General features: G+C 38.0%; 2 protein-coding genes across 5 annotated transcripts; one reads left to right on the top strand and one right to left on the bottom strand.

The window, feature by feature from the left end:
* Window positions 1-291: 291 nt before the first annotated feature.
* LOC141945822 (rap1 GTPase-GDP dissociation stimulator 1-like) lies at window positions 292-34,648 on the bottom strand. Of its 2 annotated transcripts, XM_074874479.1 has the most exons (13): window positions 34,481-34,648; window positions 21,462-21,572; window positions 20,478-20,600; window positions 20,195-20,320; window positions 17,878-18,006; window positions 16,547-16,672; window positions 15,752-15,895; window positions 11,644-11,778; window positions 8,388-8,513; window positions 3,964-4,103; window positions 2,932-3,058; window positions 1,743-1,871; window positions 292-499 (listed from the first exon to the last, which is right to left on the bottom strand). In XM_074874479.1, the coding sequence occupies exons 1-13, from the start codon at window positions 34,482-34,484 to the stop codon at window positions 348-350; spliced, it is 1,572 nt and encodes a 523-aa protein (XP_074730580.1). In that variant the 5' UTR covers window positions 34,485-34,648; the 3' UTR covers window positions 292-347. The 2 variants fall into 2 exon arrangements, with proteins under 2 accessions (XP_074730580.1, XP_074730581.1); XM_074874480.1 differs by lacking the exon at window positions 16,547-16,672.
* Window positions 18,246-118,425, top strand: SH2D4B (SH2 domain containing 4B). 3 transcript variants are annotated; one of them, XM_074874482.1, is made up of 7 exons: window positions 18,246-18,371; window positions 69,280-69,439; window positions 70,531-70,678; window positions 79,606-79,750; window positions 87,972-88,182; window positions 91,500-91,627; window positions 118,094-118,425. In XM_074874482.1, exons 1-7 carry the CDS (start codon window positions 18,266-18,268, stop codon window positions 118,330-118,332), a joined length of 1,137 nt encoding a protein of 378 aa, XP_074730583.1. In that variant the 5' UTR covers window positions 18,246-18,265; the 3' UTR covers window positions 118,333-118,425. The 3 variants fall into 3 exon arrangements, with proteins under 3 accessions (XP_074730583.1, XP_074730584.1, XP_074730585.1); XM_074874483.1 differs by lacking the exon at window positions 18,246-18,371 and adding an exon at window positions 28,366-28,407; XM_074874484.1 differs by lacking the exon at window positions 18,246-18,371 and adding an exon at window positions 55,992-56,346.
* The last annotated feature ends 3,471 nt before the right edge of the window (window positions 118,426-121,896 follow it).

Genomic DNA, 121,896 nt, shown 5'->3' with positions numbered 1-121,896 from the left:
TTGAGATTTTTTGTAAAGATTTTAAAGTCCCACTGATACAAGAAAGTTGCAAGTGATATCCTGATTTGACAAAACCAAGCAGCTTAAAATGTATTACAGAAGTGGCAACTGCCTGATGGTTCTAATTTCTACTGTTTAGTGGTAGCTCAGTGAAAAGCAGCAGTAATGCAGGTATTTGTAGGTCAAATAGATGAGCAAATGAATATTTTATTTGTATGTACAGCTTTAAAAGCAGAAGCTGTACCTGGGCTTTTGTAGTGTTGGTTATGCAGCAGCATGACAAATGCAAGGTAGGGTTGGCAAAGCTGGCCTTTTATTGCATTTGCCTCAGCAACAGTGCAGGGTTGCTATGGGGAAGAAGGGAGGCTAATGGATGTCTCTCCTCTCAAAACCTGTAATGTTGTTACAGCTTCCTTGACCACATTTGCATTGCTGTGACTGCAGAGTTGTTCAAGTGTTTCTTTAATCTTGTCCGCTTCTATTTCTTGTCTCAGATCACCTGAATGGGAGAAGAAATGCTTTTAGTGCCATGCCATGCCATAGTGGCTCCCAACAGTTGTTGTAAGATCAAAGTTTGGAGTACTAGCTGTTTAAAATGAGCTGGTTTAATTTAAATAAATTTCTCAATAACTTTTCAGCCATTGAAAGTATCGAGCAGTTTAAGGTTTTCTTCTCCAGTTTGACTTCTAAGAACTGATTGAACAGAAGAAAAGCACTTTGTCAAAAATATAATACAGGACAAATTCCAGAACTTTTTTGCCTGTATGCTTTTTGTTAGTTTTTCATATTAGTAAGACTCAACTCTTAGTGTTACAGTTACTCTATAAAGTGCTAAGTGTATACACCTCTGGGAAAAAGTCCTGCAGATCACACCTGTTTTGTCAGTACTCTGTAGTAGCACTGAAGGATGCAAATGCTTATTCCTGTTCTAATATCTGTGTGGCTACAGGTTAAAAATAGAATATTCTGCAGAATCCATCTTGTCTGCCGATGTAGGGTGGCTTCAGGACTTGAAAGGCAGCTCTCCTTGTGGCGGATCCTTGCCTGAGCACAATCATTGCTTTCAATTTACATGATTTATATATAAAAATGTGAGAAACTGGCATGAGATCTTTGGACTCCTGTTTTCAAGGTGGTGGTTGTTTTCAGTTAGTGTCACACATCCAGAATGAGTCTGATCTTGCTCAAAGCAGTTTAAGTCTTCCGTAACCATGGAATGAGAGAAGCTGAAATAACATCCTTCATATGTTTTACTAAAAGTTGCTGTGCAAAGGCAGCATTTCTAAAATTGCTGTTTTATCTCAACTTCTGGTTTGCTTACAGCATAGGCAGAAGAACAAATGGATGCCTGCCTGTAGAAGATGATACAGACTTTCTTTCTTTCAACACAAAAATGCTGTGGTACATACCAGACTTGGGCCTGCTCGACATTTGTGCATAGTGAATTTGGACAAAGATGCCTTTATTCCCAGGCTCTAATTTTGCTATTTCAGCACTTGATTATGCCACTGACTCACTGGAATAAAGCCTTTGTTTTTTTGTTCAACTGATGGTTTAATCAACTTCTCATAAAGAAGCTACTTGACTGGGATTTTTGGTGATCAATAAAGAATGAACCTCTTTAATATCCTTTACTACTCACTGACTGCAACATAGCAGGCAGCACACTTCAGTAACGGAAAACACTTGTGTTTTCATCACATATCCATCCTTCCATCACAGAAAACTTAAAATGAAGTTACCTGAATTAAGAAGCGTGCACAAAAGGCCCATTGAGTTATGTTTTACTTCAGGACTTGTATTATCATCTTGTAGAAGTTTGTGTAAGCTTTGGACGAGCTGTGATTCCTTAAAAGATTCTTCAAGGGTTTCTGAAAAAGAAGTAAATGAATACCTGAACTGTTAACTGAAAAGAAGCTAGAAAGTGAGCATGCTTGCTTTTTTAAAAAATAAAATTCCTGACTGGCTTCATTTCAGACTGGATATACAGGGATTTCTGGGGCATATGTTTTCTATACTGTAGAATTTCTGTATTTTCTGTGCAGTGTTTCTTCAGTGGCCTTATACTGGAAGACAGAACCTGTATAATATAGATTGTATAAAATAACCTTATAATAGATAAAAAGTTGCAATGATCAGTGCTAGAAATGTTGATTCACATTAGTTGCCCAGTTGAGTTTGAGAGCCTTAATGGTGGACCAAGCAGTAAAATGGGCTCTTTACTGTCTTGCCTGTTGGTGTAGGAAATTCCAAATTTCAAGTTAACTATCTGTCTTCAATTTATCTTCTGATGTAAGTAGACTTCTGTGGTGATTCTTTGTTGTAATAAATTGAGACCCATTTTCAAATGTAATCAGTCATATAGGAAAAATTTGAAAAAAAAAAAATTATACTCAATGTCTCTGAAAAATTAGGTCAGTAAAAGTAGTTAGAACCTTGACAGTTTTCTCACTTGTTTAAGTTATGGCTTCTGTAAGGCCCTTTTGTCTATGCTTCTGCTTTATTCTCTCCTGTATTTAAATGTCTGTCTTCTGAAGATTATTTCCTCCGTTTATAGTCTTCATTGACCATTCAAGCTCATAATTTGTCCTTAATTTTGTCTTCATTTAGACTTTCTCATCTTTTTCTCTAGTCTTTATCACCTTTACTTTCCTTCTGTTTTTTTGTGTAGGCTTCTAACATCATACCATGCTACTCAACAGATTGTGCCTGTCCACACAACCTGATCATTTTGACTGTACCCTAAACAAAAAAACCTTCAGCAATTCCTGAAGCCTATTGCTTTTGTGATCTTCTGGATGGCTGACCTCTTCATGCTGGAGAGCTGAATCTAGACAAGAAACATCCTTTTTCTTACATGTTATGTAGAATGACAGTGGTTTTTAATAATTGAAGATCTTGCACAGATAAATGCTTTAAGGAGAAAAATACCTAAATTGATTGCAGATGCTATTGCCAAGGCATTCAGAGCCTCATTCTGCAAGGCAGCATGCTTGCTTGTTGTCATGGAAACGAGGTGCTTCACTGCTTGTGCCTCCTGGATGGCTTTGACCACTTCCTGGTAAAGCAAAGGTAAAATATCACAGGTGGAAATCTGACTTATGAGTAAAGTAGAATGAAGAGAGAAATGAGGTTGCACTATTCAGCTTCTGAATAGATGGAAATGATTTGCCTGCTGCAATGCAAACTGATATTTGAAGACTAGAGATAATACTGCTTTTGACACTGATCGTACATGTCTGTTTAGGGCTGGTCTAATTTACTTGAAATACCAACACTTGAAATTATGTATATGCATATCAAAATATAAAATCATATGTTTTGTCTCAAGAGTTTTAGTTTGATCTTATTCCAGTTTTTCATGTCAAGACTTCAGACTACCAAAGATTAGTTTTACTTTACCAAAGCCTGTGCAGATTTTTATCACTGCCTCAAAGTAAAGCATGGTTGGGATGCCTGTGTATGATAGCATGATTTACAAGAAACAGAATCCTGTTCTAATATGTCGGCAGAGACAGATCACACCAGATTCATCCATTGCTAGATAGACAGTGGGTTCTTTGGAGCTCCTAGAGGACTGACATTCAGGACAGATCTGGGTTATATTTGCCATTTCAATTGGAAATTTGAAATTAATACTTATGGCAATAAAAAAACTTCACCTACTTACCGTTTGTCAAGCTGTACTCAAGCCAGGGCAAAAGTTGACAAGTGACAGTAAGTAGCCATGTTTCTTGTTTCTGTGCAGTATCTGTGGCTATGGATAGTACTGCTTTCCTGCTCACCTCCCCCTTATGGGCATTGAGGCAGACCAGGAGGGGTTTTTACTGTGAACTTTCATGTTTTTAATGATAAATTTATATGTGCTGTTTAATGCTTAACCCCTAGCTATATTGACAAGCTTTTAAAAATATTTGACAAGGATAAAGTAGAAACATATTATTAGACCAACAGCTTTCGTACTTGGGATCTGTTGTGACGCAAGATTGATGCTAGCAGTCGATTTGCTTCTCCACGAACGCCGATGTGGTCGTTAGCATTGCACCACTGCACAAGCCTGTTGAGCACCATCGGGTCTTGGCCCAAGATTTCAGCTGCATCAGCTGAAGAGAAAAGCATCATCAGGAGACATTCGAAATCACTTCTCAGTCTTTCTGTCACAGAAATGTGAATGTAGAAGTAGCCAGGACTGCAGGCCTGAGTTCAGAATCCTTTAACAGCTGTAACTAAAGCTTTGGGCTTTTAAGGGATCTTGGAAATCTTTATCTGAGGAATGCCAGTTGTGTCAGGGCAACTCTTGGAGGTAAAGAACAAAGTTGTTCTTATAGCCCTAGCCTTTTTAAGAGGCTGCTGAAGCAGGGCTTAAAATGAACAGCTTCGTATCTTTGACAGCAAATACTCTGTTGCTATACAGAAATAATCATGAGGACTGTCTCTTTCTTGTTTGGTTTCTTGCACTTGCTCTTTGAGCCCTGCACAAATGTTATCATGGGCTCTTCAGAGACTGTTCTTGCTGTTTCAGTGCTCTCAGTAATGGTGATAATTACTGTTGGTAGCATGTGGGAAGCCAAGTCTTAGTACAGAATTGCAACATGTCTGTAATTGCATGTCTCAGGTCTTAAGAATGTGCGTTGAATTGTGTATTTGGTATCATCAGAACTTACCCCAGAGGTTGGAGGAGCCCTTTAATTTGCCTTCTCTTGTGTTTCAGGAACCCTCTCTCAAGACTTGCTAGAAGTATTAATCTGTGGTTGATGTTTGAAAAAAACCTCACTGGATAACTTTTACTAAAAAGTGGAACTCCAATCACATGCAGTGGTTTAAGGCTCATTGCCACTAAGGGGACTACTCCCAAAGCTCTTAGGAGTTCAGCAGCAAAAGGAACTTTACTCATGCTATCAATATTGCATCAATAATGCATGGTTCCACGAGTCCTATTGCAATTTAATAACATATCTTTAAAGTGCTGTGGATCAAAAGTGACTAACTGGTGTAAAGTGATTTCCCAAGCAAAGAAAAAATGCAGATATAAGGGTGCTGAGGACTGAAATATTCTATTTGACCAAGTATGTTAAGCAGGGGTTCAGCCCTGAGAACGTCCTGGTAAATACTGCTTCAGTAATTTCAGTTAGTTGATTCTGTTCAGTACTTGAGACTTTGAAATTCTAAATCTTGGTTCAACTGAGATTTTCTTCTAAGTGAAAGGTGCCAGGAGAAAGATAAGACAGATGTAATGTGTGCAACATAAGCTGCCTTTTTGTAGGGATTGAGTGCTCACCCATTTGGCTTTTAACACAAAAGTGCTGTTTTGTAAACTGCCAGACTGCTGTTTCCATGTGTTCCAGTTGATAATGAACTGAGGATATAAATGCACAGAACTTCTAACTGGGCACCAGATGTAGCAACTGGGATGCAAGAGTAATCACAGGACAGATGCTTACTTTTTGGTGTAGAGTTAATCTGTTTGCAAAAATACACTGTGGTTATAAAGTTGAATTCAAATTTATGAGTCTCATGTAGTTATTTGTAACTAAGTTTTTCTTGGATTTCATTTTGATCATCTTATGTCCTGTCCCATGCCTGCCCACCCCACCCCTCAGTGCTGGAGGACCAGAGCAGATGAGCATGAAATGTGCCGTTGTGTGTTCTGAAGGTGTTCATAGCAGAAGTGTACATTCCCTAAGAAGGGCTATAAAGGGTCTGTGAGCTTTTCCCCATCTTCTTCTGCTTTTCCAGTATTTTAAAATAGTTCTAGGCCTGAAAGAAGGTAACCAGGGAGATCCCTGCTCCTTTGGAAGCAAATTCAGAAAGGGGAAAAGTCTGCATGTTTTTAGGAGTGTGAAGTTTGTCTCTTGGAATTTTGCTTGAAGCAGAGACTTGAGGAAGAACCAACATTAACATCCAGAACAGAAGGGATAGGTTTGGCTGATAGGAGCATCACCCTGTTTCTGTTTGTTTACCTGTCCCTTTCTCTGTGTGTGGCATTTGTTTTGAGATACTCTGGAAAGGGTGAAATAGAGTGTGCACCAGAAAGTCAGTGTCAATAAACCATGATTACTCTGGACATTTTGCAGAAACTGTAAGTCAACCTATACTCTTACTGTTTTGGGTAGGGAGATGAGGAAGGATGGACACTTCCTTTTTTTATTTGTCTAGTGCACTAAGGAACAATCCACAGGTCAAAATCCCCCAAGGAATCTGTGAGTGTCTAGCCTAGTTAAACATGTTTGTTTTGAGATAAGAGTTATGTCTTGTTGCACAACCACCTGCATATTACCTGCTGTAGCAGAAAGGCTTTTTTTTCTAGGTCAGATGTTACATGTTAGTCTGAGGAGATCATGGTAATCCATCTTAGTACAGAAAGCTGAAAGAGGTAAGAGGGTGGTGAATGTAACCAGTCTAAGAGGTTTGTTCAAAGGAGAGCGGTCTTGACCCAGTTTGACAGGGATTTCCTGATGTTTACCAGCAATAGAGCTCTTTGAAACAAACCCTATTAGTTACTTTTAACAGGAACAGGAGGACCTCTTAACTTATGCCAAATTTGAATAAATTTTGTGTATGATTGAACTTTAAGTTGAGCTGAAAGTCCTCTGGCTGTTGAAGTGTGCAAATTCTTCTGTTCCTCTGAAGCAAAACAGTGGAAAAACCAGGAGTTAATGTTAACATCTCTTTAGTGTAATGAAGCTGTCAGATCTGACTGCAATTTTCTATAGTTAAAAATAAACCTACTGATGTCTTCTAGTCTGTAGGCCTCAGCATGTCCAGTGATTGCCAGAGTAATGAATTTATACTAGATAATGCAATTAACTGATTTAGTGTGGACTTCTTAGTAGATGTGTATTTTTAAGAGTTTCAGGCTGAGTTAGTTAAGGGCAATGTTAGCTCATGGGTAGACAGAATAGAAAGTAATTAAAGGTGGGAGAAATGTGTGCAAATAGTCAGGAATGGGTAAACATTGAATAATCTTCTGTGTCTTTTTTTCTAATCTACACTTTGATATCTTTATTGTTTCAGATTCAGAAGTTCTACTGTTTTGTGCCAAATTCTGACTTTGTACCAGGGTTGGTAAATAGCATCGAGTCAAAAAAAAAAGTTTGATAACTTAGATCTGTGTTGTTATGTCTCAATTTTAAAAGCTAAATGGTCCCCCCTGTCACAATTGAGATACAGCTTCAGAGAAATGACCTTGTAATGATTTCTTCCTTTAAAACCTGAGAAGAAGAGACTAAGTTCCTGTAGGTCTTTCAGTGTCCATTTCCTACTATGGTGAAATAGAAATAGATGAATAGAATAAATAGATGAATAGAAATAGATTCCTGCGAGGTGAAATAGAAGTGGAAGCAGATTTTTACTGAGTGGAAATCAGTGCAAATTGAGTGCTAGACCTAAATTTTATATCATGCGTATTAATTTGAAAAGGATGCAAGTAGCTGCCATATCAAAGTGGTGTAAATGAGTGCAACACAGAATGTAGGAGAGTGAGGTCTTTACCCTTCCTTATAACTAATGAATTTGTGATTGTAACTGTTTCATATCAGCTGTCAGTTCCCATTGTAAAACAGTCACAATTTTTCTGATTCTGATTTTGACCTATTGCTATTCCTGCACATCAGGGTGGTCTGTACTGATTGATTAGTGTTCTAGAGCAACTGCTGTGGTGATACAAAAGAAGTAGAACACTTAACCAAAAAAACCAAACCCCTCAACACTTGTTTTTGTGTTCTACTCTGGTAAGAAGCTAGCTAAGTCTGAGGATAAATGAAGATATTGTAGTAGATATTGGCGTAATTCTGTTATTGTGCATGTTTCTCAAAATGCAACTGTATGCACAGAGTGAGTGTTGTTGCCTTTGTGTACCCACCTCGGAGTAAAACTGAATGAAGTACATAATCCCATATTTTGATATGCAAAGTCAATTCAACATTTAAGTCGCACAAGCAAGATAAATCTGGCAATGTGTATAAAGAGCCTGTGTGACAGGTAGAAACTAATTTCTTCTGCCTCTCTCCACCTAGCTCCCCTTGATCCTTTTATATTCTCCAGTTCTTCTGTTGATTTGCTTTCCTGTGATTTGCCATGGTAAATCCTTAGCCTGATTCTTTTCCATCATACTCATTCCTTGCTGGTATATCTCTGGTGGAGAACATCTTCCTTGTAGGCCTTTGCCATTTCTTACTGACCTCTGCAGATTTTTTCATTTGGTTTGTTTCTCATCTATTTCTGAGGCTGACTGGGTCACTATGGAAGGTCTGCAGCCTCCAGCAATCGTCTCTGGAACCTCTCCACGTTGAGTGCAATTAGGTTAGCAGGACGCTTTATGGCCCTGCTGTCTTGCAGGAGAGGAGGGGGTGTATAGTTGACATAAGTAGACATTGGCAATTCCCTACCTTGACCATCTGCTAACATCCGTAGTGTTCCAAGAAGTTTAAACTGTACAGGAGGCATCTCTGACCTTAGAAGTGCTTGAATCCGTTCTGCCACACCTTCCTCCAGCATTTGAACCTTGTTAACAACTAGAAAATGGGAGAAAGATGTTGATGTGAAGCTCAGTAACTACACAAGCATCTGAAAATGTAGATACGACGTTAACTGTTCTGAATTTTATGCTCTTAGCAAAGGTCCGACTTGTTAGAGTGCTCAGGAATCAAGTCAGGGCTACCCGGCTGTTTAGGCTTCTCTTTTGATCTAAAAACTTCCTAGGAATTGCTGTTACGATATGTTGGTTACTTTTGATCGTAGGCCTGCCTGGAATGAAGTACATGAAAAAAGATAAATGCAGGATTGTTTTTCTTCCTTTTTCTAGTTGTAAGAGATTATCCATCCACTCACCCACTCACATGAGCAATCCTTTCCTATGGTTGCTCATCTTAACTGAACTGGATGGCAGAAGTGTTTTACATGGCCATATTTCTTGAGAATGTGTTTTCTATTTGAGCTATTTTTATATGAGCTCACTGATCCCCTGTTGTTCATGCCTTTGCTTCTGTGCTTTCCTAAGTCCTGCGTCTGCTCCAGTTGTTAGTGCGGTAATCCCTGGTAATAATCAGAAGCTTGTCTGGAAAGAGTCCTAATACTGTTTAACTGTGCTACCAAAAGCTTCTTCCTCCCGAGGAATTTTCTTCCCATCTTCTGCATGCCTTTTTTTTGAGGGGAGGGGAATGACAAGACAGTGAAATTAGGGAGATAATTGTTCTATCCCTTTCTCCTTTTATTGGGAAGATTGAGAAGCAGACACTGTTAAGTAACTTGCTCTTAATGTCCTTGTTTTTCAGTGGCACAGACTGACCCCATTCACGAGAGCATAATGACTTTTAAAATTTTTTTATAAGCACCTGTTCTCTTTTAAGATCACTATTTGAATTGAAGACTTCTCATGTGCCCATTTGCAAGTATTGGCCCATATTTAATTAATTTTTGATTTATGTGGATTTGCACTCAGTCTTTTTTTTTTTTCCCTCAAGTAGCAGATTATATTGTTGAAAGTGATAGAGTTTGTGTATTTCTGGAAGTGATGTATCACTGTGAGGGAATGTCTTACAGCTTCCATATTCTGATATTTTTACAAATAGAGAAGTACAGTGTAGGGATAGCATTTTAAGTGCTATGCATTGTTCGCACACTTTGAAAGATCCAAAATGGTTTGTAATAGACTTGAACAGAAGAGATAACCAAAATACTCTGTATTGATGCATTGATTTTTTGTAATTCAGAGTTGAGCCTTTAAAGTACAGCTGCAAAGAATATTAAGATCTGGTACTATGTGTAGCAGGCAGTGATACAGGGGTAAAGTTGTAGGTTGCAATCACGCTTTTCTGGAGTTTTAGATCCTGTAGTCTTTGTTTCGTTAAGGAACTCCCAAGAAATGCCTGGGCTTGGCATTGCAATAAGTGGGCCTTGGTATTCATTGAGGAATGGATTCTGTTGTGAGTTAGAATGTGATCATCTCTGCTTGTTGTCAAGGGGAACTACATCAAATTTACTATCTGTCAAATGAGATTAACTATTATCTTTGCTGCTTGTAATCATTAAATCCTATTGTACATATTGCAGGAGTGAAGTCAATGAGAACTAAGCTAAGCATGGGACACCCCTAGGCTTATAGAAAAAAAAAATCCACCTTTTAATTCTAATAAAGATAGCTACATTTTGCCTACTAAATTACTTTCCTAATTTCAGCTGGATGGCTCTCGGATTTTTCAGGATTCTATGATTATCTTCTAATAGCTTTGTGTTAGATTGTAACTGATGTAAGGTAGCTGGTTTGCATGGTTGAAATACTGCATGCTCTGTTAGCATTAAAAACAACATGCACAGGCCTCTATCTGCTGATGTGAATGGTGGTAGAAAATCTCTTCACAAGAAGCAGTGAGGGGTTTATGGTGTGAAATATGTTTATTAAAATACTGAACAGACAGACATGGCTAGCTATTATGATCCAGAGAGTGTGGTAATACTATAACACAAACTAAATAAATTACTTGAGAGCATATAAAAAGTAAGTTGAAAGAAATAGGTGAAGTTCTGAAGAGAGCTATCTGCAAGAAGAAATGAGTGTGCATCAGGCTTTAAAAGGAAGTGGACGAAAACTAGCAACTAGTATATTCTGGGACTCTCACTTGTTCAGAGCAATGATTACATATAAAACTGTTAAACCAAACATGCTGGCTAGCTTACATAAAATTGGCAGACAACTTAATGTTCTTTTACTTTCAGAAAATAGCGTTGGTGTCATGCTCTTCTCTAGAGTACTGTGTAGCAGTGTAAGGACTGCTTTCCAGGGTGCTGTACTATTAAGTCTCTAGCAAAATATTTTTGGCCTGATTTGCACTTTCACATGGAAGCAGTAGATTTGAGATGAGAAGCAGCACAATTTTCTGATGCGTATTAGCAAAAGATCACAAGAGTAGAATCATAGAACCATTGGGGTTGGAAGGGACCCTTAAAGTTCTAGTCCAACCCCCCTGCAGTGAGCAGGAACATCTCAACTAGATCAGATTGCTCAGAGGTCTGTCCAGCCTGACCACGAATATTTCCAGGGATGGGGCATGTACCACCTCTCTGGGCAGCCTGTTCCAGTGTTTCACCACCCTCACTGTAAAAAAACTTCTTCCTTAGATCTAATCTAAGTCTACCCTCTCTTTAGTTTAAAACCATTACCCCTTGTCCTGTTGCAACAGGCCCTACCAAAAAGTCTGTCCCCATATTTCTCATATACTCCCTTTAAGTATTGAAGTTTTAAAGTGTGTTACAAAGGCTGAATTTGCAATGAATATTGGCTTTATAGAAGAGGAGCAGATGTATGAAATCCCTACTGTCTGTGATGTGATAGTTTAAAATACAGAGTATGGGGTGGAGCTATAAATCCTGTTCTGCATTTCTGAACTGCTGCATGCTGTTAGTATGAAACCCATTTCAGTAGCTGGCAATGACATCACACTTCATTATATTTAGACCCTTTATGTAGATGAGAAGTCCTGATAAATTATTCAAATATATATGTCTCTGCAGGGGGAAAAGAGCTCGGTTGCCCCTCATAATACAAGGGACTGGATTTGATGACTTGGACAGAGCTGCACAGATCTCCATTAAATGATCCATCTTTACAGACAGTCACAGTACGTCAATTGTCTTCAAACTCTGTACCTGGTATAGCAAGGTTTCGAAGTGCACTGAGTGCAGCATGTTGAACAGAGATGTCCCCACTCTCTACGTGTTTCTCCAAAAGATCCAGAAGCTGATGTATGACTCCCAGCTGTACCATTCGTACACAGTTGCCATCTGAAGAAAGAGGCAAAACCAAGCAGGTGAGAGAGATTAGAAAGTGATTGAAATTAATCATGCAAATTGAGAATTCAGGGAGTCTTTGCCTTGACTGTTTTCATGTCTTGATAGGATTGAGACTGTAGCTTTTGCATTGCTTTTTACAGCCTTCACCTCTAGACGTAAGTAAAGCTTAGCTTGAGAGAGCTTCCTAGGGACAGTCATTGTCAAATTCAAAACCATATATTCTCCGGTCAGTTTCTTCATCAATACTACTTTATTTTCCTCTCTGTATATGTTGGAATACTGGTGGCATTTCCATTTCTCCACGGGATAGCTTTAATACTCCTATTTTGCTGTTCTACTGGTTTAAGAGACTATGGTGAGACCAAGGATCTTATCCAGCAATGGTGAGTCTGTAAGTCTGATTACTAGGTTTGTACTGCTGTTACTCCTTGTATTCAATCAAATAATTTGTCATTAACTAATCATGGAAAGAATCAGGCCTAGCCTTTTCATACCTGTTTTGAGAAACTCACTTTCTGAAATGAGAAGTCTAATTGTGTTGCACTCATACGAAGCTAGGAAAAGATGAGTTGATCTAGAGAGTTCTGATCTGTTTAATACTGGTGAAAGCAGATTTGTACATTAGAAAGAAATACCATTTTGCCCAGTGAATGCTCTGCAATATTTTGTCAGTATGTTTCCCTCTGAGAACTTGCTCTGCAGAGGTGACAGCCCTTCTGTCATCAGAAGCTACATAGCTCACCTTGATAGGAGGTGAGCTCTCCTGAAGAGCAAAAGGAAACCCTTCATATTATGGTCTCCATCCTTCCTGAAGAAAGTGTTTTGAAGATACCATGTGGCAAATATTTTTCTGTATTTTATGCAGTTTATTATACCTCAAGACAAGCACGTTCCTGACACTGGTCAACATTTCCTTGCTGCTGTGCTGTTATCATGTGAATGCTGTTTGCTCAAACATGGCAAAACAGTGTGAATGTTATATAGGAAGACCACATCTTCACCTGGAGTAAGCAGTTATCCATGGAACTATACAGAATTCATGCAAATACAGAATATGGCCTAAAGTATCTTTAGGTGCTTCTCATGGTACTAACTGCATGCCTAAGATGTACATACTTCTAATCTTTGTGTATATACCACTTAAGAATGGCTCTAGTAATTTTAGCATCTTTGCTGGTTTGAATGTTATTTTCTCCCCAAAGTAGTAGAAACAATTCCATGTTGTCTTTTGAACCGCTGCCTACTATTCCTTTAATCTCAGCATTTCAGTTAGTAGCATATTTTTCCCTGTATTGCTACATATGTTAAATAAGAATTTGTCACATGCTTATAAAACGTAAGTGAATATTTTCATGAGAACTGTCAGTCTGTGGAATCATTCAAATTCTACTCACGCAAAAATCTTTTGATATGAATTTATGCATACATTCTCTAAAGCTGATGGCTTTGCTTGTGATTCTTCAGATGTTCTCTTGCCTAGTCCTAATCTTTAGAGATCAGAGTATATGAGAAAAATTGCTCAGTTCTCTTTAGGAACAGGTTCTCTAGGAATAGCCCATCTCTTTCGGTCTGACAAAATTCTACAGGCAAAATACTTTGATCTTCATATAGACTAACCTTAATTGAACTTAATTTCTTACCTCCCCCCACCTTTCAAACCAAAGAATGGCAGAGCATTTTTTCCTCTTGTAATAAAGTGCAAATAGGCAGAACCCATTAATGGGTGCCTTGCTTTGATTGTCACAGAGCTCCAAATTGGTTCTCTCTCCTATGGAGTTTTGCTTGGATAGCAGCAGAACCTTCAATTTAATGGCTTATAGTTAGTCTGATAGGAACAGCCACTTTCATAGCTGTAAAAGCTGTCTGTCATCTTTTCACTGCCTCAGAAGTAATTTGATGCTTAGATCAGATTTCCATAGGACTCTTTTTCTCTTAGATTAAAGGCTGTGCATACATCAGTGGCACATACCAGGGCCTGAGAGGGATTATTCACTTTTTCCACATGAAACCTCTAATGGGGTTGTGGGGAAGACAGAAGGAGAAGAGCGAGTGATAAAGCAAGCCATTTAGCTGAATAAATTGAAGATAGCCAGTTTAAAGACACCAAGGACATTTCTATGGCATTTGTAGAATCATGATGCCCAATGGCTGATTTGAAGCAAAGGTATAAGACAGGAAAGAAAGGGAGTCTAGAAAGGATGTTGGGGGGAGATGGAGAGATGTATATATGACAGCTTGCTTTAAAAAAAACCCCAAACAGATGAGGCTGACTAGCTGAACATTCAGACAGATGTGAGGGAATCTTTTATGATAATTAAGCATGTATTAATGCAGAAAATTGAGCAATGTTGAAAAATCTCCTTTTTGTTAATTGATTTTGGGCCCAGTACAGTAGCTATCAGTGAGAAAGAACAGAAAGCATGGTGGGGTATCTTCTGCTGACTGATTCAGCACAGCGTGCCTTCCAGGAGTCTGTTTATAAGAGTCTCTCTGTTTCTCTCTGCATAATATTAAGGCTTAGTACTTTCTATAATAGGAAAGTGTGAAAGGTGAAATGGCTTATTTTGAGATTTCTTGTTTCCTCCTGATGTCTGAGTAACCCTCCCTTCCTAAAAGTGACTTAAAACCTACAACATCAGTAACTGTGTTATTTTTTGTATTTCTAAGAAATGTATTTGCTATGAAACATTTCCAGTCTCCCTTCTAATGTGTGATTTAGGAAAAAAAAAAGTGAAAAGCTTGTATACCTGACCACCTCATTTTTCACAGTTAAGTCCCTCAAGCTACTTCAATATCATTAGCATCTAATTCAAAGGTATGCAAGTCTCCAGTCTGCAGAAAAGAAAAATGTTACTGTTTCAGAGCCAGGGAGCAATGAAATCTAGTGTTGCTTTTCTCTCCACTCACAAACAGTGGCTTTCTATCTTTGAAGGGTAGAGAATAACCAACCTTACCATTTTTTGTAAAACTAGCAATAGCTGTTGCTCCTGTCTCTGTAGCTGCATGTGTTTGGACGTGATGCGAGTACCAATATTCTGGGAGGTGATACCACATCCCTTAGCAAAGAAGTTCTGCATGGACTTGGCATGAGAAAGAGAGACCATCTCATGTCTGTCTATAATTAGCTCCAAAGTGAACTGTTCTGTCTTTGTGGAGATACGAATCAATGATGACTGATGATTGTTGTTATAATTAATAATTTAAGACTTAGCGTTGATTGCCTTGGGATTGGGGGTGATGGATGCAGTGTAAGTGTCCAGTTCTTGATGTTTTATTCTTTAATCTGTATTTCCCAAAATACATCATCACAGGACCACCTAAACTAAGTTGCTGTTAGGTCTTCAACCTTTTTGTGTTGTTCCTGAAATCAGCTTAAAGATTTAGTGAAAAATCAAGGTCAGCAATGGTGTAGTCTATTTCTAATAGATAGATACAGAACTTACATTATGAGGAAGTTCTTATATTTCATTTGTTAAACTAAGTGTTTGAAGTATGCACACAGATTTGGAATAGTGAATCAGGAAACATGAGTAGTTCAATACCATGTGAACTTAATCTGATGATTACCTTTAGATTTAAAACTGGCTCTTACGCCAATTTTGAAAGCAAATTTATGGAAGCAGGATGTGAACTGGCAATCACAGGTACAGCTACAATGGTCTGAAGTTCTTGTACTTGTGTTTGTGTTCTGCATAGGAGCAGTCACAGTGGTATTAGATGACTTGAGGCAACACATGTATATGCTTGAAGGAAAGTATGGCAATGTGAGCGCTAGGCTCCTATAAAAAGTGAAAAAGTGTGGTGTCTTGAGAAGAATTTCCCTAAGGATTATGAAACAGGTTGCAGATGTGTCCCTGTTAAGGAAATGAAAACAACAGAGCAGATGGTAACTCCTCTGCTTAAGGGTACTTTTTGATGTTGTTTGTTTATGTATCTGGACTGTCAGTATTCCTTTTTTTTTTACCTCCAAGAAGCAGAGAGACAATGAGATCTGATGCAGCCTTCACAATGCATGTATCTTCAGCTTGTGAACTACCCTGAAGCCTCAGCAGGATCTCGGACAGCACCTCTTGCACGCCTGCTTCCACCAACTGCACTTTCAGGACATCTGTAGAGATCACAGTAAAAGCACACTTAAAAGCTTCTTGGGTCTTTGTTGAAGTGTTTCAAACTAGGAAGCTAAGTCCTCGAACTTTAGCCAGTTTTTTCACATGCATTCACTGTTTTGGTTCTGTTTGTAACAGACATTCTGGTGCTAGGATGACACCAAGGCAGAATGAGCAAAGCTTCTGCATTGATCTTTGACACTTCTTGTATGACCAGTCACGAGTTTTCATTTCTTTAAAATATGTATCAGGTATCTACATATTTTCAGTGGATTCTTGTTGGTGCCTGTTACACCACTGCATAGTGTAGACGACATCAGTGATGTTTGGTTGTTGTTTTTTTATAAAAAAAAAAATTTGTCTAGTTTGCTTTCCTGTTACACAACAGGGAGAATATGAGTTTGAATCTGTTATCTTATGGATCCACTGAAATAGAGTGGAATGCTACACCCTCCCTCCTTTCTTTGTTGTCTCACATATTAAGCTTCAAAGTCTTGCTTGGGCCAGGATTTCATATGTTCTTGTGGCTTAATTCCACTGAAGGGATTGCTGCTTCCATTAGTAGGATCCCATGGCAAGCTCGGAACGCAGAGTTTATGCTAAGTATCAGTACCCTGTCTCCCCTTACTTCCCCAAGCTGAAGGGAGCCTTACCATTTTCTGCAAGTGCTTGCAGAACCTCAAAGACAATTTCTAACCTCTCATGGTTCTCTGCTCTTCTCAATTGTTTCACCAGCTGTTCAGCAACCTTTGTCTTGCTTAGAGCTTCCTTGGCTGTATCTGTGTATACGATAAAGTCAGGATTTTGAATGTTTTATCATCTGATTAAATGTTAAAAGCATATTCTCCCTATAATCTGAAGTGATTAGAACTACTTTGCTTTTGAATGCTTTTTCTGTTTTTATAGACACTTTGTCCCTTTGGTCAGCACTGAGTCAGCAAAAACTCTACTTCATCCCTTCTTCCCCACCTTCTTTCTTTAACGCTGTTTTTGTGTAATTCCTGTAGCTATGACCTTATAATAGCTGGCTATTAATCCTGGCTTAATTCCACTGATTTATAAATCCACCTGTAGTATGATTATTTGATCTATCAAATTGGCACATGCCAGTTAGTGGTAGTAGTATATTTTCTGCCTTGGTTAGATGGTTCTAGTCTTGCTGGGATCTTAAACATCTACAAGATATATGTTAACAAAGATCACATTTTTTTTAAAGCTTGCTGCTGCCTGATGTAGAACACATTTGAATGGAATATGATATTAAGTAATATAAGAGATCTATAAAGGACAGACATCACACTGTCACGTTATCTTCTAGTGAGACAATACCCCCTTCCCTGTCTCTCCCCCTAAATGCAGGAAGCAGGAGATCAGATTTTAGTCAGACCATATACAAAATGTGGTTATAATTTTCTACTTGGTCTTTTTCTTCCATCACTACTTACAACTTGTGTAAAGTAGGGCAGTGTATTTTAAATCAGTAGAGATGCCTTTGGTTTGAAAACTGTGTGAAAGAAAAGGGAAGCTATTTCATTAAGGTATATAAACTTAATTATTAAATAGAAATAAATTTTTAATAAATGAGTACTAATGTACCATATCTGAAGTAGCTGAAACTGTCAATTTACCACATGAAGTTATGCCCTCTATACTTTTTTCCTAGGTCAAAAGCTGTCTATTAAATCTTAATTGTTTTAATATAGTACCAGCAGTTGCTGGTACTCCAGGAAAGAGTAGTTACTTCTCCAGTACAGATACTGTGGCCAGTTCCTGATCAAGTATCAGTGGTGTTTAAAAAACAAAACTCCAAACAAAAAAACCCAATCTCCCCAAATAACCCAACAAAACTAACCCTCCCAAAAAAACCCTGCAAAACAAAGCAAAAAATCCCCCTCACAAACCTGTGGGCTTTCTGCATGTACATGGAAAGGCAGTGACAATGGGAAGATGGTATTTTGCTCCAAGATACAAAAAATTTACTTACCAAAGTCTGCGAGATTGCATAAAGCCAATAGATCAACATGGACAAGTGGCTCACTCTCTGCATAATCAGTTAATATTCGGACTAGGGATGTGATTACTCCTACCTTCACCAACTCTTCCTGAAGATCCCCTGGTAATAGTAAGCATAGAAGTTAAAGGGTATTAAATAGTGACCAATTAAATCAGTAAAAAGGGTCCAACTGTCATGCTTTGCAGTAAGATAGTCTGATTCTTTCTTGCATTGTTAGGGTTCACAGCTTTTGTGCTGTGGGTTCAGACTAATGCGTTTGTGTGGGAAGTGCAGGTTCGGGACAGAGTTTTACTAAACCTCCTGGTTTTACTTTGGCTCAAGGAATTAAGCCACTGTAAAAATATATAAGGGCATTTGCATGAGCATCTCTACTACTAGTGCAGCTTGTAAAGCAAGTTCTGATGGACTGTATATCTTGGTATTTATCTTAAAGTTGGGTGAGGAACAGACAGGAACCCTCTCAGGTAAGGGGAATCTCAGCCTTATTATCCTATGGCTTCTTTTGTTCTGAAGGGAGATGGAATGGACTGGAAACCCAAGATAAAGCATAGTCTAATGATAACTCCACTTTTGGGGATCAACAGTGTTCTGAGTCATACACTAAATGTCCATATACCTGATTTTGGCATGTTAGAATAATGATTTTTTTTTAAATAATTTGTAAAACAAGACACTTTACCAGTACCTGGGCTATTATAAAATATCACTGAGACACAGACTGCTTTAAAGTTTAGCTGGGGGAATCATCCTCTTACAGTTTTTGAATGTTGGTTGCTCAGCAAGTAGGGAGTCTTAGGGTACTTGAATTCAAGGTATCGGTGGAATTTTTATCAGCTGAGTAAGGTTCTCAAGCACGTGTAAATTCATGTGACTTAAGGGAAGTCAACGAAGTACAGTAAGTAAAAATTAATTTGGTCCTGGTTCTAATATACTAACTACAGTTGTCTCCACATGCAGAATTGCTGAGGAAAACATTGATAACTGTTTGTTTTCTTTTTGTAGTTTGTCTTGTAATGAATGAAAGCTTAATATCTAAAATGATTTTGAGAACGCTGAGAACTATGAATACAAAGTTGGACAGTACTGGTTGCTTAACAGTACAATGACACTGCTTTTGCAGTAGTGTATTGCTGAGAGGTAGACTGCAACTTGAGTGACAATGTGTATGACAGACACCAGAAGGTGTCTGGGTGCTATTGTAGCATATACAATTGTAATGCAGTCGGGGAATCACTGAAGTTAATTTTTCTGTGATGTATTTATTGCTGTGTTAGTAATAGAAATTATTAAAGCATGTATCTTAGTCATCTTGTCAAACCTGGGCTGGGCCTGTGTTCTGACAGAAGTGAAGCGGATTTGCAGTATGGCCATGTGCTGTAGTAATGTTGGTGCACAGCAGTTGCATAAGTCTTGTATGTAATCATACGGGGAAGGTTTTTTTAAACTACTGTGTGGCATTCCTTGGCAAATACATGTAATTTGCAGGGGGCTAGTAGAATCTGTACCAGGTACCTGTCATGCTTGGATTTCATAGGAACAGTGCAGGGAGACAAACCCATAGCTTTCTAGATAAAGCTACACAGGTCCACACTAGAAAGACAAGAGAAGGTAAATTGAAGGCAGAGAGAAATGGGTAGGAGATATTGGGTGAAAAGTTCCATATTATGTCTAGTATGCAATAAATATGTTTGGTCAGTCTGGGAATTAAAGGTAAAAAAGATCTTAAACTGTTGGGGCAAGTAAATGAAAAGGGTTTAATTTTTGAGACCAGAAAGCAAGTTAGTGTACTGGCTTTATGGAAAAATATGGAGCACAAAGATCTCCTGTATGCAAGCAATGTCCTCAGAGGCCATTCCTTGCATAGATAACTATCTCAGTATTTTTTATTTTTTAGAGCGCTTTTTAAATAAGTGCTTTGCTTTATAGGTGCTGGTATTACTTTGGAAGAAGACAAAGCTATTCAGGATTTGGGCCCAAGGCAGTTCTGGAAAATTAAGATATGTATGAGGCTCTGTTATATGTGAGACTCTTGTAGTTGCAGAGCAGTTCTGACAAAGATGTGTCACCTTGAAGTCAAAAATACAGGGGGAAACCGAGTGTTTGTGAGGTGTTTGGTATGCATTCAACCTACTGTCTGTGAGCTGTGTGAATTGTATGTATGTAACTGGAGGTCGAAGTGCATTATGTGCTCAGGTATCATAACATTATTATGAGTTACAGGTTATAATGCCTTTATAAAATAATGCCTTGCAGCTAGAGAAAAGAGTTCTCTCAAGTTGATACTTACGATTATCATAACAGATACGGCCAATAGCCCTCCCAGCATGAAGCAACATTTCTTGGTCTGTGCTCTCCAGCAAAGGTATCAAAGTTAGAACCAAATCTGCTTCAATACACGGTTTTTTCATTTCCTCTGTGTAGGTAAAGGAGAGGGATTTGTAGGGTTTTTGCCATGTTGAAATAAAAACAATTGCAATTGCAAGACTAATAGCTGGTAGCCATGAAACAAAACTCAAGAATGGAAACATGTGCTGTAATGTGCCTTGTAGTAGCACTTTAGTAGGACGTACCATTCTTGGCTATCTCTGAAAGCACCTGGGCTGCTTTCACTGCACATCGTGGATTGCCCTTCAGGATTTTTGCCAAAGTTCGGAAGATCCCACTCTCTCTGAGTAGGCTGAAGGATCTCTGCTCTGTAATGATAAGAGTGTTAACAATACCTGCAATAGGTTTGCAACTGTTTTATTTACATGTTGTTTTGTTTCCTAGAGTTCTGAGTGGGTATCTGTGGGATCTAAGGTTCTGATTTAACAAGGTCCTTAGAGACTCTCTCAGTCTAAGTATATGGGAACAGTCATCTGCTTGAATTGTAGCAAGTGTAGTTCCAGCTGATTATTCTGCTTCATGCTGAATTTGAAGCACAGGTGGCAAAGCAAAGAGGAAAGCAGTTTCATCTTCTCTGACTTTAAAAGGATGCCTGCATAAGACATGGGAAGTCAGGGATTAAGATTCTATTCCTGAGGTGTGGCCTAGCAATTAATTTTGTAGCTAGGCATAACATCTTTTATTAAACTAGCAATTAGAACCATCAATTCCCCTAGCCTTTTTTTTTTGTCAAAAGTATGGCTAATTGTCCTTAAGGTAGTAAATCACCATCTGCCAGGAGATTCAAATAAATACAGGTTTATGTAATTTCAGGAGAATGTGCAGAGACCTGAAAGACTTTCTTATAAGGAGACTAGGAACTACTTCTTAAAATTCCCGACCTGATGAGGTCACCCCAATTTAAGCCTAGGTGTTTGTAGTAAATAGAACATTAAATTTGGAGTTTCTCTGTGGCTTCAGGTGTTTTGTTGACCAGTAGCTTTATTTGGTCACAGATAGATTTGCAAGTACAGAAAGAAAAAAGAAAACAACAAAACAGGCTGAGGACAGCTATAGTTCCAACAGCAATCACTTCTTGCGTAATACAGATTACACAATAGATGAAAATCTCCAGTGAATGCTTCTGGATTGTGCAAATGGTTAAACAGTGATCTGGAGTGATACTTAGCTATCTTCAGTAAGAGCCAGGAGAATCCCATTCAGACTTTCAAGGATCTGATCTTCAGCCTCTGTGTCATCTCCACAGAGCCCAAGGTATTCCAGGTGCTGACTCAGGGTTTCTAAACAGAATGGGATAGAAAACAGGGGTGAGCCAGTATGGAAAATATTTTGAGTTCTTTCTGGTATTTCTCTTCAGTGACAACGGCTGACCACAAACTATCTCCTGAAGGATCCAGATATAAATATGCTCATTGAATAACTCATGTAATCCAAGAGCATGAGTGCAAAGGCTTGGTCCACTTCTCAGCACATAGCTCTTGTGCAGGCATAAACATGCAGAAATAAATTCTATCTGGAAAAAGAAATTAGCATACGATAACTGTGGCAGAGTTTGAGGTGGGGAGGAGAGGAATAATTAGAGAACCCAAATCTAAATACCTCTTTATCATAGATAGTACTTGCAGTTCAACTAGCTGTGTACCTCCCCTGATAGTGGCCAGTAGCAGGCACTGAAAAAATGCAAGAATGAAACAGGTACAGTAACATACTTCTCCCTTAGTTTCTGGCAACCTTGGCCTGTAGAAACATACATATTTAATACATTTTGATGGACAGGCAGACTCAGACTGGGATTAAGACAGATTGTAGTGTTTTCTACTCTTTTAATCCTCTGTCTATTTAAGAATGTGTTTTGTGCAGGTATTCAAAATGACTCTCTTCTGGGCAGGAGGAGTTAATTTAGGCCCCACAATTATTCATAGTTAGGCCATCTTTTCCCCATGTATATTGTTCTACATTTGCAGACACTGAACTTCATGTGCCTCTTTATCCCAAGTTATACAGGATAAGATTTTTCTCCAACTCTCTACAGTCAGTTTTAATTTAAAATAATCCAAACCCTCTTTACCATTCTGCTATTTTGAGATTATGAATATATTGAATGACACAGGTTCCAGCAAAGGTAACCTCTAATAATTATGGCGCTCTATTGTGAAAGCAGTCTTTATTCTGCCTTTCAGACTTCATCAGATAACCATCTCTCATATCCCAAGATAGTTTAGATGATAAACCTTATAGAAAGGTTTGTAGAAATTGAAATGCATTGTTACCAGTATCTCCTTTATTCACCTTCCTGCCAGCTCCTTAAAAATATATTTAGAGAGAGAGAGGTTGGGCATTGCTTGCTCCTCCAAGACATATATACTCTCCTTTTTTATCATATACTCTCCTTTATTCTGTGCTTTACTATAATCCTACAGTTCTACCTATGCAGAGATCAGATTTCTGTACTTCAATTTTCTGCATTCCTTGCAACTGTTTTTGTAAATTCATGCCACTCTTACTGCTTTCCACCTTATTAATCCTGTAGTTGATTTAAATAGCATGCTACATGTCACAGATAATGATTTGACAATTCTTTGTTTAATTCCTTACAAACTCTGGGGAATAACATCCAGTCCTGGCAATTGGTTACCATTTATTTTATTGATTTGTTCTAAATCTGCCCTTTCAATCTGCAGGTTCCTCCACCTACTTCCTGAAAACAAAAAGACCTAAAGTGCTTGAAATGAATGTAAGAAATAATGCTGGAAAACTGATGGCTGAAGTAGTTAACTTATACTAGCTATGTAGTAAATATGTAAGGTGTTACCAAAACTGTAGTAAAATAACAGGAGGTTGTTTTACAAATAGTGGGGAACAATCTACATTACTGGTCACTCATTAGGTTGGTATAGTGGTAATTAGAAATCCAGGTGCTTTGTTATTTCTCCAGGGAATAGACCAGTAGAATAACACCATATGCATGATGACAGACAAAGTCCTTGTTAAAGATCCTTCTGGTTACAGTCTGTAGTGTTGTGAAATTAGTACTATAAGCAGCAGAATCAACCAAGTAGCTGACTGAAGAGCTATTTTTATAAAAGTCTTGCAGAAGGCAGTGTTTAACAGTAGCAGTCTTAAAATACTGAACCCTTTTCTCAGATACTCAGAATTTTTTGTTTTATTTATAAAAACTTGATTAATTGAATCAACACGGGACTGATTCTTCAGTACTCATTGTCTTTAAGTTCATGCTTCTGGAGTAGAATTGAAGCAGACACTGAAGACACAGTTATTTTTGTGGAGAGGCAATAATAACAGCATGCATACAGATTGTGACTAAAATTGGCCAGAAGAGGGTATTTCTGTTTTGTGGAAAATTGCAAGTTGTTGACATTTTGTGTCATCCCATGCTGGAACAGAATGTCGATGTGGTGGAACTTCAGGCAAAACAGAACAATTTGTTTCAGTTTTTTTGCAAATGTGGTTCTTCCCCTGATGGGGGCTGCCTGGCATGCTGGCCTGCTGCCCAGCCAAGCTGGTAGGCAAGCTGGAAAGAAGCCAGCTGGGCTAGCCAGCTGGTCGGGCAGCAGGGAGTGCCTGCCTGCCTGGCTTCTGAGGAGGGTTTTAGAAGAGTAAACATGTTCTCAGGGAATATTTTTTGTTCGCTTGAATCAGCATTTTTATCAAAATATTGTTGATCAGCTTTAGTAATTCACTGTAGAAGCTGGGGAAATGGACTCAGGCTCTGGTCTGGAAAGCTCTAATTTTACTTTCTGAATGATTACCTGCAGAGTCTGAATTTAGAAATCTCTGGAGATCAAAGTACAAAAGGCTTTTTTCCTGAGCTGAAGGGCTAGGTTATCAATTTGTGCATAAATCTGTGCATAAGCTACTGAGTAGAGGCATAGGAACCAGACTTTTTCTGTGGGAGTTGTTTTTTGATCATCTTAATGAGAGCAGAAACAATAATGCATAAAACATGCTGCACCACAGAGACTTCATCTGACTTCTACAGTGGGGAAAGAGCCATGAGGTGTGAGCTCTTCGGATCCCTTGAACCATGGCTATGTCAATTCCCAGCACAAATTTTGACCTATAAAGTCCTCTGAGTGAGAAAGAAGGAATCCCACACATCTCTGTATTTTTCAGTGACTGATTATGCTGCCTCTAAAATGACAATGCCTTATCTGATTTTTTTTTTCCTCATCTTAGTCTTTCACATGTGTAGGAACTATATTTTTTTTCTGGAGGAAATATAGATCCTGTCTTGCAATACTAAATGCTACATTTGGTATCATTTATTACTATTTGGATCCTGAGCAGTGTGAAGTCAGTATGATCCAATTTGTTTGAGGGCTTGAAACAACTTACTGTAGTTGAATGCCTCGCCTTTTGTGCCTACTTTACTGCTACCTCTTCCTTCAGTAATTTCACATAACAAACTTATTCTTCTGCCACTTACCTTTAGTATACTTTAGGAGATTCTTCCATGGACTTCAATTATTATTGTTATTATTATTATTCAAAGCTGGGAAAAAAAGTTAATGTATTTTTCCAGAACATAAGGATGTGGTAATTGTTTACAACAGAGGTCCATTTAGCTCCATGTAATGTCTCTAGTAATAGAAGATTAAAGAACAGTAAAAGAAGACAGTACATATCCTTTCCCTGGTATACTTTCTCAACTTCTAGTAATCAACTTGTTAGGGATTTTCTTTGTTGGAAGTTTCATCTTGTTTAATTGCACTTAAATTCATGAAAGTATTCATTTTGAACTTGTTTGTAATTTAGCTTCCAGAACATAGACTGGTTGAGTTCCACAAAGTAATTTTGGATTGAGAGAGAAAACTCATTCTTGTTTTCTGTTGTTGAAATCATCACCAGGGCAGGGAACACAAGTCTCTTTTAAATGCATCCTGTGTAACAGCTGAGGGATAAGAATCCATGTTGATAAACTGCTAGAGTTCTGCAAGTCAAGAATAGCTGGAAGACATGAGAGCCCTGAAGAAACTAAAACTTCAAGTCATAATACTGGAAAATAGCTGCTGGGTCTAGCAATTTAATAATAAAAAAATGAAAATTTGAACTGCATTTTTATTCATGTGGCTGCCTGCAAAATCATTAAGCTGTAACCCTCCATTTTCTCACAATATTTTTCAATGCTCTTCCCTGAAATAACAAAATAATTCCTAGTCCATGGCATCTCCCATATAAACCTATGGTAACAAATGTGCCTGCATGCAGAGTAGAAGAATTGGCAATAGTAGTAGAAGTAAGGCTCCAGGTCTCCTCATCTAGGAATGTGATATTAAATTTACTTCATGATGAAACATAAAAATGGTATAAGTTGTAGATAGAGAAATCTAGAAGGGCTGGTAAGTGTATGTGTGTTAAGGGCAAATAAAGCCTATAAGGTCAAATACATTCCTGCTGACTGTGAATGGTGCAGCTGCATGATTATAGCAGTTTTGCTGTAACCAAGGGAAGAAAAAACTGCTCCTTTAGACTTCAGTGGCCCTACCAGGGAAGGGAGGAGAAGAGTGGAATTTAATTTGAAGAAAGGTTTCTGAATTTCTCCAGTGATGAGTTATTATATTCCATCTCTAGAAAGGCATGCCACTGTTCTGTGACTGGGCTGACTTATATTCTTTCCAATAGAACTATCTTATCTTGGTGCATGAAGCAAAGTATTGGAGGAGCAGGTCCTTCATCTCTTCAGACTTTCAAACCCATGGCAAGAAAATTGTCCTATAAATCAGATAAGCTATTATCTATGTCTCCATGAAAAGCCACTTACAGCCGTGTTAAAAGATATGTTTTGTGTCTTTGTCACTGCACTCAAGGGTGATGAGATGTAGAAGAAAAATCATTAGATTAAAAAGGAGCTGGGGAGAGAATTTAAAACCAATATCCTAAGGATGACAGATATAATTATGAACAACTCACCTGACTTTTTTTTTACTTATTTCTCTATAAAGTGTTTGATTACTCATGTCTATTCTGTAGCTGTAAAGAATTCACAAGAAAAGTAAATTTTAAGGATTCCTTTGACTGAGTTTTTTTAACTACTTCTGCATGGAAGTTACTTGAAAGCATCTGTGGACAAAAAATGAATTCTGCTTTGTGGACAGATTTGCTTTATTAAAATTAGGAGAGGAGGAAGAAATATTTTGAAACATTTTTGAAGGCTTGAGACAGTATTTTGATTTGCAGTTCTCTTGGTGGATGCTCACTGGAATGTCCTTGATTTAATTAATCTGAACTGAGCTTGAAGCTTGATCCAGTGTGTATGGTAACATGGGGTTGAAATCTAAGATGTTTGGAATGGCACCTGACACTACTCTAATTCAGCCTGGGAAGTGCTGTAGTTTATGATCAGGTGAGCATGTGTAGCCTTCCTCAGCAACCTTCTTCAATGAGGAAATGAGTAGGAATGGATGGCTGGTATAGGTTGTCCTAAAAGGCTGGAGCTATGTCATCTGGGAATTGAAATCTCTCCTTCTGCCCATTCTCAGAACATGGAAAGGACCATATTTTCCCCAATAATCTTTTCTCCTAGTCCAGACTATTGGTAAATACTCCCAATGGTAATGGCCAAATATGTACAGTTTGTAAGCATGCTTTAAAAATACCTGGAAAATAGAGGAAGGCCTACTGTGTTGTCCACAGCAACTAGCCTTTGCCCATTGCTTTTGAAGCCATTCTGGATTATGTTGACTCATCCCTGAACTCTTTAGAGTGTTGTTCAGTGCCTATGATCTTGTGGGATGCACCCTTGAACATTGTACTATTCAGAGACCCTGAGAATGCAGTGGGTTTTTTAAGGAGGTTTTTATGTTTTAGCCTGAGCTGCAGGTTGGAAGGATGATGAAAACGGGAATTTAAGCCTGACTGGCTAGTACTTACATTAACGTTCTCTATTGATCACAAGGATTTAAGAAAACTTTCTGTAGTCCATGTCTAAAATTCTGTTAATTGTCATAGATCAGCCAGGACAGCCAGAGATACCTTTCTTTGATGTGGTGTCATGTGTGGCATTAATTTCTTCAAAAAGTGAGGTAGAGAATAATAGGAACCACCTAGCAGTAAAGTAGAAAAAGAAAATAGATATAGAACACAAATGGGACAGCATCTGGTTGCCATGGCTGGATACTGAGTTGAATTTTAAATGCCTGAACACCAACCATTAGAAGAACATTGCAAGGGGATGGGGAGCAAAAAGTATTAAAGGGAGTTTACTATGGTGTTGGTATGTCTACAATATGTGCATCAGCTGGCCTTGGACAGTTCTGTAATGTCTCAGCTGTTGATCACCACCACTCAGCCTTTACTGCTGAAGGGTTTCCTACAATTCATCTACAGTTTGGCCAGAAGGCTTAGTTCTCCTTTGACCTTTGATGTCAGGCTTGTTTCCAGGCATATTCAGAGTGGGTATCAGAGAACAGATGGGTGGGCAGAGTGGTTTGCTCCTGAGCAAGAGTTTTACTACCAATATGACTACCATGAGTGGTGAAAGATAACTTCATTATATGGCTAAGAGATTTAAAAGGAAGAAAGTGTGCTGATGCAGGAAGGGGTTTTAATTGATAACATTTATCCCATGAGAACCATGCGTAGTTTTAACTTGAGCAAAATATGAGTGAGTGAAGAACTTGAAAATATAACCAGTTAAAGGAGATGTTGCAAATTTGGGTGGGAATTACATGGTGGAAGCTTACTGTTTCACAGTGCAATGGCTGAAGTACAAAGCTGTATGTGCATGAACAAAAGCTTTTTTCTTTGTTAGTAGTAAGAGACTCAGCTATGCTTTACATGATCAGAAGATGGTATTTGCAGAAAACTAGCAGAGAAATTCAGGCTCAGAGGAAGAGCCCTGGTAAAAGGTAATACTGATATTTCTTGTGGTAGCACAAATTTATATGTTGTCACTGGTGAGGAAAATGGCAATTGATAAATTTTGCAAATTTATTTTGGGATAATTGAATTCCACCAAGCAGGAAATACAGGAAAGCGTGTGTGTGGGGAAAGCTCGGGTTAGAAAGCAGATCCTGCTAGCCTGTGGCACATGCTGTGCCCTGTGGAGTCAACAAGAAAAATGGCTGAAGAACTCTGCCTGAAAACAGATAAGAGGTAAAATATGATTATCCTAGGATAACCTAAAACAGGTCAGTGAGATAAGTCGGAAGCAAGCTAGCTGAGTGCAGTCAGGGAGAACATATGTGCTGAAGAGATGACTCGTAGCATAAAAAGCTGATTAATCATATCCTGCTAAACTTACTCCTTTTTTTGAGGGACAGAGAACAGGAATAAAATTCACTTTAGTATAAAGGAGTCAAAATGTTGTAAACTTGTGTACAAGTATGCACCTTTCTATGTGCCTGATAACTGTGACACTTAGTGCTTATGGAATAGGTCTGACATAATGCCAGCTTCATAGGTTAATGCTGAGCCTGAGCTCTCAGATGCTCTAATTCCTTATGCAAGGTAAGGGGAACACTAGCTTTTGGGTTTAGAAGTCAGACTTGCAGAAATAACAACAAACGTACAATGATCAAAAGCAATGAGTAATGCACCTAAAAATTACTTTTTTTCTCTATGCATAACAGTTGTCTTTGAGTCATGTTTTCAGGTTTTTCTTTGTAAGCAAGAGGTCAGTAAACTTGCTGGTTTAAATGAAAGCTCAGCTTTTTTTGTAGTTGTTTAGTTTCAGGAAGTGTTAATTTCACCAAGTATTGTGAAACATAGGGGTAAATTGTCAGAGCTGGCAAAGCTATGTGCTGACTACAGCAATGTGAGCAGATAAATAATTGGACAAATTATGACTGCTGAGTATAAATTGACTGACATGGAAATGAATGAAATTCTTCTGTCTTGCTCACTGGAGGTCTGGTTTTCTGCATTTGTTATGAATGGTGGTGTTCTCTAAAGGTACCTTTGATCACACAGTTAATATACATCTTAAGTAGCTTATCTTTTGTATGATGGACTTGCTATTTGCTCACATTCTGTGGTTTTGCAGCACAAAGTGAATTAAAGGAACCCTTCCCTTTGGTCATTGTGAGTGTATGGGATATAGACCATAGTCTCAGCCAGATAGCATTCAGTGTCATTTCCCTGGCTCCCTAAATTTAGCTTGAAGAGCTGTCAGTGGAGGAAAAACCAATTAGACTTCATAGCAAAGAAAACACTAATTTCCTTTGGCTGACAACTCCTACAAGAGGTTTTTCAGCCAAGTAAAATAATAACTGGGAAAAAATAAGCCTTTGCGCTGATATCAAAGCATCAGTCCAATCCTCGGCTGTCCCTGCTAAACAGTCTGTTTGGAGCGTAGGTGGATGTTACAGACTATAGACAGTGATAATAAAGCTGGTGGTGTCCAGACCACAGCATGTGTTGTCCTAAGATGTTGACAGGTGTTGGATGTAGACCCCAGAATGGTAGGCTGGATAGCTGGGAAGATGTGCCATCCCTGACCTCCAGTTGTCTGCTGCCTCTGCAGTGAAGCAGTGAAGTCTCATCCCTGGCCATTGCAGTTCATGTAATCTGGTTCTCCCCAGGAACTTGTTGCAGAGCCATCTGGTTGGCTGCAGATGTTTCGGTTGGTGTATAGGTGTTGCTCTAGCATGGTGATGCACAACTGAAGCCAGAAGGTGTGTCTGTGGTGGAGAGCGCATCACCAGGTAGAGTCTGGAGAGTAGGACCAGCTGCACTGGGCAACCCAGCCATGTGGTATGACTGACAGAACAAGCAGGCCTCACCAGGGAGCCCAGAAGTGTGGGAGCTGCATGGACAGATGACAAGTAATGAGGCAAATGCGATTATTCGCCTTTTGTGCCTATAAATAGGCACAGCACGCACAGCACAAGGGTCCCACAGTCCAGAGTAAAACTTCTGAACTTGTAGAATTTAATGGTGGTTGTCTGTGCAAGAAAACTCATAGGCCTGAGCGTTTGTCTGTTCCATTTGTGTGTGACAAATGCTGTTTGAGGCAGGTGTATAACATAGATTTAGGGGGCTGTAGTACAAAGTTATGCTGTCAGGCTTGGAAGGACATTCCTTTCTTTGCTTCTCTGGTATAATGCCAAAAAAAAGGTGTGTTTCTGTAATTCTTGAAAGGACAGAGCTTTTGTCTTTCCTGCACCTGTCTTGTCCTTGCTAATTGCTTGTATGACTTCACCCAAGACCTGGAAAAAGCCACTGAGAGAGGGAGGATCTTGTTTCTGCACTGCTGAGGGACATAAGGCTGTCACATGATCTACAGCACTGTTAGTGAGGTTCCTTATTAATCTCAGAGGTTTCCAGAATAAAGTAGACTGTAGTGACAACTTGCATAAATTCTGGCAATTTTTTTCTGTGGGCACTGTCTGAAGCTTTTGTAGTGCTCAGTATTATAGTGTCAATCCTGATGTGTATTTGACCTGTTTTATCACTTCACAGGGATGTGAAGATGATCCTTGGAAAACAGCCTCGAAGTTGATTGCATAAGGGACGTGCTAGGAATACTTTTTTCCCTAGTTAGTGCAGGTGTGTGGCTATTTTTGTGCAGTATGAGATACCTCATACTGAAAAAAGGATCATTCTGAGGTCTGACATACATTTTAAAAATTATGGCCTTACAAAATCTGTCAGTGGTTAATACAAGTGACATGTTGCTGTAATATATGACCTATATTTTAGAGCTCTGCTCCAAAAGCAGCATCTGCTTATTGGTACATCACTTTATCGATACTTACAAAGTGTTACTTTTGTTCTTGTTCACAGTGGAGCAAGAAGGATCAAATTTAAAGGTGTGTAGATGGGCACAGGTGTCCTAACACTTTGGAAATGTTGTGGGGTTTTTGGTTTGTTTTAATTATGTTGACCTAGTGTTACCTGTGCTGTATGAATAGGTTTGAGCTCTGCTGCACAAGTGGGTTGGCGTTGCCTGGGCATTGAAGGGGGGGCATGCAAGGAGGACGGCAATGCAGCCTGCATTCTGCAGAGGACTTGCTTCTGGGACCTCCCAGTAGCTGCTCTCTGCTGCCAGTGTAAGAGGGTGATTATATCAAACAGTACTGTTTGAAAGGGAGCAGGCTTATACAGCTTGACATCTTGAGAAAACCGTGGTTGTATTAATGAAATTCAATAAAGCAGTTGCCACACATTCAGTTGTAAAGCATTTTAGAGTTTATGTCTGCAATAGCTCTAAGCCTATGCAAGATAACATGAACAGCTTCTATCTTGGGTATCTTTCCCTGGGCTAAATATTGCAATAGGGTTTTCATGCACAAACTTATGTTTACAGAATGCTATGCAAGCTTTTTTGAGATTAACCTGACAGTTCTAGGTAAAGTCTGTACAGGTTCTCTCACTTTTATTTGCCTGGAAGAAACGCCTTCAATGGTTAATCTAAGTCAGTTTTATAATATCAGAAAGTATATCAAAGTGTATGGGAGGGGGCTTGGAGAAAGGAAAAAAAGGAAGCATTTAATTAAGGGGGGGAAGAAGTGTCTGTGAACAAGTCATAAGATTCTTTTGCTGTGGTGGGCTTGTGCAGTTTGGTTTAAGTACTTTGTGACTAGATTTCTTATTGTTCTACTTTTGCACAGATAAGTTAAAGAATCATAAAATGCTTTTGATTGAAATAGTTTTGGGGTGCTGGTTGTTCCAACACATGAGTTGAATAGTGTTGATTCCAAGTACATATTCCTTAGTCTTAGAAGTAAATTATTTTCTAATTTGGAACATGGGCTAATTTTTCTTAAATGGGTATTTACTTTTACTTTCTGGAATTGGTGTCTTTGAAGGAGTTTCTAGAGGTCTTCCGGTAAAGCTGAGTAGCTTTTATCCCCAAATATTTTTAGACTAAACAGAACAGTAATTTTATGCTCCAGTGTACAAAGGACCCTAGAAAAGTCCCCATACCAGTTTATAAATAGGAATATACTGTCACTATACTTCTACTGGACTGAGTCCTGAATGAAGTACTTTTTATCTATAGATTTTAAATCTCTTCATTAGGAAAAAAACCTTCCCCCAAAATTGGATTTTGATATTAGACTAGTGAAAAGATAATTCAACTCTTTCCAACTGGCACTGTGTTTTATTAATTTAGTCTTTTTTAATGAAGGGTGTGTGTGTGTGTGTGTGTCAGATCCCAAAGCACAGGAATGATAGTTTTAGGTGAATGGATATTAAAAGTTACCTGGATTGTCACAAAGAGAGGTGGGGTTTTTTCAGATTGTGGGTGATCTTGTGATGCAAACAAGTGTTTAGGAAAAAAAAAGGGAAGATGGAAACACAGATAGTGAAGTGCTACTGGGTATGGGCCTTCCACAAGTGCAAGAGCTTTGTTGCATAAAGAACATGTAGCTGAAATGATGCTGAGAGACTTTGAGGAGTTTGCTCAGCACCATGCTGTTTAGGACCTTGTCTCTGCTTCTCCAGCCTGTGCAGTTCGGGATAGCTTTATTGACTTTGGAGTCTAGATTCTAGTTCTACAGAACAAGAGTGGCTCAATTGCCATTAGGTACTGGAAAGCAACAAGCTGCTTTGACTCCAATTTATTTAAGTGCATCTGACATAATGCTTTAAAAATCTATTAGAAAAAAAAAATTTGAATTAAAAGCAGCACCTGTGGGATTTCCTTACGGTATTGATGTATTAAGCGTATAATGCCGTTGAAGCAAACGGCAAGATGCTGGGGAGTGCTGAGAAGAACATGCACAAGGAATTTGTAATATTGTTCAGGCTGGCTTTAATATTTTTAGTTGTAAGGAAGGTAACACAGCTTACATGTAAAAATTGCCTGAACTGTTACATGGTTTTACACGAATGTTTCTTTTGAAGCTTGGCAAATCTGTACTTAGAAGTGTATGGGTTTCTGTTTGTCATTTATTATTCTGCTGTCCAAAGTTTCATACATGGGGAACAGAAACAGTGCTGTGCGACCAAGTGCATGCTGTAAAGAGCACTAACAAAAGTGGGAATAAAAACCTTGAGCCACAATCAGCAAATATCTCAAAAGAATAAGCCTTCTGAACAGAACATTTGAAAAGTAAGACAGGTACATATAAATGATGTAGGAATAGAAGAAACAAGTTCAGTTATCTCCACCTGAATCGCAACAGAAAGTCACAGAATCATCTGGGTTGGAAGGAACCTTGAAGATCATCTAGTCCAACCGTTAGCCGAGCACTGACAGTTCCCAACTACACCATATCCCTAAGTCAGTTCTACAGAAATAATTCAGTACAAAAAGAGCTGGAGCAATACCTGTCTAATACTGATTCAGTCCATCTACATTTTGTGTCCATCTCTCTGTTTAAGGTGCTTTTAAATTAAATTTTGAGCTTCTTTTTTTATTAGTGTCCCAAAACTCCTGAAGTGTTTAACTTCACTTTAATTATTTGACTAGGAAGGTAATTACTCTGAATGGCTGCTCAGTTGTCATACTTCACTTAGAGACAGATTATTTTGCCTTTAAACACGTTGAATAATACTAGGATTAGTTCTACTGATGTCATGAGGTCTAATTGTGGAGTAAGTTACTATCATGTGAATGAAGGTGGAAGCCTGAACCCTTTGATGGAGTTACCTGATACCTTTGATTGATCTGGAGAATAATGGAAATTAAAATCTCAGAAGTGTGTATTAAATCCAGTATGAATGTCATTACTTTCACATGGAACAATTGTAGCTAAGGGCTTACACTCCAGCTTTACCTAGGCTGAGCTGAGTCATAAAGAAACCTATTCAAAGGCCGGACCACTTATATGCATCTCCAGTCTTTTCAGTAGTGCTTGACAAAGTGAAGTAAGTATGCAGAGGCATATGTGAGCAGCTTTGCTTTGATGTATGTTGTACTGTCCATAGAGAATGATGAATTTTAATTCCATTCAAAATACTTAAATTCATCAGAACTCAACATTTTCCAATGCTTTAAGTTTATTTTTTGTTGCCATTCTCATACTTATCTAGTGTTCTTTAAACAAACCTTAATTTTCATGTGACTTTTAAGTGTTAAGTGTTGTTTGAAATAGGACACACAAGAATTTCAGGTCACCTATAGTACTGCATTTATCATAGAACTACACTTCTGTATTTAAATGATCTTAAATTATTTTTCTAGTTCTATCACATACATTTGCAATTCCTGTATGAGAAGAAATTAATCACATATTAGAGATCGTACCTATCTATAGTTAACAAGAGCTTTACTTACCCATAAAAGCTGTAGTTCTCCAGAATGGGGACAATAAAGAATAGCTGATCTGTACTGTGAGCCTTTGTCCTTTACAGCTAGCAAGCTGTGAATAAGGGGGAATATTTTATAGCTTTCAAGCTGATGAGCAGCCCCCACAGCGTGCTCACTCTCTCTTCTCCTTCTGTCTTTTTCTGTGACCCTGTTCTTCAAATGCATCTAATACTCCATAATTACTTAATCCTCTACTGCTGCTTGTGTTTCCAGTTCTTAGATGTCATTAACAGAAATGGAAACACAGTAATTATCATGCTGGGAGAGAACTTTTTAGATCTTCAAAATAATTTGTATTCAATTTCCCTCTGCTGTCATTCAGAAGAGTGATTACTGAATCTACTAAGGGACAGATTTCCAAGAGAGCCCAGATCTGTTATTGGCATCTAAGTACACGAGCGAGGTTTGGAAACTGTTTAGCTCACAGAAGCTACTTCTAAGGTCTAGCCAAAATATATCAATGCCTGAATCTTACCTGGTGGGTGCTAAGCACTTGAGAAAGCCTAATCCAAACTCATGTTATTTTGCTTCGCACTCACCTTTCAAGTTTGTGTGGCTGAAACATAATGGGAGTATTCTCTTCTGTCCTATAAAGGTAACATTAGAGCTTGAAGCTGCCATCTCTGGCTTACTATTTTTGATCAAGTAGAATGTTTTTTTTAAATATTCTCCATTTTTTCGGTAATTGTTATGAAAAAAAAATGCTGTCTTTCAAGCAATAGTCTCAAAAACGTACATTTTTTTCTGTTGTCTTTTTCAGCCCACTTTATTGGAGAGTTCAACCTCTAACAAATAAGAGCCAGTTTTGGGATGGCTTATGAAGTATGTGCTGTGTGCTATTCAGGATGCATTACAACCCCCTAGCGTTGCTGCAGAGTGAGCTAGAGGAAGCACTATCTGCCAGTTAATACTATTTAAAGATTGTTCCAGTAAGCAGATTGAGCTTCCCGGTGTGGTGCTGCCTGGCAGTGACTGTGTATTGCGGTGTTTGTGGTGGTAGCAGTGGGCTCCAAGTCTGTAGCGTTTTAAAACTTTGTTGTACCATGGAGCTATAATCGCTGTGGTGATTATAACACTGGAGGGAGTTTAAATCGTTGACTCTTAAAGATAAAAAGCGATCCGATAATGAGTTTGGAGCCTGAGGATCCTGTTAAGGAGGTTGGGATGTTTTACTGACACTCTTTCTAGATAATTAAAAAGCTGGTCCCTTTGGCTGGGCTTATGGAGAGGGAGGGTGAGCTGAATGCTTTCTGGAATTTTTTTAAATTATAATGACATGTTTTGGTAAGTGGCAAGTGAATTGGAAAATAAAAGTCCTAAGGTAAAGATTGCTACATTACATCTTGTAATGGGGAAAATTGCTTGTGTGTGTATCAGTTGTTTGCATTGTCATGTTCAGAAAAAATGTGTTCTGTAGACATTGGGGAAACATAGCATGTATGTTTGACTGCCTAACAGGGGCCAAGATCAGTCATGGATCAAGCTGCATGTCACAATGCTGAGACCTTCCTGCCAGTTCTGGGATTAACAAGATGAATTGGTTCTTGACGACTTTTGGGTATCAAAGATACTGCTCTTTATTGAGGTTAGAGTGCAGACGGAGTCTTAAGCAGGATTGCCACATGCTGTCAGCATGGGCAGAGGTGGTGATGTTTCTGAAATGCAAGCAAGAGGGGTGAATGTTGGCAGTTTATGGGCAGACATGGTAAACTGTCAAGCCCCAAAAGAGACAAAATATAAAGTACAGAGGGGACGAGTAGGTGGTGTTACTGCAGTATTAGGTATGCAAGAAGCGTTCAACCTCCACAGGGGCCAGTTCCAGTGTCTTTTGAAGTCAGTGGGAATTTTTTCAAAGGAACGCTGGATCAGGCTCATGGATAGATATGTAGAAAATGGTAATAATGAAAAAAAACCAACCCAGCTTTCCTTTATAAAAGACTGAAGACAACAAAGGAAACAAAATGAGGTATACAGTAAATGGGTGAAGACAAGTAAGAAATCACATCAGATAAACTCATCTTCAGTGTCATTCATCATCTTGCTTCAGTGAATACTAATCGGAAAACAGAGGTTCATAATATTGCACAAAGCACTGACAAGCAGCCAGGTATGGAAATCATGTGCCAAATGAACTGTGATTTTTATATGCAAACTAACCAGTTACAAAGATTATGGCAAAAATAAGACAGTATGGGAATCCAAATTTATAGAACAGCACTGTCAAGCTAAAATGCTTTCTGTTTAAATATAACCCTGCAAACCTGTTGTGAGATGCACTGCAGAAGGGTCTTAGCAACATCAGGTGCTGATTATGCTAGGTGCTGTACAAATGCACAGTGGGCAATTTTTGTGCTGATAAAGTTTAGAACCAAACTGAAAAATAGTATAATAGAATAGAATGGTTTGGGCTGGAAGGGACCTTAAAGACCATCTAGTTCCAACCCCCTGCCATGGGCAGGGACACCTTCCACTAGACCAGGTTGCTCAAAGCCCCGTCCAACCTGGCCTTGAACACTGCCAGGGAGGGGGCAGCCACAGCTTCTTTGGGCAGCCTGTTCCAGTGTCTCACCACCCTCCCAGTGAGGAACTTCTTCCATACATCTAATCTAAATCTACCTTCTTTCAGTTTAAAACTGTTACTGCTCATCCTATCCCTACACTCCCTGATGAAGAGTCCCTCCCCAGCTTTCCTGTAGCCCCCTTTAAGGATTGGAAGTCACTACCTGGAGCCTTCTCTTCAGAAAATACCTTGTCAGTAACCTGGATGAGAGTCAGTGGCAGAGGTGGTGAGAGGACCCAGTGGTGTCCCTCAGGTGAGGGAGGCCTAAGCTCTGCTCTGGTGAAGCATTAGTCAGTGCTGCTGAGAGGGACGGTGTGCCTATACAGCTTCTGAAATAAAGCTTGGTCATCAGGGACTCTGCCTGGGGGACCTGAGGTATGTTTATGCCTGCTCTTCTAGGCACATCCCAGGATTGACAGAGAAAATACTTTCTCTGTGGAGGCCAATGAGAAAATTTCTTTTGCTGAAAGGAAGTTATCTAGAATAAATGGAGGAGTGTTTCTTATTTGATGGATTGCTTTAAATGAAGTTAATCTAATATTCTGCATCATGATGTATCTCTCATTCGAAGGTTAATTTACTGCTTTAATTTTTTACAAGGTGGAAATGTGATTTTTTTTTTTTTGATAGTGACTTCAAGTAGACTGGCCTCTTCTCAGAAGAAAGTGGACAGCGAATACCTGTGTTGATCTGAGCAGTAAAATACCAGAAAGACTTATTGTAAAGGTCTCTTTACACCGGGAAACCTACCGTGCTTCCATATGTTATTGTTGTTCTTCTCTGCCCTTGAATGCTAGTGAAAGGATATTTTAGTCTGGTTCACAGGTCTAGTAGATGCAGTTATTTTGGGAAAACGCAAAGATTTTTAGAAGAGGAACTATCATCAGCTTATTTGCTCAGCATGAAATTTCTGTAACTATGATGGAAATAAACCTAACAGAACAGAAGGGAAAGTGGAGGAGTTCGACCAGAGGGTGAGCATATTGGAGAGTAGAGCTAGGACCTATGGTCATGCTTCAGCAAACTTTTTTTGGGAAAGAACTGGAAATAAGCTGATCTACAACATCCCATTAAGATCCACAGCAAGTCCCAGTCTTTTCATGGGGGCATATCATCACGCAGAGTAGTGCGCAACATCACAGTGCTATGAGAGATGGGGCTGCAGTTCTCCCCGTATGCTGCAGTGCTGCTCGAGCTGTGTAGAGGACTTTAAAGATTTATTACTCTCTGCAATTTGATGGGGAATCCTTATTAGCAAATACCATTACTGGGCTTAGAGGTACACTTGATTTATTATGAAAATAATGATTTATTCTTATCTGTAAAAACACATAACCACAGTTAGCAGAGTTCTGTCCAAGATTTCCTGGAAAGAAGCACACACATCTGCTATGCTCTGGATTCACTGTATGTGTTCCTGTGCACGTCAAACATAACCTGATCATGCTGTTTGCTTGGATTTCTTGATGTTTTACAGTTCTCTTGTAACTCCAGCTCTGAGTGGGCTACAGATATCCCCAAATCCAAACCAAATTGCTATTATGTATCTGGACCACTCTGGTCTGAATGCACATGCTGGGGACCCAATTTGTGCGTATTTAGGGGCCATGTTTGGAGTACTGGCAATTTGGTCAGTGTTGTATTGGGAGGTACCTAATGGTCATGTTTTCAAATTAAGTTCAGGATGTCCTGATGGCAAAAAAGGACTTGTCAATGAAAGAGCGTATGAGTTGATGCTGTCACTGCTACTTCTTTTCAAGCAGTTTTTACTAATACACTTTCAATATTATGAGAAGAATTTGGCCACCAAAAGCTTGTCTACCCATTAAAAAACCATGGCTTTGTGAAACTGAGGCAGTGGGCCATCTGAATACTCTTATTTCACTTTCAGACTGACTTAGGTTGGTGTTTGTAATAAAAGCAGCAACTCTTATGCTCATAATGGAGACGTTCCTACCAAAGATTTTAAATGAATTGCTTAAAAATGGATTGCATTAAGTTGAAACCACGGTTCAATGTAAACAAGTTCAACTGGCTATGGCATCTCTTAGGACCCTTTTTCTTTCTTGGCTGCCAAAAAAAAAAAAAAGGTGATTGCCTCTACTTCTGTATGCATAATTAAGTGTCCTGCTCACTTTAGAGATACGCCCTTAAAATTTTGGTCATTAAAGTTTTCCACTGGTTACTTTCAAGTTGTGTTTGGTGTTTTTTTGGTTTTTTTGGGTTTTTTTATCATATATCCATGTTATAAGTTTTATCTTTCTCTGAAATAGTCTTCCCATCATATAAAAACGTGGAGGTGATAAATTTGTAGTAATATGGTTTCATCATCTTGTGTTGTATGACTGTACTTCTTGTATAAAACATAATCCAGGGTCCAGGATTCATTTAATGCCATACAGTTTTAAGCAGGTTAGTAATCATTTACTTGAAAAAGTTGGTGTGTCTACCTGCTGTAAACTGACTGAGAACCTTAGAGAATATCTCTAGGCAACATCTCTGCTGAAGATCAAATTACTTTTGAAAGTCTGCCTATGAGTACTAAGAAGAATAAGGGCTGATGTTGTAACCTCTCTTCTAATCCTTTTTAACGTTCATATTTTGACGATAAATAATCGGGGAGCTCTACAAAGAAAAGTGTGATGACGAAAATAATGAAAAATAAGATGTAAAAAAGGATGATACATTTAGCAAATAATGTGTCAAGTGTGAAAAGCTGTACTTACTACTTGAGTCAGTCTGTTTCCTGCCCTGTCTTTACTACTTGAAAGCTATCTGTAGTACTTTAGGGACAGGAGGGTTGTCCTTTTCTATGCATTCATAAAGTACTTAGATCCTTCAAGCCTATTAATGTTTCAATAGCTTTGCCTGTCTTTGTTGTCCCTTACTGCAGTTTTGAGGTACCACTTTTTGTTTCCTGTTTTGTGTGGGGCTGGTGCAATAAAAATATGCATACACCCACAGCTTTTTATGCTTTTTAGTACAGAATAAAAATATCAAATGAAAATGAAAAAGCAGCGGATGCCTGTCAGCCTGAATATCTCCAACTGAGAAAAACCCACTACCATTATCCTGCCTTTCCCTTGACTCACATTTCAGAGAAGCTTATCTGGAGTTTTTCTATGATGGACAGAGACCTGAAGGAATTGAAGTCTGATTTTGGGGACCAGAAATAAACTCCCTTTTTTAAGAAAAGGCAGATGAAAACTACCAGTCATTTCAGTCCTCATTTTTAAGAGGTGCTTCTGGGAGGCAAAGAAATGATTAACAGGAATAGATATGATAGTGTGTGATCCTGGCTGAATTTAACTTCAGTCAGGAAGCTTGCATGTGAAAGATTCAAGCTGGTGATAATGATGTAATGCTCTGGTTTCTTATTTTGTGTGAGTCACTTTTACGAGGCCCACATACTAATGTTTCTCAGAGTTGTCAAAACACTGTTCCTAGCCTTGTTTGGTGCTGTAACAGTGTCATGGAAGGAATTCAGATTAGCTCTATCTAAGTCATAAGCACCATTAGTCTCAGCATGATAGCCAAATTACTGTGTGCTAAAGAGTAGCTCTATTCTATGCATACTGTATTTGGATTTATTATCCTTCACTCCCATAACATCTTAAGGACTGGTGTTGGGACAAAATGGTTGGTGTGGTTTCAGTCCAGAAGGTCGTTCACACTCTTGAGTTTCGCTTCTAATTTGGCGGTCTTGTACTTCTGTCATAGTGGACCAGCACAAGACTTTATTGTGATACTGTGTCTTGCTATTGTGTATGTTTATTTGGAAGTCTGGGGATTTTGTACAGGGACTGACAGTGGAAGTCCTCAGGCTTCTTGAAAGGCCATTGCATAGACTTGCACATATGGAACTGCTTCTCATCTGTGTGATAAGATTTATTTCTCTGCAATTTGTAGTTAAAGGGGTTAAAGCAGGGTTAATACTTTCCTCTCTTCCTGGAATATTGAGGCCTTACTTACTAGGCAGTGAATAAAATGACTTGTAGTGAAGTAGAAATCAGAATTTTGTTAAGGTGGTAAAACCTATGCATTCTTAATGTGTATGCTCCTGAGCCTTGCTCAGTGGGACAAGAACTGTGGATCTCTGTGACCAAAGGACAAGTATAATTACTAACTAGTACAACCTTCTTTTACCTAGGAATCCTTTATTATCATGAATATAGCTCAAACTTCCATTCCATGATTCTTTGGCTGTAATGTATAGCATAGGTGAAATCCTAGATTGTCATTGGTTCACTGTGAGAGTTTATTCATATAAAAAAGGGGAAAAAAAAAAAAAGAGAGGAAAAGGGATATTAACTTTTCAGTAGGTTCCCTAGCTTTGTGGAGGCTGAGAGATGACATGTCCTTCTATATAACTCACTTTTAAATCCCTTTTCCCTCAGGATATTGGTCAAGAAACCTTCTGAGAGAAAATTAATGAACTTTCTAATTTCACAGACTAAGGAATGATTAAAGGAATATCAGTGATCTGGGGGGTAACTGAGCAAATCCCTTGTTTAGAATTGCTCTGCCACTATGTATTTGCAAAATATTCTAAGTGTTATGTGTACCAGGCAGATTTTAAATTAGCTATAGATTTTTCGTTCTTCCCATCTGGTTCAGTAAAAAGATAATTTGCCTCATAACGTGTTACAATAACAGCTGGCTACAAAACACCAGTTCGGTTTCAGAAAAGTTTTTTCAGGTTTTGACATCTTATTTTCTTCTACATAGGGAAGATTTTTGACTTGATATTTCCACAACCAGAACTGTACTGGGATGTTATCTCTGGAATTGAAACCTTGGATTTCAATTAGAAGACTGTACATACATATCCAGCTAGGCTGGTAGAGCTGGTTTGGGAATGGGCAAATATACACCTCTGTTCTGCCTGCTATCTGCTGAGAGTAAGTTTTAAATGAGAATTTATCCAGATACATCAAAGACTTTAATATTAGGGCCAGTGCAATGAGAATATCTCACTTTCATACTTAGACCTAGCCCCAACCACCCTTTCTTAATAAAATGTTTATTGATAAGTCTCTGAAACATTTAGGCTTTCACAGAACTTTTTTTAGTCAAAACAATTCTGATAATGTGTAATGATTTCCATCCATGTGTGACAGCATGTACAGCACAAAAGGAAAGCTAGATCCTGCTTTCTACAATTAGTACATCTATTGCTCAAAGAAAAGGTTTAAAAGCAGGCATTAGATTCAGTTGGTTGTACTTCATCTCTGTCAGGCTCAGAGAACTCATATTTGACTCCAGAATTCAACACTGTAATATTAGTGAAATCTTAGTATCTTCTATGCCACTGTTTAATTACCTATTGTTATAGAAATCCTGCTGTTCTTTCATTTTATAATGGAGATCAGAGGAATTTCTTCACTGCTGGGAGTAATTTTTGGTGTCAATTCATTTATTAGGTCCTCTGAGTATTTGAGGGTTTTCTTCCTATAATTTTCTCTAATAGAAGTTTGTTTTTTTTGGCCGGTTCTCCTTCAGTTGCACATACTGAGGCTCAAGAGACAGATTCAAAGCTCACTGAACGAATTGTGACTTGAGGTGCTCCATTCCCAGTTTTCTGCCTCATGAGGCAGTGAATATTGTAACATCAAGGGAATGAAGCAGATAGGTCCTACAGCTCAGCTGTATAAAAAGTGATCAGAGTCCTTGCTTAGGGATATTGAAGGATCATTCCAGCTGACCTTTGAAGGAAGTCTAGAAGATAGAGAACCCAACCATGCTTGTTCCTTGTGATATCTTCCTGAAATGAAATACTCTTCTAAACCATTTGAGAGAAGAGTTGCATTTTCTTAAATAGATATCTGAAGAACAATAAAGCAATCTAGTAGCTGCTTTGTTCAGAGAAAAGGGCTGGTGCATTATGCTTATGGAATTATAAAATTGCTTTGAAATTAAAAAAATTGTGTTATTCATATTTTTTTAAAGAAAACATGTGAAAGGATTGAAACTACCCGAACCTCTGACTTTGTAGTGCATAGAAGAGCCTGTAAAATACATTGTAAATCCACAAAAAAGATTTGTTGCTGGTACGCATGAACTTAAAAAGAGAAAAGGCAAAGGAAGCATATGTGCAATTATTTATGATGCTCAGAACTGCTTGTATTCTTCTGAGATTGTTGTGGATTTTCTTCCTCTCATTCTACTTTGCTGACAATATATCTTTAGACATAAAAAGTTACTAGATTATTTTTTTTTCTTTTAGAGTGGAGATGCATGTATGATTTATCACAATACTTGTATGGTAAAGGAGTGTGTAAACACAGAACTGTATCCTTATATATGATTTTGCTTATTGAACAGTTAAACACCAAAAAATATCTTTGCTCATAAGATCATCAGGTATCATTAATGGTATGAGCTATTTTGTTGAAATGTAACAGCTGCAAAATACAGTGATACATCAGTAACTGCCGTTGTATTCAACCTGCCGTTGAATTAAGAGAGAACTTATTCATAATGGAGAGCAGGCCATAGAAAGTCTAGAAGCTTATGAATTTCTGGGAGGCAAACATCATGGAAGTATGGGTCTTGGTTGCAATTTCAGAATTTCGACCTGTCCAGCACCTGTAGTCCTCTAAGCCACAAAGGGATCCCTCTAGCAGAAGAGTTTCTGATTGTAGATCCAGATTACAATATTATATTTGTGGTTAAAGTGTGGGATCTCACTTTAAGCCAGGGTGTAGTCTGTTTATTTTACTTTTAGTTCGTGAAACTGTTAGCGCTTCCTTTCTCCCTCTTTTTTTAAATGTACCTCTGACTTTAAAATGACTTCCTATATCAACCATCTGCATCTTCCTGCAGCTTGGTTTTTTTTCTGAATAGACTCTTTAGTCCCTGTTCTACATACTGAATGTCTGTAATATCTCTCCTAGAGAATGCAAATATTGTCCATCTTGCTCTATGATGGATTTTACTTCCAGCAAATAAGAAATTTTAATGCAGCATTTTTGTAGTGGAATAATAACAGCTAAAGTAATATGGTCTCTGAATATTTCTGTAGAATCATATGAAAAGAGACTGAAATTGAAAGGAAGACAATGCAATAAATGACAATCTCCAGGGCCTAGTCTCCAGTTTAGCTGAGCCAAACACTTTGTATAGCCTTGGGGTCTGTGGGAAGGGTCTGGAGTAAAGTTGGGGAAGTTTAAATTCCTGTTAGTCTAGAGGAGCCTGAAGGTTGTTATAGTGCTCTACCTACTTTTTCTTGGCCTGAGGGACCTGAATATATACATCTTTTCTCTAAAGCCACCTGTTCTATAGCATCCTGCCAATGCCTTGTAGCTTGCTGTTCAGCTGATATGTTTGCTTGTTTTTGTGAGCTGCTGTATAGACTGTAGGAGCAACACAGTCTATGGAATGGGGAGTCCTTTGGACACTAGCTAAGCTGTTTGTATGGTCCCTGTGGCTTCCGATGTGCTGTATCAGGGATAAGAATTTGGCCTGTATTTCCCTATGTATTGCATAATACTCCCTTGTACTTACGAGGCTTTTTTCATGGAAGATGCAGTGCCTGATCCCATTTCTTCAGTGACCGACAAAGCTTTTTAATATTACACACTCTAGCTCAGCCCATTCATTTTACTAGAGTTGACTATAAAGCATAAAGTTAAGAGCTTGCTTCAGTCTCTATTTTCATTAACATGTGGGCCCACAAAGGAAGGAGATTGCTGGTGACAAATCTGCAAGCAAATCCAATAAATTTTAAAGAGGGATTGAAAGCTGCCTTGTTTTCAATTCTATAATAGTTATGTTTATAAGAATTATTATTTTATATGATCAAAGACTAAATAAAATTATCAGCACAAGTACTGCATTACTATAGTACCTTCTGGCAGTTATCATATTTATGTGCTAACTTTGTTGTGCTATTTGGTGACAATTCCACTTGGGAGCAGTCTGTCTCACTCTTGGGTGAGTTTATAGATTCATAGTAAATAAGCCAGAAGGGACTATTAGATCATCTTGATCATCACAGGCCATTAAAACTTCACCCAGTCATCCATGTAGCATTTGCTCTTAAGGCTGGATATAACAGATCTATGACCTTTCTGAATTTCATAGGAGAAAATGGAGTGGCTTCATGGGGATTGCTGGAGCACTCTAACACTCAGAATTGCTTGTTAATTTAGTTTGCAAAAGACTGTTTGTGGTGCCAGTAGAGAAAAATTGAAAACTTCCTGCTAAGATGGGCCTTCAGCTTCATGTTAGCGTATAACTAGTCTCATTGTGAGACTAATGATTATCAGTGTAATTTAATCAAAGGAGCTACTTGTATCCATAAGTTGTAACCTACTGGATGACTCAGTTCAAACTCCCAACAGAATTAATGTAAAAATTGCCTCCTCTAGTAAATAAATCCATTTTACCAGTCTAATCGGAGGGACCAGGTCTTCCTCCATAGTTCAGACTGAGCCAGATTGCAGTTTGTCATGCTAACTGAGAATTTAGGAATAACTGAATTCCCTGATGCCTCACCTTTACTTCCATAAACTGATCTGATCTACTTGCTTGCTCTCATGAGTGATCTTTTCTAGCTAACCAGTTTAGCTGGGAGGTGGCAACACACTCAAGGGCTGCATAAGCCCAGCTTCTATGGAAGGGCCAGCCTTGAGGCTAGTGTGGAGAGCTGGGCCACAGGCTGCACAGACATTGGCCATAAAATTGTGTGCTGGCATGGACGTTGGGCTTGTGAGGAGAGGACTGAAAGAAGGCTAAGGAGAAAACCAATGAGTTTCTTTGTAGTTTGGAGCAGAACAGTTATTTAAGGCTCCTGGAGTTCATGGCAGTGTGGGTGGAGGAGACTTCTGAGCTACTTGGTTGTGCAGTTAGGTCAAGTGGTCTGTGGAAGAGATGACAGGACCTATTAGGATAGCAGCTACTAGTGTGGAATATGGTGAGTAGGCCTTGGTATGAGACATCAGAATTCTGAAAATATCCTAGGAGCTGGACCAGTGATGTTCTCACAAACTTCAAGGAGCTCTAGTTATTCCAGCTGTAATGGAAATGGACCTACAGGCAGCTGCAGTCACCTGTGAGTGACTCAACTGGATCCTCTAACCATCACAGGCATGACTGTGCCCATGACTGCAGCCCACTTGGATAACTGCAGTGCAGCAGCTAACTGAGCTCTTCCAGATTTCTGAGCACAGCTGACAGCAGTTTCTGTCATTCAATACTTCGCAGAGAATGGAAGAGAGCTGAACTGCTGATGATCCATACAGGTAGCAGTGAGAGAGTAGAAAAATGTAAAACAGTAGTAATACACTGTCTCCTGCCTGAACAGCACACTCGTTGCCTGATCGTAAGATAGAAGTACTTAAAGAATTCTAAGATGAGCACAAGAAAATAATCTTGTTTGGTAATTGGAGATAATCTTATTTTTGGAAATCTCAGGATATCTTCTTGAGGGCATGTAGGTGGCTTAAGCTGACTTAGTAAAAGGAAAGAAAGATCTGGAGCAATAGCCATAACCTGCTTGAATCCATTGTTACTCAAGAATGGCTAGAAAATTAGGCCAATGTATGGTAGATGTCTCTTTGCAGAAACTAGCTTGGATAGTGCAGTGGCAGTTTTTCCAAAGCAAGAGCTTCTGTAGGAAGAAAATCCTTAATCACCCAAGTACTTTAGCAATTTTGTGGTCATATTGTATAATGTATTTAATATAATAAAGTGTATTACCTCTGCATAGTTGGGTCATGAGGAATGTAGAGCAGCTCATCTTCCTGTTGGGAGAGGGTAAAGGTGGGATACCACAGTGACAGTACAGTCCTCTGTTGCAGTTAGAGGAGCAGGGATGAATTTACCTGAGGTGGTCCTTTTCCTCATGAGGTGGCTACTGACAAGGGGTAGAGGCTTTAACGCAGGAAGCAGCAGTAGAAATCTAAAATGCAGAAGCTTGGAAGAAAGGAGGAAGTAAACAAAAGCGTGAACTGCACTGCACGGCACTGTTGGGAAAAGAATGAGGAGGTGACTACCATGACTGAGGATATGACGAGAGAAGAGAGAATGAGGAGAAATAGAGCTGCTCTTCATAAGTCTGAAACAAGAAATTGACAGGAGCACGTGTCTATTGTGAAACTTGGATCTGTCATGATTTTGTAAACAGCTATGAAGAGTGTATTTTCTTTCTGTCAGGTGAATGGAGCACAGATACAAATGCCAAAGCTCCTAGGGCTTGAGCTGTGAAAATGAGTTGGTGGGCTTAATCCAGGTGTTGGGGTTTGAAACTGTGAGGATGATTAGAGTAAAAAAAAAATCGCATAATTTTCAACAATGTCCTGAACTGTGCTTAGTCCCACAGAATGTGACAGTAGTGGAGAAGATCTTAAAAAGGCTATGAAGTAAAAGGGAAGGATTTTAAGAATACTCTAGGTATTACTTTTTAAACCTTTTGAACAGTACCTCAGTGTCAAGACATGGAAAGTGTTGAGTGTGATCTGCAGCAGAAAGTTACAGGTCTTTTGCAGCAGAGGTTTTGCCACTTTAGAAGGTGGACAGCAAGTGAAGCTGAAAATTAAAGGGCTTTAAAGAACGATATGATACCAAAAGTGTTTGCGGATTTTTCTACCTGACCCTTAAAAACAAGGAAAAGTCTGGCTTCTTATGGTGAGTGAAATATTAAAAAAAACAGAAACCAAAACAAACCCACAAAAAACCTCACCAGGAACAAAACCCAAATCAGAAACCGTCACAAGTTTGATGCAATTCAGAATGGCAACTAGCTTTGTCTAGCTGGATTGTTGACCAGGTCTTTGCAAACAAGAGTCCAATAGTCAAAAGAAATCCTATATACTCTGCATGCAGAATATGCTCTGCCTTCTACAAATCTATAGGATTTTATTGCCAACAAAGATGACAAGAATAAGTGGCTTAAATGGGCAAAATGCTATGCCCTGAAAGAAAATCACTTGCATGATGCCACTAAAGCAAGACATTTTGTATATAAAGCTGATGAGTCATTTAAATGATTAAAAATTTTCCTATTGGTGGCCTTCAATTACACAAGTAATCAATTTAGCTGCCATAATGTAGTGTCTAATATGATGTGAAGTTGATATGATATGACTGCTGCATTATACATAATGCAGCTAAATTGTACCAGGGAGTATATTCAAGAAAATTAGCTCTCAGATGATACATTTTGATGCACTTACAGTTAGATGGAAAAAGGTGAACTTACTGAGCATCTTCATAAGTTAATATATATCTGAGAGAAGAAACTCACATAATTTAGAGTATGATATCTCTTGGGTAGCTTATTGTAATGAATTTCATTGAAAATGTACCAAACGCTGGAATAATTTCATGTAGCAATTAGGTCATGAAATCCAGAGGTCTCTTGGGCTTTGCAGATACACAAAGCGAATAATTCATGTAAAGGAGAATATTGAATTCCTGCTTGAAGATATGTCTCCTATCATTATGCAGACAGCTAGGTCTTGGAAAGGTGTGTGCTGAGGGGCAGGGGAAGAAGAGCAGGCTACACCAGTATTCTTTAGGTAGCTCTCTGTACTTGGAGTTTTGTCCTAGGTTAACAGTTCATTGTAAAGATCAGACAGAGGTAAATCAATAAAAAGGAAAAATGTGTAGAGTCTTAAGAAAAGCCCATCACTCAGGAGTTGAAAGGCAACCAGTTCTCCTTTGAAGAGTCGTGGATGGCCTCCCTCAGCTACGGAGACTTTTGCTGAGAAACAGATGGCCTGATGTATTTTGCAGTGTGCAGTGTAAGCACATGCTGTGTCTAATACAGCGAGATATGACATCAGGATCTGACATGAGCAAGGGAATGTAAATAGGAGAGCAGGGGGCAGTGCATTCTGCATATCTTTTTGAACTAAGAAATTCCTCAGAGACTGTTGCCAGTGGGCCTTTAAATCTGTGTTAAGGCTGTATCCCTACAGACACTTAGTGAGCTGTAATTGCTTCCTAAGTAGAGCCTGCTGCCTGCCAACCACGTACACCCCATTCGTAGCAGAGGGTCCAATCTGAAGAGCTTGATTACTGTTTTGTGAATAAGATATACACCAATTAAATTAGCACAATCCAAGTGAGAGGACGGTGGAGTACTGAGAGCTCTATTTTAGTTAACTGCAGTGTGTGAGTGTTTTGCCTGCCTTTTCTGCCCCTCCCCTGCAAAGCGTTTCTCTACAGCGCTTAGCTTATAGGACACCAGTTGTTGCTTGCAAGCCTATGAACCATGTTTTCTCAGATGAACTCTCTCAAAGAACCTTGACTTTTTTTTTGGTTGGTTTACTTTACTAGCTTTCACTCTGAATTATTTTAATGGTGGATGTTTTGTTCTCCATTTGAAAAATTATGATGGGACTTGCCATGTCTTTGATGTATCTTGCTATTGTGAGTATATTAATAGCAATAAACATCAAGTATGTAATGTTCTAGTTTGGGTTGCATCCATGTCTATTACTATAGAAGTATTAAAATTAAAACAAATCTAAACTTAAAGTTGACAAATTTGTGTTAACCTCAGACCTTTGTAATGTAGGTCAGAATTTCAAATATCTACTACAACTTGAAAAAAAATTGGAGTGCTGCCCTTTCTACCCAGCTTCCCAAATCTTTGAAAAATTGTCTGAACGATGAAGGCATTACAGACTCCAGTGTAATTGTGTGTACAACAGCTGTAGCACAGAACACAAAGGGATAGACCTAAAGTAATCTTGCTGGGTAGGACTGCCATACTGCCAGCCAAAAATAATCACTGATGTGACTTCTTCTGAAAGTAAATAATGTTGCAGAGTACAGAATTAACCTTGGGAGAGTGAAGTAATGACAGATTGTTCTATTGTCTGCAGCCCTGGACTTCAAATAGTAATTTCTCTGGGTTAGTTCCTATCCCTTTTCTTTCCCTACTGTCAGTGCTATCTGTATTTGGGATTGTCTAATTTCTGCAAGGGGCTGAGGAGTAACAGATTTGAATTTTGAAAAAAGCACCAGCTATCTGATGAGACTCCTGGCACCGTAAATTGTTGTTGAACCATTAAAATCCCAAGGTAGCATCACTTCACTTAAAGCTATGTAACTGACAGTATGATAAGACATCTTTCCTCATCAATTGATTTGTAGCTCTTCTGATGCATTTCATTTCTTTAAGATGAGGCTTTATGTATTTCATTCCTATTTTGCTATACAGACCTCAAGTTTTTTCTTACTTTTTTTTTAATTATGGCAGTGCCTTGTAGTAATATCAGTCTTGAACCAGTACAGAGATGATGACAAACACACACAGCCAGTCCATGCTCCAAAGCACTTCATAGTCTGATTTACTGATACTAGCCCTGTATGGAAAAGGAAGGTCTGGAAAAACATACCCTTATTCTTGCTCTATGTGATGCTTTAATGGAATAGCAGCTTCAGGGAAATGATCGTTCTGATCTAGCTGCAATTGTGCTGTTGAGGAGCTCATTTTAGCCCTTAGAGGGAGCCACAGGCTTGACTATGGAATTGGAAGAAAAACAGGCAGGTTTTGTTACATCCATCTGTGATAGAGGAGGTGGGGAGGGGATGATTCTCAATTGGTTTTGTTTTTTTCTAGTTTTTAATTGACAGCAGTGTGCAAATAAGACATAAGACTGGTTTGTTGTGGTGAGTGCCCTAATGTATTTGCTTTTCTAGTGACAGATTTGTAAGGTTTAGAAGGCCTCAAACAAATGTTCACTTTACCTTTCCTGTTTCACATGGTCATCTCCCTCCTACACCATTCAATTCCAAATTCCACTGTTCTCCTTTTGATGCTGACACAGCAGCACTTGAAAAATTCAGCTACTGTACACTGCTTCCCCTTAAAAAATGAAAAATGTAAAAAAAAAAGGCATAAACGACAAAAGATTGTTTAAGGCCATGGAGTTCATAGTCTGGAAAACATGATTGTCACATTTTCTGTTTATTGGGTTTTTTTAATTCTATCCTTTTCTTTAAGGAGAGAGGTGCATTACCCCCCTCTCTTCCTCTCTAATATGTAGATTATAGCAGAATATTTTTATGTAAATGACAAGGCTAAGATAGGTTATATGGCTGTGTCATAAAATCCAAATGAAAATGCTGTTCTGCTAGTTCAGCATTCATCAGCATTGCCAGTGAGCTATTCAGTTCAGGGAGTGGAGGATGCACATGCTCAGAGGAAAATGGATGAGGAGATTTGCAGGCCTTGGCCATTAAGCACTTCCCCTTTTCTTAAAAATAAAATTAAAATGTTTTTCTGTACCATTTCCTCTCCCTCCCTCCCCTTTCCCCAGCAAGATGAATTCTAGTGGCAGTGTTGAGGACTGCTTACCCAGAAAGATGTTATACCAGAGACGGGACAGAGTGTGTCTAGTCCCAGAAGATCCTGTTAAAGATTAAAGGAAACTCCAGACTTAAATTTTAAACAGCTCTGAGCTCCTTGCAGAGACTGCTACTAATTAGAGCATCAAGTTGTGTGGTAGTTATTGTAACGTAATGACTGCCAACAAAGAACTGCATTAATAGTAATTTTTATTTTGTGTATAGGCTGTTGAGGTGTAATGTCTTTCTGTAATGATTTTAGCTTAGTTTGGACTGTTGAACTAGGGGTAACCAATATAGAAGAGCAATGGAGAGGTCATTGTCCTTCTAAGCTGTTTAAAATACTTCCCAGAAAGGCTGGGAAGATGATGACTCACCACAGTCAGGAAGCAGACACCCTTACTTCAAATTTCCCTGCTCTTCTGAGACATTAGTCCATATCTTAATCAGGTCTGGGAAAGGAAGGGAAGAGAGAGAATTTTTATTTTGCAATACAAAGTTTTATTTTGTGTGTTGTCTGAGTTACCTCCTGTTCCTCAGCTTTTTGACTGTGGGTTGGCTGGAACTACAAAGCTCATCCATTACAAAATGTGAGCTAATCCTAGAAATAGCAAGAGTTTTTGAAGTAGGTTTGGTGTTTTTTTCAAGGTTCCCTTTTGAGTTTTGGGCCTCAAATTTTTTGAGAAATCAGTAGAGTTCATGATAATTTCTTCATGATAATTCAGACTATTAGTTTGGAATATTTATGGAGAGGTGATCTATAATGAGAATCAGTGTCTGCTAGGTTAAAAATCCAGTCTTGGATTTGCATAGGATACTGCTGGGAACATTTCATATACAGACAACAGGTTAACTGAGATAGCCAAGAGAGAAGCAGTCCTGTCATCTCTTTAACAGGACCATATCTTTGATGAAGAGAAAAATAATTTTCTAGTAGACAGATGCTTCCTCTGACAGGGTAGGTTTAGAATTGGAAATTCTGTTCTTGGTTATGCAAGGGAATTTGTGACCTCTCATTTTTTTACTTTAACTATGGTGAGTGTTTTCTCTGAATTTTTGATTGTCAGACATCTTTCTTATATCAGCATTTGTTTTTACCTGAGGTCATTCCAGAGATCATCATTCACAGAGGAATCGAGTGTCTAGCTTTCTCTTAGTGAAGAGGGTGAGCAGGAAACAAAGCTACACAGATGCCTGGGTCCCACTGGTCATCCTGACACCCCTGTGTATTATGGGAGTGGGCTGTGAAAACAGTCTACTTTTAAAGATCAACAAAGGCCAGATGTGAGGAGGGCATTAACATCTAAAATTATGCCTCCCACAGGAAGACAAGCAGTGTAGAAAGAGAACATTTTTGCACAAATATTCTTTCATTCTGTATAAAGGGTCAACAGCTAATCAGGAAGGTTATTATATTTGGACCGCCAGCTGAGGAAACTGGCTCTTCCAGAAGCTTCATCACAGTGGGCAGGAAAGCAAGTAGAGGTTGGAAATAGAGGACTGGAAAAAGAATGAGGGGGAGACTTTTTCCTGCAGTCCATCTTCCCCGTGATGGTTTTCACAAGGGGGCAGATGACTACATTTTGTGGAGTCGGGTTTCTTTATTCTTTGCAGTGCCTTTTTGGGGTCATTCTGCCTGGATGAGAGAGATCATTTAACTGTTTTCTAATAATTCTTCAAGAGTATTTCTTCAGAGAGGAGAAATGTGATTCTGAAAATACTTGTGTGAGATGCAGAAGAGATTTGAGATACTGGAATGGTGGCTAGCGACTACATTGTCTGAATTATTTATTGCTCCTTAGCACTTCTAGTCTGATGAGGTTATATGGAAGGTGGGCCTGCTGTCAAATTCTTTCATATCCTGCAAAGTGCTCAGCACAGACAGGTTGGGTGTTGCCAGCTCCTGATGAAAGAGCTTTAGCTCCTGATGAACAGGCTAAGGCCTAGTTTGGGCCAAACACCTCATTGGCCCAAAATATTCAAAGCTTTGTATTTCTGGGAACACCATTCACCGTTAGTCTTTTCTGATAAGTGGAACATCAGATTGTTTCTCAAGCATGCCTAGTACTTACTTACATGACCAAGGTTCTCTATACCTTTGAGATCTGCAGCTGGGTAACCATCTGTCCTTCCATTCACTCCATTCCCAAACTGTTATCAAATCAAATGTTAATTGGTAAGGGAAAGGAAGGGACTGGTGAAAACACTTGATTCTTCCCATTGGTCCTCTTGGATTTTCCACCCCATAAAGAAACATCAGTCGTAAAACAAACTTGGCTACTAGTGAAAGCAAAGGGAGGAAAGTTGATGAAAAACTGCCACCCATGTGAGACTTTCAAAAACCAAATGTTCTGAAGCAGAGCATTTTTATCTTGGACAAGAAACTAATGGCAGACTTTGATGTATCTTTCTACTTCTGTTGGATGTTGGCTTATGTCAGAGTATTTCTTTATCTTCCTTAGTTTTTTATTTTGGAGTTGCTATGATCTAAAGAACTAAAACTATGACAGAGGAAGTTGATCAGAATCATTGCTGTGATTACATGATAACACTTCCACATGTGATTTCTTTAAAAAAAAAAAATTCCCACACAGATTAATTCCACTTGATCATTTTGTTATCATTCTCAAATATTTTTGGTGAATAATCTTCAGGCAATGGGTTGTTTATGAAGTATTCATTTAATCTCCTTGCTTTTGCTCCTTTTTTTTGTGTGATTGCTCATTGAACATTACGAGTAGTTGCCTGAAAATTTGTTTGTATGATGTCTTGTACCTTGTATCTTCATCCTGAGCTACTTCTGCAGCTAAATGCAGGTCAGAAATGGTTCTTCTTGTCATGCTTAAATGCATGATGAAGAGTTTGTTCATTGCACTGTGATAGCTTCTGATCGGGATTTGATTTCTGTTCTGTGAAGTCAAGTAAAATAAAATAAGAAAGACGACAAATGGGTAGAACAGCAAAACTGCTTGCCCTGAAGCTTTAGTAAAGGCAAGTCTTTTTCAATTAGTGCCAAAATGTGGAGCCACAGCTCTAATATAATTGAATAAAAGCAGAGAAACAAAGGCCAAACCCCCCAGGCTCTCCGTTTTCTATACCTGACCAAGTAAAATAGAAGAAAGAAGCAGTAACAGTGTTTCTTACCCTAGGTTTTTTCTTGCCAAACTGTATTTCTTAAAAAATAAAAAAAATTAAGCACTTGATTTCATGAGAGAAAATCTGTACATAAGAGAGATCCTGAATTGCAGAGTAGCATGCATGTGAACTGAACTCTGTAAAGCCCAAACGTGATGGGTTCTGAAATTCTATTTCATCTGAAGGCATCATTCAAGTGTAATCTTTGGATTCATGCTTCTAGGTGATACAGTGTCTTCTCTTGAATTTTAGTTTAGATCAGATATATATTCCGCCTTAATTAAGATGATAGTATTTTGCATATCTCGAAAGAATGTTACATTAATAGATGCATTAACAGTAGAAGTTTTTGAACATGAGGATCATGGAAATCATGAAGAGTTTGACAGATACTGGATAAAGCAGGTCTCTTGTGAGGAAATAGAGGACTGCTTTTGCTCTTCATTCTTGTGTAAGCATCATGCAATGGGATGTGGCTCAGCCTGCAAATGTGATCTGTGTTCTGTTATGACTCTGAGTGGCCACATCTTAGTTCTCCTCAGAAGATGACCCCCTTCCCACAACGTGCCTCTGTTCCCGAGAGGAGCTGGGCCCCTGCCCAGTGAAAGCTGGCTCTGGAATCCAGAGGGTTTGTTTTTTGGATTTTGGTGTGTTGTTTTTTGGGTTTTTTTTTGTTTTGTTTTGTTTTGGTTTTTTTTAAATGTAATTAAGCGGTTGTTGGTCCTGGTGCTGAAATAATATTATTTTACTGATTTTGGTAAAACTGTCACATGGTGAAAAGCCTCATTTTGCTTGAAGAGCAACATTGTAACTTTCTGCAGTCACAAAGTGGAAAATGAATTAACAGCAGGACTTGGATAGTCCTCACATGAACTGCTGAGAACTTACTCTTGTTTAATTAATATTAATTTACTATTTATAAAGTGATAAGAAGATTCTTGTGGCTTTTGTGACATCTGTTTTTAATTTGAGAGACATTTTAATCAGTTTGCCGCATGAGAATATTTGTCAACACCAGGTAAATAGGATCTCTAATATGACCTACCCTGTTGAGACTAGTTAACAGGCTAGACTGGGAAATAATATGCACACTCGTTTCTCCTCTCTTATCGGAAGAGATCAGTTCCCAAAGTGACATAGATATTGTTGGTGTAGGTGATACCTTTAACCATGACATCACTTTAAACCCCTGGGCAACACTTACACCCTTGGGAGTGTATTGCTGCTGAAGGGAACCACTTGAGCTGAAAGTCCGAGACTTTCTCTACATTGAATTTCCTTCTGCTCAAGGGAGCAAAACTGATGGGTTCAATCAAGAATCCCTTACTTTTACTGGCTTGCCATCAGGAGCACTGAAGTGACTTTTTTTTCCCCTCCTGTCCTTTTAATTTTAATCCTGTCCCTACCTTTGGAGGATTGGAGGATGAGATAAGCAGAGAAGTCCATCCCTGTAAGAGACCATAAGCAGAATATGCCTGCATGAAGAGGGCCAGAGCAAGAATCAAACCTCTCCTGGGCAGGCAGGAGTGGGAGAGCTCTTTTGCTGCAGGTTGCTTTCTGGAGTGCTGTCAGTGGGGTTTTATCACTGTAGTGAGTATAATTGGAAGCAGGCTTCTCTCTTTTTTTTTTTTTTTTTTTTTTGGAGTCATCATGCTGCAGCAAATTTTGCGTGATATGTATATTGACCCTGAACTCCTGGCAGAGCTGAATGAAGAGCAAAAGCAGATCTTGTTCTACAAAATGAGAGAAGAGCAGCTGAGGCGCTGGAAGGAGAGGGAAGAAAAAGCACGAATGGAGGAGGCTGTGCTGAGAAAGACAGCAAGGCACAAACAGAGTAAGATTTGTGACCTCCTTTTATACTTAAGAGCTGGGGATGGTAAGCATGCAACTGGTTATGGTGCAGCATACGTCTGGAAGAGTTTACAAAGAAGGGTGCCGGCTGTCCCCATAGGCAGAAAGACTGTCTGGGGCAGCAAGAGCACCGTGTTCCTGCTCCTTGTCTCTCAAGGCTGCTTCTTCCTCCAGGGGAATAGTTTAGTGTGGGAGTAAGGGGAATTGTTTTGAAGTGCCCCTTTCAGTCAGGACTCTGCTATTCTCTCAGTGGTAGCAGATGTACCATGACCAAGTTTCCTCTCCACTACTAAGGCTTTTTTCTTCACCCACCATCCCCACCGCTGCCCCTCAGTCAGGCAAAAGACAGTCTTGCCAGTGCTGTCGAGGTTTCTTGACTTGACATTAAATGTTTCCAAGTGTCTGGAGTAGGAGATAAATTCATGAATTTGAGCTTGTTATGAAGGGCTGTTTGTGAATAAGATGTGATGTCAGAACAGCCATACTATGTGAGACCAACTGTACTAGTAAATGCTTTCCAAAAGATTATGCCTAGGGAATAGAATGATAGTGGGGTGAGCACGTAAAAAAACCCAACAACCAAAACCAAAAAAGAAAAAAACAGAAAAGTGTTTTCATGCAATATGTGGTTAAACTATGGAGCTCTTTCCACAGGCTTTATGGATACTAAATGTGTGTGTTGACTTAAAAAGCAAATCAGCAAAATCGTGGAAGAAAACATCAAAAAAGTTCTCCAAATGTCATTTCCAAGTGTCTGGTCTTGGGTCCAAGTGGTTTGGAATAAACAGAAATACTTATTTCCTTGCTCTCTTCCCTGAAAATGTGGCTTCCAACTCTTTCCCCATTCACAGGATGAAGCTGTTAGGCTAATGCAAGATAGAAAATATTTTCATCTTGGAAATGTAGTTGCAGTGATTCCTCACTCAACAAGGAAGTGTCACAGAGAGATGTCAAACACTCCTTTCCCCATGAAATGCCAGAGATCCTATGCTATCTTTAAATCTATTGAAGCTTGAATATTCAAAATTTCTAATTAGTTTGGGTACCTGATTTTGAGAAAATCTCTAATAGATACGTGACTGTTTAAAGTGTTGCTCATCTTAACACACCCATGGTAGAAAGCTTTGCTTGGAGCACCGTAATACAGATGGATTATTGGATTCAGTTGTCAGACTTCTTGAAATGTTTAGAGCCTCTGAACCCTACAAAGTGCTCATTAGATAGTTAACAGTTCGAAGACTATTATAAAAGAAACGTGTTTCAAAGCAAAACTAGTTTCCAAGACTCACTTGAAGCAAAGGCCTTTATGAAATTGCTCTAGAGTAAGTTACAATGGTAGCCTCAAAATAAAGGGGGAGCATTCCCTAATCGGCTGTAATAGGAGTTTAAAATGTCCCCTCACAGATGGCGAGGTGAACGTTGGAAAACCTCATTCTGTTTAATTTGTTTTCTTCATGTTAGTGTTCTTACTGTGAATGGCGCTCTCCGAAGAGGGATGGCATCAAAATGGCTTCTCTCATACAGCACAAAAACCTTGTTCGTTTTGATTGATTTGTGGCTGAGAAAAAATTAAAAATGCAGCTCAGCTACACATACGAAAACAACATTATATCATTGAGATAATCTGTATTATGCTCATTCTTTGAGGAAGACAGATGCAGAAAAATCTAACTGCAAAAATATTTATGTGATGATTTGTCACAGTGTTGACACCTAAATTTCCATATATAAATTATACATTAAACCTGCTCAGCTTCCTACTACAGGAGACCATTTTCTGGGTAATTAATTTTCTGATTTATAAAGAATAAGAGAAAGGAGAGCAGCAGAGTAACCTATAGATTATATTTGCTCTGACAAAAGTGTTCACAAATACACATGGAGTTAAATTTCATAATAGCCCATTTCCATTTTACTGTCTCAAATTGCCAATTTAAGGTATTGCTTAGGTTTGACTTTTGCCCACTGTTAGAAACTTTCTACTTCCTTCAGAACTATACTAAAGAACTGATCTTTCTGATTTTTTTAGAGAGAACTATTGGAATTAGGTTTGCAAGTCAAGTATTTGGTTCCACTGAAAATATGTTTTGACTTCCATGAACTACAAAAGATAACTTCCATCTTTCAGGCATGCTGGTCATTAACTATACAGATACTTGTAACCGATTTCTACTGTACAGTTCCATAATATGATGGTAAATGGTCTCATAGTGGAGTTAGTTTCTTGTTTAAAAAAAAAAAAAAGGTGAAAAAAGTCAACCAGAAATTATGGGTGTAAAATAGGAATTACTGTGCAATATTTTTGCCTATATGACTCAAAGGGTCAGAGTAGATGACTGTAATAATCCTTTCTTATCTTAAAATATGTGATTTTTTTTTTTTTTTTTTTTCCTAAAAGACATTTGGCATCAACATTTTTTGGACCTTGAAGCCGCTTAATTTTCAGTTTCCATTGATGTATAAGTGAATTTCCAAACATTCTCCCCCTGCTACACAGCATAGAATATGGAGTATTTTTATTCCTGTTTAAAATTAGTGGTTACTAGGAAATTTAGAGCTACTGTATTCTGTTCCTCTGAAGCTGAGGGATTTGAGAAGTTTCATCTGCAGAGTTTTGTTTTTGACTCTCTACTGCATGACACAGGTTTATGTGTGTGCTGTTTTGTTGAAACCAAGAGTTACTCTGACTTTATAGAGATCTTTGTAGCCTAACATATAGTAGAACACAGAGGTAAGACTTCAATATATCTAATGTTGTGCCGAGATTGTGAAATTTTCTAGGTGACAGAAAAATGTATATGTTTGTGAATGCGACATAAGTTTTGTATAAAATAATTTTTTACTAATTTAATTGAATTATCTTTATAGGACTAGCTTTCAAATCCTTCTGTTTTCCTCATAGTTTGAATAGCTACATAAGAAAACTTTGTCCCACCTCTTTGGGATTGGATAGGGTGAGATAGAGCAAAGGGAATTAATGACAGTGGGCACTCCTCTAATTAAAAATGCTCCAAAAAGTGCTTGGACTTGATCTGGGGTCCTGTACGTCAATTGGTACAATTCTCCATCAGTTCAAGAGCTTACCTGCAATGGTACATGTGAACCCAGCAGCATAGCAAAAGCGGTGGATTTTTCAAAACAGAGCAGTGATTGTGAATCCAGATTTGATTTTCTACAGTCACTTGAGGATGAAGCGTTCTTGTGCAAGGTTTAGATGTGTTGTCTTACAGAAACCACAAGTGCAGAGTTGAGGAGGAAAAAGGTGGCATATGCAGATCAGATTGGCCTTGTGCTTCAGCTAAAATCAGCAGCAGGGTTAGGGAATACTCATAAATGTGATCGTTTTTTAATTGTTGGGAAGTTAACTATCAAAGGCCCAAAATCTACAGTGATTTTTATAGGAACGTCACTGAACACTGATTGTCTGTAAATGTCCTATTCAGTACTATGAAATTTGCTTCTCAGAAAACCAAGTCCAAACCATGAAGTAAGATGTAAGTTGTTGAGAGTGTTTAGCAAGCCAAATAGTGTAACAGTCTATATGTAGTTAGTCTTATTCTTAATTTTGAAAGAAAATAATAGTTACCTTCAGTAAATGCTAAATTGTGCCTGCTTTTCCATTTGAGTCACTTGGTTTCATGTGGCTTGAGGAAAGGTTAAAACTGAAATTTGTATCAGGATGAGTCAATGTTAAGGAATTATTTCACTTTGGGGGTAAATGAATTTTTTTAAGATTGTTCAACAGTTTTAATTTCCTTCCTTTTTTAAAAACACAGATCAATGTCTAAAAGGGAGAAATATGTAAACAGCACTTCAGAATGAAATATTTCCTTTAGAAGATACTGAATGAACTGTTCCATGTTTTTGCTGTTTGTACCTAGTTTACATTTGTACCTTGCCTCAAAATATTAGTAGAATTTGGGCATCATTTGGGTCCTCCAAAACTGCACCGTTTTGTGAACTTATTCAAGGTAAAAAAAGTATTTTGTAGCTTTAATTAAATCATGACTGCTGGCTTGTACTGAAATAGCTTTACAAGTGAGTTGAATTCTTGGAGGTCTGTCTCCAGTTCATTTACAAATCACTCCTGGGCAGATCTTTCAGGAACATATTTTAATTGTAATAAACAGGTTGCCTTTTCTTATTGTGCTAAAATCACTAAGGGAAGTCTTCTCAAAATTTCAAGATCCCTTTGGGATTTGCTGAGAGTTGACTGACAGGCAATTTGCAAAGAAACATATTTATTTGATTAGGCAGGAGCCCTTTAACCAGTATAGCTGAGTTGGGAGTAAGCGAAGGACCCTGCCAATTTGGATTTTGACTCTGATGCAGTATCCAGAGCTGTCAGCATACCCAAAATGAGATCTCAAAAACTGTTGAGTATTAGGTAGCTGAAGCACAGCCATGTGGGAGGGAAGACAGTGCTGGTCTGCTGCTGCTTATTCTGACATTTATTTGTTGTGAACTGCAGCTCATGATGTTCAGACGTGAGCTATTTGTAAACAGTTTTATTTACCTGTCCTTAACAAGAGTAACTGGGAGAAAATTAGGTAGGCTTATCACAGCATGGCTAGAAAATAATTTTTCTATCTAAATGGTATTTGCATTATAAAATAATTAGAGAATAGATATTTGGAAGCAAGTATTTCAAATATCACAAGTGGATGGTTGGAGGATACGTCAGTGTCACATGTGAAGGCCAGTGAGTGGGCGTGTGTTTCCATGTGTGTATGAAGGGTGAGTGGGTATGTGTGCAGCGACACTTTGTTCTATGTTTTTGAACTCAGAAATGTATTCCTCATTTATCCTCTACACACCCTGGTGATGCTTAGCTATGATTTTATCTCCTACAGAGACATGCTCCTGGCAGTGTTCATTGTGTCCTTCTCTGTATCATTGGATATGGGTCTAACCAGAGACATCAGACTTGAGTATTTCTGAAATTTCTGACTGTATGTGGTCTTCAATTCTGTAGAGCCCTGTCTTTTGTTTCCAATTCAGATACAACTGAAAAAGTAACTGAATGTTGGTGAGAACATTAGAATATTTTTTTATTAGGGGACTGAGCCAACTAATTTGAAGTCAATGGAAAAGTTTTAATGTATCATTCACAACATATATAGCAGCTTGTGATATGACGCAGCTTTGTTTGTACTGTATACCCTGGGGCCAGAACTCAGCTGCTCGGAGCTCGTGCTCAGTGTGGCTGTGTACTGAGGTTCAGTTAAACAGCAGCTTGTAAACTGTCTGTTCACTTCTCCGAACCTGGGGCTGGACAGAGACCTCCAACTTCCATATGACCTAAGTATGTACGAGATGGTACAAATCCAGAGGGACTTCTCTGCCCTCCTAGGATTAGCTGTAAGTCTGTGCTTTTTAGTCTTGTATCCTGCCCTGCAGCTGACTTCCCTGTTTTGCAGAAAAGTGACAGCAGAATATTGCTGGCCACCTGGGCCTTATTACACGGGAGGTTTCTCTTGCATGCATGTGGTCCTCAGCGCTCCTGTTGTCTGAAGCATCTGGCATCAGGCTGCTTTTTGAGAGAGGCTACTGGGTTAATTGAGCCACTGGCATGGAGAGTGTTCCTGTGTTTCTCTGTGGTATTGTGTTCCTCGGCCTGTCTGGACGCAGTGGTGTTAGATGGGCTTTCTTGTACATACTGGTGCTCTGGTAATGATACGAGGTTGTGACTGTCTGCAAGCTCATGAATACTTGATATGGAAAGAGGACAGTACTGCGGCCAAGGGGAGAATGGGATTCGCCCAAGCTAATTCAATATTTCCTTTCTGATTTTGCCAGTTTTTAGCATAAGTGACTGAAACACTCAAGGACAGAGGCACCAGGTTTTCATAGCAGCATTTGGAAGACATTGAAAAACTCAATGTATTCAAGTCAGCAGTGGATATAGCCAGGTACTGATGGCGGCTCATTAATCTTCAAGTCCACTCCTGTGCTGTGGTGCTAGAAAATCTCACTGTAGTGGTGTGGTTCTCCATGCTTTTGTGGTCCTGTGTGCCTGATAAAAGGAGTCTGTGCAAACCTGCCACACTGCATTAAGTAGGGGAGTCTGGTGCAGAAACTGATCCCTAGTTCTCTGTTCATTCCGTGACAGAGAACAGAGAACCCTTATTCCTCTGCTTTGAGTTTTCCAGCAGACCCTGAAGTAGCCATGCAGACTTGTTATTTTTTTTATTCTCCAGCAGTGGGAAAACCTGGATGCTTTGTGATAATCCAGTGTGGGAAACCAAATTCTGTATATAGCTTTTAGTCTTTACAAGAGGCAGCTGGGATCAGGAATCAGAAATTATACTGCTATGTTCTTGACCTTATTTTTTTAATGAAGAAAAAAATTGAATGATACTGATGTGAATGATTTTACAACCTTTGACTTTGATCTGATGTGTACCTGCATTTTTATAAAGTTTACAGTGAAAGGATCATTAAAATGGACAGACAAGAGACTACCTCTAGATTGTACACAGAGTTAAAACAATGTCTTTAAGAAATTACAAAATTGTTATGTGTAACAGGGTGCCTTGGCCAGGGAGCCAAGAAAATATCTGGGACGTACTAGATAGAGACCATGTAAATGATACTTTATTTCTGTGTTGTGGGGGTTTTTTTGTTGTTGTTCTTTTTGGTTTACAATATGCAAACCTATATATACATATTGCATATATACATACCATGTGATAATGCATACCCACTTTACCTTTGAGTGTTATGTACAGTTATTTTTGCTACATTTGTTAATTGTCATAGTCTTATTTGAGTAACTATTTCCTTCCTTAACGTTTGCTCCCTTGCAGTCACTCTTCCTTTATTTGATCCTGCAGGGGTATATTGCAGCATAATTATTTCCATGGTAACAGGCTGTAATTCCATAAACAGAAGATTGAGTTTGTTATATGATCAGGAAGCAGCTGGAGAACCATGAAGGCTGATTTTTCAGCAATGCTGAGATCCTGCAACCCTTATTGGTATATTAATGTAAATCAGCTGAATTTCTTCCTCCCTCTGCAAAATTCTCCTTTAAATAGAAAGGCACACAACACAGTGCTGAAATTGGAGGGTGTGTAAACTGAAGTGTTGGGGGGATGCTTGAGAAGTTCAGAATTTTTCCTCATTTTCTTGTTGTTTTAAGAACTGAAGTGACTGATTTTTTTGAATGTGTTCTTGGAAGAGAGGGGTTCATAGTCCTATGACTATTAGCAGGGGCAGACCACAGAATTAATTATATCAGATCTTCAGTTTATTGTGGGATTATGTTATTTTCATTACTTTTATCATTATCACCTAATTATTCTACATGTAATTTAATGGATTTATGGTAGCTTATGTTTGTAAAAGTGCATTGTCCTTTGAACAGTCTCTTAGAAACATTCACCGTCATTTCCTAGGTTTTCTCTTTAGAAAGAAGTCAAATTGTGTGTGTGTGTGTGTGTTTGTATAAAAAAGAAATATAATTAAATAAAATCCTTGTAATGGGTAAACTCAAGGAACTGAGAGCAGCCTAAAGCTCACATTCTCATTTTCATCCTAATCAATGTGCTTCTAACGCATGTCCTGCAGCTAATGAAACTCTGAACGGAATCTCATCTACCCTGCAGACTATCAAAATTCAAGCTTCTCCTTAAAGAAGCCATAAAAATAATTTGCTCAGAAAGCCAAGGGTAAAATCTCATGTAAAACACATTGTGCTTAGACCAAAGTATGCCGGATATCTGAATTCCAAAAGAACAAAAAAAGCCCAACCCTCCAAACACACCAAACTCCCTAAGCTACTGTTTATCTCTGAATGACAAAAGTAGATCAGGCTGATCAGTTTGTCAGCAGAGAATGCTCATGCAGCCTGTTTCAAATGCAGAATAAATTTTAAGAGCCTTCTTCTAGTACTGAGTAAGAAAAGAAAAAGAATATTTTCTAAAGAGAGAGTCAGGATATTTGTATCACTACAAAGCTTTCCAGCGAGTGAGGAAGGAGAGTCAATTGCTATTGCAGAGATTGGTAGCTTCCAAGCAGAACTATGATGGGAAGCCCAACCTCAGAAAAACACGACTGTTCATGGAAATAGCACACCCTTTTGAGGAAGTTTCTTTGAATGCCATGCCATGTTTCTGAGACTATAAATCAGTGATCTTCTCATTTTCTCAATTTACACTTGACACAGCCTGTAATATTCCCTGGGATGGGGAGGCTGTCAGGGTTATTTGGCGCACTCTATCATTTTGTGGACTAAGCAGGCAGACTGTGGTGAAGTGACAGCACAGCTGGGAGACTTGACACCAAATCAGGCCTCTAATGGTCCTTGGAGTAGTTCCCTCATAAACACTGGAGATAGATACAAATGGGAATTGTTGGGGGTGCTGTAACTGTTAATGACGAACAGGCTTGGAGGAAGGAAGCTGACTCCAGCAGTATTCCATTTGCTCTGATTACTGTTATTTTTAAAGCACTTTTAATTAGAAGCATGCATGAAAATTAAGCTAGATACAACCCAAAACCACAAAAAACAACCCAAACCCCTCAAACCCAATTTGTGGTTCTGCTCCTCTGACCCAGTTAGCAGAGGCAGTGTAAGGCCCAGTTCTCTGTGTAACTCCATTTGTTTTAAGCCTTAGTCACAATGTGGAAGTCTGAACTGATTGGAATGGAAGCCTGATTTAGCCTGGCCATTGCAGACAGGATTCCTGCTCCCATGCACCTTCAGGTGCTGTTTTTCTTTCTCTCCCAAGTGGCTGGCAGTGTTCGTATTTTGTGGCAGCATTCAGCCATGGCAGTACTGATATCCTGCCTACACCAGGGATGTCCTAAGGGCAGCACAAAGGCCAAGAACAGCCAGTGGTGCCATATATCACAACTTAGGTTGCACTCCAGCACTCTGTGTGTGTGTGTATGAGATTAGTAGTGCTGCTGGTAGAGACTAATAATTCTTATAGGTGAGAGTCTTGGGTTTAGTATTGCTCTCTAGGGCATTGTTTTATACTTCCATTGCTGTTATAGAATTGACTGCATAAATACAAACAAATAGAAAACGTGATTTGATCTTATTTTTGATTGTGTGTGTTTATATGTGCAAATTTGTGTTGCTGTTCGTTCAGGCTCGAGGTCTCCCAAGAAAGTTTTCACTGTGATCTCTTTGTGCTGCAAATCTGAGATACCCAATTTTGCATTTGTCTGGAGTAAGGACCAATATCCAGAAACCAATTTACTGGTCTCAAAGCAGTATAGATGTAGGTTTAGGGGAACTCCATGGGAGATAGTAACTCATGAAGGAGCTACAGGTGAAAAGAAATGCAAGAATTAATATTGCCTTCTTGTGGTGCTGCAGAGTTGTTTTAGACAAAAAAACTGGTAGAATACTACAGCCGACAAATTGTTGGTCTGAAGAGTAGAGATGGAAAAGACTTGGTAAATTATTCAGTACATTTTCATGATAAAGCAGTGCTTGTTTCTAAATCACTTTCATTTCTACTCTCCAATCCAGACTAATTTTGATGTCCACTACTTCCTAATGGTAATTATTTGCAGCCTGCCACAGTCTCTCCAGGAAAAGAAAAGTACTTTTGTGGTCAAGGCACAAGACTGGAGCTCAAGAGATTGAATTTTTATTTTCTGACTCTGCATTAGGCTTTGTGACTGGGCTCAGAAGCCTGATTCTGAACAGGAAGCATGAGGTTTCCTTGCCACTTTCTCACCTAGATTTCAAATGTGTTTAGTCAGGACTTGTCTCTTCCTTTTAGATTTAGTTGAATTTCTTTTCTTTTTTTCTTTTTCTGTTTCATCTGGAAATAAACTGTGTTAACAAAAGATCTTATCTTGAAGAAGAGTGTAATACTTGAGAGGCATCTTAAAACATGTTTTATCATAATTAGCCCTCAATGGTGGTAATTCTTCAGACAACACTAGTTTCCTAAAAACATTAAGGAAAATCATTTACTGTGCCTTCAGGTCAGATCTGGCAATTGGTTCTACAGTTTAAAATTATAATCCCAGTATCAGCCTAGAATAGCTGACACTGACCACTGTGAACTTGATTCTGCAGGTTGCAAAGACTTTTTGTATGGCAGGAATTCTGTTTTCACAGTGCCAGATTTTCTCCCTGAGCTGCTTATTTCTTTTCAAGCATACTCATTTTTGAATGTTACTCTTTGTTAAGAAACTACCAAGTTTTATGGTCAGATTGTGCAGTAAAGCCCATCTCCAACTTTATGGGAGTGTAGGTTTAAGGGAAGATTTGCATGGGAGTAATTTCTTGAAGTACAATAGAATGAGTGGTTGGATGTGAAAAAAACCTCTTCTAAAGAAAAACCTGAATAAAGGCATACGTGCTCAAGTTGAATTGTTTTAAAATTGTACATGTGGAGGTCTGTTTATTTCTGAAGCTTAAAATTGCCAGATTGTTTGATATTGCTATTATCTTTCAGCTTGAACTATAGATACATACTATACTGTAGTACAGAGTAGTTAGTGCTGAACCAACAATATGTTATACTGATGTTTTCAGAAGAGTTCATACATTTACTGTCTATAGCTTTAGAAGAGAGATCCATTGTTTTAAAAGGAAGAAAGAGAACGATTTATCGAGACGTCTACAAATCAACTATTTGTTTTATGGGGCTGGATAGTAATGGGTAAGTTGTGCCTCTGAGAAACATTTATAACTCTTTGGCACAGAAAACCTGGAAAGAAGCAAAGATAAAATTTGTCTGCCTACCTGAAAAGCTTTTATTTTTAATTCTCTTTTCATCTGCTAAGTTCATAAATGAGCAGAAGTGGTGAAGTTGTCTCAGAACAGTAGATGTATTTGGTGTGTGCCAGTTATGATACAAATAAATTAACATGAGGCATGTTATTTGCAATGTTTTCTGTAAAGTACTAAATACAGTACTAAGATATCCAGATTCCTATCCAGGAAAAAGGATGTGGGCCACTAAAAAAAAAAAAAAAAAAAAAAAAAAAGCTGCCTTTGGTTATGTGGGATCAATACTCCCAGGAAATCATTCCATAGTTCTCAAGATACTTTGCCATGAAATGCAATAGATGAAAACCTTGCAAGCAAATACTGATATGGCCAGTCAGTTCTTGGCGGATGGAATTCAAATGCTGTATCCAAAAAATACAACCTAAATGTTATGCTGACAGGAATACAGAAATGTATAGAATAGGAACTGCAATAAAATACATTCACATTTATAACCTGAGACATAATCTGATAGACTGTGAAAGAGCAAATGCTCTTGAGAGTTATTGAAAGAAAACATTATTAGCTTAAATTTCCACCCCCCATGAAGTCAGTATGATTAGGCCAACACTGGGAATTTGTATAAATCACATTTTCAAATTTGATATAGAATATGAGCTTTCATTGAGAGATCCGATATGTTCCTTGCATTCAGTTTGTATTGTCAACACTTGTGAGTGTGGGTTGGCACTGGCACTGCCTGCTGTCAACAGCCCTGCTTCATTCCCTCCTGCAGTTTTCTCTCTTCAGTCTGGGATGTCAGAAACACTTTATTGATTGTGCATTGGGAAACTTAATCTGGTTAAATGGATACTGTCCTATCACAGAACAGCAGGTAGTTGAAGGTGAGAGTAACTAAGCTGATGCTAGTAGAGAAAGATGTAGAAAGAATAGAAACAAAGACTGGCCATTCAAATAAGAACAGGTTTCTTTTAACTCTTAGGGGAACATCAGAGAAAAACTACTTAGGAAAACGGTGGACTGTCCATTTCTTCATGTTTTCAAATGAGACAAGATGCCTTTTAGAAGCTATGTAGTGATGCACAATTTACTAACCTCAGTAATTAGGTAGGAGGGTAAAATCTAGTGGACTGCAATATACAGGAAGTGAGATGAACTGCTGAGCCTTTCTGGCCTTTTAATCTGTGTTCTTTAAAATAAATCCATTGTTCATCTTGGCAATGCTCTTTCTAGTGGCATGTCCTTTTTTGAAGAACAGTTTCAATAAAATTGCAAGAAATAAAAGGTAAAAGTGGTTTCATAAGAAGTGTTTCTACAAATTCCTTATTGTGAACCTCTAAAATGCATGAAGTATCTGTGAGTTATACATATAAAAGCACAAGGAAAAGACCAAACCACACTAAGTCAGGTAGTGTATATGACTATTAAAATGTATCCAGATAGGATCCAGTGCCTTTTGTAGTCAGCAGGAATCCTATAGTTGGTTCTTGGATTTGGATGTGAAGGTTCACCAAATGCAGTCTATTTTGTAAAGAGCCCTTAGGCTTTTTTGGTGGTTTAAAAAATCACTCTGTCAACACAGTAACCATAGATTTTTTTTCACGGTGTCTTTCATGAAAACTGAACCAGAAACTTAATCCCTTTCAATAGCCTACCTGAACAGAAGAGCATTTGCAGTGTTGAGTGGTGTGCTCTGAGTATGCAGGCTTTTGGAAACTCTGCCTTCATACAGTGGGAGCAGGAAATTCCTGGCTTTTTTGCAGGGGTTCTGATGAAGTCTTTATATGCTCAACACTCAACATTCTCTATGTGCTGAAGTATTGCTAGTCACATAATGTCGCTGGTGGTTGTTGTCACTCCATCTCTTTTTTCATTCTCTTCATTTATCCCTTGCTGAGTGAAGCAAGAAAATATAACACTTAAAAAGGGATCATAATTCCTAAATTCTGGGAAATGCATGTCAGAATTAATAATTCCTTATTTCTGTGGGACAACGAGTCCTTAAAGATTTTGTGACCTGGAGTGTACAAACCATTTTTTTCTCTAGCATGGTAGATTTGTCAAATCTGAAGATTTCATCTTAGTAATGTTTTATTCTGAATTGTAAATGGCAAGTTTCTGAATTGCAGATTTCTCATATTTTCATCTATATTTACCTAAGAAGTTGAGCCAGTATTTATATTTTTGGTTTGTTCTTGGTGGCTGTTGCAGGTAATGGCAAGCATGTGCAGTGGCTACGTGGGAAGGATGGTGAGGTCTGGGTCTGGGTTATGGGAGAAGCCCCAGGTGACAAGCCATATGAACAGATATCAGAGGAGCTAATAGCAGAGCAAGCCAGGCAACAAGCACAGAAGGAGGCAGAAGAACTATGGTGAGGATTTAAGAATCTGAATTCAGGGTCCACTTGGCATAATGGGAGTCATGGCCTTGTAGAAAGGCAGCAGGTAATGGTGGGTAAAACTGGTAAGTGAATATTTGCTTTCACATGTTGTGGCAATTTTTCAGCACGTGAAAAATGCAATTTTATATTTACCGAATACTGAAAAACCAAAACCCTCTTTCACAAAAAAAGTGAAGCAAATTTTTCTTTTGGGGAATTTTGCTAAACCGTTGACCAGTTTATAAATAAATAAAAATGAAACAATCTGTTTTTGAGATGATTAAATTAGAAATGTTTGTTTTATCACATATCTATGCCCACAATGGGGATTTGGTACATAAAATCCTTTTTGAAATTGTTTTTATTTGCATATTGCGTGTGTTAATTCTTATCCCAGCAGTTCAGAAACTGATTACACAAAGTGCCATGCTGGTGTTTCCAGCAGGGCCTCTTCCTGCTTTGGGATAGATTCAAAAGTGGTTTGATGCTTGATATTGTTAGGACGTGCCACCTGCCTCCTGCACTTCCTTTTGTAGTGCTGCATTGAAAAGTGGCAGTTTAAATATTAGATTATTCTATATTATTCCATTTCATATGAGATTCTTGTTGCTTATAGTGATTGCATATTAAAAGCTTCAACCTGTGCTCTGTGTTCCTTTTACATTGTCAGTAATAATAAAGAATCTACTGTAAGAATGTGGCAGACATTTGCATTGATATTTGAGAGACAATAAATTCCCAATCATGCTTTGCTAGATTGACAGAAAAATATATTTTTTTAGACAGGGAAGGAAAAATATAGGGTATGACTCAAAGACATCCAAGAAGTACTTCTCTAATTTAGAAGGTGCTATTTTAATTAGTCATTTATCAAAAACTGAAAATGTCTGCTTTCTGGATAGTTTCTTCAAATCTGATTTGTGGTAGGCCTCTTGATAAATGCATTTTAATTCTTTCCTTGTATATTTCCATGAAGTCTTATGCTAATTATTTGCTGCAACCAGTGAGCAAGTATTGATCCTCAATTTAAAAATAAAAATCAGTGTCTTAAATTATTTTTGTTTTCAAATTCTTTTCTGAAGGAGACAAAAGGAGGCTGAAATTACAAAGAAATTCCGGGATGCTATGGCTCAAGAAAAAGCCAGAATAGTGGCAGAAAAATGGAAAATAGAAATAGAAGATCGGAAAGCTGCCAAAGTAGAGGAGGAAAAAATTCAGGAGGAACTGAAGGTTTGCATAGAGTAATTTAGCTTTTTTAATAGTGTTTTTATATAGATTCAAAGTTCTTGTCACCTTCAGTGCATGTTTATTAATAAGCTTTGAAACCAGAGTTGTAATTTTTCATGCTGGAATATACGAATAGCTACATGGTGTTCACCAGAACAGCTGGGTGAGTGATGCAAAAAAATTACATATCTCATTCAAAAGTGTCAGGACAATCAAACTGGTTATTCAGCTCACACATTAACAGAATTGTTCAGTCAGCTGTGCTGAGTGAATCTTACTGGGGGAGAAAAATGTACAGTTGTGAAATGTCTCATTTTAAGTTACTTTGCTTGAACATATTTTGTATATCTTGGATGAGTTGTTCACGTATTTAACTTGAAAATTCTGTCACTACTTTCTTTAAGACAATGAGGGGTGGAACCTTCTCCTACTCAACACATGGGAAAAGTCCAGTTGGCTTTATTGGGAGAAGCTAATTTGCCTGATTTTTGTTGACTTCATCATGAATGTTCTATGGGCTCTCAGTTACAGTACTTTAATGTTTGCTTGAATGTCACATTCTCTTGTCAAAAATAACAATTTGAAAACTAAACAGGAAAAGAAGGCCTCTGTCTATCCCTTTTCATATTACTTTATAGAGATAAAAACTTGTTTAAAAATGAGAAAAAAATGGTTTAGTGTGCAGAGAAATTATCACAGTCTTCTGAGTCTGGGATGTGCATTCTGGGTCTACACAAGATTGGTGAGGCTGGGTTTCCATGGAGAAAGCCTGTAGCAAAATATGACTCCTAGGAGATCTGCATCCCATAACTTTCGTCTATACGCCTTTCCCCTGCTGACAGCTTGTTATGTCATTTTTCTCTTCCTGGGATAGTGATTAAAGGTGTGGAAAGTGCAGATAGACTCCCCCTTTGTTTCCCTGTGGTGGGAGGAATGCTGAAAAACTCAGTGTTAAATTTATGCAGTTTGATTACAAACTAGAGTCAGCAGGTCATTCTAAAAACTGTGGGTCTGGGATGTGAGGGTGGTTACGTAGCACAAAGCAAGGGCAGTTCCTGTAGCCTCTGCACAAAGCTGCTGATTTACCTTTGCACAATTAATTTGAATTCATAGGAGAGAACAGAGCCTTTGAAATTTGGTGTCAATGAGTAATGAAACTATACCTTTCAAGTACTTTATTAATGTATGAATAATGAGCAACTAATTAAACGCTCTTTCCTCTGCTTTCCAGAAAGCAAAGCCCTCTTGAACAAAGACTGATACACTGTTCGCTTGCATCTCTGTGGTTGATTTACAGTGCACTTGATGGGGTAAATGTCCAAAAGCTCACTGTTACTATTCTGTTTCAAAGAGACTTTTTCAAAAGCAGAGTGAGCAACTTGTGAGAATTTTAGTGGCCAGCAGTCATAATTTTCTATTAAGGAAAACTAGTCTTTCAGTTGTTGATACAATTTTAAAGGAATGGCACCAAATTCTGCTCACTTTCATGTTGATGGAAAGGAAATGTTCCAGTGATCTGTGTTCTCACTGCTTCTTGGGAAGGGAGCAGGTATTCTCCATCCAACTGTGTGCCTGGTAGGAGCAAGAATTGCACTGCTGTAAGTGGGATGAGAATTTGGTTCAGTTTCTACTTTGAATTTCAAATCCTAACTTTTGGCCAGGATTTCTTTAGCCCTATTCATAAAGTTGCCAACATCTTTGTTTTATCAAAGAAACAGAAACCTGTTTTCTCCTATGGTTTCCTTTAAATCAAGCATTTGAAGAGTATATTTGCAAAAATTTAGATAAATGAACCAAAATTTTTAATTCAAGACACATAAGGAATTAACTCTTTGGCTTCAAAAATGAGTTTGGAAACAAGATATTATGCAGTGTTTATTTTTTAAATGCCCCTTTATTGTGTGTGCTCCTGGCATTTGTTGTATTAATACAACATGGTCTAATTATTCTTACAGCCCTGAGTCTTCAATTAGGTCTATAATTTGAGAGGGACTTAGGCTAACGTAGGGTTCCACCAGCAGAAATCCACATGCAGGATTGATCGCTCGTACTATAACACCGCACCTTTGCTACTCAGAAAAGCAGCTTATCTATTACTGGGTCTTGAAAGAGCAGATCTTGTACACAGTGCTGTAGAACTGCTTAAAAGCAGTAAAGGCATTTCAAAGACAAGTGAATCTCACAGGCTAATATGGGGGAGTTGTTAACTTCTCTGTCCACTGACTAATTTAAGCTCACTTGGCTTTCCTTCTTCCCATTTTACTCTTTTTATAGCTACTCTTGTGCAGTGGAAGAAGAACATGAAATATTTACAAGCTGAATGAGTGGAAAGGTACCTAGACAGGAAAATAGGAAAGTTATGTTTCTGGCATCTACCTCCAACTACAAAAAGTGAATAGAACTAAGGTGTTGGGGCAAAGATGAATTACTGAATCTACTCATGTATGACTGCAATCTTTGAAATCATGAAGAAATGTACCCTTCATGAATGATTCAGGGTATGGAATGAGATGCAGATCAGTTAGCAAGCCCACTTTAACAGGTTTAAAATATTTAATGCATTGGTAATCATCCTTCTGTGATGATGACCAGACTGTTTAAAGTGGTCTCCAAACTGGGCTATGAAAAGTTCAGCCTTTGCTAATGCTTCATCCTCTTGAAGCATGTTGACTTGGGAGATTGAAACTCGCTCCTTTCTGCTGATGTGTTTAATTTCTAACCATATTGTATCACAAACACTCCTTTTTAAAACGCTTTTATTCCTCTTGACCTATCATGGGACTTTAGGGCTGTCTGCACTAGATAAATGATATCTCACACATCAAAGTGAATGATGATCCCTGTTTCCTTTTCCAACACTATTAGAAAAGTATTGCTTTCCTTGGTGTTTCTTAAGCAGAAATGCCTTTAATTTATGATGCTAGAATATAAATGTTGACTGCTCTATTTTTGCAGTTTAAGGACAGCTATTCTTTTATGCACCTATTGCAAAGGACAAATAAGAGAGCCAATTACTATCATTAATCTTTTTGCTAATTCACAAAGGCTGTGAGATCATAGGCATAATTTCCTACTGTTATCAGTTGCTGTCATTAAGAGTCTTGAACAATGTGCAGAGCTAGGGCAAATTAGAGGTATGAGTGTCAGCCAGCCAGGGGTGGATGGTATCCTTCAGCTACATTTAGAAATAACAGAGAGACTCAGCTCGCTCTTCATGTAGTCTACATGAAGCAAGCTAATATTAATAGTAAAGTACTATCTGTATGACAACATCAGATACCTGCCAAATTTAATAATATAAGCACGGTTGACAGTAAAGCTATATCGCTCCTTAAAAAATCCTTCAGAGATGAAATGTGTGCTAACCAAAAGCTGCATATAAACTGCATCAGTGGGAGTTTTAATGAGAGTGAAACTTAAGGAGAAATAATCCTTATTCTCTTGATAGGCAACAAGAGAGTAACAGTGCATTATAATTTCCTTCCACAATTGGTTTTTTTTGGGTGCAAGTTCATGACCTTTAATTCCAGTTGGGATTGTGGTGAGTGAAGTGAGTTTAAGGTGTAGATCCAAGAGTTTCTATGACCTGGCTATTCCCATTCTCATCAAAGATGACAGGTTTAGAAATCAACCTTCAGAGAAGAACAGAATAATTAGTGCTTCAGTTCAGGAAGTATTGACAGCTTATGCTTAATAGAAAGAACACACTTCAGTCTATTGAGTTGGATGGGCCTTCAGCAACACACGCCTGAGTGCTCTACTCTGCCCAGAAGTGCTGTGGACCTCATTCTTCAGACAACTGCTGCAGAGTTTAGGAATACAGTAAAATGTCACCATCACCACTTACAGTACTGTGGGCTTCTTATGATAGAGTCATCTATGTTGGAAAAGACTTTGAAGATCACCTAGTCCAACCATTAACCTAACGTTGACAGTTCTCAACTACACCAGATCCCTCAGCGCTATGTCAACTTGACTCTTAAACACCTCCAGGGATGGGGACTCTACCACTGCCCTGGGCAGCCCATTCCAACGCCTAACAACCCATTCTGGAAAGAAATGCTTCCTAATATCTAGTCTAAACCTTCCCTGGCACAACTTGAGGCCATTACCTCTTCTCCTATCGCTTATTACTTGGTTCAAGAGACTCATCCCCAGCTCTCTGCAACCTCCTTTCAGGTAGTTGTAGAGGGCGATGAGGTCTCCCCTCAGCCTCCTCTTCTCCAGACTAAACAACCCCAGTTCCCTCAGCCGCTCCTTGTACGACATGTGCTCCAGACCCTTCACCAGCTTCGTTGCCCTTCTCTGGACACGCTCGAGTAATTCAATGTCCTTTTTGTAGTGAGGGGCCCAAAACTGTCATCGAGGTGCGGCCTCACCAGTGCCGAGTACAGGGGTAAGATCACTTCCCTGTCCCTGCTGGCCACGCTATTTCTGATACAAGCCAGGATACCATTGGCCTTCTTGGCCACCTGGGCACACTGCTGGCTCATGTTCAGCTGGCTGTCAATCAACACCCCCAGGTCCCTCTCTGACTGGCAGCTCTCCAGCCACTCCTCCCCAAGCCTTGGGCGCTGCTGGGGGTTGTTGTGGCCCAAGTGCAGCACCCGGCATTTGGCCTTATTGAAGCTCCTACAGTTGGCCTTAGCCCATCGCTCCAGCCTGTCCAGGTCTCTCTGCAGAGCCTCCCTACCCTCGAGCCAATCAACACTCCCACCCAACTTGGTGTCATCTGCAAACTTACTGAGGGTGCACTTGATCCCCTTGTCTAGGTCATCAATAAAGATGTTAAACAGGAGTGGCCGCAAAACCAAGCCCTGGGGAACACCACTCGTGACTGGCCGCCAACTGGATTTAACTCCGTTCACCACAATGAATGATATAGCAGTGAGCATTCTATCCTGGTCCAAAAAACTCTTGTCTCCAGTTAAACATCAAACAGTTGAATGGGCCTGTTATCTTTAAGTAGAAATAAGCTGTAAGTTCAGCTCTGTGCTTTGCTGTGCCAAGAAAACACTGAACTCTCTCCCAAGGACAGCATATTTAGAATCCAGGAATATGACAACAGCTTCTTGCTGGGGTTTGGCACCCAGTTCATTCTGAAAATGCCTCAGTTGGGTACATTCAAGCATGATTACAATAATTCAGTAATACTTCATATTATTTTCTTTTGTGTGACAACAGTTCAGAAATTCTTTATTTCTATGCAGTTGTCTCTTGAACAGTATTAGAAGTGAGGCAGCTGTTAGTTTCTGCTGGGAATCAGGTCTTCAGGTTTTTCTATCGTATTTGTGAGGAACTGTGGTAAAATTTTAAAAGAAAAATCTTTTCCCCAGTGGCATCAGTAATGATTGTGCTGCTGAAGCCCCATCTTTATTCTGTATCACTAGTAAAAACTAGCAAAGCTCTGATATTTTCCATGGGTAAAAGGGAAAATCTGAGCCACTAATGAGGATAGTTTGCATATCAGGAATTCAAGCTGTGAAGAGCCACTAAGATCCAGAGACAAACTTTTAGTAGATTGGCAAGTTATTCAAGCAGAGTCTGCTCCAACACGTGCAATAGATCTCGGATCTCTCCCAATAAACTTTGTTTTCTGTCTCATCTAAAAGAGGGTCTTTGTGGAGCAGAGTATGTTGTTAACTCCCTTATGAGCCATGTGTGACTAGCATGTCCTGGGGCATATCCATGACTGAAATGTAACTGCTTCTGCATAAAGCACGACTGCATTTCGTACATTTGTCTCTGTGCAAATACATGCACAGTGAAGTGATGCAAACCCTGTGTTCCTTTTGAGACACTGGTAATAGAGAAGAAAATAATGCCTCTGCAAACACTTTCTTTTCTGATGCGAGTGAGAGAATTCTCTCAGAAAAAGATTGGGAAGGAGTTGGACGTATTTCTGCTGATACTCACGCACACGCACAGCTCTGTTGGAAACTGTCAGGTGGGTTTGAGGAGAACTCTGATCTCTGAATTCTGCCTGCAGTGTCTGCCTTGCTGAGAGCAGGCTGTCCTGGAACTGGGGACCCAGGGATGTCCAGATTTTCTTCTTCAGAGCAGGGAGTCCCAAGGGCTCAGATCTGAAGACGAGCTGTGCTCTTGGCTCTGTGGCAGGCAGACTGAATGTCTGCGCTGGCTCAGGGGTGATTGCCGAGGGGTCTCAGGAGATTCACAGCAGCTGTAATGCAGCAACGAGCTGCAGCTCTCGGGGCTGCCAGAGATGCTTCCTGCCAGCCCGGAGCACCGAGGGAATCCCAGGCATCCTTTGCTTCGGAGAGGGCTGTTGTAACAAATATGTCTCGTAGGCTTTGCCCTGAGGAGGATGGCAGTCATTCAGCTGCCCTGCATCCCGTAAGACTCCCCAGAGAGACACCAAGAGCCATGGCAGACAGAAGCTCAGTTTTCCATTGCAAAAAAATCAGCTGTTATATTTTGGCTTTTCCTCAGTGTATTTTTTAAATCTTTCTGCAGCAGAAACTGAATGCTGACCTAATCTCCACTCATCTGCATTGGACTGAAACATTAGAAGCTAACCATGGCTAATATTAAATATTATTTGGAGCTGGCTATAGTAAAGCTATAAAACGTTGTGAGGCACACATTTACAGTAACAAGGAACAAGTTTGTGGTAAATGCTCAACTGCCAGAGGCTAGATGAGATCATTTAGCATGTTCAAATTCTGCAGTGGAGTTAAAGCTGGAGAGGAATACTGCTGCCTATTGAATTGCGGGTGTGATTTGTTGCAGCAGGTTGGTGTTTCTTGGCAATTTGCAACTATGTACTGTGTTGTCACCTTCCTAATTATTCTGGAAGAGCTGAAAGGGTCACGACACCCAGTACAATCTCTCTCAGCTGTCAGGCAGAAGGTGATGTTTGTAGGTTATTACAGCTCCTCACTCTCAGCTCTGATGTGCAGGATTGGGTTCACAGAGAGAAGCAGATAAACTGGTTGCTGTATTCCTCCAGTGGAGTAAATGTGAAAAATTCAATTGTTATTCATTTTAAATACAAACACACTTTTTACTCATACTTGACAAAAGGACGACGTTTCTTTCCTGTGTCATACTCTAACAAGGATTGTTTCTCCTCACACACATCTTTGAGTTGTACAATATACTTGCTCATGCATCCACGCACTAATTTGAATAAATAGAATTTAAATTTTTTCTTCCTTTAAAAAGAAAAATTAAATGAAAAAGTTTTGCGATTTCAGAATCAAGTGCCAGCATTAAGTTTGTTGTCGTTGTCTCTTCTTTGAATAAATCTCCTTCTCACTAAAAAAAAAAAAAAGTTATAATTTTCTTAGTAGGCATTACTGCTTCCCGTTAAGAACTCAAACTGAATTCTAGATTTTATTTTTTGTGGGGGTTTTTAGACACTTTCATCTTGTTTTACTACAAATGCTTCAACAATAGCTACATTTAAAAAAAACCAAACAACAGACTTGTGACAAAACTCTTGTGTGATTCAGGGAAACTGCTGAGAGATTGATTTCCCTGCCGCCCCCCCCCCCCCCTTAAATTTACCTTGTGGTCTGAGATGTTGAATAGAAAACATTGATAACTCAGGATTACCCCTGTGTCTGTCCATCTTCCTGAAAAGATAGCCTAGGTGTATTGGATTTTTTTTAGGTAGTGAAACTAAGTGAATAAATATTCTCCTCATAAGAATAAAGAACAGCTGATTGCATACTTTTTCCAAGAAGGGAACAGAGCCATTTACTAGCAACTGATATATGGAATCCTTAATTCTATGGAGTATTTAAATTTTTTGATTTTTTTTTTTTTTAATTCTTGAAAAATCTTTGAAATCAGTGTTTACTAGTTTACTAAAAGCATTGACTTCAAAAATAATGAACTGTCCACTCAACTAGGACTCAGGAGATAACAATGGGAGGGTGATGTTAGAAATAATCAGAGATGCTAGCATTAAAATTGACTGAAGAACAATACTAGGCTTTTCTTTCTCACAAATAAGAAGAGTAGCCTAATGTATTTTTCCTCATGTGTGTTATGGAACTATTCACAACACAGGTACATAATTTTTAATACCCAGTATTTCAGGTCTTTTGATCTGTTTTATTATCAAGAAGACAGATCTTCTGCTGGTGTAAAGTGGTGGAGGTCAGCTGTGCTAAATGGAGAAATGTTGATTTATGTTACTTAGGGAAATGGAAAACTGCTGAATTCTTTCAAAGGTTGGGGATTTGCTTTTGTTTTGTTTTCCCACTCTGAAGATGGTGTTGCGTCACTGCTAAATTGCTTTCTTCTTTTCAGTCTTTTTGTCATTCTTCCTTAAATGTGCCATTGTGTGATCTGTGACCAGAACCACCAATTAGTCCTGATTCCCTCTGCTGCTTCTGGCCCTCACTGAGCTTCCAGAGGCTGCAAACAGCAATATTGTTTGCTTTGGAAAGCTGTCTTCTGAAAAGAATTGGAGTTGTCTTCCTTTAATTCCAGATCTCTGGTTAACAATAGATAACTTCTGCAGAGCTAGAGGGAACTGGGCTGGGGGGAGGAGAGAAAAGAAAGCCTTTCCTTCCCTGTGGTGGACAAATATTTTTTTCTGTTTCCCAGACACCTGTTTCACCACTGGGAAAACATGTATGATTCCCCCTTAGGGGCATTAAACAACAATATTGTTTGGACATTCATATTCTATATTCATGTTGCTTTTGGTATTTGTACCCTGGCAGGTGTTAAGATAGGACAGACAACCTTTGAACAAGTACTTCCTCAGAAATTCCTAAGAGGTAGGAAATTTCTATTATGCCTGTTGTTATAGGTAAGAAACACAAAGTTGGAAGAGACAGTAATTTTTTCCAAGGTACATAGCTACTCTGTGGGAGGAAACAACTGAAGCAGTGCCTTAATTTTTGGCATGTTCTTCCTCTTTAGTCACCTCTATTTTACTTCATTTTGCCTAGAAAAGAGAAGAAGAGGAAAGACAAAAGGGTGAAGAACAAATAAGGCAGCAGGAAGAAATCCGAGCAAAAGAGTTGTATCTGAGCCTCAAGCAAGCTCAGCAGCATAGTCAACACAGCGACGATGACCAGGAGTGGGAAGAACAGTGTGAGTAAAATTACCTTCACGGGTTTCATGTATCTCTAAAAACAAATAAAAGGAGATTTGTAGAATGGAAAAGGTGTTACTGAAAATCTCTTCTACCTAGAGCAATGCAAAATGCTGGATTATTTTGCAGGAAATTACCAGCTTGACCCTACAAACAGAAGTTACTGTGAGACTACCAATTTCACTTTTCTTTCTGAACAAGAATCCCTGTCAATACCTTATAGAAAATTTTTCATATACAGTGACTGAGATCATTAATTTTTGTGTAATATAATTAATTAACAGTTTTGGCTTAGTAGTAATAATTCTGGACACAGTTATTTTGACAGCTTTTTCCCAGCTATCTCTGAAGAGGTAAAATCTGTCTTCATCTGTATTTTAATTACTTCCATATGGTGGTGGGGTCAAGCTATGATGTCAACACTGAAAGTCACTTAATTTGAAAAGATTACAGTAAATAATACTTAGATTGTTGCCCTGAAAAAAGTCCTTATGATGATGATCTCGCTCTATGGAGATGCTGTTCCTTTTTAGCCACCCTGAAGTTCTTTATTAATATCATCATTGTGATTAATTTAAAAATACATCAGTGATTTTGAAAAGCCTATAAGGAACAGGACAAATATTTTATGTATACATTACATACTGCAGGTAAGTAAAGGTCCACATTATGAGTAAGACTTAATAGGTTATTGTGAATAAAATGTACATCCACTCCATCTGAAGTCTATTGGATAGTTGGCTTTAGAATTAGGAAATTTGTTTGCAATAAGAATTGGCATTTTTGTTGGGGGAAGAATATTTTTTATTTCCCACATCTATACTGATTTGATTTCTCTGCAGAAAAAGGAAGTGCAATGATTGGAAAGTTTTAGCTTATGTGGCATTATTGTGTTAATTATATAAAACACAAAGGTAAATCAACTAATACTAAAAATGGAGTTCTAGGGTGCTTATAGTATGTGTTGCATGAAATACCTCATGAAGTAGGAAAAAAATTGCTATAGTGTTACTTATTTCCTGGCAGAAGTAAAAGAAATGTACCAAAATACGCAATGAACTTATTTTATGGTTTTAGTCATCAATTCAGGATTTTCTGAAGACTAATTACTGAAGTCCTATTACCTGGAATTGGTGTGATAGTAAATTGTTCTGTACAACATGAATTAAATCTATATAAGATACACTAGTGCCATTTTCCAGGCTTGTAGCAGGCTACACTCATTTTTGATCAATAAAACCTCTGTATATTACACTGTCAATAAAGAGAAGGTAATTATTTCCTGGAGAATTATCTAAATCCAGGTGTACATGTTTATTCAGAAAGGAAATCTGTAGCTTTCTTTATATTGGGTGTTGAAGAGCAGAATGAGTTGTGCAAAAAATAGCCCTTTAGTTTTGTAGAAAATGAGGCATCAATTACTATCAGCTGGCAACCTAGCATAGAGGATGGTATTAACATTTGTGACCATGTTATTTAAAAATAAAAATCCAGCCTATATTTACACTGAAATCGGCAATAAAACAAAATACTATAAACATTACTAAAACCAGCTATCATTTTCTTACTATTGCATTGAAGAGGTAACTGAGGTTTTAAATTGTTGTCTCAGTTTTTTCAAGGATGCTGGCTGTACAGGGGCAGATACCAGCAATGCAGTAGAGGAATTATGGGAGAAGGCAGAGGGGAAAGGAATAAACTATGAAAGCTTTTGACCATGATTTCTGTAAGGGCATTCTTTATCAAAACGCTTTCAGCTGCGTCATATGCTGATGAATACAATCTACCACCAGTATTTTTTCTTGTGTAACCTTTGGAGTATGCTGTATGCTCTGAACAAATTCTTTCACCTACAGTCTGTATGCCTGTAGACCTCTCTGCTTGTGGTCAAAAGGGTGACTGACTGCAGCTCATGTCATTTCAAGCTAACTAGCCTGGTCACCCATAATAGTGATGCTATGGCAAAACAAAAGCTCAGCACCTTCTAGCTGGCAGCACCACAGTTGGGTTTTGCAGCCCATGATAAATTCTGTGCTGCCAGAGTTTATGCTGTTATCAGTAATTGATTTAGCATTAAACTAACTGCAGACTAATGACTAGAGTGTATCACATCCTTGTTTATCTTCTTATGCTTATCTCAGTGTCTCAATTTATCCCAGTTGGTTTGAGGGCTTAGAACTGTGTTCCATTAACAAATGGGTGTGACAATTTAAGATATGAAGATGCAGTGATTAGTGCCTTATCTGAAACCAGTTCCTGGCTGGTTTAGACTATGCCATCAGACTTTGCACTGAGGTTCCTGAGGAATGTTAACATCTTCCGTTTCCTTAACTTTGCTGCAGAAGCCAGAACCTCCAGCAAATGGGCAATAACAAATATTTGGAAGTGGGAACATCTGAAATTTCTATGGAATGAACTAGTACCTCAGGTTCACCATATTCTTCACTTTTGATTTCCATTCCAGATTTTTTTTTTCCTTTTTTATTGTAATCCTTTTATTTTGCCTTCAAATATTCCTTTGGGACACTGAAGAGATTTAGTCAAGTTAGACAAAGCTATCCACTTGTCATCTTTTCTAAGCAATAAATAAATGCATGAATGCATAAGCGAATTACAAGCAGATGTAATATTAACGTCTTTTGTCTCTACACACCTGCAATGGAAACCATATTGCCCATTAGGAACAAGGCCAGGCTCCTTTGTGTCTTACCTCCTTGAAGTCAGCCCTTCATATTCAACAGTGCTGGGGGGTCGGTACTGAAGAGAAACAGCAGTGCAAGAGCAGCTATTGTGGAGGGTAAATGTAGCAATGATATTGATGACACTACTAATTTATTTAGTAGATGGAATTTAGAATGTGATGAGGATTCATCTCTCCTCATCACATTATCCCTCAGCTGTTTATTGCCAAGGCAATAAGCAAAGTGTTGCTAATATTAGTTTCTGTTGTTTGGTTCAGTTTGCTTCTGCTGTTTGCCTGATTGTGCCAAATAATAATAAAAGCCCATAGAACCACCATGTTAATTGACATACATAATTTTAGTGCTTTTTAATATAATAAACGATAAATGTAGAATAACTTGAGAAATCTGTACTAAAAGGAAACAAATGATGTTGTAAGAGCAATTATACACTTTGATTTCATATAATGGATATATGTCAGGGTATTTTAGAGGACAGTTGTGAGTTAATATATGGAACAAGTATATTGGTAGGCAAATGAGAAGATGAATAGTGGAAAAGACTGTTTCAAAGAGTCCACTGTTCAAAGCTCTTATTCTCTGAAACTGAGAAGTGAGAACTAAGGCTCAGCTTGGATAGGGGAGTGTTTATATTCCGAGTAGTTTTGGACCTTTCTATGGGCTGTTCCATTTTGTTAGGTTTCTAGAGTATTTGATAAACAATACCCTATATCACAGTCTCAAAGTGTGACTGCTCTCTGAGAGCAGAAAAGGAATCTGCAAAAGAAAATAGGAAAAACTGTAGCATAAATATTCATCTGATTGAATATTGCAAAAGGCTTTCTGTTAGTACACTTACAAACCCCTGCAAACTGCATCAAGCAATGAAGTGCTCAGATACCATCTGACCAGCTGTACTCATCTCCAGACAAAAATTATTCCAGTAAAAATGTAAACAGAGTTGAGTGACTTGATCTATTCTTATGCCTTTCCCTAAGCACCCACTTTTGGTCTCTGTTGGAAGTAGGATACCAGGCTGACTCATTATAGCTTCTTTTATATTGTTATATTTTTATGTTCTTCTGCAAACTATGTCTATGAATTTATTTTTTTCTGAATTTTAAAGGAATTTATGTTCATTTGGTACTTATCTTCTGCAGAAATTCAAGTCAGTGAGTTTACTGGCAGGAGCATCTGATAAAATGCTGAATTTTAAAGCGAGTAGTCCCCAGTTTAGCTATGCATTAACTAAGCAAGTGCTCAACCTTAAGTATGGGCTCACTGAACTTCAATAGGTGTCAGAGTGCATTGTTGAATAGGGATGGTATTATTCACATGCTTTCAGATAAGAAGATTGCTGAACTGGAGCAATATTGCAGAGTATTTTGTGGGAAGTTATTTTCCAATTAGGAAATGGAAAAACACTGTGTGATTTGTATGTGCACGCAGAAAATGTGAAGATAGAATTTTATCTATTAAGTAGTTGTTCTGAATTGCTCATAAACAAGCTTCCAAGAATTATTAACAAGGGTAAAGCTGAAACAAAATAATTTAAAAATTAGCATGCATATTCATGGCACATGCCTCTTTTCCTGTTTTCACATAGCTCTGACTGTAACTCACAGCTCTTCAAAAGCACAAAATAGATTATATGAAATGGAGAGTTCCTAGTCTTTCACAAATGACGTGATCACATTCAGCTGCAGCACAGCATGAATTAATCCTCAACTGTATCAGAAGATTTGGTATTAGAACTTTGCCAGGACTGCTAATAGGGATTTCCCAATCCTAAGTAAAAATACAAAAGGCAATCTTGTATTTTCACTCAAAAGACAACTTAGGTTATCATAGAGGAATAGTAGATTCTTGTAAACTGTTCAAGGTAAACAAAGCAAACTCAAATTAAGACCTATAGGAATATAAGAGCTATTGCATACATGAGCTTTGCAGTTTCTTATTTGTTAGAGTATGTTCACACTGCAGGTCACGTAGACATGTCCAAGCTGGCTTTAAACTATTTATTTCTAGTAATGATAGCTGTATAATCATGACAGCAGAGACCTCAATCTGGATATTTTTACCACTTTTCCAGGAGAGTTTGGTAAGACATTTTTGACCTCCTCTACTGCAGCTACAATCATATTGGCACCTAATATATAAATGGCTCAGGCATTTCTACAAAGGTTACAATGCCATCAGGGCAGAATTGTGCTTAATTTTACAAGCGCTGAAGGAGGATGTACCTGTTGTTGGTATCACCACACCTGAAGAGAAAACTAGTGGAGATGGGCTTACAGGAACCGGCTGAGCTGTAGATTTCCTGTGAGCTTGACAAATCAGTCAAATTCCTAATTTCCCATTCTTGTCAGTCCTGACGTTATTCATTAATATAAAAGGAATATGATGAAAATGTGAATTATTATTTGTAGTAATTCTTGACACTAGATATATGGACCCATGGTGATGATTCAGAGATTTTATGGATGGAAGACATCATTCAGATATTTAGTCTCCCTACTGAAAATATTGACTGCTGAATTTAATGCTTTGTGCAGGGGTCATGCCAGAAGTATGTTTACTGTAAAAGGACAGCTAGTCAAGAAAAGTAATCTGTTCCAACTTAAGATAGTACTAGAAGTCCTGACCACTTTTGCTTTCTTATTGTGAGAAAGGCTATGATGTGTCCTGAAATACAAGTAATGCAGAATTTGTGGCTTCTTTGAATATTTGTGCTACACTTGATCCAGATATCAAGTTCTTATTTCTAGTGAGATGGTTCAGCATCAGAGAGAAATATGAATATTCATTAAATTCCATTGTAAGAAAAGCCTGCTACTATGTCCAGATTTGACTTTGAGTGACTCAAGATATATTCATTGGTGGGAGGTGTCAGTAAGGGAGGACAGTTCATGTGACACACATCATCTTATCTGGAGTGTAATGGAAAACTTTTGTAAATTTGTGACTGCAATGACTGGATGAATCTTTATCCACAATGCTCTTTCCAGTCACAAAAAACAGTTATTGATGTCAGTGACTTTGATTATTTACCAGATACAAAGTCCTTTGACCAGTCAGAGAGTTTTAAAAGAAACTTGGAATAACATAGCAACAGAGATCCACAAGAGAAGCTTGTACTAGACAACTCCTAGAGATAGAGGAATGTGAGGAAAGAGGGAGGGGTTTCTGGGAATTAACTACAAGAAATGAGATAGGGAGAAAATCAGGACTCCAGTAATGGAAAAAAAAATGGATTAAGAGACCCTATGCATCTGTATGGTCAATTATACAATTCTTCAGATACCTCAGTTGGGAAAGTTCAATAAAAGTTCTTCATAACGTGAAAGAAATGCCTATATATATATAATCTATATGCATGCATTTAGATACCTATGGCCTACAGCCCTCCCTATCCTGACATATATAAAAGTTTTCTGAATGTTAATATTTGACAGTTGCAAACTATGCTACCTCTCCCTATTGTTTTGTGATAAGAAGTATTAAGTTTGGATACAGGCTGGGAAAATGTGGTCCAGGTCACTGGCTTCTGATGGTGTAGATTTATTAGCTAGCAAAAATACAGTACGGATGTCTGTTGAAAAGAGTATCTATTGCTGAGGAAAGTGGGGCATGAAGATACTTTGCCTTTTTCATTACCAGGCAACCTGTACATCAGTAGAAAAACATCCCAGAAAGCTCCAGGCAGTCTGCCCTCGATATGTATACTGAGATTGTGACAAACAATGACTGATTTCTAAATGTCTTACCAAGCTGCATTGCACTCATCTTCCTTGCTGTCTCTTGTGTTGTTACAAACACAAAGTCCACATTTACAGCAGCCATTACTGAGTGGCTTTACAAATGATAAATCACAGAAATTTTGTAACTAATATACGTGACCCATTGAAGTAGTATATTTGAATGACATTATCTACCTTTAAAAATTACCTGTTAAGATAAATAATGAAACCTGTTACTCATTTTCTGTGCTGTACAGTTGTTTGTTACTGTGTTTAGCTAAAACTACAGGGTATGTGCTTAAATGAAACTGAAATCCTGCCAGTTGTGTACATATGAAGCATCTATAACTGGTTCATTAATGTTATCTTGATGAGCTTTTAGTGCTGTATGTCTTTTTACCTATGATAATATTATATAACTCAAAGGTCTTTTCTCTTTCCCTCATTTGCCCAGAGGGTTTTATTTAATTTCATTTTGCTTTGAGTGTTTTTATTTCTTGATTCCACTAAACCTTTTAATAATTTGGACAAATACTTCTGCTTGCTTTAAATCAGGAGCATAAACCAGAGGTGTGCAAGCAACCTAATGAAATGCAGCTGTCTGGTATTATATCATGCATTCCTAGTCGCAGGTATGATCACAGTAGAGTTAGAAATAGTTGTATGCACTTTATGAATTAGGTATGATCTAAGCCAAGATAGTCATGGCAGGACTGATAATTGCTACTGGAGGCAATAGCTTGCTTCCTTAATATTTGCTTCACTGGATGTTTAAGGTTTGTTTTTCGCTGCAGTAATTTGCCTGCCTCAAGTTATTTGTGTCTCCAAAAAATTATCAAAATAGGGCTTAAGGCACCAGAAAAGAGCTGATAGATGACGAATATTTGCAGTACAATTATTGGTGCATTTAATTATACCATTTTGAAGTCAGGATTGTTAGTACAGTAGTTTTAAAATGAAGAAGCTTTGGTGAAAGATGCCTGACCTGCAATGGCCAGAGCAGCAGTCTCATTTCAGGATTCGGAAATATGTAACTCCCTGGTCAGTGCCATTGATATGTGTGTATTAAATCTTCCAGTACTGATTCTGGTTCTTTATATGCAATTTCAGAGACTCAAGTGTGAGACAACCCAATCCATAGCATCAGCATGCCGTTTCTATTAATTTCTAATGCCGTTCACTATTAATTTCTCCGTTGTTACTGAAACCATTTTTAGACTGCAGTTTTCAAGATAGAGAATTCTGTGACTTTACGTACCATAACAAAGATAACATCGGCCTTTCAGAAAGAATGCAACATTAACAACAAAAAGTGTTACCTGCATGTTAGTTTTTATAATTGTAAGTTTTGGGAGTAGCTTCTGCAGTTCCAGTTATGTGCATACTTGCAAAGAATTCTGTTAAACACAGACTTAGTTTTAAGCGATAGTTAACGTTCTCTCTTGAAACATAACACTTGGTGCACTGCCAGCAGAAGAAGATGTCCTGAAGCAGAATTTTTCTTATTACAACCAAAGCAAGTGTCAGATGCAATCGCAGTATGTAGAGGCTCAGTTATTGCCAGTGATCAGTTCATGGATAGCTCAACTCTGGCATGCTTCATCTAGTAGTGGCCTGTATTTGAAGCATCAGGAAAGTCATCCAGTTAGCCATCTCTTTGATAGTGCATTGTAATTGATATGTTCTTAAAATCAGGTCATATAAGGAATAAAGATAGTAAGTTGTATAAGGAAAGGGATAAATGGCTGTTTGTATTTCTAAAGTCTCTCCTCCCCATCCTTCCCATTCATTCCACCCAGTGCGCCGCTCCAAAGCTGCAGATGAGGAAAGAAGCCACAAAGCGCGCAGAGCCCGGGATGAATACCGACGACAATCCTTGCGTGCCATCCAGAAGGGAAGAGTGGCTGGCCTGAGTAATTTGTTCCAGGGGACAAGCCTGAATAACGATCAGGAAATAAAACTGAACAACAATAGTGCAAGTCCTTTGCTGTCTCTCTCTGCAGCGTCCAGGTTGGTTTGTACTGGAGTGACTTTGAAATAGTTTTCGGTTGAATTGCTCCCTCTCCAATCCCCACCAGTTCAACAAGTTCTTCTTCAGTTGCTGGTAATTCCCAGTCTTGCTCTTTCAATACAACCAGGAAAAGAATGTTTAAAGAAAAATGAAACCAAATTGAATACTTAATGTAAACTAAATGCCATTTATTTTTCAGACAGGTTTCTTAGAGTTCAGAGGGAGAGTGAGAGATGGGCCCTTCAAAAGTCAGTATTAGATTAGTATGCAAGGCTGTGATATGGAGAAGTCAAATGGACAAACTCTTAGGCAATTCTTAAGCCTCAAGCCTAAAACTGCCTGCTGCTTAACAGCTCTTCAAAACATTTTACAGAGAGCTGTCCTACTCCTAAATTTCAGGGGGTTTAAGGTATTTTCAGGCAAAATCAAATGTCTTTGATGTTTATTCATCTGACTATTTAGGAAGCACCATGAATTGCAGAAGAGGAAAGAATCCAAACTGGCAGATGAGTGTTAGCAAGTTGACTAATCACTCTTTTCCTGGTTATTTCTTATACCATTAATTTGGCTTCATGTGGCAATAAATGCAATTTGAGCACTGTCAGGAAGGTAGCATTAAATGCTAAAAAAAAAAAAAAAAAAAACAATACCAAAAACCTAAATCCCAGGCTCAGAAAGGAAAGAGTCCCATTACATTGTTTTTCTTTACCAGTCAGTGTAGCAGCAGAGAGAATCAGTCCCTCATTGTTTGGAAATGTGTTCTGCTTTGACAAGTTCTTTGCTCTACTGCGTTGAGACACAGAAACCCTCCAGTTTCTGTGGGAGCCAAAACTCCCAGTTTGAGGGAGGAATCAGAATTTCACTCTGAGACAGCAGGATCTTTAAAGTTACCATCAAATCAACTTGTTAAAGGAATTCTCTCATTATTTTCCAAACTACTTAAAGCCTTCTTCAAATTGAAGTAATAAAAACACTAGTAAAAGTGGTAGATTTTGAAAAAGATGGTCCATGACTTTGACCTCAAGTTCTGAGCTTCTGAGGTGAGGTTATTTACTATAGAATTTGGTGGTGCTAGGCATGATCCTTTTCAAAAAGGGCCTGAAAAAAGAGCTGAAAAATATTCTGATTGTTATCCAGCTCATGTTCAGTACTATCTATCTGTTTCTAAGCTATGCCTATACTACAAAAAGCAGTCAGTATTTATTTTTCTTATCTCTTGAGGCTCCTCTTTGTCTGTCCATGTGAAGATATCAAGACAAATAAAAGTTGCTTTAAACATGTGCTTTAATAGTGAATGTACATAAATGTATATAATTCAACTTCTCGCGCCTAACACTGGTATGGTAAAGCAGAAGTAGATGTGTATCTAAAATGTTCCTTTGCCAGTGACCTGGGAGGTCAAGGAGAAGATGCACAGTATGTTGTTATTTACCACTAGTGTGAGACAGATTTTTTTGCCTCAAGGGAGTGTGGGTGCAGTGTTATGTCTGAGTTTTTCAGCATGAAGCATAGCTCCTATAGTTCTTGCCTTGCCTTGCCTTTTCTTTTAAAAGTCACATGAAAATAGTATTCTTTTATTTTTACTTGAGATCTCTCTCTTATAATTTCTATATAGTTTAGAAAGATTCTATTTGATTTTTTCCTACTATCTTTCATATTTTGCTGAGTGTTCTCTTCCTGATGAAACCCTTTGGCCTGCTTACTCACTTTTATTCTTTTGCCTACTGTGTTTTGATATTCTTTTTTTTTTTTTACTTTTGTGGTCGTATTTCTTTCTTCCTGCTCCTACTGAACAAGACCAACCAGTTTTGTGTTTTCAAAACTAAACTGAACTACAGAGAAATGAGTTAAGAAATCAGAAGGGATTGTAGGGCCCTGGAATTTAAAAGATTTCTTGTTTCTTTATAGAAAATATTCAAAAACAGAAATAAGAAACACATGTAGTTTGGTGTTTTTTAATGTGTGTCTATAACTGAATTCTCACTGTCTTCCCTCACTCACAGTTGTATCTTCAAATTTTGTGATGAATATCAGCCAGATCTACTCACATGTGTTTGTGTAATTTATCAATAACTGTTACATTCACTGTGGGCTTCATCACTTGATATCAACAGAATCAATCACTAGTTTTAGTAACAGCAAGACAAGCTGAGAGAAGGACTCAGTTGCATATCATCAAGCAGACAGCATCTATATTTTTGCTTTTATTCCTTTTCTAAAGAGCACCTTGCTGTCATGAATTGCAGAACCCTGATTGGTTTTGAGGGTTCTTGATTATCTTGCAAATTAGTTTAATGCTGTTTTATGACTTCTGAGCTGACATTCTAATTTTAGTAGTAGTTCTCCGTTACATTGTCTAGAAATACACAATATTAACTGGCAGCTCCATGGCAGGTGGAATAGGAAAGCTAGAAGTATGTAGCCAGCTACTGGACTGGCACTGTGAAGTATGTGTCTCACCAAATGAAAGTGAAATTATAGTAGAAGTAGACATACCCACACTAGCCTTCATCCTACATATCTAAAGAAGATGATGAAGATCTGATAATTTGTGCTAACAGTTTGAGCACCCAGAAACCCATGGGATTTAAAACTATGCAGAAATCCATTGTAAAACCTCCCCTTTACTACTGTTATCAGGGTAAATGAGATTGTATGCTTAATTGGAATGCAGTCATACTTTCACTCAATATAATATACCTTAGTCCTTACTTGGGGAGTAGCTGGATGCATTTCCCACATTTTACCTGATTTGCCTCCTACTAGCTAAAATAATCTAAAATGCATAGAAAGTAGTAGAAACAGTAGGTAGAGAATGCAAAGGGAACATAAGAGTTTAAATAAAACATTCCTTCTATCATGCTCAATGTTTTGGATACACAACCTATTATAGCTGATTCTGATTTAGAATTTCTTGCCAGTGAAAAGGAGTATACTCTAAGCAAAAAAAAATAAACTGCTTGTCAATATGTACATTGGAATAAAAATGAGGTGGAAATGGAAAGCTGGCTGAAATGTCCATTGCAACTTTTGTGGCAAATTGTTTTTCAGTTTAAGTTCTGTGCTTAAGAAAATGTTTGAGGTTCCGTTGGAAATGTTAAATCAAAATATTCTGGTTTCCATAAAAACTCAAAATAATTTACAAATTAAAAAAGCTAAAATTGTTCAGTAAGCTATACTGAACAGCAGTTTTACTGACCATTTTGTAGCTGTATGGTTTGTAATTATTTAAAAAAGAGATTAATATTGTCCCTTGTTTTCATACACTGCTGATTGTCTGTGTGACTCTTCTGTAATTATTTGCCTTTCAATGCAGTAACATCTGGGAGCGTCCTTCTAGACCCTTTTCCCGAGATGTCATAATTCGCTGGTTCAAAGAAGAGCAGATTCCTCGACGTGCTGGGTTTGAGAGGAACACCAACAGGATTGCTCAATGGTTTCATGGTAATATGCTGATCCTTCATTTATTATACAATTGAGCTGTAAGCATATGCTCAGGAAATAAATCTTGCCAGCTTTCATCACGAAAAGAAAGTCTACTGACCCTGTGAAATCTAGTGCCTGTTAAAACAAGATTTTGCATCATTCCTATTATTAGCATATGATTTGCCTGTTTTATTTTTCTGATTAAGTAGACTTATTTGTGACTCATGTCACCAAAGCATTTTTCAGGAATATTTTGGCCTATATATACTTGCTGTAAAATAGCAAGCCAAGCAGGAGGAATGAGACCAAGACAGGGTGAGGAGGACTCCAAAATAAACTGGCAAATACCGTAGTGATATGATTATGTGGATGACTGACATTCATGTTTCTGCTTTACCTGATTTGCAAGAAGGACTTGAACGCATCTCTGTTTAATCCCTGTTGTACTTTCTAAACTGGGGTAGCATTTTTTCTTGCTTGCTTTCTTTTGCAAACAAAAATTATTGAAAGATGTTGATTTTTCTCAGAAGGACTTGGGAATGTATGATTTTAGACAGTTTTCATGAAATGGGGAAAACAATTCTTGTTCAGATCAATGATTTGCTGTCTCATGTGCTGGAGTTCCTAGCATCTCTGAGGCTTTTGCTCTGTATAGCATTTGCTACACAGCTGAATCTTTGATATCAAACTCACCGGTAACACATCTTATTTTCGTAGGTATTAGCAATGATCTTTGTATTTGTTATACTTAAACATGAAAAAAAGAATTCTGGCTTAAGCTGACATAATTGAGGGACTGGAAAGGCTTTAAAGTTAAATCTCAGAATTTTTTCATTGCTGCTTTTGCTGAGACTGATATTTCTTTGTTCAAAGCACTAAGCTGACCGTGATCCTATTTTCATGATTCTCTAAGCATAAGATGAAGTTGTGTGGGCATTCTAAACTGAACCAGGCAAGGAAGATTTGGTCGAAGATTTCTGAACAAGTTTAGCATTTCATATATTTCAGATTTCTTTTTACGATACACAAATCCTTATGTGTTAAGACATCAGCAAGCTGCTATTTTCATTGGCTTAATTAGTCAAAGACACTGAAGTCAGTCATGAGTAGACTGTAAATGCTACATGCTTAAATTTCTTATGAACAGTGATGCAGACGGGGTTTTTTGTTTTCTTACAAAAGACATTTAGTGTGGTTTCTTTGAGAGACAAACTGATTAAAATTTCATCTGTGGAAATTTTTCAAAAGTATTTTCAACCATGATCTTTCTCTGTGGTCCAATGGTAGATGTTTTCTGTTCTTGTGGGAAGTTTACATCCATATAAATTGACATGAATAGTTATGAACATAATTCACGCCTTAAGAAAGCATCTGGGCTTGAGCTAATACCTCTGCAGTCTTTCTGCTAACTTCAGTGGCTTTTGAATTAGTCTGTTAATCACTGTAAGAATTGAGGAATACATGATTTTTTTTAGTTTCTCAGATCATGCTGTTTACATATTAAGAAACTGTGGCTATCCAGTGACATTTATAAAAGTGAGCAAAGTACTTCATTTGTCCTCCTCCCACTCAAGGAGCCTGACAAAGATAATTAAGATAGATTCCCAGCACAAAGCTCAGTGCTTTTCTTTGCAGACCCACACAAATGCTGCTTTGGTATGCATTTTCTTGGTTAGCGCTTTTGCTTCTGGAGCTCTGGTTAGATTCATTGTAATCCTCAGTGAACAACTCAGCTGCCTTGTAACTCTTCTGAAGTGGTGGAAGCTAAACATCAGGTTGTTACAGATGCAGTAGTCAATGTCTGGTAGTGTTAAGTAGTGTCTATGTTACATTTTGTATTGTAGACAAACTCTGAGGAAAAACAGACAAACAAACAAGGACAAAAATATTAGGAAGTATTGACATACTTTAACTTTTTTTTTCAAAAAACCCACACCCCTTCTTCATTGAATTGGCCTCCAATTTGGGGGCCAGAGGAGATGGGAGGGGAAGACAACCAGAAAACTTTTGATCCAGCCAAACATCTTTTTTCTATTCTTTATTTACTTCTCATTAAAATACAGATTGTGACTTCTGTTGTATAGTCCTATTTAGGATCTTCTGTGTTACTGTATTCAGGGAACCAGCACATATATATATGTTTTTTGTGTATGAACAAAAATACAGCAGAACACATCTGACTTGTATAAGAAATTGGTATTCCAAATGAAAGCCATTCTGCAAAGCCCAGAATCATGGCTAACCGCTTGAGCCAATGGGGCAAAAATCTAATCATCATTTGGATGGGTGGAAGTTTGTGTAGAAAGAACTGCTGCTTAGTATTTAATGTTGTCTAGTATTATGATGACAGGTCCTTAAAACCTCAAGTGTCTCTCAAAACAGGTATAATTAGGTCCTTCAGCATCCTTGAGCAACTTCTGTATTTTCTTATATCCCAGTTTTGGACCATAAATGGGAGGATAATATTGTGCTTCACATTAAGGGTTTTTTGAATTTGAGATCTATTACAGCAGTACTGAAAAGGTTGATAGTAGTTTGTTACAAAATTACATGTTTTTGCCAAGGTCAATAGACCTTTGCTTACCTGCTTTGACTGTCGTGTTGCTCAGCTTTTTAGCTAAAGTTAAGCGTTAGCCAGTTCACTGTCCTCAAATTGTATTATGGAATATGACATTTTCTAATTATACAGAGATGAAGGTTTGAGACAGATGTGACTATGAAAAAAAATCATGTATTCCTCAATTCTTACAGTGATTAACAGACTAATTCAAAAGCCACTGAAGTTAGCAGAAAGACTGCAGAGGTATTAGCTCAAGCTAATAAAGAAGTCCAAATAATAATGCAAAAATGGTTTTACCCTCATATATTTGGCATGTTTCCCACATTAAGTCATCAAACTGATCTGGATTCTGTTTTAAAATACATATTGTCTTGGGCATTTTCATGGTATTTAAAACAGGGTAACGTACGGCATATTTAAAGTACCTGAAGTTTTCCTTTTGTCTTCATTTGAAGAATCACTATAAAATGTTTCATTTGAAATGGAGTGGTAAAATCTGTAGTAAAGTTTTTTCAAATCTGAGCATTTCCTTCCTTATTCACAAAAAGCTACTTCTTAAATGAGTATCAGCTTCAACTTCATCCACCTCTACTTGTATCTGGAAATTATCATCAGTTATCTGAACTCCACTAACATGTTTTTAGCTCATTTTGAATAGGCTTTATGTTTTCATGATTTAAAAAAATAACATGTTAAGGATACAAACTGTAATGTTCAGCTGAATTTTGGATGTAAATTCTATTATTTTTTATATGTTCGAGTAATAGATCCTTGCCAAAAACTAGATCATTTACCCCTTCAATACAGGATAATTTTTTTAAGTTTGTAAAGAAAAAAATGTTATTCTAAAATATTTTTAAATGTTACTTAGAACTTAAAACCATCTTTAATCCCTTCAGAAACCATAAAATTAGATGATCTTTACTTCATTTGGATTGGGAAGCAATGAACCATTTTTTTAAGTGGCTTATGCTCATTTAGTGGCCACAGTGCAATGATGCTCAGTTCTCAAATTGCTAAAATAAAGGAGAATCAGAGCAAGCAATTAAGGTGTCACTGAGATTATCTTGGGATATAAGGTAATAGGTGTCTATATCTTTTGTACAAAATCCAACTGTTTCTTTTGCGTTATTTAATAGTTGCCTTAGGTTTGAGTGAAAATAATTATTTTGACTATGAAAACTGAGAAATAGGTCTAAATTTAGTTAAAGGTAAATTCTGATGATTTTGATAACTAGGAAGTTAATAATCATATTATGATTTCTTACCTGCTAATTGATAAACATGGGCAGATGAGCCTATCACTAAGTGCATCCTAATGTTGTATCAAGATGTATGAAACTGTTTTGTAAATCTGAATTTAAAACATGCTTTGCCAAGATCTCTGTTGCTGGTACACTTTGAAAGCTGGGAAGTAATTTGGTGTTTAGGATGGGAGGGGAGGTCTGTCTCTCAAAAGGGCTAGAAATGGAGGCACGCTCATTGTTTTGGCCAAGTTTTAGCTTTGAACTGGAATTTTCAAACCTCTGTGTGAACCATGACAAGTAAAGGGAAAGTTACCAGCCTTCCCTCTATGTTGAAGAGTTTTGCCAAACTCTATCACAGACACTAGCGAATTGTAGTTTTCAGTTTACTGCAGGCATAAGACACTGGGAATAGAATTCCACATGGCAACAAAACTAAAGACCTCTTCCTCCTGTATTTAACAAAAGGATGCTGGTGGCTGAAACAGATAGTATTTCCATTTGTCTGCTTTGGCTTTCGTTTGTCCTTTAACCTTTCTCTTTTGCCTGAAATCTGTTTTAGCATTTTTTTTCCATTCCCACTGTTTTGTCAGCTTTTTTTTTTTTTAACTTCACATGTTAGACTTTTTGCTCTTACATATTCTGTTCTGCATTTGGTTATTTTCCATTCAGAACATAGGAGAGTGTTGCTGTTTGTAGGGGGGTGGGGCTGATCTCTAAATATTTCCCCAGCATTAGTTGAGACCAGCGTTTTATGGTTGTTGATGTTATTTATCCACAATATAAAAGGAATCTCTCAGATATATAGTGAGTATAATGGGATATGACAAAATGAGGAATTTATTCATTGCCTGTCTGAGAGGTGGCTGTATGCATGTTTGCTAAGCATCTACCGTAGCACTATCAAGTCTCTACTTGCCTTCAGGTTGAAAGGAAAGTTCAGAGGCTGATATCACAGATCTGGAAACATGAGGTAGTTGCCCTAAAGGTTGTACCTTTAAAATGTAATTGCAGTAGCCTTGTTCCTATTGTGAAGAACTATTTTACCAGAGGAAGTCAGGTGGCAGTGCAGTTACTGGCTAAGGGAGTGGCAAGTGGTGAAGAAGCTGATCAGAGAAAACTGAAGGATGGATTGAAAAATGCTGAGAGAAGCAGAAGCTGAGTAATCCCTGAGGTCAGGGGAGCCAGGGAAGACAATTTTCAGTTTAACAGGGTCATGTTGCAAATGTTTATAGATCAAGGTTCAATTCCAGATGGCTAGTATTGATTTCAAAAAGAAACTTGTTTTCAGGAGGAAAATCTAGCAGACCTAAATAGAGACAATGGTTCTGCGAATCAGATGCTCTCAATGAAGGATTCAAGATTTAATATTTCTGAAAATCTACTAATTTTGAGTCCTTGAACAGCAGCGGCAGTGCTGGGCATATTGGTATAGCTGAACTGTGAGAAATATAAAATATAGCTTGTACTGTAATATTTTTTAAGGGACGCAGAAATGGCAGTGGTTTGGTTTGAAAAACATCTAACAGTGAATACAGTTTGCTGCTTTGAACATAAAACCACACTTTTTCTTCTGCTGTTGAAGAATAACCTTCCAGTCATTCAATAGATGCATGTTAGGAAGATAAGAAGCAAGTGCTGTAAATCCAGGAGAAGTACAGCCTTCTTGATATTAATGATCTATTTTCTAATTCACTGCTTTATCATTACCTAGCTTTTACCTCTATTCGCGAGAGTGCACAGATAGATTCTTTGATTAAGTAAACTGAGCCCGAGGGTCTGGGTTTTCTTTTTCCCTTCTAGTATTGTTGTAGATGGGGTACTTTGTTGCGGGAAAAGATACAAGATCTTGTTAAAAATCTCCTGAATTCATGGAGAGCTTTTCCACTGTCTTCCACAGGTCTCAAAAGATGCATCCAAAAACTAGCTATATGCAAAGCTTGGTATCTAAAACATCCTGTGATTGGGAAACATCTGGAATGAATCAGAATTCCTGACTCAAATGATAAAACCAGCTAAAATAAAAGTTGTCAGTTACAATGTCCCTCTTATCTTCCACACATTTGCAGGACAGCTGTGTGTCTCTAATTTATGCACGTAAATGAAGAAGGGAAGTAGGACATTAAAAAAGTTACAGAGTATAAAAATTTATTTTGAACTATTATCTGGGAAAGATTAAAAAATATTTTCAACATGATAGATTTAGAAGAAACTATGTCTTACTCTCTTTATCAGAAAGGTAGATTGTTCTGTTTTCTACTCTGCCAGCCTGTTCTCAAAGAGAGAGGGCTGGCACAGTTGTGATCAGGAGTTTGAATATCTGTAGACATTGTGGCTTGTGACTGCTGCAGGGATACACCCAGGTCAACACAGGCTGATAGTTACTGCCACCTGGTTGATTTTATGTAAAACAAGTACCCTAATCTGTGGATTTCTCCAAAAACATTGTTAGGAATGTTACCTTTACTGGGAATCTTGGCAGGAAGGACAGATATGGAACAAGTTTGGACACCAAATTATGCTCCCATCATAACCCTGCATTGGAAAATGGGTTGAGGCATCCTGTTAGGCCTGAGTGAGGAGGATGCACTGCTGTCACCCCTATTGTCCCTATTCTGTTGTTAAACAGGGCACATTAACTTCCAAGGCTGCTTAATCCTGTGCTTTTCATCACCGCTGAATTCAGACACAGAGATGAATGATATTCATATCACAGTGGTTATGCAGGATGAGTGAGAACCCTCTGTTATATTAAATAAAGGACTTACTAAACACCAAATGGGACAAGTCAGGCTGGAAAATCTGTGTCTAGCATTTAAAGGATTAATGATATGGCACTCTCTGGTTTTACACCATGGCCTTTAAATAGCAATAATACTGTGTAGTAATAAATAGTAGTAATTAATAGTTATAATTCCTTTGAAGTAATTATAAACCAGTAATGTTTATAACCTACACATACAGGTTTTATTTGGGCACTATACATGAACCAATTTGTCCTTGCAGTTTTATATATATTCTCCATATGGGTGGATTTACACATAGTTATTAGAGCCATGATCATCGGTTTACTTGCAGTGAGATGGAACGCTATTTTTTTATATTTCCAGAACGTATTCCTATCAAACATCTACTGGATGTTCTGGTAGTATTTTTCAAAAATATTTGGAGTTAAGTGTTTAGATCCTGTGGTAGATTCTGCTACTTGATTATGGATGTCTCAAGACAAGTCAGACCCATAACATACGACAAGACCTATATAGTTCATCAGCTCTAAATCAGTTCTCAGCTTCTTCCTTAAGAAATGAGGGGTGTTTGCTGTTTTCTGAGAAATAAGATGATCCTTCATATACTGAGTCATTCCACTTAGGTCATAATGATTGTTTCAGTCTGTCAGTTCTTTTGAAGGCTTTGCGATTGTTTTTCTAGTGCCTTTACAGTTCCAAAGTGTCTACACAGACAGGTTATTAGGAAACAAAATAAATGTTTTAGACTCATGGCTCCCCTTGGAAGGGAGCAAAGTATCAAAGTGAGGTTATGTGAGCTGTAACATGCTGCAAGGAGAAAGGAAGCACAAAAGAACAGCAGGGAAACTGTAGAATGAGGCAATTGAATAATTAATGTAAATAGGCTAATTGCTAATGTGAAATGAGCTTTCTTATTCTTTTACAATACATTGTCCTTCTTGACTGCTTTTTAACTGGAAGCTATATTCTAGAGATTAGGCATGTTCTAAAGATAGAAAGCAGCAATTTTTCTGAACAGGTATTGTAGACACTAAAAATGAGATATAATAAAGAGCATGTGACCACAAAGGGGAAACAAGTTTGATGAAGTGTTAACGGTTTCATGGATACAAACAGGTCAGGTGCAGTGCCCATACAGTGCACTGCTACTCAAAGATTTTTTTTAAAAAAAAAAAAAAAGGAAAAAAAAATCCTTTCAAGTTCCAGTTTGTGCCACACAATTCTTTGCATTTGTGAAGAATATGCACCAGCTTTTTCATAGATTTTTACTTCCACGTGAATTTACTAATCTCTTAATGAAAAAATGTTTTGCTATTGAAAATCAAATTGCTTTTTTTAAAACACTTTAAGATGATCTTCTCCATGTGCCACTATTAGAGCATGACATAGTGAGCAATTATGATTTCATTTAATAAGCCATCGTGGTAGCTTAATATATTTACCTGTAATTTTATATTACAGTTCTGTGTTCTGTCTCCTTATTTAACTGGATTCTGTGTGAATACATTTCTCTATTACTGCAGCTCCTTCAGTCAGCATTTCTTAATAACATTACATAAAACAAAAAAGGAGGCATTCCTGAATGGAAAGCTCTGCTGTTAGTGTTTGGAAATGAAGAATCATTTATAAAAACCAAGTGATATAAGCACATGAGTTATTTGGAAGAAATCATATATAAAGACTTGAAATGAACCCCTTGTAAAGAAAATATTTTATATAAATCACAGAATCACAGAATTGTCTAGGTTGGAAAAGACCTTGAAGATCATCCAGTCCAACCATTGACCTAGCACTGACAGTTCCCAACTACACCATATCCCTCAGCGCTATGTCAACCTGACTCTTAAACACCTCCAGGGATGGGGACTCCACCACCTCCCTGGGCAGCCCAACGACTCAACGCCTAACGACCTGTTCTGTAAAAAAATGCTTCCTAATATCTAGTCTAAATATTTTAAAGAAAATGTTAGAATCAAGTAAAAAGCCCTGACATCTACAAAGGTTGTTTATACTAAGACTGGAAGAAATTATGATGACTGTTTATGGTGACCAAAGTGAATTCAGAAGGTCTTGTTCATCTGTCCAGCAGCTTGAATCTGAGCTATGGTACCCTTCTACATATATTCCTTACATGCTGGATCCTGCTCTCTCCCTTAAGTGTCAATTGTATATGTGTTAATTGGTTGGTTAGTTTATCCATGCACAAGGTGCACTTAGATGTCAGTTGCTTACCAGCGCAAGACATTCAGCTCTACTGTGTATCTTTAAATGCTGTATCTGGATGTTTCCTGATCACCCCTTCTAGCAGGACCCACAGGTGTCCTGTGTAGAACCTTGTTAATATTGGCTGAATTGTTGATATCCTGCTCATTGTTAGTCCATATCTAAAAGTTTATCAGCCATGCCTCCAGCTCTTGTTCCTTTGCCTGTACACTTAAAATAACATGCTTTCTATTTTACAGGCTTTCATATATTTTCTTCAGCTTATGCTAGACTAAGTCATATTTATTATTTTATCTGCACTATTTTCTGTTTAAAGCACAGCAAATACTTGCAGACCCCAAATCAGAAAATTTTACTGGTTTCCCAGCAGATGGCCTTCTTACTGGTCCTTCAGCCTTGCTATGCAGAGTATTGAAACTGCCATCCTATTGATCCAGCCTCAAGGCAAAAGATTACAACTTATTAGTTTGACAGCTCCTTTGAAATAATGCTATTTTCCTGCTAAGCAAACACAACTCTCTCAAACAGGGTATCAGCAGGTATGGTGTGTAGTCATGCAGCGGGGAGAAACATGTGACTGCGCAGAATTATGTTGCTGGTTTAGCTTAACGCCAGTTCACCCAGTTAGGAGCAGATTGTAACACTTAAACTGCTTTTACAACAGGAGATAAACAGTAGGAGATGATAGTAAAACCAAAGGGAAGAGGTTTCTGTGAGTCTGTAGGCAGAGTCTGTATGTCTGTACATACTAGTACCTGTATGTGCATCTTTACCATGTAACGCTGACATGGAGGCAGAATGAGGTGGAGTGTGGGAAACATAAATTTGCCCTTCTCCTGCAAAAGTTAAGGGAATTGACAGCTCCTCCTTCCCTCTTGGATTTCAGAAAGGTCAGTTCTTCTTTCTCCTGGCCTTTCAGTGAATGGGACTGTCACAAACTCATGAATCTTTTTAAGAGGTAAAACTCCAAAAGAGCTATGCTGATTAGCATTGGCTCTGACTGGATCGTACCCTACCTCTCTATCCAAGATTAGCATCTGTAATATAATACACAATAGTTCTTAATCCATGATAGGGAGGACTCAGATCTAAATTGTATGTAATTCCACGGAACATTATGCTGCTGCTGTTACCACTGCTTCTGACAATTAAACACAGCATGGATCTTTCATGGGTGCATGTGGCTATTGTAAATTCATTCCAGTACGCTTGATAAAAAGAATCTTTCGTACTTGCAGTGAGCTGCAAACATTTATAGATATTTCAATCCAAGATACAAGAAAGCAATAGTTCATTAGTCATGGGACAGGGCTCCCCCTCCTTATTTTCTCTCTTAACCATGCTACTGTTTACAGGGTAGGGATGGAAGCTTTGAGAGCTAAAATGGTGGTAGCAACAAATGATTCTGCACACTTTCTGTCTGTGTCCAGATTCTCTTATGTAAACTGGAATACTTCCACTGATGAAATGTAGCAAAAATGAAAGACTCTTAATTCCAGACTTTGTTTTAGAAATTAAGTAAAAAATCCTGTTTGCTTCTGTTTGTAACTTTTTCAGAACCTCATATGAAGTTGGTCCCTCCATTGAAGCCATTTCTGTTTACTAAGTAGTGGCTTCAAACACCTAATCCAGATTATCCTGCTGTGAGTTTGAGTCTACCTGCTAGCTCACTTACCTTAATTTCAGTGCTGGTAGGAAATGAGGCTATTAAGTGGCTGGTTTTTAGTGGCTTAGCTGAGAACTGGGTCAAACCCCAGAGGATGTCCAGAACTGGATCATTTTAAGAGCTGCACGTGGTTATTATACTGCTGCTCATTAGGCGTGAACTTTTTACTATGCCAATGTTATTCTCATTTGACTTTCAACAGTGCTTCAGTGTCTGGTTCACTTTATTGAGTGATTAAAGGTAACTTTTTCCCCTGAGGAACAGTACACTAAATCAATATGCAAGAATGTTGCAAGCAGCTAGAATGCACTGCAATTAACAAAGTTATCTTAAAGTTCCCAAATCTAGCCAAGTGTGTGAGAAGAAAAATTAGTTATCAATATTACCCCTAGATTTATTTTTCTTTGAATTGGGTAGAAGTATAGTTCATAAGTACTTACAGAAAATACCACAGTTTTGTAGAAATCCTTCTGGAACTGCTATTTTAATTTAAATACAGCAAAATACTCCAGATATTAAAAAACATGTAGAAAGATTTCTTCTAAGATCAGTGATGTCATCTGAAAGATTCTCACAAATGTAAATAGAGTGCAGATTTGACTGCTAATGTACCTAAAAATGTTTGCATTTTTAAACCTTACACAAATGGAATATATTTGAGGCAAAACCATTTTCCTTCACCTACGAAAAAAGCATGAAAAGCAAAGAACACAGTATATTTTCTGCTTAGTTATTTGTTGTAACGCCAGCTGTAAAATTTGAATTCCAGGGCTCCATGTCAACTTTGACTTTTTTTTTCTCCTTCTATTGAATGAGCTCTGCTGACAGCTGTCTTTTAGCTTTATGAAAAATGTATCTTGACAGCTTCTTCAACACCTATGAGATTAGTGTTCTGTGTAAGCTGTAAAATGGGTGTGCTTTTGAAGACCATCATGGGCACTTGTATTTGTATACATGTAAAGTTTTCCTACTTTTTGGATCTATTAATTTAGTTATAAAAAGGAGAAGGGTTGATCATTTATTTTTGAGTGTAGGACGTATTTTTGTTAATAATCGGGGGGGGGGTTATTATTTAAAACCCAATTAAGAATGCATTCAACTGCTTTTCTTCTGTCTAATTCACAATCAAGAACGTTACCATTAAAGCCTCCTGAAAAGTTTTTATACCTTATACTCACAAATTATTGTAGTGATTGCAGAGTCAATTGCAATATATAATTGCCATTATCGGCTGATATCTACTCAGTGAATTCATGGTAGTGTGTCAGATTGGCTATAAACTCTGCGCCAAATAGTCTAGGTCCTTCCTGAAATTCCTGCCGGGAACGTACAGCAATGTCACAAGGTACAAGGAAACGTACCATGGGAAGAGAGAAGCTGGAGCTTACTGCACCCTAGTGATGATACCGTTCTGGTGCCTACCCACCTGAATGAGCCTTGGGCTGCCTTTCTAGGGCTGATGTAGAATGGACCCCAGAATCAAAAAGTCAACCCTTGTTGCTTATAGAACTGGAGGTCAAACCAGAGGTTTAATGAGTCTTGTTAGATGCAATGAAGAATCAAAATCTAACTTCCATATACTCAGATAAAAAGTAAATTAAAATTCAAATAGCATAGGTACATCAATACAAATCAGTATCAATATAAAAAGGCCAGTGGAAAGCATTAGCAACTCTAGCAAATTAGCAGCTTGTCAGAGACTGTAATGTGATATTTTGTTTACTACCATGTAACTCAATTAACTTCTAGACATTTCAGTGTCCATTCATTGGGCAAATGCTCTTACAGTGAGACCACTAAATTAATGAAGTTGTATTCATAATGCATTCCCAGTGTACTGAATGACAAATCAATACTAGCATAAAATAAAGCCATTTAAACTAGCAATATACCAGGAAGACTCCTGAAGAAGGATCTGAACATTCCTAATGCTCAAAACATGATCAATCTAGATATCACCTCTCTGTCGTTAACCAGTGGAATTACAAACCTTTTCCCACACAGCCATGCAGTTTGTATTACACTATTCAAGACGTTTGTTCACAGAAATTTGACATTTGCATAAAACTTGCTAAGTATGGATGTACATGGAGAGATTTGGTTTTCAGTTTATATACAAGTAGATTTTGAATATCTAATAGTCCTTACTCATGTCAAAATCGTACTTCTCTGTTTCACAGTAGTAATTGTGAAGGTTGTTTGTTTTAGGTAGAGCTGCAAATCAATTGCCTTTATGGAAAGTAATTTAAGTATTTATTCAATGTTTTTTCTGCTGCAGAGATGCATCATATAGAAAACTATTTGGATCCACAGAAGTATCAGTAACATCCGCTAGTCTAAGGCCAATCCAGTTGTTTTCCTTTTTATACTACTAGCATGATCATTGTTCTTCAGATGTTCTTAAAATGCGCCTTCATTCAGTACATCTCATTTATTTTTTTTTATTCTAAAATAAGATTAAAATAAGTTTTATTCTAAATAAGATTAGTGTATATTTCCTGTTTGCCTGAAGCTGTAATCTATATTTTTGGTTGCTTTATTGCACCCAAATAAAATAGGTCAACCCTCTAATAAAAACAGTAAAGCTCAGTTTCTAAGTCCCAATTTGAAGCATTAGGCTTTATCTTAATTCACCAAAATTGTGAAAAACTGTAAGTATGTATTGAAGTTATTCTTAAATGTACTTTGTTTTTGTAATGAATAAATTATACTGCTTTTATACGAGACATATTGATGAGCTTTATGGCAGTGCAGAGAAGGAAAGAATACCTGAGAATCACTACTCCTCGTTTTTTTTTCCTATGGATGAGTTTGAGAAAGTGGCACTGCTGATTTTCTCTGAGTTTTAACTGTTAAAAATTGCAGGCTTTTTATAATTTAGCTCATGACTGAATGTGCTGTTTTTCCCTCCTGGGTTTTTTGTATGGTTCTTGGAGATGCTTTGATAAAGGCAGGAGTACCCGTAAAATGTGGTGATATAGATAGGGCTGCCTCGCTTTTGTTTGTCTTTTTTATAGTCAATCTCTGCATCATGCAGCTTCCAGTGCAATTAACTCAGGATTTAAGAATCTTCTTCTTGTTCGTTTTGCTACTTCTCACTTGGCTTGATGAAATTTGCTAGTAACTTCCTATTATCTAAGTAATTTGTTTCTTTTCTTCATTTAGTAAATCCAGTGGGTATGTTTCATAGGTATTTACAGGTATGGCAATAGTGGCACAGGAAAACTGCACTAGGATTTAATGTTGGTGTCTTATTCCTCTTGATATGAAATCATAGCATATTACAATCCTCAGTAATTTATTACTATTATTATTAGAAAACTTTTTGGCAGCTGGTTGTCTGATTTTTTAATTTGTCTATTTTCTGTACTGAATTACATGATGGAAAAATACATATAATGGGTCACAAAGCCGCCCAGAATAAATGCGCAACATACAAGGCAAAAGCAAATCTGGCAACCTCTGCCAAAGTTTATGTTGATTTATTATATTATTTATTCAGTATAATGTCATAGTCACAGCCTAGACATGAAGAATTTCATGGCACTGAATTAAATCCCGTTTGCCTCTAGAAGAGGTATATTCATGGTAGAGCATGCAAATGGTGGGGTAACCACAGTGGGCTCTTTTAATGAATGTGCATTATTGCTCTGTTCTATACATCCTTAAATGTGACCATGTTTTTAGAAGAGAAGCTGGTTACACAAATGATCCAGTCTGCATTTGCAAACATAAATGGTTGTTTGCCTAAGCATCCATGTATTCACAATTTGGAAGCATCAAAAATGATTTACATATCAATACTGTAAGACTGTAAGTGAAACCATATATAATTGGTTTTAGCATACTGTGTTTTTCTTATGTCAAAATTATTTGAGGACAGAAAGAAGCACCTTACTCTTTAAGACACATCAATATATTAAAATGTGTAGTTAAAAGAAGCAGAACTTGGTGCTAAAATAAATATGTTGTATAGCTTTTTAGCTTTTAATTTTTTAAATAGTGCTTATGGAATTACATGTTTTGTAAAGTATTCCACACGCTCCAGTCAGTAATACTTATTTTGGAGCTAGTAAAATATGTATGCTCTTTTAAAGGATTTCATAGTTTATACTTCTAGGTAGAAGATTCGTCCTTGACTTGTCTTTCTTCTTGAGATTAGACACCTGTTGATTTGCAAGTACAAGTATTTCTTCTGGTACTGGTTTTCAAAGAAAATCTTGGTGGTTAAATGTACATATATACTTGAGTGAAGGGAAAAGCAGCAAACTGATAAAAATCTGATGAGACATGTTTTTTTCAAAAGCTCTCTCTGAGACTGACAGTAATTTTAACACTTGCAATTTTTCATCATCATCTTCGACTTGCAGAAAGTGGGAAATGGTAACATTTACACGCACTAAGTGAGCAGGTGTGTGGAGTTTTAAGTTCCAAATGCAGCCTGCATGGCAAATTGGAGAACTTGCACTCAATTCTGATTCTAATGCCTTCAGCATTTAAAGTGTCCAGCGATTGATGATTCTGAATTGCAAATAATTTCTACTTTTATGTGAGTATTTCTTTAAATTCTTTTTTAAAGGAACCTTTGATTCAAGAAACAATTCCCCCCAGCCTCACAAACTTTTCTGTTTCTCTGTGTTCAGAACTGTACCTCCCAACTCTTCTTCAGCAACTCTGCATCAGCCAGTAATGGGCTCTTTGAAACCATGTCTCTGCAGGAATGTCATCCCAGCCAAGGCTATATAGTTGCAGAGCTATTCCACGCACTATTCTTGTCTTTGGTCCCTGTGTTCCCCCTGGAGTGTCATCTGGCAGTGTTGCCTCAGAAAGGATTGTACACAGCCAGGAAGGGGCTATGAAGACCACCCTTAACTAGTTCTTCTACTTTGCCTTTTTACAGAAATCTAAAGCAAACAAAAATCTCACTGTGGACTTTATTTTGTTTTGTGCAATTGGTTTGGTAAAAGCTCAGTCTTCCATGTTTTTTCATGTCCATGCTGCCCTCCTGTATTTAGGAGGAACAAGGACTTACGATGGCTGGAGTTATGAGAACATAAATACATCCCAGGAGGGCTTTTGCGCTCTCATCCTCTCCTCTCACAGATCAGCTTTCTCATCTTTTTCCTTGATTTAGATCTCATTTGCATACCAGAAGATTTTCTCCCTCATTTTCAAATTCAGCAAAATTTGAGGATTTAAGTGAAAAGCAACAAGGTGAGTAATGTAAACAAGCAAAGTGGGTAAGAAGTGCTTGCAAATGATGCCCACAACCTAGAATTTCCCTTTCTTTTTCTTCTGTTGCTTGCAAGACCAAGACTGAAAGAATGCAAATATTTTGTCTGCCTGGAGAAAGGATGGTGTGCATACTGGCCACAAACCTTCTAAAAAACTGCCATGCTTTTCATTTTTCACACAAAACACAATATCAGTGACTACTGTACCAGAACAGATGTGTTTCACTTTGCTGGACCAGGATCAGAGCTTAAATCAGCTTCTTTGCTCTACAGTGTTTTTTGTATTACATCACTGTACTATTTCTAGCCCTGGCGCGACGCTCTAGTGAGGTATTTCTGTGTGCTTTACTGTTTAAGCAAATTTTGATGTTTCAGAAGATACAGTCAGGTCTTAATATCTACTTTGCATGTGTCACATCATGCATCTATCACCAAAGTTTATTGATAGAGTCTGTATAGTTGAATATCTTTTTCACAGATGATAGAAGTAAAAATTCGATCCTATCTGTATTGTAAGGATGTGAACACATCCTACAGGAATAGTATTTGTAACAAAGTTCCCTGTTTGGATTAGTGTACTGATATTTTCTCAAAGCATGTTTGTTTTGGAGTTTGCAGACATCCTCATGAATGTGCTTCTTTTCCATGCTATTTGCAGGAAATATCAGCTATCTATGAGAGCATCTAGGATGCTTATATAGGCCCAGAAGTATTTACTGATGATTTTTTTTCTAAAAAACTCTCTTATTTTCTACTCATCCTATCAGCAAAGAAAAATCATTATCACGAATATTTGTACTGTTTATGTAAGGCATCCTATTTAGGTGCTTGGGACCTCCATGTTGTTGATCTTCTATTGAGTTTACTAGAACATAGATGCTTCCAACTTTAGTCAGTGAAAACAATAAAAAATTAAATATAGTTGCCACTAAATTTCTGTCAATTTACTGATCATACATGGTAAACTACATGAGAAAGAACTGAAAATGGAATGGTTAACTGTTCCATTTTTCTAAATGAGCTGCTTTTCAGAAGCTGTTCAGATGAGAAGAGAAGACTCACAAAAATTAAAGGGTAATAGCAGAGGTTTAATGCAGGGATTTCAGGTCAGAAGAGCCCATCTCTATAGAAAAAAATCAAGAAATATATATATGAGATAGAAGGTTAAAGGTCTTTTGTGCTACCTTTTTTCCTCTGATAGGTGACAATAATGTATAAAGAGAAAAGAGAGTTTGAAATCTTTGTTTTCCTCCTGGCTAATGCATTCTATAGGCTAATCTGAAAGGAAGGAAAGAAAGAAACCAACACTATGCTTTGAGGAGACATTAACAGAAAAATTTATAACTCTATTATACCAGTGGTGTATTCAGACAAGTAATGCAAACGCCTATCTTTTATGTGCTGCACTGCTTGTTAGCAAATATGGCATAAATATTTTGACAGAGAATATAAAGGGGTTTTACAGTATTTGATAGCTTGGATATAGAATGAACTTTAAAGGAGACAATTAAGGGGTATATTTTCTGCAGAGCGCATAGGGAATTAACTGTGAGCCGTACTGGCAACAATGGATATAGTACATCTGATTTTCTGTAAACCTGAAGAAAAATACCCATTATAACTGCATTACTCATTTAGATAGGATTTTTTAAAGATCCCCAGGGGAGTAAGGCACCCATTTCCTTCAGAATTTCAGGAGGTTTTTAGCTGCTTTAAGGAATCTCAGCCTTAGGGAATTAAGAAAGCTTCTGAGGTCTGAGTTTTCTTTATTCTAAGAACTGCTTTATCCTGACAAAACAGAGAAATGAATCCATATTATTAAAAAAATAAAGAAAAAACCAATAAAATAGGCCTATATTTTTACATATGATACTTTTCCTTGGTGACTTTCTCCTGTGTATAGAAGCTCAAGATAGTCCTATGCACCACATAAGTCTTCAAGGAGAGCTTATTTAGGGCATGGTGCATTACCAGTATGTCTCATCCTCATCTGAAGGGAGCTCTTGCCATCACAAAAACATTATTCCTCTGGGCCTTGGTTTTCTATACGTGTCTGTACGTAGCCCAGAGCATAGTTTCCATACTGAGCAATGCCCACTCGGGAGGTAGCTGAGATTCACTGATGTGTTGTTTCACAATTCTGTGTATATCTTAAATGTACCGGGATGGTTACAAAGAAGAGGAGTGGTGAAAAATGTGTAATGGACTCCTGCTCACCTTTCAACAACACAGATTTATCTCTATCTTAGGTATGCTACTGCACGCATTGCTCCTGAGCTTGCGCAGAAGCAAAGGTGGTGAATATGGAACAAAGAAAGGTCTCTCCAGAGGCTCCCTAACCAGTGTCACTTCACTTTGCCTATGTAGCTCAGAGAGGAGGCCCTGTACTGACCACTGAGTACTCAGATAACCTGTGACATGGCCAGTGTATTTCATATGTGCACTTTACCTGTTAATTTCTAAATACATCCCAGCTTTGCCTCCTATTGTAGTTCTATGCAGACAGGAAGGGTTTAGTTTGTTTACTCATATTTTAGGTTTTGCTTTTTGTGACCTATTGCATATCTTTTCTCTATTATCAGCACAGAGGTCTATAGCCCCTTACTTAGTAACATTTATGGATACTGTGCTATTTACTAGGACTTAAATCAGGTTACCAACATGCAGCACAGCATGAAATATCTGCATTCTCACCAGCTGTAAGGAGGAAAAGCATTTCATAGAAACTCACCTTCCCTGGGCTCTCAGGCTCTTGCCATGACACTCGTGGCCAGGTTTTTAAAAAAAAAAAAAAAAAACCAAAACAGCAAACACACAACAGTTGTTGTGCTGTTTCGGGTTTTTGGGTTCTTTTGTTTCTTTTTTTAAAAAAACCTGGCCGTTTATTTTGATGCCTAAATGGGAATAGAACTCTTTTGAAGATCTAGCCCCATGTGAGTTTATCCTGCATTAACAGCAGATGGTGAATAGCTTCAACAGCTTTATTTCTATTACCAGCCGTCTTTGATTTACTCCCATGCTTTGCTTTTCAGTCTTTATTGCTTCTATTCTGAAATAGCAGAGGCAGAGCTGTTGTTATCTCTCAGCCATAGCTTTTCTCACACAATACTATTGATCTCTTTTTTCACTATTTGTTTTGTTACACTAACAAAAAAAAATTGTGAATAAAAGGAAGGAGAAGGAGGATGAAAGCTTTTTAATAGAGTGGCACACCAAGATCCTATTGCTGCAAATATTTGTGCATGTATTTATTTGTGCATGCTACTCCTGCTGTAAATGCTGGAGAAATGACAAGGTATGCCCTAGATATGTACGTTATCCTTTGGCTATTTCAGGTGAAGATGAGTCCATAAACCACCATAACTGATAACAGTGTTCTTTAAATTATATGTGACATCGGTAGTCTCAGAGATAAGATATGCAGTCTAGACATCATAGTTTTGTAGGTTAATTGTGTCCTTCCCAAGGGACAAGCGTAAGCATGTTCAGTCAGTTTAAGAGTCCACATATAGACTTGAACCTGTGGTAGAGAACTGAGAAAGTCAACCTGAGGAAACTATTGCTTTGAGTGATGTAGAGACTGCTTTTCCTTGTGAGCATAAACTATAGCTGCTCTAGTTCTTGCACTGCAGGGAAGCAATCACTTCATCTTCCCTGCTTTTATGCCTTTGATCTTGCTGAGTGGTTGAAGGAGCTGGATTTTTCACCTTTTCCTAGACCAGAGCTGGTTGCTAGTGTCATGCATTCGAACATTTGTTTCAAGCCTTTACTGTCCCACCTTATTATGGGATCTAAAAAAAGGTCAGATTTATTCTAAACCTTAGTTCACCACCACCTGTTTTCATCTTAGCTTGTGTTTGTTCCTCGCGTATATCTTCCTTTGCCGTGGGCTCTAAAATCTATGACCCCCTCCATTAGGTTAAATGACTAGTGTTCTTACAAGCTCTTCTTGCACCTCCTGACAGAGGTTTATGTTAATGCTGGCATGCTAACACAGGCTGTCAGTTCTTCCTAAACCATACTATCTGTAGTTGGATCAATCCCTTCTGAATTTATGTTCACTTTTCTGATTATTTCTTTCAAAACTGATTGCCTTTAATCATAATTTAGTCCCAAGTAGGCTGTGTCTTTACTTCCAACTACATGATTTTTATTATTATAATGATGTAGGCAGAAAAATTTATGATGTATTTTCCTCTCCTCAAACTGGAACTTTTCTCTTTTGATTAAAAATACCCAAGACCCTAAAATCTGTTCTGTACAAACTTATTTTCAGGTTTATAGCAGTTTGTTACTTGTTTCAGCTTTTTTGCAAGGTGAGGTGTAATCCAATTTTTGACTCTCAAATTAAGTCTCAGAGAGAGGAAATTTATTTGGAAGTTGTTGGAAAACTTGCTTGTTTGTTTCACTTTGGGAAGCATTTTGTTCCAAACGATATAGTAGTATGTCTGTCTAGCTCAGTTTTTCAGTTTCAATAAATGGAAGGGATTGTCTGGTGCTTAGCAAACTGATCCTCCCTGGTGCCATTTTATCACTATCTTTCAAATTACTGTTTAGTTCTGTCTGTGTAATTGGACAAATACAGTCCTTATTCAGGAGTTATCTGCTAATTCCTCATGATTCCTTGTGTTTACTCATTTATTTATTGTTTACCCTTGCTCTAAATGTAATATGTCTGTATGACCTTTAGCATGTGAATTATTCATGTAATGATTGCCAGGAATATTTGTATTCACATGGGCTTTGATCTAATCCCATTGAAAACAAAAGTGATACTGGTATTGGCTTCTCTGTGTTTTGGATCCTGCTCCTAATTTTGATTGGTGACCTAAATCACACACTTCCCTCATTAGATGTCTTAAGTTGTATAAACAGGATGAGTCTCTTTCCTCTTCATTGATTACCTGTGAATATTCATAATTGTTCAACAAATCAATTTTACATCAAATAGAAGGCTTTTTATAATGGTCATGAAAGCACTTTTGGCATGAATGCTCTCATTAATATTTATTCATGCCAGAATTTGTGACGCTTTTGCTCTGTGAGTAAAACCTCATGCACTAGAGTGTTTGAGATCAAGCTAATGAAAAAAATATGAAAAGAGAAAACATCAGCTAAGCAAATAGCTTCTACTGCAAAAGGGTAAATGAACACTTCTAGGCTGTGTTTGTACCTACTGTCGCTCTAATCTCAGTTGACTTCTTGGCATATATAAATGCACATATGCATATTAAAAATATATTGATCATTAAAGGCCAAATTATCTTTATATATTGACATTGTTATTACATGTGGTACCTTAGACCACTGTAAGATTACAAGAATGGACATGACGTAACTTTATCTGTATGATCAAAAAAATAGTTTTAGATCTTGCTTTGTTCTAGTCTTGCTTTGTTTGCAAAGTTTATCAGCTTTTCTAGTTTGTATTCATGCTTGTTGTGGCATTCTCTTAGCAAATATTTATGTATTTCATCTCCTGAGTTTCACTCAAGGATGTCTGTAGGATAATGCTGAGAGAAGAGTGGGAAGCTGAAGTGTCATTGCATAATATTTCAAAATAGTATTTTCTGCAATTGAACTGCTGTAAACTTGGAAGCAGCATCAAGATTTCTTAGCTGTGCCCACTAAATTCACAATGGGCCCTCCAGTTCCCACGTGAGCTTAATATACTCTAAATGTTAGGATGTTCTTTTTCCTTTTGGAAAATTGGTGGCAGTAAAAAGAACATAATTACAACAAAAATGTTAAGACTTGCCTATCATCTACAAATTTTCATTACAGGCACTGTATTTAAAAATGAAGCTGTTAATTAGGAACATGTCAGTTGATGATGAATGTCCTATGATTTGAAATAATGGTCTTCCAAAATGTTTTTCTCTTGCTAAGAATCCAAAATGTTAATATGTATAAGTATTGCAAAACTAGAATGTTTAAAGTGGATAGGTAGATGCATGTAAAGTGATAGATGCATGCAGTGAATCTGGGGGGCAGGGGGCTAAAACTCAAGCCAGCTGATAGGGTTTCCATGCTTTCAAGAGGAGTGAGTTACACCTTTGATCCTCTCCCAGTCAAAACCCTACTGCTCTTTTATACTTTGTTATAGACAACAGCAGTTTGTATACTCTGAGAGAAATTGTTTGGTATGACAGGTAAAAGATAAGTGAGTTTCAGTGGAGTAGCTAACTGCTGTCCAAATATGCTGTTGTGTATTTGGCCACATGACGAGTTAAAATTATGATATTGATGATAGATTGATTAATTGTGAGGTATTTATTTAAATGACTGATTTGCAAAGTTGTGCATACGTGAAAGGGTTACTGGTTTTGACACTGTGTTGCTTTACAGCAAGTGAAAATGTTGCTTTTTTTCTTTTTTCTCCTTTTTTTTAAAGAGATTATCAAGAGTTAGAGAGAGGGGAAAAAAATCACTTTCAAAGCATCAGTGGTTTATTTTCCAGATAATAATTCCAATTAATATCCTAACTAGCACAAGTAAGAGCATCAATGATTCTGAACCTCTTACCAGACCTTTGGGAAACTGAAGTTTCTTGACTTCGAACAGTTTTAAATGTTCATGTAGGAGTTTCACAGATGTTTATTTCTCTACAGTCATCTCAGGAGTGAGCAGTGCTCACAACTCAGTAGTTGTCTTGAGAACAGTATAACGTTTTTTAAAGGGTGGAGGGAGACTTTCATTGCTGCAATCACCACCCACTGAAGAATTGAACCAGAGAAAAATAAAATAACTGGGAGGCAGAGAGAGGGAGGAGTTGGTGGGGAGAGATGGTTTCTCATGAGCTGTTAACAGAATCAGGAGAGGAAAAGGTAAGAAAGCAGCTGTCTGATAATTTATTACACCATTTTTAGCAGAAACGAGAATGAAAACAAAAAAAGAACTTGGCTGTGAGCAATGTAGCATTTCTCACCTATTCAATGATATAAAGTGCCCAGAACAAAAATAAGGTTTGGCAAAGAAGATATCACGTGGAAGCCTGCAGTGTTTTAGCTTTACTGGTGGGAGTAGAAAGCAGGTGAACAGATTGTTTAGCATTAAACTAATCGATGCTAAATGAATTTCATATTATATGCCTGATAGTGATGGTCATTCAAACCCTAGAACTATCCAAAGAATAATATTCACCATATAATACAAACCCTCTTTTTTTACAAACCCTGTATTTCTATAGGTGCTAAATTCTCTAGGCCACCTCATTCTCTAGCAGGGTTGCATAACAGTTCTGACACTGCTTAGAGAAGGGGTAGTTGTAACAGCACCGAGTTCCTGTCCCAAAAGTGATAAGCATGGTTTCAATCTAGAATTACAGTATAAATATTGATTATTGGAGTTAATGTAGTATTTGCTGATGATGGAACTGTTTTTACTTTTCTGTATCACTGAATGCTCTGAGCTTGTTAGTGTGTCTATCTACATGTATTTCTAGCAGAGACTTGTCAAGGAAGTAGGCATCATAATCACTGTATATTTAAATTAGGGTAATTTGAGAGAAGACTAGATTAACAAATAGTGTGATTCCAGAATCAGTTTTTGTGTAAATCTTGGCATGTGGCTCCTGCTATTGGGATCTAGTGATACAGCTTCACTTAATATGCTGTATCATATTGATTCATATTAGTACTATCTTTTAATTTGAACAGAGTTCAAGAATTTTTAACAATTCATCTTGGAATACTTCCAATAAAACTGTTTTTAGTTTTGCAAAGTGCAGCAATTTACACTGTTGGCTGAGCAGTTGCATGCTGTTTCTAAACAAATGCATATGTTTGTGTGTTTACTGCCTGTTTTGCATGTCTGGTGCAAAGATGATGTAATATCTTCCAGAAATGAGAACAGTATGTCATTCAGCAGAATATATATGTGTGTTTTTTCTTAGTACTGAGGACCTTGGAGCTTCACTGAGATTGAGCTGTTGTTGTGTTCATCATTGCACCAAGTAGAACCATAAAAGAAATTAATTGTCTCAAAGCAGACAAAAACTGAAAGAAGGAGATGCTTTTCTATTTTTCCTAACATTGCACAGTGCTTGCTTTTAGCACCCAGATCTTCTCAGTCCCTTCCTATGTCTCCCAGAGGAATAATTTTCCTTGTGGGTTTAATTAGAGCATCCCGAACTTTGGTCTTTCAGATTGGCCCATCCTTGTACGAATCGGTAATCCCTGGGATATGGTTATTATTACACAAAAACAATGTGGCTTTTCAGTACTTGGACTCCATGGAACCCTCACTAGGACATGTGTAAGATTCTGCGATGGCAAGCAGTTCCATTAAATATTACATGTATTGTTTTGAGAAAGTTTAGCTTCACAGAGAGTAACTTTGAACATGTTACACATATTATTTATTGACATTTGTGCCATGTTCACATTCAGGATGGCCTAATTCAACATCTGTTCCTGATGAAAGTGAGCATCTGGTATTTTACAGATAATTATGAGACATGAACTTACTGTCCTTTAGGCCTACCAGACAAATTGGAACCAGGCTCTCCAGGTGGATGGTAAGACCTGTTTCAGTGCTGGTTACAATTCTGATCACACCTTTTATGTAGGGTGTGATCAGAATAGGGTTGATCTATTATACCCTGTTTGCAAGCAGAAGTACCAGCAACTTCAGTGTTGTGTCCTAGGATCAGGAATAAAAAGAGAGATGAGGATTTTTCCAACATGGAAGAATAAAATGAGAAAGTTCTTGAAAGCTCTACCACTGTTAAACTTTTTCCTTTGATCACTCTGAAAATCTGAATTTGTGACCCTTCTTTTGCCCTGACAAATAAATTTTTCATGCAGCAAAGGAATGAATTCACCTATAAAACAACTGCTTGGTGACCAGGGTATGGGGAGAGAGTTTGTTCCCTGATGGAATTTGTCTGGGGTTTGTCCAGGGAGGTAAACTGGCTCATAGAGAAAATAATCACAGGATGATAATTATGTATGGCAGGAAGCCCCAACTAATTTTGTCTTCTCTTGTCCTGGAGCAAGGTTGTATAACTCATTATTGTTCATTATGAATTGTAAAGATGAGCTCACTTCTGGTCAACGATTACAATATTCAGTCTTTTGTTTGCTGGTGCTCTGTTTAGCTCATGGCTGTGGTTTTTAACTAGAGGAGACTGTTACTCTGATATTAAGCCTGAAAGGTCCCAGAGGAAAAGACTATGATCTTTGTTTCTTGTTTTCCTCTGTGACAATGTTCCCTAGAAATGCAAGCCTGTGAATGAGTAATTGTTGCGGATGAAGGTATCTCACATGGTTATGATTTAATAGCAATTTAAGATTTATTAATGGTGTGAGCAGCCCTTAATGGTTGATTGATTTAATGATTAACAAAGTGATTTTGTAAAATATGTTATGATTAAAATAGTGACTTGATTACCGATTCAAGAACGACAAGATTCACACTAACTTACTACAAGGTATTCTGAATCAAAGTATATGTGCAAAACACAAGACATACAAACAGTACAGAAATATTTGGATATCCAGTGAACTACATAAACGTTCACATTCATAAAGGTAAATGTGTGTAGTTAAACACATAGATAGGTAAAGAGGTGAATGGAAGAGGCTAGCCTATAGTTAAAATTTCCCTCTTCTCAAATTTGGAGCAAATACTCAAAATGCATCAGTATTTCTCAATGGACAATAATTGAGAGTCAAGAATAATTCTGACTTCACCCTGGCCTTCTGTTAGCTTTGTGGGCAGATGATATTCAGACTTCAGGAAGTCTGAGCCTGAGACATGTCCCAACTCAGGGGAGATGCTGGTCACAGCCCGCTGCGATCCAGGAGAGCTCAAAGGGTCTCACTTAGAATCACTATTCATAGGGTCTGAGATAATTGACTTTCATCAGGTAATTTTCCATTTCAGCTCAACTCGGATGAGGAAATACTCTGGTACTTTCTACTAGTTGCACAGGCCCAGAACTTGCTAGAATTTGAAGTTCTGGTATCACCGTCTTTGGGCCACAGCCCAGGTACAGATGTACTAGGCTGTCAGCAGGTGATTGACTGTTGTCATTCCCAAGCAATAGGAGAAAGCAGGAGCCAGGTACATTAAGGGGGTGCCTTAACGCTAAGGTCCGTTGTCTTTTGCAATCCATCTTGGGTTGGTATGTGGCCCAGGAGGAGGGGAATTGCACCACACACTGAGCAGCCCAGGAGGGGGGAGGTTGCAGCACCACTGTAATCTAACACACCCATCTCTGTTAGCAGCTCTGTTAGTTGCAGGATTTGATTTCTTTGTGCTCCAATTTATCTATATGCATCTATAGATGTGTGTATGTACAGATGTATGAAAGCAGGCAAATGCTTCTTCTCCTGGCACTTGCTTTATGTTCCTTCTTTAGAACCTATAAAACAGCTGTAAGGCAACACAGTCAGAAGTACTGCAGTACAATTGCAAATATCAGCAGTGTATTGCCAATTCAAATTGCAATGCCAAACCATGCTAGTCTGCTAAATGATCACTTGTAACAGAATTTGCCGGTCTGATAGGCCAGTTGTGTTTATACACTTCCTTTGAAAAAGCAGTAGGGATGCGAAAAAGCAATTCTCAATCAGATAATTAAAAAGCATATCCCATCAGACTCCATCAAAACGCTTACAGCTATCCTTCAGAAGAAAATAGCATAAACATTGTCTCTATAGCTCTAACTCCTCCTATAAACATTTCAGTCTTGAGAAGTTATGTCATTTGAATTTCACTTCTGCTCTGTATTTGTTGCATTTGATTTACTCTGACAGACCTGTTATCTGCATAACCATAGTTTTTTTTTTTTTTTTCTTGCCAGGTATTATCAGCCGCCAGGAGGCAGAAGAGTTGTTGATGAATAAATCTGAGGGAACATTCCTGGTGCGAGTCAGTGAGAAAATCTGGGGCTATGCGTTGTCTTATCGCCAGCAAAGTGGGTTCAAACACTTCCTGGTTGATGCTTCTGGGGATTTCTACAGCTTCTTGGGGGTAGATCCAAACCGACATGCAACACTGACAGATCTTATTGATTTTCACAAGGTAACACTTGCTAGGTAGAGATCAATAGCTGAGTGGAATGGATTAATAATTTAAAGAGGAACCATGTAATTTGAAACCACACTGGAAAGTAGTAGGTAACTAGTGGGGAAAAGAGTATACATATATATTCTACAGTAAGCCTAGCTGTAACATTTACAGTTTGTGTCTTTTGTTGCAGTGAATCAGAAGGATTTTGCCCTTTTTCAAATGCTTCAGCATGTATTGTTGTCCCCTTCGAAGCAGATTCTTATGCAATGGATGCTCTCCTGGGCTAAAAATGGACTAATAAGGGCTGACAGAGCTAACACTTTTTGAGCCTCTTTGCTGTGCAAAATTGGATTGGAAATACCGTAGAAAGGTCTTTCAATGAAATTTAAGCATTTTTCAACCTTTGATGTGAGGGCTGTCACGTGCAAAAGCAAAGGAGTGGGGCCCTGCAATAAAGAACAGAACATGGAGGAGGTCTCTTTTAGGGATGTGCTAAGGATCATTCTTTATTATCCAAAACAATCTTACAAGAGTGATTTACTACTCGTCTTTGACTTTGAATTACTTTGCCTCTAACTTGTGTTTCTTTTTGCCAGACTGAGACTAAACAGTAGCACTGTTTCTGGTAACGTAGGTCGTTTTCATCATCTTGCAACTCTCCCCATCTTCATCAGTTTTAATCCTGCTTTTATTTTAGCCACCTTTACAATTTCTCTTCATTCTCTCTTTTCTAGTTCATTTTCCTTTTTTATCCTTTTCTCGCTCTTGTCTCAAACTAGTTCTGTTAATTTTCTGCTCCCCCTTTCTTTTATTTTTTCAGTATTCAGTCTCACAGACTCTAAGCAGAGATTATTTTTCTTCTAATTTCCCTTCTCTTTTAAATCTTTATTTCAGCAAGTTTGCAACATCTCTTCAGTGTTGCCTTCATGTCCCCTCACAGATCACTATGACATTATACTTCCACAAATTGTATTCCACATGGGAGGATAATAGGTGTTACATTTGATCAAAAAATGCCTCCTCCCCTAATTTGATGAAATTCTCTCTCAATGGCCACTTTGGAAGCCAACCCCCGCAACGCACCCTTCTTCCCCTGTCCCAGTTTCTGTTGCTGAGCATGACATTATATGGTATGTAATATCCTTTTGGCCAGTCTGGGTCAACCAACTGGGCTGTGTCCCCTCCTGTCTTCTTGCTTATTCCCAGCCTACTCACTGCCAGCAGGGCCTGAGTGGAAAAAAGAGAAAGCCTGGACGCTGTGCAAGCACTGATCAGCTATAGCCAAAACAGTAGTGTGTTATCAACACTGGTTTAGCCACAAACTCAAAACACCACCATACAGACTGCTGTGAAGAAAGTTAATTCCATCCCAGCCAGACCCAGTACAACTGGAAAGAGTCTAACCAGGGCCTTGTCAGGGAAAGAAGAGCACACATACAACACCTCAAGTGCAGATTATCAGGCATTGGATGTAGGAGCTCTGTCTGAAGAAGTATCCCCTGTGCTTCTGGAGAGGGGGGATGGTGACAACTCTCTGCTCCAGCTATGTTCCTGTATTTTCGTCACAGCTCATCCTAGACAATCACTGTACTAGAAACACATCTATTTACAGACAGCAGTAGGGCACTTGTCAGGAGCAGAATGGCTTTTAGCTCCTGACATTTAGGAGGAAAAAAAAAAAGTTCTCCTAGGTGTCCCCTGATAATAGTTAATAGTTTCCCCTGTAGTAAGCCTATCAGAAAAACTGGTTCACCTTTAATGTCATCATGCAATTATCTTTTAACGGTCTAGTTTAATAGCTGGTCCAAACACTGGTCTCTTTGGCAATCATTTCAGGAGGCATCTTATCCTGTCTCTCACATGGTTTTCTTTGAAGCTTTTCTGCCTGCCCTTTCTGGTGAACTACACTGTCAAGTGTCCCAAAGCCTTCTGGTAACCAGCTACGCAATCTTCATGTAAATGGTTGCACCGTGGGCATGCTTTCTCTTGCAGCTATTGCTATATTGTTTGGAAAAATTGCTGCTTCCTCAGGACTATTTTTGGCAAGAGTATACTTCTCCACCTCCACTTCTCTTTGAGGGTCCTTTTCACTTTCAGTCAAAATGAGCAGGGCTGGCATAACTGGCATAACTACTTTGTTAGTTGGTTATACTTATTCATCTAAAACTGCTTCATTTTGATCTAAAAAAATTAAGAAGAGGTCACTCAAGCAGCTCAGCTGACAGATACAAGGGGATGGTAACCATTAGCTGTAAGAACAATCTTCTTGCAGAAGAGGGTGTGAGTGTGCATCTTCTCTTATTACTATTTGCATTTAAATACTGTGTGGAAAGCAGCAATAACATATCCAAGATCATTGCTAAATCTTTGTATTTAGTTACTCATAACCTTCTCAAATTTAATTTGAGTAGTAACTTTCTGAATTTATTCTCAGTCTGATGTAGTGATTGGGAAGGAACCACAACTGGGAGCCTGCATGCGTTCTGAGGAAATCAGACACCAAATTTCCATTAAATTTCACTAAAAACTGGCTAAGTTTTGAAAATGCTAGGCCCATATATAGATCCATAACTTGGATCTAAATTTTCAGATGAAGGATTGCTATTTTAGTCAATATAATTCTGGATTCTGTCTGATTTTGGTGCATCTATAAATCTTAAACTTCTACAAAAATAAAAATAAATTATCATTACTCTCGGAATAAGTGCAAAGACCAAGTCCTCTACTTTTCCAGTAAGTTTTTTTTGTATTCATCTTGGTAAACAATTACTGGAATGACAGACTTGGCATGTGGGTATTTAATTAGTGAGACTAGGTGCTATTTTGTAAAGACTGTCTTTACCCTAGCAAGGTTAATATCTTTGACTTCTCTGTATCAGTCAGAAAGCTGTTACTGTTGTGTATGAGCACTCAACATTGAGCTCTTGCTTGGTCTGCCTGGAGAAGCTTCTTTCAACCCAACGACTATGGAAGTGGCATAGTAGGACTGGCATATGTCTGCTAAATTAACCCTTGAGAACATCCTTTATAGGGATTTGTAGCGTAAGTAAGAGATAAACAAAGCATGAAGAATGAAAAGCTGACAGGATCCCTCTGCGGGTCTGTACTCATTTTATCAAGCATTTATTCGTAATTGGTACCAATTGCAGTGGAGTGATGGTCTTTATTGCTATTAGTTGCTTTTCTTAGAAGACAGGGAAAGGCTTATACCTTCGATATTTTAATTGGTTTTATCTTTCTAGGAAGAAATCATCACATCCTCAGGTGGGGAGCTACTGCTGGAGCCATGTGGACAGCAGAAGAATCCACCAGACTACAGTCCTTTATTTGAATAACTGATCCAGGACTAACAGGAATGCATTGTGAATAGCTGTAGTAATAGATAGCTACAAAAGTAAACACTGAAAAGTAGTTAACAAACTTCCAAAGCCACTGGTCTTGTGGCCAAAATATATCCTCATTAGGAGGCCCAAAATATTTCTGTTTTGCATCTGATTTATCATCATTATTCATAATGCTAACATTTTAAAGGTGAGAAATTACTGGCAAATTACAAATGAGGACTATTCCCAGAAATTTTTCAAGGGGTTGTGG

Source organism: Strix uralensis, chromosome 7, assembly GCF_047716275.1.
Source record: "Strix uralensis isolate ZFMK-TIS-50842 chromosome 7, bStrUra1, whole genome shotgun sequence".
NCBI lineage: Eukaryota > Metazoa > Chordata > Aves > Strigiformes > Strigidae > Strix > Strix uralensis.
Note: the sequence above shows the minus strand (reverse complement) of the source record. Positions and strands in the feature narration are given on the sequence as shown.

What these genes read in the sequence shown, in the direction of transcription:
- LOC141945822 (XM_074874479.1), bottom strand. An exon ending in TGTCTCTCTGCTTCTTGGAG is followed by an intron (nt 11,779 to 15,751) that starts GTAAAAAAAAAA and finishes CTCTTTCTTCAG; the next exon opens with ATGGCAACTGTGTACGAATG. An exon ending in AGCATCTGCAATCAATTTAG is followed by an intron (nt 1,872 to 2,931) that starts GTATTTTTCTCC and finishes CTTCTTTTTCAG; the next exon opens with AAACCCTTGAAGAATCTTTT.
- SH2D4B (XM_074874484.1), top strand. Translation starts at nt 55,992, where the DNA reads ATGAAGAGGGCCAGAGCAAGAATCAAACCTCTCCTGGGCAGGCAGGAG. An exon ending in GACAGCAAGGCACAAACAGA is followed by an intron (nt 56,347 to 69,279) that starts GTAAGATTTGTG and finishes TGGCTGTTGCAG; the next exon opens with GTAATGGCAAGCATGTGCAG. An exon ending in GATTGCTCAATGGTTTCATG is followed by an intron (nt 91,628 to 118,093) that starts GTAATATGCTGA and finishes TTTTCTTGCCAG; the next exon opens with GTATTATCAGCCGCCAGGAG.